General features: G+C 45.4%; 2 protein-coding genes and 1 pseudogene across 8 annotated transcripts; 2 read left to right on the top strand and 1 right to left on the bottom strand.

The window, feature by feature from the left end:
• The first annotated feature begins 17,661 nt into the window (after positions 1-17,661).
• TRPC4AP (transient receptor potential cation channel subfamily C member 4 associated protein) lies at positions 17,662-103,789 on the top strand. Of its 2 annotated transcripts, none has more exons than XM_079783994.1 (19): positions 17,662-17,873; positions 43,101-43,229; positions 50,385-50,501; positions 58,216-58,273; positions 59,976-60,031; positions 62,094-62,222; positions 66,143-66,350; positions 78,367-78,552; positions 85,071-85,213; positions 89,730-89,861; positions 91,459-91,517; positions 92,219-92,320; positions 97,893-97,976; positions 98,942-99,032; positions 100,101-100,241; positions 100,789-100,897; positions 101,500-101,612; positions 102,463-102,669; positions 102,871-103,789. In XM_079783994.1, the coding sequence occupies exons 1-19, from the start codon at positions 17,706-17,708 to the stop codon at positions 103,006-103,008; spliced, it is 2,370 nt and encodes a 789-aa protein (XP_079640120.1). In that variant the 5' UTR covers positions 17,662-17,705; the 3' UTR covers positions 103,009-103,789. The 2 variants fall into 2 exon arrangements, with proteins under 2 accessions (XP_079640120.1, XP_079640119.1); XM_079783993.1 differs by having other exon boundaries at positions 17,664-17,873; positions 85,047-85,213.
• Positions 47,015-49,856, top strand: LOC307106696 (large ribosomal subunit protein uL6-like; annotated as a pseudogene). The gene has a single exon. The product of its transcript is annotated as a large ribosomal subunit protein uL6-like (transcript).
• A 22-nt stretch (positions 103,790-103,811) lies between the features above and the next one.
• On the bottom strand, positions 103,812-127,776 carry MYH7B (myosin heavy chain 7B). Of its 5 annotated transcripts, XM_079783990.1 has the most exons (40): positions 127,515-127,776; positions 125,923-126,029; positions 125,578-125,721; positions 124,762-124,918; positions 124,429-124,456; positions 123,210-123,306; positions 121,079-121,102; positions 120,833-120,925; positions 120,637-120,700; positions 119,297-119,395; positions 118,594-118,697; positions 118,311-118,449; positions 117,939-118,057; positions 117,699-117,848; positions 117,355-117,525; positions 116,033-116,212; positions 115,811-115,943; positions 115,651-115,727; positions 115,157-115,244; positions 114,872-114,989; positions 113,024-113,147; positions 112,784-112,920; positions 111,760-112,015; positions 110,559-110,801; positions 109,984-110,160; positions 109,735-109,880; positions 109,307-109,397; positions 108,841-109,230; positions 107,889-108,015; positions 107,685-107,803; positions 107,399-107,595; positions 106,907-107,256; positions 106,617-106,741; positions 106,386-106,501; positions 105,497-105,893; positions 105,299-105,424; positions 105,038-105,208; positions 104,845-104,949; positions 104,666-104,761; positions 103,923-104,177 (listed from the first exon to the last, which is right to left on the bottom strand). In XM_079783990.1, the coding sequence occupies exons 1-40, from the start codon at positions 127,603-127,605 to the stop codon at positions 103,938-103,940; spliced, it is 5,916 nt and encodes a 1,971-aa protein (XP_079640116.1). In that variant the 5' UTR covers positions 127,606-127,776; the 3' UTR covers positions 103,923-103,937. The 5 variants fall into 5 exon arrangements, with proteins under 5 accessions (XP_079640115.1, XP_079640116.1, XP_079640114.1 ...); XM_079783989.1 differs by lacking the exons at positions 123,210-123,306; positions 124,762-124,918; positions 125,578-125,721; positions 125,923-126,029; positions 127,515-127,776 and having other exon boundaries at positions 103,812-103,949; positions 104,040-104,177; positions 105,038-105,424; positions 117,699-118,057; positions 124,429-124,568; XM_079783988.1 differs by lacking the exons at positions 123,210-123,306; positions 124,762-124,918; positions 125,578-125,721; positions 125,923-126,029; positions 127,515-127,776 and having other exon boundaries at positions 117,699-118,057; positions 124,429-124,568.
• Positions 127,777-129,810: the final 2,034 nt, after the last annotated feature.

Here is a 129,810-nt window from a genome sequence, read left to right as displayed (position 1 = left end):
TAGTTTTGCCTTTTCCAGAGTATCATACAGTATGTAGCCTGTCAGAGTTCAGAATAATGATGGCAAAGATGCTCAACAGCATGAGAAAAGATACAGTAACTATGAAGAATGACATACCACTAATGAAGAACACAATGGGAGGAATACACAGCAGAGTATGGGAAGCCGAGGATTGGATCAGTGAATTAGAAGACAGTAGAAAAAAGATCATTCAATCAGAGAACCAAAAAGAAAAAACAATTAAAAAACAGGAGGACAGCTTAAGGGAGCTGTGGGACAACATGAAATGTAACTATTCGAATAATAGGAGTGCCAGAAGGGAGAGAAAGTGAGCAAGGGATAGAGAATGTGTTAGAAGAAATAACAGCAGAAAACATCCCTAACCTGGTGAAGGAAAGTCACACAAGTTCAGGAGGCACAGAGAGTCCCAAGCAAGAAGAACCCAAACAGGCCCACTCCTAGACACATCGTAATTAAAATGCCAAAAATTAAAGACAGAGAGAATCTTAAAGCAGCAAGAGAAAGCAATTTGTTATCTACAAAGGAGTTCCTATAAGGCTTCCAGCTGATTTCTCATCAGAAACTACAGGCCAGTAGTATATGGCATGAAGTATTCAAGGTAATGAAAAGCAAGGATCTGCCCTGGCTGGTTTGGCTCAGTGGATAGAGCGTCAGCCTTTGGATGGAAGGGTCTCAGGTTCGATTCCAGTCAAGGGCACATGCCTGGGTTGCAGGCTCAATCCCCATTGTGGGGCATGGAGAAGGCAGCCAACCGATGATTCTCTCTCATCATTGATGTTTCTCTCTCCCTTCCTTTCCGAAATCAATAAAAATATATTTTTAGAAAAAGAAAAAAGAAAAGAAAAGCAAGGATCTGAAACCAAGATTACTATATCCAGCAAGGCTATCATTCAAAATAGATGGTGAAATAAAGAGCTTTCCAGACTAAAAAAAAAAAAAAAAAAAAAAAAAGGCTAAAGGGGTTTATCACCACCAAACCAGCAGTGCAAGAAATGCTAAAAGGACTGCTGTAATGAGAAGAAGAAATATATATAGAGAGAAACATAGGCATAAAGAATTAAAATGGGTCCTAGCCGGTTTGGCTCAGTGGATAGAGTGTCGGCCTGCGGACTGCAGGGTCCCAGGTTTGATTCCGGTCAAGGGCACATGCCTGGGTTGCAGGCTCGATCCCCAGCAGGGGGCGTGCAGGAGGCAGCCGATCAATGGTTCTCTCTCACCATTGATGTTTCTATTTCTCCCTCTGTCTTCCTCTCTGAAATTAATAAAAATATATTTTAAAAAAGAATTAAAATGGCAATAAGTACCTACCAATAATAACCTTAAATGTAAATGGATTAAATGCTCCAATCAAAAGGCATAGGATAGATGAATGGATATAAAAACATGACCCAAATATATGCTGTCTACAAGAGACCCACCTCAACAAAAGACACAGCATGAGAGTGAAGGGATGGTAAAAACAACAACAACATTTCCATGCAAATGGAAATGGAAAAAAACAAAACACCTGGGATGGCAATACTCATATCTGATGAAATAGACTTCAAAATAAAGGTCATCACAAGGACAATAAATATCACTACATAATACTAACAGGATCAATCCAACAAGAGGATATGACCCTGGTAAACCTTTATATTGGTGCACCCAATATAGGAGCACCTAAATACACACACACACACATTATATACACATACACACACACTTCTGGAGGACTTTAAGGGAGAGATTGACAGCAATACAGTGATAGTAGGGGACTTTAACACCCTTCTGACTTCACTGGATAAATCTTCCAAATAAAAAAATAACAAGGAAACAGTGACTCTAAAAGACACACTGGATCAGATGGATATCGACATTTATAGAACGTTTCACTCCATAGCTACAGAATATACATTCTTCTCAAGTGTACATGGAATTCAATGCAATCCAATTCAATGCATTACAAAGATAGACCACATGTTAGGATACAAAACAAGTCTCTACAAGTTCCAGAAGACTGAAATCATATCAGAGGCCAAAACAATCTTGAAGAAGTGTAAAGTTGTACGATTCACATGTTCTGATTTAAAAACTTAGTATACTAATAGCCCTAGCCAGTTTGACTCAGGGAATAGAGCATCGGCCTGTGAACTGAAGGGTCCTGGGTTTGATTCCCGTCAAGGGCACGTATCTCGGTCACAGGCTCCTCTCCAGGCCAGGCCCTGGTTGGGACTCGTGCAGGAGGCAACCAATCAATGTGTCTCTCACATCGATGTTTCTCTCTGTCTTTCCCTCTCTCGTCCACTTTCCCTAAAAAAAAAAAAAAAAAAAAAAAAATCTATGGAAAAATATCCTCGAGTGAATATTAACCAAAAAATAAAAAATAAAATAAATAAAAACTTAGTGCAAAGCTACAAAAATCAAGACACTGCTTCTGGCATAAGGCTAGACATAAAAAGTAATGGAATGGAATTGAGAGTCCAGAAATAAATCCTTATATTTATGGTCAGTTGATTTTTGGAAAAAGTGCCCAGGCAATCTAATAGGGAATACTAGTATTTTAAACAAATATTGCTTGGACAACTGGATATCTACCTGCAAAAGATAGATTTGGACCCCGTATTAAAAAAAAATTTTAATATATATTTTATTGATTTTTTACAGAGAGGAAGGGAGAGGGATAGAGAGTTAGAAACATCAATGAGAGAGAAACATCAACCAGCTGCCTTCTGCACCCCCCCCCCCCCACTGGGGATGTGCCCACAACCAAGGTACATGCCCTTGACTGGAACCGAACCCGGGACCTCTCAGTCTGCATGCCGACGCTCTATCCACTTAGCCAAACCAGTCAGGGCCTGTATTAAAAATTTAATTCAATAAATCAAAGGCTTAAATAGGAGCTAAAGCCATAAAATCCTTAGAAGAGAACATAGGCATAAATCTTTGTGACCTTGGACTCGACAATGTCTTCTTTGATGACACCTAAAGCACATGCAAATGAAGAAAAACAGATAAATTGGACTTCCTCAAAATTAAAAACTTCTGTGCTTCAAATGACTCTATCATAAAGTGAAAAGACAACCTACAGGATGGAAGAAAATATTTGCAAATAAAGTATATGATGTAGGTCTAGTATCCAGAATATATAAAGAACTCTTACAACTCAACAATAAAAAGATAAACCAATTAAAATATGGGCAAAGGAGATAAATAGACATTTCTCTAAAGAAGTATAGCAGATGGCCAATAAGCACATGAAAAATGTTCAACATCATTAGTCATTAGGGAAGTGCAAATGAAAACCACAATGAGATACCATTTCATACTCACTAGGATGGTGTCTTAGTCTGCCTGAGCTACTATAACAAAGTACCATAAACTGAGCGGCTTATCAATAACGGAAACTTATTTCTAACTAGAGGCCCGGTGCATGAAAATTCATGCACTGGAGCAGGGGTCCCTCAGCCCGGCCTGCCCCCTCTCACAGTCCAGGAGCCCTCAGGGGCGGGAGGCGAACCAGCGATCAGGGGAAGGTGACTCCCCTATCACATCTCTGCTGCTGCCACTGCCAGCAGCGCAAGCCTCAGCTGGCCCTGGTTACTTGAACCTCGGGTGTCCCTGGGCGGCTGGGCAGCCGCCGTCTAAGGCTTGCCTGCGCCTCAGGCTGGTCCTAGGCAGTTGGGCAGCTGACATCCAAGGCTTGCCTGCGCCTTGGGCCGGCCCTGGGCTTGCGCTGCTGGCAGTGGCAGCAGCAGAGATGTGATAGGGGCGTCACCTTCCCCTGATTGCTGGTTCGCCTCCCGCCCCTGAGGGCTCCTGGACTGTGAGAGAGGGCAGGCCGGGCTGAGGGACCCCCGCTCCAGTGTGTGAATTTTCATGCACTGGGCCTCTAGTTAGAAATAAGTTTCCGTTATTGATAAGCCGCTCAGTTTATGGTGGGGGGCTGAGGGCGGGTCCGGCTGCACCGTGTGCCTGCCACCCCCTTGCTAGGCTGAAAGGACTGGGGGACTCCAGCGGGGCTGAGGGGACTGGCACCGCCATCTTGTGTCTATGGGTGCCGCCATCTTTGTGATGGCATGATGGTCAATTTGCATATTCCCTCTTTCTTAGATAGGATAGTTCTGGAGGCTGGTAAGTCCAAGATGAGGGTGACAGTAGGTTCTGTGTCTGGTGAAAGCCTACTTCCTAGACTTTTCACTGTAGCCTCTCATGTCAGAGGGGATGAGGGAGCTCTGGGGCCGCTTATAAGGGTACTAGTCCCATTGATGAGGAAGAGCCCTCATGACCTAATCACCTCAGTAAGCCCCCACCTCCTAATAGCATCACCTTGGGGGTTAGGATTTCAATATATGATTTTGGAAGGACATAAACATTCAGTCCATTGCAGAAAGATGGATAAACAAATATTACTGAGGTTGTGGAGAATTTGGAATCCTCATACATTGATGGTAAAATGGGGCAGCCAGTTTGGAAAACAGTTGGGCAGTTCCTCAAAAAGCTAAACAGAATAACCATAATAACTATTATATATGACCCACCAATTTCATATATATACTCAAGAGAAATAAAAACATGTCCACGTGAAAACTTGCACACCAATGTTCATAGCAGCATTATTCATAATAACCAAAGGTAGAAAAATCCCAAATATGTATCAACTGGCAAATAGGTAACAAAATGTGATATATCCATACAATGGAATATTATTCAGGCACAAGAAACAGTGAAATACTGATAAATACTACAACATGCATAAATTTTGAAAATATATGCTAAGTGTAAGGAGTCAGACACAAAAGACCACATATTATTTCCTTTTATATTCTAACCAGAGACCTGGTGCACGACATTCTTGCATGGGGGAAAGGGGGTCCCTCAGCCCAGCCTGCACCCTCTCACAGTCCAGGACTCTCCTTAGTGCTGCCGTGGATGTGGGAGAGGCTCCCACCACCACCGCTGCACTTGCCAGCCATGAGCCCGGCTTCTGGCTGCGCAGCACTCTCCCTGTGGGAGCACACTGACCACCACGGGGAAGCTCCTGTGTTGAGCGTCTGCCCCCTGGTGGTCAATGCATGTCATAGTGACTGGTCATTCCACTGTTTGGTTGATTTGCATATTAGCCTTTTATTATATAGGATTTTGACATCAGCATAGACCAATCTATAGAGACAAAAAGTAAAATGGTAGTTGCCAGGGACCAATGGGAGAGGATTGGGGAGTTACTCCTAATGAGTGTAGGTGTTTTTTGGTGTGTGATGAAAATGTTCTAGAATTAGTGATGATAGTTATACAACTTGTGAATATACTAAAAACCACTAAACTGTATGCTGCAATAGGGTGAATTTTATGGCATATGAATTATCTATATATATAAAAAGCCAGCGACTGGAATGCCGAAATGACCAGAACGACCAGTCACTATGATGCCCACTGTGGCCAGCGAACCAGCCCGATCAGGGGGTGGGGCAGCCAGCCAACCCCCCTGCGGCCCCTCCCCCCGGCCGCCCCACCTCCAATGGGGCCCCACCACCCCGAACAGCCCGCAGCCCCTACCCCCGGCCAGCTCTGTCCCCGATCAGCCCCCCCACTCTGATCAGGGGCAGGGCCACCAGCCAACCACCCATAGCCCCTCCCCCAGGCCACTGGCCCCCGATCGGCCTCCCCCAACCCAATCGGGGGCAGGGCCCGCCAGCCAATTACCTGTGGCCCCTCCCCCCAGCCGGCCTGGTCCTAATTGGGCCCCGATCGGGGCGGGCTGGCCGGCCAACCTCCGGCCATCTCCTCCTCCTGACAGGCCTGGCCCTGATCCACCGATTGGGGCCGGGCCAGCCGGACCCCACCTGTGCACGAATTTGTGCACTGGGCCTCTAGTCCTATCTAATAAAGAGGGAATATGCAAATTTACTATCATGCTGTAACAAGATGGCTGCGCCCACAGTGGAGGCAAGGATTCCGTAACACAAGATGGCTGCGCCCACAGCAGAAGCGGGGATCCCATAACCAGATGGCTGTGCTCACAGTAGAGGCCGAGTTCCTGTAACAAGCCTTAACGAGCAATCAGCAGGGACCTGAGGCTGCATGGCGCTGGGCTGGGGCAGGGGAGCTGAGGCTGTGCCCCTGCTGGTGGGGCTTGACAGGGGACCTCAGGCCATGCCCCCCCATCCTGGCGCCTGGCCGGGGGTCCTCATGCCGCGCCCCCTGCCCCAGCGCCAGGCTAGGGGAACCTCAGGTCATGCCCCCTGCCTGGCAGGGCTTGACAGGGGACCTCAGGCCGCACCCCCGCCATGTGGGGCTTAACGGGGGACCTCAAGATACGCCCCCCGCCCTGGCCCAGGCCAGGGGACCTCAGGCTGTGCCCCCTAGCCCGGGCCAGGGGACCTCAAGGCGCACCTCAGCCTGCGCCACCCCCTCCTGGCACCAGGCCAGTTGACCTGAGGCCGCGCCCCCCACCTGGCGGGGCTTGACAGGGGTGGGGCTGGCTGGGTCTGGATCTAGCCCAATGTGGGTGGGGCTGGCTGGGTCTGGGTCTTGCACAATTTCGAGGCGCACATGGGTGGGCAGGGACTTGACTCTGGTTCCCGTGGTGCACCCCAGACTCTGACAGGAGGAAGATTTTCATATGCATTTTACTAATTTTCTTTCATCTCTGACACTTCTATTATAGAGAAAGGGCAAATAGCAATATTAAAATATTTCCTCTAATTCCCTTTTAATGTGCACGAATTTCATGCACTGGGTCACTAGTTGGTTAATGATATTGTATAAATTTCAGGTGTGCAATTTTATAATACATCCTCTGTAAATTCCATTGTGTTCTCACCATCTAAAGTCTAGTCTCCTTCTGTCACTATATGGTAACTATTATTATGTTGTCTGTGTAATGTGATTGTCTATTTTGTTTGTTCGTTTGTTGCTTATTTTATATCCCACATATGAGTAAAATCATATGTTTCTTGTCCTTTTCCATCTGGCTTATTTCACTGAGTATAATAATCTCAAGATCCATGGTGTTGCAAATAGCAATATTGCATCTTTTTTTTTTTTTTTTTTTTTTAATGGCTGGGTAAAATTCGAGATTTTTATTGCACTTCATCTGCTGTGTTGGTATTAGTGTTATGCTGGCCTTGTAATGCCAGTGGGGCAATGTTACCTCTTGTTCTGATTTTTGAAATAAATTGTGTATTTTTGGTATTATTTCTTCCTTAAAAGTTTGGTAGATTTCACAGCCATGTAGGAGTTTTCTTCGTGGAAAGGTTTCTAAATTACAGATTCAATTTTTAAAATAGATATAGGATTATTCCAATTTTCTATAACTTTTTATATCCATTTAGGTGTCGTTTTCCTCTAAAAATGTGTCCATTCCATCTAGATTTTCAAATGTATAGGCACAAAATTGTTCACTATATTCTTTTTTTTATTTCTTCATCGATTATGGTATTACATATGTGCCCTTATTCCCCCATTACCTGCCTAACCCTCCAAACATGCCCTTACCCCCCTGTTGTCTGTGTCCATTGATTAGGCTTATATGCGTGCATATAAGTCCTTTGGTTGATCTCTTAACTATATTCTTTTATGATCTTTTTAATGCTTAAGAATCATTTGAAATGATGTTCCCTTTTTCCCTTTTTGACATTAATTCCTGGTTGGAATCTGTTCTCTTTTTTTCATAGTTTGTTCTAATTTGATGGATTGCGTTGTAGTACTGAAACACAACAAGCAATCTGGGATTTCTCTTCCTTGTGCTGCAGCTTAAAAACAAATAGAAAAATGATGGTTATGTAAGATGTTAATATTTGGGGAAGCTGACTGTACTATCCTTGCAACTCTTCTGTAAATCTAAAATTATTTCAAATAAAAAATCAAAAAGGAAAAAAAACACACCAGGAAAATAGTACTTATCATCCACTATTTATCAAGCTCTACTCAGAAGGCCTTTGGGTTATTTGCAAGACTTGAATTCACCAGAGGAAGCATTTTACCAGTAAGGAAATTGCCAGTAAGGAGGTTCCAAAGAATTGTAGTAAAGGAGGTTCCAAAGAATTGTAGTAAAGGAGGTTCCAAAGAATTGCAGTAAAGACTCAGAGGCAAAGACTTTTACTTCAATTTTCCTTTCTTTTTAAAAGGCATTTTGTGAATTGTTTCCAAAGAAGAATTTCAAAAAGGGATCAAGCCTATGCAACTTTATTGGAATAATGATACAATTCAAGGAAATGAGGCTTTGAATGTATTTTGAACTTTATCTGTGTTAACAGGAAAATCTGACTGCTTTATCTTTCTCTTAGCTGCAGCCTACCTAGGAAGGAAAGAAACCACTAGAATTAATTACAAAACAATACTAAAAAGGTTTGAGAGCCAGGGTTAAAGTGTGAGAATCTGGCCAGAAATGCTTCAAGAGTTCTGAAAAGGGCAGGAACTTACTCTTACAATGTGGGATGTGCAGGAGTTGGGAAGACAGGCCTCGAAGGCTTTCAGTCTGCGTGGGACATAGAGGGAGAGGGTATGGTGAGGAACGGTGGGAACGAGGGTTGAATACTTAGGGGTAGAGCTGGTTTGTGTAGATTGTAGAGCCTTAAATATGCCACTTTAAGCCTTTGAATTTTACATATTTTTGAACAGAAAACTTATGTGATAAAACATTGTTATAATAATAGCTAATTTTGTAGTGCTGACTTTGTGCCAAGCCCTGTGTTAAGTGCTTTGTATCTATTGTCTCATATATGACTCAGAACAATCCACTGAGGTCGATACTGTTCTATTCTCCATTTACAGATAAGCAAGTTAAGGCTTCAGAAAATCAAGTAACTTGTTCAAGGTTATGATGCTTGTGTAGATTGGAGCCAGAATTGTAATTGGTTGTTATCTAGATTCTGGGCCCTAGAAGGCACAAGCCATTCACAAATGCATCTCCAATCTTAGGACAGTGCCTGCACAAAGTAAATGTGCAATAAATATTTGTTGAATGAATGAAATTTATTGACCACATTCCTTTATTTATAATTGCACACATTCCATTTTGCTGTGATGATTTGTTAGTTTCTAACTCCCTATTTTATGCTTCTTTGTTGAGATGAGATGATTTGATAGTGTCTGAAACACATAATAGGGTGTTTTTTAAAAAAGAATAGTTTATTGATTTTAAATAGAAAGGAAAGAAGAAGAGAGAAACATTGATGTGAGAACACAACATCAATTGGCTGCGGGAATCGAACTAGCAACCTTTTGGTGCATGGGACAGTGCCCAACCAACTGAGCCACAATGGTCAGGGCAGTCGGTATTTTTTAAATGTTAATTTTCGTTCTCTCTCCCCTCAGCATTGCTAGCATAATTTCTGATACATAGTAGGTATTCAGTGAACAGACTTTAAGACAGTTATTTGGGAGGTCACTATAGAATCTGAGAACCCTGTGGCAAATTTGTGTGTGTGTGTGTATGTGTGTGTGTGTGTGTACGCACTAGTGTGCATACATATGCATGCACACACCTTTTGGGGAGAAAGGGTTCAAGCTTTCATCATAAAAGTGTCCTCAGCTTCCTCAAAAGTTTAAGAGCTGCTGTAGATTAAGGAGTGACTGGCTATGGAAGTGAGGGAAGAATTTATCTCTGTGGGGATTGGAGCAGAGATCTACAGTGACTCTAGTTTCTGAATTCAGATCACATCACATAGTTGGACAAATTCAAGTCTTACAAGGACCATTGAAAAGTAGGATTGTCCCACATGATATCAAAGGACACAGGAACTGACTTGAAAGGACTCCTGCTGGTCAAACTTGTGACAATTTGAGCATCAGAAAGAAAGAGAAATGAAAATATATACCATAAAAACTTGTATAAGAATGTTCGAAGTAGCTTTATTCATAATAGCTCCAAACTACAAATAACTCAAATACCCATCAACAAAAGACTGGATAAACAAATTGTGCATATTCATACAATGAAATACTTCCAGGCAGTAAAAAGTGGAACTGACACATGGAACAACGTGGATGAATCTCAGAAACATTATGCGGAGTGAAAGCTGGATTCGAAAGACGACATACTGCATGTTCCATGTACATAAAGTTCTAGAGCAGTCAAGACCATTCTGTGAAGAACAAAATCAGGACATTGTTTGCCTGGGGCATGGGAGTTGACTGAGAAGGGGCCCGAGGAAACTTTCTGGATGATAGAAATGTTCTGTATCTGTTAGGGTGTTGCTTACACAGGTACATAAACCAAATTCATCAAATTAAACACATAAGGTCTGTGCATTTCATTGTCGGTAAATGATAACCTCACCAACCAAAGGAAAAGAGATTAACAACAGTTAAGGATTATAACACATTAACTAAAAAAGAATCCATGAGTCCATAGTGATATCTCAGATTAAAAGGGGATGAGCTCTTTTTTTTTTTTTAGGAGAATATAATCTAATAAAAAGTGAAGAATGATAGAATTAGAAAATCCCTGTTTTGCAACCACCAGCATAGTAATCCAAGGATCATTAAAGGAGATATGGCATTGAAAAACAATGCAGAATCCTTGATTGAATCCTGGATGGGTGTGTGTGTGTGTGTGTGTGTGTGTGTGTGTGTGTGTGTGTGTGTGTGTGTGTGTTAAGACTGTAGGAGATACTCTGGGGGCAATTGCAGACATTTGACGGTAATATTATATCAACATTAGATTTCTTGTGTGTGATGGTATCATGATTATTAGGAGCATAACCTTGTTCTTAGGCGATGCATGCTGACTTATTGAGGTGAAGTGTCATGATATCCGTAATTTACTTTCAAATGGTTTAGCAAAAAAAAATTGATGTATATATAGATATAGATTTATGTGTATACACAAAGAGTAGATAAAGACAATACAATGTTAACAACTGGTGAGTCTAAGCAAGGAGTATATAAGTATTCAGAGTATTATTCTTTCAATTTTTCTGTAGATTTGAAAAAATTTCCTCATAAAAGCTGAGGGAAAATAAGACAACGAAATTAAGTGCTTGGCCAGTGGTAAGTGCTCAGTGAAGTTTGGGTCCTAAACAGGAGTATAAACTCCAGGAGGGCAGGGGCTTTTGTTTGGCTCTGTATCCCTAACACTTGCAACAGTGCCACACAAGATGATACTCAACAAACATTTTGAAACAAATCATTGAGAGGTTGTACATTAGAAACATAATGTGAAAAAATCTAATTGTACAAAGTAACACCACAGAATGATACATGGTTACATGTGACAGTTGTTTCTATGGTCTGAATATACTGTAACTGTGACCGTTGCTTTGATTAAAATGGCTTTTCTATGACTAAAAAAGTGATTTAAAAATTTGCACTTGGTAATTCATCTGCCCAACTGAGTTTAGCAAGTCATTTACAAGAAGCAATATACTCTAACATCAGTGTGTTTGGTTTAGCCATTTGGGATTATTGTGGGGGGAAACATTAGTCAGTTTTGGAGCTTCACTTTTTTCACTGTTGCTGACATCAACTGGCCTCTTATGGGAGGGGTACTCTGCCCTCTGGTGGTGAGAGACACTCATTTCTATGGCAAAGGTCCGCAGGACAGAGATGAAGTGGCAAAGAGTGCCTTTTACCCCGAGGTTTCTGGATATCTATCTCCTTATTTGCTAGTCACATAGTGACCTTAATGACTGAATTTGACGTACAAATTTTTGACTCAGTGAATAGCCATCTTTGGGGAATTGTCTGGGCCAGGCTGAACTGAGGAAGTTATAAATTTAGGAATGGAAAGTGGTATCTGTAGTTGGGTCAAAGCTGAGATGGGAAGACTTGTCCCCAGCATGAGTCCCAAGAGATACATGGGGGCCATATGAACTGTGAAATGTGTCAGGATCCTGTCTCCTGCTGTGACAAGGATGAAAGCATACTCCACCATATGCCGCAGGATGAGCTCTGATGGGAATCCTGGGCCTGCAATTGCCCAGAGAAGGCTGGCTGCTGGCCAGACAGCTCACCACTGATCAGCTTTGTATTCCTGGAAACACTTTTTATTTTCCTTTCTTTCCTCTTAATTTCTAACATTAAAACACCTTTTTCCCGAGTGTAAAAATGTTATGTGGTCTGTATAAAAGATATGAAAAATATTAATGAGGTAAAAATCACATGAAATCTGTTTACATCAAGCATGCCAACTCAAAGGCTAACATCAGCCGAATAAACAAGGTTTAAGTTAATGTGGACTGCAAAAAAAGAAAAGCTTCAATTTTCATAGAAACATAGGTTTATTTCGATAGAGACATGCTGAATGCAAATGAGTAACCGTTAACAAAAAAATAATAGAACATTTTAATAAAAATTAATATTTTTTCTTGAACATTAACTTACCAGATACTGAATAACTACACAAATTAATAAGTGTAATGCCAATAAACCTATTTTTCTTGTTCTCCGAAAGCGAAATATTTCCTGTTGCACACACCAAACAAGTCAGCACAAGACTAATGACGTGGCAATCGGCTGCTAAAATATTCACTGTTAGTATTAGTGGAGAGAAATGGTGCGCCTGCACATATGGAGCGTAAGGGAAATGAATGCAACAGGATTATAGTAATCAGTCATTAGCGAGCATTGTAGTTCATTATTAATAATTACGTATAACAGGATATTGTAAAAATTAAGTTACGAAATTTTTATTAAAACATTTCTTACACCCCCATGGCTGCTCAGCTTCACATGCCCAGCTCAAATCGGGACCCAGGTAACAGAGACTTGGCCGACAGCAGATGCCCTCTCACTGCAACAAGACTTGATGGAGATGTCTTGCACCCATGATCCGGGGAACTGGGGTCTATGATATCTAAATCCAGCCTAGTACCAGGAATGCTCAGGGCCTACTCAAGAAGGTAAATAATCCTCTCCACTAATATTTACAGGGTAAAACAAGATGGTTGTTAGGGTATTAAATTTGACAGTAAAATAGTAGTCAAGTTTTCAGACTAATTTAAATTGGCCGATCAAAATAAGCAAATACTCTAGAAAAATCAATTGTACTGGACAAAAAAGCTGTTCCTAAAGTGTTAACTAAAATTTTTATTGGTAGTTCATCTCATGGTAAAATTGCATAACATATAATGAACCTAAAGCAGTCACATTTTAGTGCAAAAAAGTAAAATTTAAAAGCTATCAAGATTACAGCATAAAATTTCCAAAAGCCTCCCAATATTTAAACCAAAAAAGGGGGGATAGTAGATGAATATCACGTAAGGAAAAATATCCTGTAAATAAATTACATCTAGAAAATTTTTACTTTAGAAAATTAACTTCCATTTGTAATGCTAACAGCAAGACACCCAGGTAAAACATACATGGTGTCAAAACAAGCCAAAGGTGGGGGGGGGGGGGAAACAAACAAACAAAAAAAAACAAAAAAAACAAGCCAAAGGAAAATCGTTTGGGCAAAAAAATGAAAAAGGATCGCAAGTCAAATTTATAGAAAATATTCCTTTATTAACTTTTGGTGGAGAATATGTTTGTATATTTTCAGAAAACAACTCCGAGACCATGTGGATTCCTGCAACAGAGAGGAATTGACAGGAGTGCTCCAGCCATGAAGACAGAAGAGAAGCAGTCCAGAGATGGAAGACGCTGACCATGCCTTGCCATACTAGCAGTCGCAGATATGCATCACTGCAGATTGCCCAGGACCAAACCAGAGAGGGTCGGACCTGCATTACCATCATTTGTCCACCATCCAGAACTGAAATATCATTGCTGTTATGTACACATAAACAACTGTTGGACATAGAAATCGGGACTCAAAAGAACTGTTGGCCCAGAAAGAAACTCACTATAGACTGATTCATTTGCCTCTCAGCATAACCATTATTGCTTGTCTCATTTTCGGTTCCTATAAGTGTATTCCTAGTATCACATGAGCTCACTCATCTAGGGGAAAAGATGAACAACATAGACTGAAGAACAAGAACAGCATTGATCAGACTGTCAGACCTCAGAGGGAAGGTAGGGGAGGGTGGGGACAAGGGAGATAGATCAACCAAAGGACTTGTGTGCTTGCATATGAGCCTAACCAGTGATCACGGACAACAGGGGGATGGGGGCATGCGTGTGGGGGGGTTTGGGCTGGGAAGGGGGGGGGTTGATGACAAATATGTGATACCTTAATCAATAAAGTAATTAAAAAAATAAAATAAAACATTTCTTACATACCATTATATTGACTGGGCCGCAAAAATATTTGTTTTGGGCCACATGCGGCTCGTGAGTTTGATGTACACTGTGATAACTACAGTTGACATTTTGATGACTTTTCTTTCAGGTAATTCTGTGCATATAACCACATAGGGTAAGAAAGTCTAATTATATATTAATGAGATCATAACATACTTATTCCTTTATAACTTGCTTTATTTTTATTTCATGTGTGGTGAGCATCTTTCTATCTAGGTATAGATATATAATTTATATTTTTAAAATTTTAAATTATTAAAGTTATATATGCTTATAGTAAACTGCAAATAATAGTGTAAAAGTTAGGAAATGAACATTTCCCCCACCTCCTAATTCCATTCCTCCATAGTAATTGCTTTAACTATTCTGTGCATAATTTCCAGATTTTGTAATGTACATATAAATTTATAAGTAGTCTGGCTAGTGCGGCTCAATGGTTGAATATTGAGCTATGAACCAAGAGGTCATGGTTCTATTCTTGGTCAGGGCACATGCCTGGGTTACGGCTGGATCCCCAGTAGAGGGTGTGCATGAGGCAGTGATTCTCTCTCATCATTGATGTTTCTATCTTTCTCCCTCTCCCTTCTTCTCTCTGAAATCAATAAAAAATATTTTTTCAAAAATTTATATAAGTAGATAATTTTTATACAAATTGGATCACATGACACATGTTGGTCTTCCATGAGCTTTTTTATTTAACTGTGTCATGAACATTTTCCTATATCAGAGTGTGTGCATATAATATTTCTTTTAGTGACTGCATAGTATTCTACTGTATAAATGAACCATGGTTCATTTAACCAGTCACCTATCTATATAAATAAAAATGTAAATGTCCGTTTGTTCAAAACCTTAAATCTCCGAAAGTTCTCCACAGATTGCTTTGAAATTTTGACACAACGTTGCATTCGAATATGCGCGTGTTTTTATATACCATATACCTACTATTTTATAGATGTCACACCTGTGACAGGTAAAAACATGCTTTTTTGAAAAACAGCGCCATCTGTTGGACGTAAAAGCAACACATGCTATACTAAATATTTTACGATTCCATTTCAATGTTTCCGATTTATGATCCATTTAGGATTTCCAAATTTCCAATTTTACGATTCCATTTCAATGTTGATAATGATTGAAGGTTTGTGCTTAGAAATCGCGAACAAAAGTTCTCAATCAATTGGGAATGCCATCACCGAATCCATCTGCTGCTGCTTCGTTGGACGTAGAATCACGTTGTGAACAAAATTACAACACGGGTGATCTTTTGTCGTATGTGCAATCAAATATTCCTAAGCTAACGCTTGAGCAAAAAGGCATTAAAGATCAAATAATGCAAACTGTCAATAACAGGGTTGGAGAAATCTTCTTCTTAGATGCGCCAGGAGAAACTGGTAAAATGTTCCTAATTAGATTGATTCTGGCAGCAATTCGATCCCAAAATGACATAGCCTTAGCTCTTGCGTTGTCCGGAATAGCTGCGACATTGCTACCAGGTGGAAGAACTGCTCATTCCACTTTGAAATTGCCATTGAAAATGCAATTCATTGACACTCCCACGTGCAACATTTCCAAAGCATCCGGCATGGCAAAAGTATTGCAGAAATGCAAACTTATCGTTTGGGATGAATGCACAATGGCGCACAAAAAATCGCTCGAGGCTCTTGATCGATCATTGCAAGATTTGTGTGGAAACATCAGACCATTTGGGAACGCGTTAATATTGCTTGCAGGAGATTTCAGGCAAACATTACCTGTAATTCCTCGATCGACACCAGCGGACAAAATAAATGCTTGCCTGAAATACTCTACTTTGTGGCGACATGTAAAGACATTAAAATTAACTACAAATATGCGTGTCCAGCTGCAAAACCATCGATCAGCTGAGATTCTCACATCAATTGCTGGAAATTGGGAACGGAAAGGTGCCAGTTGATCTGACCTCAGGATGAATTTCATTGCCTCATAACTTCTCCAATTTAGTGACGTCAAAAGAAGAATTGGTTGAAAAAGTATTTCCCAATATTCAAACCAATTATAAGAATCACGATTGGCTGAGTGAACGAGCTATTCTTGCGGCCAAGAACAAAGATGTCTACGAACTTAACAATATTCTTCAGTCTAACATTCAAAGCGAGGCAGTCACATAGAAGTCCGTTGACACTGTTGTGGAAGCAGATGAAGCGATTAATTATCCAACAGAATTTTTTAATTCACTCGATCTGCCAGGGATGCCACCGCACGTACTGCAATTGAAAATCGGCGTGCCAATTATCATGTTGTGAAATATCAACCAGCCAAAGCTTTGCAATGGCACGTGGCTTGAGTAAAAAAATTAATGAGCAACGTCGTAGAAGCAACAATCTTGACAGGACCTTTCAAAGGTGAAGATGTCCTCATTCCTCGCATTCCTATGATTCCAACAGATATGCCATTTCAATTTAAGAGATTGCAATTCCCAATTCGATTGGCGTTTGCAATCACCATCAACAAAGCTCAGGGCCAATCTTTAGAATTCTGCGGTTTAGATCTAGACACGGATTGCTTCTCACATGGACAATTATATGTTGCGTGTTCTAGAGTCGGCAAACCAGACAATCTCTATATCTGCACAGACAATGGAACAACAAAAAATGTTGTATACCCACAAGCATTGTGAAATTAAACATATTAGAAACGTGCGCTTTCTCTTTTCTTTCTTTTCCATTTAACCAGACTGAGCCACAGCAACGCGTGGCCGGGTACAGCTAGTTGATGAATATTTAGGTTATTTTCAGTATATTGATCTATAAAAACCTCGCTGAACAGTCAAGTTCCCTCTGACAGAATATGACATCGCAATTTACCAATCCCTTTCCCTTCTATTATTTCGTTTAACTTCACTGCAACCTACCCAGTTTCACAATTTACCCAGTTATTGTGCGTTTATTTATGTATGGACTTGCCGTCCTCCTGTGTAACCTGCATTCCCAATCAGGATATCTAGTTAGTCTGCTCTGCGCACCACTGTATTGCCAATGACCTGCTCAGTGCCAGGTGCAAAGCAGGCCCCTAAGAACTATTTATTGGCTGAATCGGCTCCCAATAACTACTGATTGAATGAAATTGCGCAGGGAGTCGAGGTCGGCGGAGAGACAGTGAGGAATTACGAGAGGCTTGATTCCTGGCCTGGAGCCCAGATCTTTCCCAGGCCAGTTGGCTGTAACGTCCCAAAACAGACAAGAAATGGGAGAGTGCGCAAGCAGGACTCGTCCCAGACCTGGGGGACCTCGCCACCGAAGTGTCGCACCCAGGGGCCCGAAAAGCAACTGAGGCAGCCAAGTTCTCCACGCACCTGCCCCGTCTCAAGCCAAGACTACATTTCCCAGCAGCCTCCGCGGAGCGCACAGTCCCTGCCACGCGGCTTGTGCCTCCACCGACGGCCCGCTGGGGGCGCTGCGGCGACCCCTCTGCCGCCCCGTAGAAATCTCCGCGGCCCTGGGGCCGCTGGCTTCCTGTTTGTCCGACGAGGAGACATGGCGGCGGCGCCGGCGGCGGCTGGGTCTGGGGCCGGCCGAGGGCGACGGGCGGCGGCAACGGTGGCGGCTTGGGGCGGATGGGGCGGCCGGCCGCGGCCCGTCAACATTCTGCTGCAGCTGCGGCAGGGCCAGCTGACCGGCCGGGGCCTGGTCCGGGCCGTGCAGGTACGAAGCCGGCCCGGAGGGGCGGGGCGGGGCGGACCAGGCGGGAGCTGGCGAGGGGCCGGGGCAGAGGCCTTTCCGGCCGCCGCAGGACGGGCCCGACCCCCCGTGGCCGGCCGCGGGGTCTGCCCGTGGGTTGCACGCACGCTGTCAGCCGCGGCGGGTGGTGGGCACCGGCCGTCTGCAGGCCCCCGGTTCGGGGCCGAGCGGGGCTGGGCTGCATCCTGCACTGATGGCGTGTGCGAGCCTGGGGCCTGCGCCCGGAGCCTGCCTTCCCTGCGCCACGTCCGCACGTCTGGGGGACTGCGGGCGAGTTTGCTTCAGTGTCTGCGTGCCTCGAGTTTGTGCCTTGTACCGTCAGCTGGGCGGCCCGTCGTCATTTCAGCCCCTGAGCGTTTCTTAAGTTTGTCATTGTGTCATTCTCTCAGAGAGGCCTTTCCTTGACCCCCCACCCCAAGTAAGTCCTCATTGTTATTCAGTCACAGTCCTGAGTGTGTTTCCTTCACATTACTTTCTTAGTGTGTAATTACATATTTCTTTGTTGTCTACCCCGTTTTTCCCCCCGGTATCTCATGTTAGGCTTTGCTCCAACGGGTGCAGGGGCTGGATCTGTTTTGCCAGTATAGTGTCGTGGTTAAGAGTGGTGTCAGGCCTGGATTCAAACCCCTGCTGTCTCTTGCTTGGGCAACTTACCTTCTCTGCCTCAGTTTCCCCATTTGTAAAATGGAGATAATAATTAGTAACCTACCTCAAGGTGTTGTGGGGGGTCAGAGGAGTGTATTGTGCGAAGCATTAAATGCGTTTCCGGTGCATAGTAAGGGCAGAAGGGTAAACAGTTAATATTAATGCTATATTTGGTATCTGGTTTATACTAGGCGCCCAACATATGATTATTACTGTTTTTTTAATGAACGAAGGCCAATGCTTTAAGTTTAGGGTAAAGCAGGATGAATGACTTAAGCTCCTTGCTCCTTCCCATCCCCCTCCATGTTCCCAGAACTTAAATTGTAAACACACCTGTACAACATTAACTTAATTTAAAGCCAGCTCTTGCATAAAGAAACTTTTTAAAAAATATATATTTTTTTATTGATTTCAGAGAGCAACGGAGAGAGAGAGAAACATCAATGATGAGAATCATTGATCAGCTGCTTCCTGCATACCCCTCTCTGGGGATCAAGCCCGCACCCTGGCATGTGCCCTTGACTGGAATTGAACCTGGGACCCTTCAGTCCGCAGGCTGATGCTCTATCCACTGAGCCAAATCGGCTAGGGCCATAAAGAAACCTTTGAAGGATACACAAAAAGTAATAAAGTGGTTGGTGGGAGTGTGGTGGCAATTGTGTAGATGGAGAGAATATGGGAGTGAGACTTTCTACAGTGTAACTTTATATATGTATGTTAATCTTGAGCCATTTCAGTATTGTTTACTCAAGATTAGAAGGACAGAATAAAATAAAGACAAGGTGGTCAGTTTGTATAGAGGTTTACAGATGAAGCAGTTCTGGATGAGCAATACTTTCCTGGACATTGGGATAAGCATAGATGAGCAACTTTTTCCTGCTGGCATTCTTCTCTCTCTGCCGTTAAGAAGATCCTGGAAATACTTGCTCTATATCCTTCTTTAAACCAAAGTGCCTTACTGAGCTGGGTATTAGGGACAGGCAGAAAGGGAGCTAACTCACTGATCAGATACTTTGGCTCAAGTATTGTGCAAGGTATACAATGTTTTTATTTAATCCTCAGTTTTTTTAATTCAATGTCAGAACTCATCCCTTAACACAGATGAGAAAACTAAGGCACTGAAAGGTTAGATAATTTGCTCCTAAACACCATCTTGACAATCCTCTATGTTCTGAGAGCAATAGAGAAGCACAAGAGTTCTTAAGCATAGTGACTGGGGCAATTTAGGACACTTAATTTGTTTTCAATGTTGGATTATTTGGAATGGGAGGAGACTGGAGGAGTTCACCAGGTAGGAGGCTCCTGGAGTATTGGTTTAGGCTGATGGTTGTGATGACACAGGATACAGGTGGAGAGGTGGCGATGGAGACACCTTCCCAGAACTATAGTGGAGATCAAGTGGGGACCTTGATCTTTCAAATGTATCCTTTCCTGGTAACTTTTCTTGATTTCTTCTTTGCCACACCTCCTACCCTCTCTCTCCCCCATATTGCAGAATAAATTAGTTTTGCAAAGGTATTTCTTTTCTTTTTTAAATCTTCACCAGAGGATATGTTTTTCATTTATTCTAGGGAGGGAGAGAGGAAGAGGGAGAGGGAGAGGGAGAGGGAGAGGGAGAGGAAGAGGGAGAGGGAGAGGGGAGAGGGAGGGAGGGAGGGAGGGAGGGGGAGAGAGAGAGAGAGAGAGAGAGAGAGAGAGAGAGAGAGAGAGAGAGAGAGAGAGAACCATCTATGGGAGAGAGAAGCCTCCCTGTATTTACCACAACCTCGCCCTGATTGGGGATCTAACTGCAACCTGGGTATATGCTCTGACTGGCAATCAAACCCGAGACCCTTTGGTGCACAGGACGATGCTCTAACCCAGTGGTCGGCAAACTCATTAGTCAACAGAGCCAAATATCAACAGCACAACGATTGAAATTTCTTTTGAGAGCCAAATTTTTTAAACTTAAACTTCTTCTAATGCCACTTCTTCAAAATAGACTCGCCCAGGCCTGTGGTATTTTGTGGAAGAGCCACACTCAAGGGGCCAAAGAGCCGCATGTGGCTCGCGAGCCACAGTTTGCCGACCACGGCTCTAACCAACTGAGCCACACTGACCAGGGCCTCACAGGTATTTCTATAGTACGGTAAGCATACCCTTTATGGCATGAGCTATAACTGGAAAGACCAGATTAAAAAAAAAAATTTTAACTGTGATATAAAAAAACAACACGTACGATCTTAACCATTTTTAGGTGTACAGTTCAGTAGTGTTAAGTATATTCATATTGTTGTGAAACAGATTGCCAGAATTTTTTCATCTTGAAAATCGTAAGTTCTAGCCCTAGACGGTTTGGCTCAGTGGATAGATAGAACGTCAGCATGCAGGCCTGAAGGGTCCCGGTTCTATTCCGATCAAGGGCACATGCCCGGGTTGCAGGCTCAATCCCCAGTAGGGGGCGTGCAGGAGGCAGCCAATCAATGATTCTCATCATTGATGTTTCTGTCTCTCTTTCCCTCTCCCTTCCTCTCTGAAATCAATAAAGATATATTTAAAAAAAAAAAGAAAATCTGAAATTCTATACCCAGTAGACAACCCTCCCCCTTCCCCCTCAGCCTCTGGTAACCACCACTCAACTTTCTGTTTCTGTGAATTTGAATACTTTAGATAACTCATGTGAGGGGAATCATTCACTTAGAATAATGTCCTTAAGGTTCACCCACGTTGTAACATGTAACAGGAAATCCTTGGAAAAGACCAGTTTTCAAGATGGACCTAGATTGAACCCTAGTTCTGTCATTCACTAGTTGAGTGACCTATGGTGTATTATTTAACCTCAGTTTCCTTATTTCTAAAATGGCAATAACATCTATCTATTAGTGTTGTTAGGAGGATTAAGTGAAATGATATTTCTAAAACGCTTGGCAAGTGTGTGGCACATAGCAGATGTTCATTAAAAGTTGCTGTCAACCTGTAGCTATTAGGGACATTATCTTCTTGAGGGACTTTGTCTTATTTTTCTTTACATCTGCAGAGACTGAAATGGTGCCAGGCACTTGATAGGTACTCAGGTCTCAGTAAATTGTTTGAAATGAAATACTTTGAGGGCATAGTCTTCCTCCTCCTCAGTCATGTTCTATCTGTACTCCAAACAGTCCAGTGGCTTTAAGGAAATCAGATTACCTAGGTTTGAATTCCCAGCTCTGGCCCATGCTTGCTATGTATCTCTGGGCAAGCTACTTAATTTCTTTCTATCTCAGTTTGTTCATTTGTAAAATAGGGACAGTCATGGGGCTAATCTGTTGAGTTAGGAACAAGTGAGTTAATACATATAAAGCACCTAAATAGTGTCTGAAACACAATAAGCATGCTGTAAAGGTTAGTGAGTATTGTTTTTAATAAGTACTTTATATTCTGATGGCTCCTAAGTCTATATTTCCATCCTGATATCTCCCCTTTTACTCCAGATGGGTATATCCAAATACCTTCTCATCATCTCCATTTAGATATCTAATGGACATCTCAAACTTAATACATCAAAAATAATATTCCTGATTCCTCTTCCACTGAACCTGATCTTCCTTCCCCAAGTCTTGCCCATTTCCCTAAATGGAACTTAAAAGAAGCCTAGGAGAAGACTCCTGGCCACATGGTTTAGAATAGGCCTGTCCTACTTAGATTTTAGTGTGCCTTATTTCCATCTCCCTTTCAATTTGTCCTCTGTTCAGGTAATAAAATATGCTGGTATGATGTTTTAGCATTTACAGAGCTTATTCACACTTCTCAGCACATTTGATCCATAAAGCAGATCAGACCCTCCAATGCCATCTCATTGCAGTTAGAATCAAATCCACATTTCTTACCTACAACCCCTAGAGATACTGCTTCAGATACTCCTGGGTTATGACATCCTTGTTCTGTTTTCCAAATGCCAGTCATTGTTTTTTTAATGATTATTGGCATATCAAAATTCCTGTTTTCCTGAGTGTTAATTACTTCATAATTTTTTACTTAGATGGACTTCTCCCTTTAAAAAAAATTCAGTAGGTGCTACTTGTTTTACCTTTATTCTAATAAGCATTAATATTTGTGAAACCTTAGGGGTTTAAGTCAAATATAGTCTTCCCCTGCCGGTCAAGGTAATTTGATACTGAAAAACCCCTGAATAGAATAAATTCTCATAAATTAACAATATAAATAAATACCATTAATCTTAATAGGAAGTTTTTGTATTCACAGGCCATAAAATTCATTTCTAATTATATTGAAACAAAACAAATCCTATTAAAGTGTACACAAGTCATCATTGGTTCCCATTTGTTATCAGAATAACCTAACAAGGTATTTAATCTTCATTAATTATCCTTTAAGATGGCTATTTCCTTGCACTTAATATGGTATTTTGAGGTATTAGGTATCTTACACTTAGGATTAAACAAACAATGTACATTGGTGTATATAGAATTCAGCCTTTAATTATTTAAAAAGAAAAGTGCAATAAAGACAAAACAAGTCAGTGAAAACTATAAATGTCACATTGACTGAACAGGTTGATAGCCTAAGTAGCATGATGTAAGAGATTATCACATATGAACTGTTAAACCACAAGTACTCCAAGAGAAAAAACCCATACAACACCTGCCAGTAATTCAAACTTTGAAGATGACTTGATGTTGGCTCTTTCATCAGTACTCAGCTGTTCACAGGAAAACAAAATACAAATGATTATTTTAAAACGAGAATAGATGCCTTGTGACATTGAATACCTGGAATATGGTGGGGAAGACTTCTCAGTATCATGAGCCTTATAACAAAAAACAGCAGTGCCCTGCTCTGCCAGCGTGGCTCAGCAATTGAGCTTCTATCTGTGAACCAGGAGGTCACTGTTCGATTCCCAGTCAGAGCACATACCCAGGTTGAGGGTTTGATCCCCAGTGTGGGACACTCAGGAGGCAGCCAATCAATGATCCTCTCTCATCATTGATGTTTCTATCTCCCTCTCCCTTCCTCTCTGAAATCAATAAAAATATATTCAAAACAAAACAAAAAACCCCAGCAGTGCCCTGCCTTGTTTTTCACCCCCAAGTTCCACATACACACCTCTCTCCCTGTCCAGGCAACCACTGTCTACACGGTAGCTATTTCTTTTGCAAGGGAAGGTTCAGGAAACAGGAGAGCCAGTATTTCTAAATAGCATGCTTATAAGGCTGTTTACTGACTTTTAAATTTTAGACATCTATTTTCCTCTTGTAGAAGATTAAAATTTAATTCACAGCCACCTGTGCCACATGTTTTGTGTCCATCATTCTCCTATTGTAGTTTTATCACAGTTTGGGGTGTTGGTGTTAAGTATTTATATTACAATGGTGATGATATGATTATTTACAGCAATTGCATTCAACAATTATTTTTGTTTTATAAGTTTTTATTTTTCTTAGAGTTAAAAGTAACTCTTTCCCCCCTATTTCTTAAATTGAGATATAAATATAAACAATACAATTCACCATTTTTAGTACATAGTTCTATGTATTCGTTTTGATAAATGTATACAGTCCTGTGACCACCACTAGTTAGGATATAGAAAATTCCCACATAGTAGGACAGCTGCTCATCTGTTTTCTCTCCTCTTCTAATGCCCTTTTATAGACTTTCATAGAAATGGAATCATATCCATATGTAGCCTTTTTAAAAATATTTTTTATTGATTTCAGGAAGGGAGAGGGAGAGAGAGATAGAAACATCAATGATGAAAGAGAATCATTGATTGGCTGCCTCCTGCACGCCCCTCACTGGGCCGAGCCTGCAACCCAGGCATTCACCCCTGATTGGAATCGAACCTGAGACCCTTCAGTCCCCAGGCTGACGCTCTACCCACTTAGCCAAACCCACCAGGGCCAATTCCAGACTGGGAGAGAAAGAGAGAGGCAAGTGCTGATCAAAAGCTGCCTCAGAGGCAACGGATCAGTCCCTGCTTCTCTCTTCAGGCCTCTCTCTGGCCCTGATTCACAGCCCCCTCAGCAGTCAGTGCTGGGGCACCGCGCCTGCAGCAGAAGCAGTCAGCACTGGGTTATCACGGCAACCCAGCTCTGACTGGAGGACTGACTTCCAGTTGGTTGAGCCTCACTCATTACTGGTCGTTACGACCCAGGGTTTTTATATATTAGGATAGGTGAGAAATATGTTAAGATAGACTGGAAATAGGGTGGGGAAGGTAATTAACATTTATTGAGCATCCACAGTGTGCCAATGTGCAGACTTTTTAAAAAATATATGTATTTTTATTGATTTCAGAGAGGAAGGGAGAGGAAGAGAGAGAGAGAAACATCAATGATGAGAAAGAATCATTGATCAGCTGCCTCCTGCATGCCCCCTACTGGGGATCGAGTCCACAACCTGGGCATGTGCTCTTGACTGGAATCAAACCTGGGACCCTTCAGTCCACAGGCCAACGCTCTATCCGCTGAGCCAAACCAGCTAGGGCCAGAGACTTTTTTTTTTTAACAAAAGCTTATCTACACTAATAAAAGAGAAACATGCAAATTGACCGTACCTTCATGACACCCACCAGCCAATCAGAAGCGAGTATGCAAATTAACCCAACAAACATGGCGGGTTAATTTGCATGTGCAGGTGCCAAGTGGCCGGGGCCGGGATGCTTGCATTGTCGCCATGGCGACGACACAGGCGTTCTGCACTGCCCCAGCCACTCAGGGCCTCTGGGCAGCATGGGAAGGCAGGACCGGAGCGGAAAGAGGCGGTTCCGGGGCCAGAGCGGAAAGGCGGTACTGGCAGCCAGGGAGAGGAAGGCCCATTCCTGCACGAATCTTCGTGCATCGGGCTTCTAGTTCTCAAATATTTGACCTACAGAAAGCAATAGTGATACTACAATATTATCACAATAACCATGTACCTACCACCAGATTGAAGACATTACCAATATGTCATTCCCTTCCCACTAGAGGTAATATGTATTTTGAATAAATAACATATGCACATGTACAAAACGGTTACAGAGAAAAGTAAGTCTCCCTGGCAAACAGCCCACTACCACCTCTACTAGCTCCCTCCAGTTCTATTCTGGAGGCAGCTCTGGTAGTTGATTGTATAGCTACTAAAGGTCCTAAACTTGGAAAAGCAAATGTATCTATGTATCTTTTCTTTCCTCACATAAGTATTATCTTACTACATACACCAGTGATGGCGAACCTATGACATGCGTGTTTTGATGACATGCGGCCGCATGCTAAGGATGAAACATTTGCTGCTCCTGAGGATGAAACATTTGCGACTAGAGTCTTGGAGTTAGTTTTTTCCTCAAAGTGACACACTACCCGAGTTATGCTCAGTTTTTTGGCGAAGTTTGACACACCAAGCTCAAAAGGTTGCCCATCACTGACATACACTATTGTGCAACTAGCTTTTTAACTTAAAATGTGTCTTAGAGATCCTTGCATAATCAATACAGATTTTTCTGTTTTAAGCAATTAAACATTTTGTGTTGAAATATACAAATAAAAACGTACAACTCAATGAACAATAATAACAAAAGCATCAATTATATAGCAACCACCAGATCACCTCTGTATCTCCTGCCACCAACTCTACTCTTCCTCCTCTCCAAATGAAATTACTAGCCTGACTTCTAAGAGTGCATTTTGTTGTGCCAATTTTTGTTCTTCATATAAATAAAATCAATATGCACTGAGTTGGCCTTCTTTCAGTCAACATTGTTAGGTTCATCCCTAATGATAGTGAAGCTGTCGTTCATTTTCTATATGGTATTATATATATTTTTTAAATATATTTTTTAATTGATTTTTTACATGTACCCACAACCAGGGTACATGTCCTTGACTGGAATCGAACCTGGGACCCTTCAGTCCGCAGGCCGACGCTCTATCCACTGAGCCAAACCGGTTAGGGCGATATAGTATTCTATTGTATTAAACCACAATTCTATTTTTGGGAGTTTTCCAGTTTGGGGCTATTATAATGATGTTTATAAGTACATTCTTGTATATGTTTCTTGATGTGTATATGCACAATTTCGGTTGGGTATATGCTTAGAATTGCTGAGTTATAGGATATGCATAGGTTCAGCATCAATAGCCCTTACAGAACAGTTTACCAAGTGGTTGTGCTAATTTACATTCCCACTAGCAGTGTATGGGTTGCTGTTGTTCCATGTCCTTGCTAATGCACGGTGTTCTCAGTCTTAACTTGAACCATTCTAATGTGTGTGCAATGGTCTCATGATCTTAATTTGTGTTTCCCTGATGGCTAAGGAGGTTAAGCACCTTCTCATATGTTTATTGGCCATTTGGACACCCTGTTTGGTGGATTGCCTGTTTAAATCTTTTGCACATTTGTGTGTGTGTGTGTGTGTGTGTGTGTGTGTGTGTGTGTGTGTAATTGACTTTAATTTTTTAAATTTCCTAATAGTTTGGCAGATACTTTCTCTCATTTGGTGGCTTGTCTTTTCAGTCTCTAAAAAGATCTTTTTGATGAACAGAAGTGCTTAATTTTAATACAACTCATGGTATCACTATCTTCCTTATGTTAGTGCATGTTGTATTTGCCTAGTTCAAGGTCATGAAGATATTCTCTTTGTCTTTTAGAAGCATTATTGTTTCTTTTATATTTAAATGTAGTTGGAATTGATTTTGGGGTGTGATAGAGATATCTATATTCCATATAGATATCTAATGTGACCCATTGTTATTTATTGAAAAGTCTCTTTTATCCCCCCCTTACTTTGTAGTGCCACCTTTGTCTGTTTCATGTTATTATGATCCACTAATCTGTCCATTTAATCTTGTGCTGACACATTGTCTTATTTTCTGTAACTTTGTGTTGATTTTGTCTATAGTATATTGAATAGGATAGCTTCTTGTACTTAGTTATCTTTAAGATTCCTTGGCTCTTCTTGGCCCTTTTCCATTTCCATACACATTTTATCTCAGTTTTACAACAGTATTTTGATTGAGGTTGTATTCAGATTGCATTTAATCTATTAAAAATAATACTTTTATTCTCTTTTCCCCTGTTCCCTACTCCCCCTCCCCTTTCCTCTTTTTCTTTGGTTTGATCTCAATTTCTCTTGATAATTTTTTATAGTTTTCTATGTAGTGGTCTTGCCTAACTTACGTTACATTTATTCCTTAGCATTTGACATTTTTTATGGTATTGTAAATAGTGTTTTTAAAATTGCATTTTCTAACTGTAGCTATAATAGAAAAACAGATGGATTTCTTATGCTCTTCTATTTATATTGATCCTATATTTTAATACATTACCTTTAGATTCTTCTGGATTGTGTATGTGTTCAATCATCTGTAAATATCACATCTGCAAATGAAGTTTTTATTTTATCCTTTCCAATCTTACATCTTTGATTTCTTTTTCTTGCCTAACTGTGCTGCCTGTGCAGTGAATTGAAATGGTATATTCCTGATCTAAGAGGGAAAGCCTCAAGCATTTTACCATTAAGTATGAAGTTTCCTGAAGGTTTTCGGTAGATACTGTTATTAGTTCACTTCTTTTCTGAGTTTATGAGTTTATTATAAATGAATGTTGAATTTTATTAAAATGCTTTTCTGCACCAATTGAGATATTCACATAATTGTTTTCCTTTGTTATTAATGTGATGAATTAAATTGAGTAAAATTTTCAAATATTAAATCAAATCTGAATTTCTGATACAAATTTTCAACCTTTTTATAGATTGCTAATTTTTTTTTTAAGATTTGTTGTTAATCTTTACCCAAGGATATTTTTTCCATTGATTTTTAGAGACAGTGAAAGGGAAAAATGGAGGGAGGAAGGGAGGAAGAGAGGAAGGGAGGGAGATAGGGAGAGAGAGAAACAGAAACATTGATGTGAGAGAGACACATTGTTGATTGGTTGCCTCTTACATTTGCCCCAACCAGGGCCAGGGATTGAACCTGCAACCCAGGAACCCTGCCTATGACTGGGAACCTGCAGTCCTTCAGTGCGCTGGCCGACCCTCTAACCAATGAGCACACAGGCCAGGGTTTAAGGGGTTTTTTGTGTTGTTGTTGTTTTTTTTTTCTTTCGGTAATCTTAATCTTTATTGTTCAGATTATTACAGTTGTTCCTCTTTTTTCCCCCCCATAGCTCCCCTCCACCCGGTTCCCACCCCACCCCACCCATGCCCTTACCCCTGCCCCCACTGTCCTCATCCATAGGTGTATGATTTTTGTCCAGTCTCTTCCCGCATCCCCCACACCCCTTTCCCCCCGAGGATTGTCAGTCCACTCCCTTTCTATGCCCCTGATTCTATTATATTCACCAGATTATTCTGTTCATCAGATATTTTATTCATTTAATTTTTAGACTCACTTATTGATAGATATGTATTTGTTGTTCATAAATTTTATCTTTAACTTTTTCTTCTTCTTCCTCTTCTTAAAGAATACCTTTTAGCATTTCATATAATACTGGTTTGGTGGTGATGAATTCCTTTAGCTTTTTCTTATCTGTGAAGCTCTTTATCTGACCTTCAATTCTGAATGATAGCTTTGCTGGGTAGAGTAATCTTGGTTGTAGGTTCTTGCTATTCATCACTTTGAATATTTCTTGCCAGTCCCGTCTGGCTTGCATAGTTTCTGTTGAGAAATCAGCTGACAATCGTATGGGTGTTCCCTTGTAGGTAACTAACTGTTTTTCTCCTGCTGCTTTTAATATTCTCTCTTTGTCTTTTGCTCTTGGCATTTTAATTATGATGTGTCTTGGTGTGGTCCTCTTTGGATTCCTTTTGTTTGGGGTTCTCTGCACTTCCTGGACTTGTAAGTCTATTTCTTTCACCAGGTAGGGGAAGTTTACTGTCATTATTTCTTCAAATATGTTTTCAGTATCTTGCTCTCTCTCTTCTTCTGGCACCCCCATAATTAGGATGCTGGTACGCTTGAAGTTGTCCCAGAGACTCCTTACACTATCTTCATATTTTTGGGTTCTTTTTGCTTTTCCGGTTGGGTGTTTTTTGCTCCTTTGTATTTCAAATCTTTGACTTGATTCTTGCGATCCTTTAGTCTGCTGTTGGATCTCTGTATATTATTTTTTATTTCAGGCAGTGTATGCTTAATTTCTAGTTGGTCCTTTTTCATATCCTCAAGGGTCTCACTAAATTTATCGGCCTTTTCTAGAAAATTCTTGAAAAAACCTTATAACCGTGGTTTTGATCTCTATATCCAGTCGTTTGCTTTTCTCCATTTCTTTCATTTGTGACCTGTTTGTCTCTGCATTTTGGCTGCTTCCCTGAGTTGATAGAATGGCTTTGTGTGGTAGGTGTCCTATAGGGCCCAGTGGCTCAACCTCCCCAGTTACCTGAGGTGGACACTCTTGGTGCACCCCTTTGTGGGCTGTGTGCATAGTCTTGTTGTAGTTAAGCCTTGACTGTTGTTGGTATCACTGGGAGGAATTGACCTTCAGGCTAATTGGCTGTGAGGATCAGCTGTGTCTACGATGGGAGAACTTCTATGCTGGAGACACCCTTATGAGGCAAGACTTGCTTCAGTGGGGCTTTGGTGCTCACTGAGTCTTCCCCCTGAGTGTGTCCCTTATGGATCTGAGGAGCTGTAATCTGGATGGTCCCACTCTGACCACTGGGTACACTGGCTCTTGGATCTCCAAGGAGGTGCTAATTTAGCCTCTGCCTGAGGCCACCCAGCAGGAGCTATGGAGAGATCTGCAGATTCCTCTTCTTTGTTTGGGTTTTGGAGGTGCCCAGATGAGGCCCAGCTGTGAAGCAATGCAAGCTGCTGTGGGGCCTTAGGCCTTCTTTTGGATGTTCTGGGTCTCTCTGACTCAGCTGCAGTTTGATAGGTGAGTTTAGAATTCAAAGGACCAGGCCATTCATATGCAAAAGCCTCTGTGCACAGCTTGGATGGGGCGAAGTTTCAGGGCAGAGCAAACAGCAATGGCTTCCCGTCAGCCCTGCCCTAAGAGGCCCCCGGGTCTCAGTGTCCCGCGGTAATCGCTGCAAGCACCTCTGAGAGAAAGCCGCTCTCGAGTTCTGCCTGCTTCCAGACAGTCCAGTTTCTCCCCGTATGAGTCTGGGTCCCCAGAGTCTCACCCGGAACTGGAGTTCAGAGCAGTCAGGAGCTTGTGTCTCCCTCCGGCTTGAAAAAGCCAGCCGCGTAATCAGTTGCCAGCCCTCTCCGCGCGTGCCTCTGTACCTCTGCCTTCCGCAGCTCCTCTGAGTCTCAGTGTGCTTTTCTCTTTCCTTCTAGTTGTAGAATTTCCACTCAGCCAGTCTTCCTGTGGTTCTGGATGATGTCTGTTTTGTCTTTTAGTGGTAGTTTGTTTTTTTTTTAATATATTTTATTAATTTTTTACAGAGAGGAAGGGAGAGGGATAGAGAGCTAGAAACATCCATGAGAGAGAAACATCGACCAGCTGCCTCCTGCACACCCCCTCCTGGGGATGTGCCCGCAACCAATGTACATGCCCTTGTCCGGAATCGAACCTGGGACCTTTCAGTCCGCAGGCCGACGCTCTATCCACTGAGCCAAACTGGTTTCGGCTTTTAGTGGTAGTTTTGAAGTTGTTGTGTGAGGCGGCAAGTTCATGTGTTTACCTATGCCCCCATCTTGGTTTCTCCTAAGAGTTTTTTTTATTGATTTTGGGTGAGAGAGAAAGACAGGAAGAGGGAGAGAGAAAAGAGAGAGAAACATTGATGTGAGAACAAAACATCAATCAGCTGCCTCCTGCACACCCTCTACTGGAGATTGAGCCTGCAACCTTGGCATGTGCCCTGACCGGGAATCAAACCGGCACCTTCAGTGCACAGGAATATGCCCAATCTATTGAGCCACACTGGTCAGGGCTAGATTGCTGAATTTGATCTAAATATTTTTTTATTAGGAGTTTGTTTGTTTTTTTCTATGTTCATGATTGAAATGGCCTATAATTTTCCTTTGAACAAGTTTTGGAATCAGGTTTATGCTGGCCACCAGTGATGGCTTTAGTTGCAACCCACAAGTTTTGATATATAGTATTTTTCACTATCATTTATTTCAGAATATTTTCAGATTTCATCTTCTTTGACCCATGCATTTTGGTTTTATAGTTTATCTTTCTATTGCAGATTTTAGGTTAATTGTACAGCAGTCAGAGAACATAGTCTGTATTTTGATTCTTATTTAAATGTGTTGGCATTTGTTCTGTGGCTTAGTAACTGGTTGTTTTGTAAATGCTCTCTGTATACTTGAAAATAAGTATAGAGAGCAGTTATTAGGTGTAGTGCTGTACATTGTCAATTTTGTTTATCTTTAATATCCTTACTACTTTTGTATCTTCATATATCAATTTCTAAAATTATAAAAATCTCCCACTATGATTGTAGATTTGCCTATTTTTCTTTTTAGCTCTGTCAATTTTTGTTTTTTTTTTTGTTTTTAAATCTTTATTGTTGAAAGTATTACATATGTCCTCTTTTTCCCCCCATTGACCCCTTCCAGCCCGCCCTGCCTCCCCCCACCCTCGGCCCAGATCTTCACCCACATTGTCTGTGTCCATGGGTTATGTATATATTCATATAAGTTCTTTTTTTTAAAATATATATTTTATTGATTTTTTACAGAGAGGAAGGCAGAGGGATAGAGAGTTAGAAACATCGATCAGCTGCCTCCTGCACACCCCCTACTGGGAATGTGCCCGCAACCAAGGTACATACCCTTGACTGGAATCGAACCTGGGACCCTTCAGTACGCAGGCTGGCGCTCTATACTCTGAGCCAACCTGGTTAGGGCCATACAAGTTCTTTGGTTGATCTCTTCCCACCCACCCCCACCTTCCCTCTGAGATTTGACAGTCTATTCCATGCTTCTATGTCTCTGATCTACTTTATTCATCAGTTTATTTTATTCATTAGATTCCATATATGAGTGAGATCATGTGATACTTGTCTTTTCTGACTGGCTTATTTCTTTTTTAAAAAAATATTTTTTTATTGATTTCAGAGAGGAAGGGCGATAGAGAGATAGAAACATCAATGATGAGAGAGTATCACTGATCGGCTGCCTCCTGCATGCTCCCCACTGTGGGGGATCGAACCCACAACCTGAGCATTTTGGCCAAGAAATCAAACCTGGGGCCCTTTAGTCTGCAGGCTGACCCTCTATCCACTGAGCCAAACCGACTAGGGCATGACTGGCTTATTTCATTTAGCACAATAACTCTCCAGGTCCCTCCATGCTGTCTCAAAGGGTAGTCCTTCTTTTTTCCTGCTGAAGCTATTTATTAGGTACATTGAACTTTAGAACTGCTACATTGTCTTGGTTGACTTTTTGTTCTTATAAGTATCTCTAGCCCTGGCCCATATGGCTCAGTTGGTTGAGCGTCACCCTATGCACTGATAGGTTGCTGGTTCGATTCCTGGTTGGGGCCCATGCCCGAGTTTGCGGGTTGGATCCCCGTCTGGGTGCATGCGGGAGGCAGCAGATCGATGTTTTCTTTCATATTGATGTTTCCCTCTCTCTTCCTCTCCCTTCCTCTCTCTTTCTCAAGTCAATACAAGTATATATATATTTTAAAAATGAAGTATCGCTATCTTTGGTAATGCTTTTTGCCTTAAGTCTTTTATGCTGATTTTAAAACACTCATACCATCTTTCTTTTGGTGTGTGTTTACATTGTATATTGTTTCTCATTCTTTTACTTTCAGCTTTTATAAAAGACTAGTGGCCCTGTGCATGAATTCGTGCACATTGAAAGGAACTTAATTAGAAGAAATACTAATATTTTAATATCACTATTTGCCCTTTCTCTATAATAGACGTGTCAACCAAATTCATGATCGACAGTGACAGATCAAAACACACGTGTGCAGTTGGCACCAGTGAGAGCTTTATATGTATCATGCATGCGTCAGTCAACTTGGCCTTTTATAGATATAGAATAAACTTGCTTAATTAGACCTGCCTTCTGAATTAGCTAAACTTTTTCCAGCCCCGTGAAGCACCCCAACTTCTCTTTCAGGTAATTGTCAGCAACACAGCAGTAAATATCAACACCAAGCAGACCATTATTGTAGATCACACAGGGAGAACAAAGGGTAAAATATTTAACTGCAGCAGTGTTTGACTATATTCTGCGCAGTGAGAAAACCTGAAGTCATTTTCATGGTACACCATTTCTTACTTCCTTTCAGTCGGGTCAAGTTTCTAGGCTTTCTAAATCTCCATTTTCTGACTTATGAAAAGAAAATAGGATTCCATCGAGTCTATCTGCCTACACCAGGACTTCTGTGAGGATCAAATGAGATGAGGCACAGGAAAATGCTTCACAGACATTTGGGTACAGTGTGAAATGTTTCCACCTGGCTATAAAGCAATTCGTGTTCCTGGGCTGAAGAAACTGCAAAGAGGCTAGTCACTAGGGAGAGGAAGCTGGGCATTGCTATGTGTTGTCATTATCTGATCAGACACTTAGCATATTAGCCTTTTATATATATACTAGAGGCCCGGTGTACAAAATTCGTGCACGGGGGGGGGTGTCCCTCAGCCCAGCCTGCACCCTCTCCAACCTGGGACATCCCTCTCACAGTCCAGGACTGCTGGCTCCCAACTGTTCGCCTGCCTGCCTTCCTGAGTGCCCATAACTGCTTCTGCCTGCCAGCCTGATCACCCCCTAACCACTCCCATGCCAGCCTGATTGATGTCTAACTGCTCCCCTGCCAGCCTGTTTGCCCCCAACTTCCTTCCTCTGCCAGCCTGGTCACCCCTAACTGCCCTCCCCTGAAGGCTTGATCGCCCCCAACTGCCCTCCCTTGCAGGCCTGGTCCCTCCCAACTGCCCTCGCCTGCTGGCCTGATCGTCTGCAACTGCCCTCCCTTGCAGGCCTGGTCCCTCCCAACTGCCCTCCCCTGCTGGCCATCTTGTGGCTATCTTGTGTCCACATGGTGGCAGGATCTTTGACCACATGGGGGCAGCCATCTTGTGTGTTGCAGTGACGATCAATCTGCATAATACTCTTGTTAGATAGGATAGAGGCCTGGTGCATGAGTGGGGGCCAGCTGGTTTTCCCTGAAGGGTGTCCGGATCAGGGTGGGGGTTCCCTTGCGGCGTAGGGCGGCCTGGGTGAGGGGCCTGTGGTGGTTCGCAGGCCAGCCACGCCCCCCTGCAACCCAAGTGGAGGCCCTGGTATCTGGGGTTTATTTATCTTCTACAATTGAAACTTTGTAGCCTGGAGCGGAGCCAAGGCTCCGTGGCCACAGCCATTTCTGTTGGGATTTATTTATTTTCTATAATTGAAACTTTGTAGCCTTAAGCGGAGGCCTGGGCCGGCCAGGGTGTGCGGAAAGCTTGGCTTCCTCCATTGCCGGGGAAACCCAAGCCTCCCTCCTCCTCTCTCTGTGGCTGCAGCCATCTTGGTTGGGTTAATTTGCATACTTGCTCCTGACTGGAAGGTGGGTGTAGCGGAGTGATGGTTAATTTGCATATTACTCTTTTATTAGATAGGATAGACTAGAGGCCCGGTCCCTCAGCCTGGCCTGTCCCCTCTCACAGTCCGGGAGCTCTCAGGGGCAGGAGGCAACCCAGCGATCAGGGGAAGGCGACGCCCCCATCACATCTCTGCTGCTGCCACTGCCGGCAGCGCAAGCCTTAGCCGGCCCTGATTAACTGAGCCTTGGGCAGCCCTGGGCAGCTGTGCAGCCGACATCCGAGGCTTGCCTGCGCCTCAGGCGTCTGTTGGGCTGCTGCCATCCGAGGCTTGCCTGCGCCTCAGGCGTCTGTTGGGCTGCTGCCATCCGAGGCTTGCCTGTGCCTCAGGCGTTGGCTGGGCAGCTGCCATCCGAGGCTTGCCTGCACCTCGGGCCTGCCCTGGGCAGCTGGGCAGCCGACATCCGAGGCTTGCCTGTGCCTTGGGCCAGCACTGGGCGGCTGGGGGGCTGAGGGGACTGGGGGACTCTGGAGGCAGGTGCGCAGAGCGGCCAGACCCACCTGGGGGCGGGTCCGACCGTGCCTTGTGCCTGCCACCCCGGCAAGGCTGAGGGGACTGGGCGCCGCCATCTTGTGGCTGTGGGCGCCGCCATCTTTGAGGGCGTGGCAGTCAATTAGCATATTCCCGCCTTATTGGCTGTGGGTGCCGCCATCTTTGTGAGGGTGGGACAGTCAATTAGCATATTCCCTCTTTATTCGATAGGATAATGTTCCATTATATATGTGTATTTTATTTTTTAAATCCATCAGTTGGTAGACTTGTTTTTCTCCCACTTTTGGGTTATTATGAATAATGCTGCTGTGAATATTTGTGTACAGGATTTTTCATGGATATCTGTTTTCATTTCTTTTGGCTCAATATGGTAATTCTATATTTAACTTTTTTTACAAACTGCCAAACTCTTTTTCCAAAGTGGCTGTACCATTTTACATTCTCACCAGTAATTAATGAGGATTCCAATTTCTCCACACCCTTGTCAACACTTGTTATTATCTGTCTTTTTAATTATAGCCATTCTAGTAGGTATAAAGTGGTATCTCATTTTGGATTTGATTTTCCTGATGACTAGTGATGTTGAGCATCTTTTCCTGTGCTTATTGCCCATCTATATATCTACTTTGGAAAAATATATATTCAGAGACTTTACCATTCTTTAAATTATTTACCAATAGTTTTAATAGACATAGGTTTATCAACATAACTATTTCTCTTTATGTGAGTTTTAATAGTTTGTGTCTTTAAGGAATAGTCTGCTTAATCTAGTCAGTGATTTTCAACCAGTGTGCTGCAAGAATTTTCAAAACATACAATACTTGACTATTTAGTCAGGCGCATTGACTTCTTTTCCCTTAAATTGTCAAATTTAAAAAATGAGAGCAGCCAACACAATTGCTGTCCAGTGTGAATGAATCAAAATTATACCTATTTTTTTGTCAGATCTGCAAAAACTATATATATTTACATATTTTTAAAATATATATTTTTTGGTGTGCCACAGAATTTTAGTAATTAGTTTGTGTGTGCCATGAGATGAAAAAGGTTGAAAATTGCTGATCTAGGTAATCAAATTTGTAGGCATAGTTTTTCATAGTATTCCTTATTATCCTTTTCATGTCTAAGGGATCAGTAATGATGACCCCTCTTATATTTCCTTTTATTAAAAACTAGAGGCTCAGTGCACAAAACTTCATGCACCCGGGGTGGTCCCTCAGCCCACCTGCACCCTCTCGCAGTCCGGGACCCCTCGCTCCTTCCTGCCTGCCTGCAGCAGAGGCGGGAGACAGTGCTAAGGAGCAGCAAGAGCCCGGCTTCTGGCTGTGCGGTGCTTCCCCTGTAGGAGCGCACTGACCACCAGGGAGCAGCTTCCGCATTGAGGTCTCCTGGTGGTCCGTGTGCATCATAGCAACCAGTCGTTCCGCCATTCGGTCAATTTGCATATTAGGGTTTTATTATATAGGATTTTGGTAAAATATCAAATTTACCATCTGGATTCTTTCGAGATTTTTCTCTCTTGTTTTCTGAAGTTTGGATATGATATGTGTAGTGTAACTATTTATCCTGCTTAGTGTTTCCTGAATTTTCTAGATCTGTGGTTTGGTGTTACTACTTTTGGAAAATTCTCAGCCTTTTTTTTTTTCACTTGTATCAAAATTTTTGTTTTGTTTTAATATATTTTTATTGATTTCAGAGAGAGAAAGGGAGAAGGAGAGAGATAGAAACATCAATGATGAGAGAGAATCATTGATTGTCTGCCTCCTGCATGCCCCCTGCTGGAGGTGGAACATGTGCCCTTGACTAGAATTGAACCCGGGATCCTTTAGTCCACAGGCCACAGTGCTCTATCCACTGAGCCAAACCGGCTAGGGCTGAAGTGTCAATTTTATTTATCAGAATCTTCTGTTTGCAGCTCATAGCATTTTTGCACATGTCCATATAGGAGCATTAGAAGTGCTCACAATAGGATTTTTTCCCTGATCAAAATTCCACTCTAATTAAAAGTAGGGGTATAGTCTTTTCCAACCAAAAATAACTTTGCAACTGTTGTTATTCAGATGTACAACATCTTTTACAGTTTGTTTCTGGATTGTATATAGATACTGCTTTGGAAAACAGAGAAGCTGTTGTTTTGGCAGTTGACTGTCAGTGTACTTGAGGTAGTTGTTTATGGGATCTTTATTGGAAATCTGAACATCTTACTGACTTGGCAATGGGTTTGTTTGGTTCTCTACCAATCAGTATCCTCCCAAGCCCTCAGAATCTTTTACACAGCTTAGTTTCCTATTGTGTTCTATTAAGATACAGCTGTAGTTCAGAGGAGTATGTATGGTATTTCATTTATATACTCCAGAAATGGCATGTCTGAGTTAATTAGTTATGATTCTGGGCATTGTTCTGGATTCATTTATTTTCTTGGAGAAGAAAGGAGAAGGAATGCATGTTTTTCCATTGTTTTCTCACTACTGACGAGTTTGGACACTGGACCAAAGTCATTTAAAATATATTTCTTTATTGATTTCAGAGAGAAAGGGAGAAGGAGAGAGAGACAGAAACATCAATGATGAGAGAGAATCATTGACTGGCTGCCTCCTGCACACCCCCCACTGGGGATCGAGCCCGTAACCCAGGCATGTGCCCTTGGCTGAAATCGAACCCGGGACCCCTCAGTCCGCAGGCTGACGCTCTATCCACTGAGCCAAGCAGGCCAGGGCTGGACCAAAGTCATTTAGAGTCATCTTGGTTTTTTAATTATATCTGAAGAGAACAATTCAGTGTTGTACAGTCATATCACTAATGAGTGAAGTTTTTCTTCTATTATAAGATCTATTGTCTGAAGAGAAAATAATTAAATTACCATTGGCTCCATATCATTTTATCTTTTGTCACATTTTTGTTGATTATTTACATCAATAATGACAAGAAAACAATTTTTTACATGTAGAATTTGTCATTATTTTCATGTACAGTGGAGCCTGATTGCCTGAATACTTTTGATTGGTAGCAGCGGTTACCATGGTTGCTTGGCTTACAAAAGATTTTATGTTAAAGATCATCACAGCAGATCTATGGTAAAACTTCATATCCAGAAAGACAACCCCAAGATAGCACACAGTTTTGACATGGAGGATCTGGGGAGATAAAGCTGTGTACTTGCTTTTGGAGGTCAAAAGATTTTATTCTGTGATGGATCTCACACAAAACACAATAAAGCTTAGCCATCTTTATTTTAAATATATTTTTTCTGGTATTCCAATTATACATATATTGGTATTTTTTCCCATTATTTTCCCCCTCTTTGTATTTAAGTTTGGGAAGTTTTTATCTTGAAGATATTCTTTCCTTGGCCATGTCCAGTCTACAGATGAGCCTGTCAAAGGAATTCTTTAGTATTGTTGTTTTTTTATTTTTAGCCTATTGTTTATTTTTTAATTTGGTTGTCTTTATTATTAAATTGTAAGAATTCTTTATATTGTCTCGATATTAGACCCCTATCAGGCCCTTATGTGATTTACAAATGTTTTCTCCCATTCTGTGGATTGTCTTTTCACTTTCTTGGTAGTGTCCTTTAAAGCACAAACTTTTTTAATATTAAAAAAATTCAGTTTATTTTTTTTCCTTTGGCTGCATATGTTTTAGGTGTCATATCTATGAAATCATTGCTTAATCTCAGGTCATGAAATGTATACCTATGTTTTATTCATGCAGTTTTAGCCCTTACATTTAGGTCCTTGATTTTGAGTTCATTTTTTTAAAAAATATATTTTTATTGATTTTTTACAGAGAGGAAGGGAGAGGGATTGAAAGGGAAAGGGATAGAGAGCTAGAAACATCGATGAGAGAGAAACATCGACCAGCTGCCTCCTGCACACCCCCTACCGGGGATGTGCCCGCAACCAATGTACATACCCCTGACCGGAATCAAACCCGGGACCCCTGAGTCTGCAGACTGATGCTCTATCCACTGAGCCAAACCGGTTTCGGCTTGAGTTCATTTTTTAATATGATGTGAAGAATTGTCTTGATACTATTGTCAAGTGGCCATAAGTCAGGTGGCCATAAATGTTAAGTGTTTATTTTTAGAGTTTCAGTCCTATTACATTGATCTAAATGTCTACCCTTGCCGAAGCCGGTTTGGCTCAGTGGATAGAGCGTCGGCCTGTGGACTCAAGGGTCCCAGGTTCGATTCCGGTCAAGGGCTTGTACCTTGGTTGCGGGCACACCCCCTACTGAGGCAGCTGATCGATGTTTCTCTCTCATCGATGTTTCTAACTCTCTATCCCTCTCTCTTCCTCTCTGTAAAAAATCAATAAAATATATTTTAAAAAAATAAAAATAAAAATAAATGTCTACCCTTGGGCCAGTCACGGTCTTATTATAGACTTGTAATAAATTTAAAAATCGGGAAGTGTGATTTTTTTTTTTTCAATTTCATTCTTCTTTTTCAAGATTATTTTGGCTATCTTGAATCCCTTACATTTCCATATGAATTTTAGGATTAGTTGGTCAATTTCCGCTGTGGAGCCAACTTGGATTTTGATAGGAACTACATTGAATCAGTATGGGAAGTATTGCATGTTAGCAATATTAAATCTTCCAATTCATGAACATTGATGTCTTTCTATTTATTTAGATATTTTTAAATTTCTGATGTCTTAGAATTTCATTGTACAAGTCTTGTATTCCTTTTGTTAAAATTACTCCTGAGTATTTTGTTCTGTTTGATGCTATTATAAATGGAATTGTTTTCTTAATTTTGTTTCTGGGTTGTTCATTGTAAGTGTATAGAAATTCACCTGATTTTTGTATATTGATTTTGTTTCCTGCAATCTTGCTGAACTTATTAGCTTTAATAGTTTGTGTGTGTTCCTTAATATACAGGATGGGACGAAAGTAGATTTACAGCTGTGCGTACACGAAACACAGAGTATATTCTGGTATTATTTAACTAGTAGCCTTGCGCACAAATCTGTGTGCCAGTAGCTCTCTGCCGCCCTCCTATAGCTCTCTGACTGCTGCCCCACCCTCTTGTAGCTCCCCCCCTTCCCCTTTCCCCCCCTCATAGCTTGCTGCCCTGCCCCTTCCTGTAGCTTTTCGCTGCCCACTTGTAATTCGCTGCCCCACCCTCCTGCACATCCGTGATCTGGTTGTTACATGGTTAGTAACAGATAATTAGCATATTCCTCTCTTATTACATAGGATTATATAGGATTATTGTATTTTGCATATGAACAACTATAATCCTACTTTTGCCCCACTCTGTATTTTATATACAAGATCATGTCATCTGAAAATACAGTTTTGCTTTTTTCCCTTTGCAATCTGGATGCTTTTATTTCTTTTTCTTGTCTAATTGCTCCGACTAGAATTTCTAGTACAATGTTAAATAGATGTGATGAGAGTTAGCATCCTTGTCTTTTTCCTGATCTTAGTGGGAAAACATTCAGGCTTTCACCATTAATTATGATGATAGCTGTGGATTTTTGGTAAATAATCTTTATCAGATTGATTACATTGATTGTACGTTGAACCAACTTTCCATTCCTGGAATACTTGCTTGGTCTTGGTGTATAATTCTTTTTATATGTTGCTGGATTTGCTTTACTAATATTTTTGGGGGGTGTTTTATGTCTATTCTCATAAGAGATACTAGTCTATAGTTTTTGTGTGATGTCCTTCTTTGTCTGATTTTTGGTATCAGAGTAATACTGGCCTCAGAATGAGTTTGGAGGTATTCCTTTGTATTTAATAGAAGCATCTCGATTTGAGCTGTTCTTTGTGGGTGGTTTTCTTTCTTTTTTATTAAATTGCTAACTTGATCTTTTGTGGAGCCATCAGATGTTGTGTGTGTGTTTTTCTTGAGTCAGTTTCTTTTGTTTGCATCTTCCTAAGAACTTGTTTATTTCACAGAAGTTTTATAATTTGTTGCCATATGGTTGTTCCTGGTATTCACTTACTAGTATAAACTTTATTTTGGTACGGTTGCTAGTAATATTTAATCTTTCATTCCTGAATTTAGTAATTTGAGTTCGTGTAAGTTGGTCAGTGTAAGTAAAGTTTTCACTCTTTTTCAAAGAAGCAGCTTTTGATTTTGTTGATTTTTCTCTATTATTTTTCTGTTCTCTCTCATTTAATTTACAATAATATTTTTTATTTCCTTGTGCTTGGTTTGTGTTTGGTTCACTCCTTTTTTTCTACTTTCTTTTGGTGGAAGTTTGAATAAGTGATTTGAGATCACCTCTTTTAAAAATATAAATGTTTACAGCTATAAATTTGTAAGCACTGTTTTTGTTAAGTTCCATAAAGTCATAGTGTGTGTTTCTTGTTTTCCTTTCAAGGAAAGGAAAGGTGGTTTTCCCGTTGTTTTTGGATTTGCATTGATGTGAGCTTTAGAATGATATTAAATTCCTAATATTCTATCATTTTTTTTACCTACAGAAATGGTAATTTCCTATGGTTTATCCTAATACAAGTTACTCTCACGAACATTACCTCCCATTACCCCAGTATTATCTTATTTTTACAGTTAAAACGTGCTCAGGAAGGATAATGGTACTTGTCTAGGTATTAGGACCAACATGTATCAGGATAGACTAAGACATTATTGAAGACTTGCATGTCCTATAATAACATTTACCAGGAGCTTTTACCTGATTGAGGGACAGGTGGACATGAAAATAATTCACATCTGGCCCCTGATAGTGGTTTGTCCCACTAGTGTTAGTGGAAATGTGCCATAATTGATTAATGTACCTATCATTAAACTAGTGCCTGGCATTCTTAGAGAGAAGGTATGCACGACAAACAACAGCTTGGTACCTACCCTAAAGGAGTTTGTAGTTTACAGGAGGAGGTGAACACATGAACTATTAATTATGATACAGTAGGATAAATGTTCGATAAGGGCCCAACAGAAGGGCACCTACTCTTTTAGAAAAGAGAGGCAAAGGCCAATCAAAGAAATTTTCTGGCTATTAGGTTTGCATTTTGAAGATGGAGAAGAAGCTCCCAGGTAGAAAAGACAAGGAGAGGGCATTTTAGGGGAAGAACCTGTGCAGAGGGGCAAAGAGAAAGAATGTATGTATTTGGACTCTAGAGTTTGCATTGGGAAAGAGATGAGGCTAGAAAGGAAAGTAGGTGATAGAATATGAAGGGTGTTGTATCACAAGGCAAGAGTTAACTTTTAACTTACAGGCTACTAAGGAGCTTTTGAAGGTTTCTAGAAAGAGGTTGGGGAGACAGTTGCTCTTCTTTGCCCTGTATGCTAATGCAGTTGTCCCTTAGTATCTATCGGGGATTGGTTCCAGGATCCCAGCAGATAACAAGCAGATACTCAAGTCCCTTTTATAAAATGTCAGAGGAGCAGTGCATATGGTCGCCCCTCCACATCTGTGGACTCCCAGACAGTTTGAAAATACGATACTATTTTCAATCCCAGGATGGTTGAATCTGGGATGCAAAACCTGGGTATACAGAGGGCCGACTGTATATTTACTGAAAAAATTCACATATAGCTGGACCCACACAGTCCAAACCCATGTTGTTCAAGGTCAACTGTAGTTCTTTCCTCACCAGTAAAATGTTTCTCTTTTTTTTTGACTCACAGTTCACTGAGACATTTTTGTCGGAGAGGGACAAACAGTCCAAATGGAGTGGAATTCCTCAGTTGCTCCTTAAGCTGTATGCAACCAGCCACCTCCACAGTGACTTCGTTGAGTGTCAAAACATCCTCAAGGTAATTCTTTTGGGTCTTGAAGGGGCTTCATTTAGGGCATCCAAGTGACACAAGATGTCTGCTTTTTTTAAAAAATCTCTCAGTCTACTTTTAAAATTTTTCTGTTTTTATTATGTAAGCTGTAGAAAATTTGGGAAGTTCAGAAAAAGTGCAAAGAAGAAAATAAAACCCCCAACACCAAAGGATAATCACCAGTGAGTTCCCTGTGGATGTCCTTCTGGACTTTGTGTCAGTGCTTGCTTAATTTGGGAGGTCAACACTGTGCCCTGGGATTGAGATGGCATTCTTTTTGAATAGCATTTAAAAGATCCCACATTTCATGGAAGTGGCCTTGTGGTTATTGACAATTATCCTATATAATAAAAGCCTAATATGCTAAGTGTCTGGTTGTCCAGTTGTCCATTTAACCAATTAAACTGTAATATGCTAACGATATGATAAGGCCGCTCAACCGCTTGCTATGATGTGCACTAACCACCAGGAGGCAGACAGTCGACCCATCAATCAATCGCTATGACATGCACTGACCACCAGGGGGCAGATGCTCCAACCAATAGGTTAGCTTGCTGCTGGGGTCTGGCCTATCAGGGCTGAGCAAGATGGGCCGGACACGCCCTGGAGTCCTCCCGCAGTTCCTCCCTGGCTGGCCTACCTCCTGTGTCCCTCCCAGCCCCAATCGTGCACTGGTGGGGTCCCTTGGCCTGGCCTTCACCCTTGCGCAATCCGGGACCCCTTGGGATGTCGGAGAGCCGGTTTCGGCCCAATTCCACAGGCCAGGCCAAAGGACCCCACTGGTGCACAAATTTGTGCACTGGGCCTCTAGTGACTAACATAAGAAGATTGAAGGGACTGGGCTTGGTGGTTGGGAGAGAGATGGAAAGAATGCAGAGAGCTATGGTAAGGCCATTCTCAAACTTAAGTAAAAGTATGTGTTAGAATCACCTGGAAGGCTTGTTAAAACAGAGTGGTGCATCCCATTCTCTGAGTTTCTGATTTAGAGGTCTGGGGTTACTATATCTAAACTTTAGCTTGGTGGGATGAGGAGGGTGGGTCCAAATTTGAATTTAGAGCACCAGCTTTAGCTGCAGTTAAAACCCATGCAAATTACATTTGGTCATAATGAAACTTAATGATACATTGTTCTTCAGAGGTGAAGTTTTGATTTTATATCATACTAGAGGCCCGGTGCATGAAATTCATACACAGAGTGGGGTTGTCCCTCAGCCCAGCCTGTACCTTCTCCAGTATGGGACCCCGGTGGGATCGGGCCTAAAAGGGCAGTCGGACATCCCTCTCACAATCCAGGACTGCTGGCTCCCAACTGCTTGCCTGCCTGCCTTCCTGATTGCCCCTAACCACTTCTGCCTGCCAGCCTGATCACCCCCTAACCACTCTGCTGCCAGCCTGTTTGCCCCCAACTTCCCTCCTCTGCCGGCCTGGTCACCCCTAACTGCCCTCTCCTGCAGGGTTAGTCACCTTCAACTGCCCTCCCTTGCAGGCCTGGTCCTTCTCAACTGCCCTCCCTTGCAGGCCGGGTGCCTCCCAACTGCCCTCTCCTGTTGGCCATCTTGTGGTGGCCATCTTGTGTCCACATGGGGGCAGGATCTTTACCACATGGGGGCAGTTATGTTGTGTGTTGCAGTGATAATCAATCTGCATAGTACTCTTTTATTAGATAGGATAGAGGCCTGGTACAGGGGTGGGGGCCAGCTGGTTTGCCCTGAAGGGTGTCCCGGATCAGGTGGGGGTTCCCTTGGGGCGTGGGGCGGCCTGAGCGAGGGGCCTGTGGTGGTTTGCAGGCTGGCCACGCCCCCTGGCAACCCAAGCGGAGGCCCTGGTATCTGGAATTTATTTTCCTTCTACAATTGAAACTTTGTAGCCTGGAGTGGAGCCAAGCCTGGGGCTCCCTCCGAGGCCGGCAGCCATTTCTGTTGGGGTTATAATTGAAACTTTGTTGCCTTAAGCGGGTGGGCCCGGCCAGGGTGTTCGGAAAGCTTTGCTTCCCCTGTTGCTGGCGGCAACCCTGGCCTGCTCTCTCAAGCTCCATCCTGCCGCCATTTGTTTGAATTTGTTTACTTTCTATAATTGAAACTTTGTAGCTTGAGTGGAGGCTTAGGCCTGGCAAGGGCATGCGAAAGCTTGGCTTCCTCTGTTACCTAGGAAACCTTGCTCTCTGTGGCTGTAGCCATCTTGGTTTGGGCTAATTTGCATACTCGCTCTGATTGGATGGTGGGCGTGGCTTGCGGGCGTGTCGGAGGTATGGTCAATTTGCGTATTTGTCTATTATTAGGTAGGACTAGAGGCCCGGTGCATGAAATTCGTGCTGGGGGTGGGGTGTCCCTCAGCCCAGCCTGCATCCTCTCCAATCTGTGACCTCTCGAAGGATGTCCAACTGCCCGTTTAGGATAGGACCGCTGGCTCCAAACTGCTTGCCTGCCTGCCTTCCTGATTGCCCCTAACCACTTCTGCCTGCCAGCCTGATCACCCCCTAACTACTCCCCTACCAGCCTAATTGATGCCTAACTGCTTCCCTGCCAGCCTGTTTGCCCCTAACTGCCCTCCCCTGCAGGCCTGGTCACCCCTAACTGCCCTCCCCTGCAGGCCTGGTCCCCCCAACTGCTCTCCCCTGCAGGCCTGGGTCCCCTACAACTGCCCTTCCCTGCAGGCCTGGTCACCCCCAACTTCCCTCCTCTGCTGGCCTGGTCATCCCTAACTGCCCTCCTCTGCAGGCTTGATCGCCCCCAACTGCCCTCCCTTGCAAGCCTGGTCCCTCCCAACTGCCCTCCCCTGCTGGCCTGATCGCCCACAACTGCCCTCCCTTGCAGGCCTGGTCCCTCCCAACTGCCCTCCCCTGCTGGCCATCTTGTGGTGGCCATCTTGTGTCCACATGGGGACAGGATCTTTGACCACATAGGGGCAGCCATCTTGTGTGTTGGAGTGATGGTCACTTTGCATATTATTCTTTTATTAGATAGGATAGAGGCCTGGTGCATGGGTAGGGGCCAGCTGGTTTGCCCTGAAGGGTGTCCCGGATCAGGGTGGGGTTCCCTTGGGGCGTGGGGCGGCCTGGGCGAGAGGCCTCTGGTGGTTTGCAGGCCTGCCATGCCCCCCGGCGACCCAAGCGGAGGCCCTGGTATCTGGGATTTATTTATCTTCTACTATTGAAACTTTGTAGCCTGGAGCAGAGCCAAGCCTTCTGCTCGCTCCATGGCAGCAGCCATTTCTGTTGGGATTTATTTATCTTCTATAATTGAAACTTTGTAGCCATAAGCGGAGGCCTAGGCCAGCCAGAGTATGCGGACAGCTTGGCTTCCTCCATTGCCGGGGAAACCCAAGCTTCCCTCCTGCTCTCTCCATGGCCATAGCCATCTTGGGTTAATTTGCATATGTGCTCCTGATTGGCTGGTGGGCGTGGCTTGAGGTTGTAGCGGAGTGATGGTTAATTTGCATATTACTCTTTTATTAGATAGGATAAGTCATTCTAAAATATAACAGGCTCCAGAATAAGCTTAATCTTTACCTTTAAGAAGAGATGTTTTGCCCTAACAGGTTTGGCTCAGTGGATAGAGCATCGGCCTGCGGACTCAAGGGTCCCAGGTTCAATTCCAGTCAAGGGCATGTACCTTGGTTGCGGGCACATCCCCAGTAGGGGTTGTGCAGGAGGCAGCTGATCGATGTTTCTCTCTCATCGATGTTTCTAACTCTCTATTCCTCTCCCTTCTTCTCTGTAAAAATCAATAAAATATTTTAAAAAATAATAAGAGATGTTTTGAGCTGAATCCACTGTGAGAATGAAGACCATTATGAGCAATTACAGTCGACATTTCAGAAAATATGGACATTGCTCTGAAGGGACACACAATTATTGTGAAGGACCCCAGAGGCACCCTGCTAAGGGACTTCCATCACATTGATGTAGAACTCAAATCTCCTTGGAAAGAAAAAGAGGCTACAGGTTGATAAGTGGTGGGGAAATAGAAAGGAACTGGTTACTGTTTATACCATCTGCAGTTAGGACATGATCATGGGTGTTACACTGGGCTTCCCTTACACGATGAAGGCTGTGTGTGTGCTCACTTCCCCATCAATGTCATTATTCAGGAGAATGGTTCTCTTGTTGAAATCAGAAATTTCTTGGGCAAGAAATACATCCACAGGGTTCGGATGAGGTCAGGTGCTGCTTGTTCAATATCTCAAGCCCAGAAAGATGAGTTAATTCTTGAAGGAAATGACCTTGAACTTGTATCAAATTCAGCTGCTTTGATTCAGCAAGCCAAAACAGTTAAAAAACAAGGATATCAGGAAAAATTTGGATGATATCTATGTTTCTGAAAAAAGAATAGTTCACCAGGCTGATGAATAAGATCTAAGTTTTTCAACTACAGAAACAAAATGCTGGATGGTTCCTTACACTTATGTAAGACGTTTTAAAGATGCAGTAAAAGTCGTGTATTAATTTGATGGGGAATAAAAGAAATGTTTTGTATTTTTGATCTTCTCATAGTCTGACTAGGGTAGAAATAATTATAGTCTTTTACACTTGTTTAAAAACACTTTGTAAAGAGTTATATATTAATTTCACTCTATTCCTGCAAAATTTGAAATATGAAGGAGGAGGAAAAAGAAGTAGAATGAGGGAAATTAATAGTGAGTGCTTGCTGTGTGATCATCTTTTCTTTCTTCATCCAGCAAATGCTTATTTGAAATTTACTGTGTACCAGGCATATTTAATTCTTATGGTAACTTTGTGAGATGAGTGGTGTTTTCTTTGTATTAGTCTAGAATATTTTGATTCTAGGTGACGGTAACTCACTCAGATTAGGGAAAAAAAAAAGATCCTTTATTGTCTTACATAATTGACAAGCACAGGTGTGAATTCAGGAGCTCAACAGTTAGGCTGTCCATTTCTTTTTTTATAATTCTTTATTTTTGAAAGTATTATGTATGTCCCCTTTTTTCCCCCATTGACCCCCTCCATCCCACCCTCGCCCCCCACCTCAGGGCCTTACCCACCTCATTGTTTGTGTCTATGGAGGCTGTACATTTCTTGTCTTGACATCTGTGTGTGACCTCAAGTTCTTCCGTGTAATCATAGGTCTTGGGTGACATTTCTATAACATGGGTTAGCCACTCAGGTAAGGGGAATGAGAGACTATTGGCTAGGGGCTGGGACTGAGTTGCTTGTTGACAACCTTAGCAGAACTATGTGGAAAGTGGGGAGGGGCATTTCCTCTAAGGAAATGCAGTTGTTACCTGAAGAAGAGATAAAGCTGCTGGGTAGAAAAAATCCAGATGTTTTTTATATTCTCTTTTTCAGTTGAAAAGAAACAAGACTCGACAATAACCTGCCCAAAACCTTGTGGCTACTGTATGATTAGCCGAGATTTATCTTATCCAAAGACCAGCTTCCACTGTACTAGGTTGCCAGCAGGAAGTACTTCCTGGTTTTATGGCTGAGAAAAATAAGATCCAGAAAAAGTGGTTCAGTCACTAACTAATTATGTGACCATAGGCAATTTTGTGATATTGTTTTTTTGCATATAAAATGAGTAAAAGTATACTTACTTCATTCAATTATTTTAAGGATTAAATGAACTAAGATGTAAAAGCGCAGTGCCTGGCATATGACAGGTGATCTGTAAGAGTGAGTTCTGCTTTTTCTTGATGTGTGGTGCTTGGACCAGCAGCATCAGCATCACTTGGGAACTTGTTATAAATGCACATTCTCAGGCCCCCCTCAGACCCATTACAACTCTGCAGGTGGGATCCAGTAGTCTGAATTTTAAGAAGCTCACCAGTGTTTGAGCATACAATGTTTGCTCTTGCCTATTGTGGTCCATTTTCCCTCACAGGTTCTGGATTCTTCCTACTCTTTCACCCAAAATAGTTATGCTTTACAAGCACAGACTCTGGAGCCAGATTTCCTACACTTAAATCCTGGCTCTACCACTGTGTGACATTGACAACTTCTTCATGCCTCAGCTTCCTTATCTGTAAAATTTTGGGATAAGTTACTATTATCCTACACAGGATTGTGAGGATTAAAAGAGGTAATACATGAAGTGCTTAGACTCAAGCACTAAATAAATTAGCTATTATTACTATTATTACAACTTTTGTTATATCAACTTTTCTGTAAGATTATTATTTTTTTCTATTACCTCTGTTCCATATGAACAAAGGATTCTTTGGCCCCTCCAAATTTGAGAACCTCTACACTGTATTGACTGTATTGAATACCTGCTAGGGAGAATACAAAGAGGAATCTGTTTGTCTTGTCTTCGAGGAATATTTAATCTAGGGAAGAAGTAACATACGTTTGTAAAGAGGTACGAAGTAAAAGTGCTAAATGCCACAATGAATTACAGATTTCTTTGGGGGTTCAGAGGTGCATCAGAATGCTTCTGCTGAAGGGAATCAGAGAAGACTTCCTGAAGAGGTGATACTTGAGCAATGTTTTGGTTATCTATTGCTGCAGAACCAGCCACCCTAAAACTTAGTAGCTTGAGATAATAATCACTATATATCTGTAACAATTTTTTTTGGGTAAGGAAACTTACCCAAGAAACCACTTATTCAAATACATACATTTTTTTACTTGTTTGGAGGTGTTGATGTAAGTAGTTGTTTATTATTTCTACTACTATTACTACTGCATAATGGTTTGATTGAGTGGTTCTTTTGCTTCGTGTGGTGTTGGGTTGGGTATTGAGTCATCTGGAAGGTCCAGAGTGGCTTCACTCACATAGCTGGTAGGTTGGTGCTGTCAGCTGGAGATCAGCTAAGGATATCAGTCCTTAGCCTCAGTTCTCCTCCTCATGGCCTCTCTAGGTGCCTATGTTGGACTTCTCACAGCATGCATGGTGATTGGGTTCCAAGATAGCAAAAGCCAACTTTGCCAGTCTTTCTTAATAATTAGGCCAGAATTGCCTAGTGTCACTTCTGCCACATTCTATTTGTTGAAGTTAGTCATACCAGCCCAGATGCAGTATGGGAGAGGATTCTGTAGGGGGTCTGAATATGAGGAAGTGGGGTTCATTGGGGGCTATCTCATGGGGATTTAAGTTGGGATTAAAATGCAAACTGATGCTTTGGTGTCTGGTTGTATTAGATACAAAAACTGAATGTCTCTCTGCATACTTTTTTTAAACTTAGGAAATTTCTCCTCTTCTCTCCATGGAGGCTATGGCATTTGTTACTGAAGAGAGGAAGCTAACCCAAGAAACCACTTATCCAAATACATATATTTTTGACTTGTTTGGAGGTGTTGATGTAAGTAGTCATTTATTATTTCTACTATGATTACTACTGCTTAATGGTTTGAGAAGTTAACTCTTAAATGGGAGTCAGGAAACATTTCAGAATATATAGCAAACATTTGAGAATTTTAATCTTTAAAAGCTCATTAGCACTCACCTGTTTGGAAGCAGCATAGCTTTTATTTTAGAATAATTTATATATTTGAATTGATAATGTAGCCACCTTTTTTTTTTTTTTTTTTGGAAAGCACCAAGTTAAAGAGGTATGTCTTGTACTTCCCCACTTCCCCAGTATCCTCTCTTCAGAGGCAGCTCTGATTACCAGTTTCTTCTATGTCCTTCCAGAGATGTTTTGTGTGTGTGTGTGTGTGTGTGTGTGTGTGTGTGTGTGTGTGTGTGTAAATAACCCCACTTCCCCCATCTTAGGTTTATTTTCTCCCCATATCCCCATATAGAGGTGACATGTGATATATACAGGTGTATTGCTTTGTATCTTGCTTTTTCCATGTCATTCTTTAGCTAGGGGATAGTTTCATTTGAATACGTGTAAACCTGCCTCATTATTTTAAACAGCTCTGTAGTATTCCCTGGTATAATTGTACCATAATTTATTTACCCAGGCCTCAATTGATAGGCATTTAGAGTTTTCTCACACCTTTCCTATTACAAACAAGATTGAAGTAAAAGTTTTTGTACATACTTCTGTGTACATGTGAATATATACCTTTGGGATCAAAGCATCTATGTCTTTTATTTTTATTTTTTGAATAAATCTTTATTGTTCAGATTATTACAGTTGTTCCTCTTTTTTCCCCCCATAGCTCCCCTCCACCCAGTTCCCACCCCACCCCATGCCCTTACCCCCATCCCCCACTGTCCTCGTCCATAGGTGTAAGATTTTTATCCAATCTCTTCCCACACCGCCCACACACCCTTCCCCCCGAGAATTGTCAGTCTACTCCCTTTCTATGCCCCTGATTCTATTATATTCACCAGTTTATTCTGTTCATCAGATTTTTTATTCACTTGATTTTTAGATTCACTTGTTGATAGATATGTATTTGTTGTCACTTTATTGTTCATAATTTTTATCTTTACCTTTTTCTTCCTCTTCTTAGAGAATACCTTTCAGCATTTCATATAATACTGGCTTGGTGGTGATGAACTCCTTTAGTTTTTTCTTGTCTGTGAAGCTCTTTATCTGACCTTCAATTCTGAATGATAGCTTTGCTCGGTAGAGTAGTCTTGGTTGTAGGTTCTTGCTGTTCATCACTTTGTATATTTCTTGCCACTCCCTCCTGGCCTGCATAGTTTCTATTGAGAAATCAGCTGATAGTCGTGTGGTTACTCCCTTGTAGGTAACTAACTGTTTTTCTCTTGCTGCTTTTAAGATTCTCTCTTTGTCTTTTGCCCTTGGCATTTTAATTATGATGTGTCTTGTGTGGTCCTCCTTAGATTCCTCTTGTTTGGGGTTCTTTACGCTTCCTGGACTTGTAAGTCTATTTCTTTCACCAGGTAGGGGAAGTTTTCTGTCATTATTTCTTCAAATAGGTTTTCAATACCTTGCTCTCTCTCTTCTTCTGGCACCCCCATAATTCGGATGTTGGTATGCTTGAAGTTGTCCCAGAGGCTCCTTACACTATCTTCATATTTTTGGATTGTTTTTGCTTTTTGCTTTTCTGGTTGGGTATTTTTTGCTTCTTCATATTTCAAATCTTTGACTTGATTCTTACGATCTTCTAGTCTGCTGTTAGATCTCTGTATATTATTCTTTATTTCAGTCAGTGTATGCTTAATTTCTGATTGGTCCTTTTTCATATCCTTGAGGGTCTCACTATATTTCTCAGAGGTTTCTAGAAGATTCTTGAGTAACCTTATAACCGTGGTTTTGAACATAAATCCAGTATTTTACTTTCATCCATTTCTTTCATTTGTGGCTTGTTTCTTTGTCTCCACATTTTGGCTGCTTCTCTGGTTTGTTTCTATGTACTAGGTAGCTGCTAAGTCTCCTTGAATTGAAAGAGTGGCCTTGTGTCCTATAGGCCCCAGTGGATCAGCCTCCCCAGTCACCTGAGATAGACGCTTTTGGTGCACCCCTTTGTGAGCTGTTTGCACAGTCTTATTGTAGTTAACCCTTGATTGCTTTTGGTATCACTGGGAGGAATTGACCTCCAGGCCAATTGTCTGTGAGGATCAGCTGTGTCTACACTGGAAGATCTGTTGCGCAGGAGACACTCTTATGGGGCAGGACTTGCTTCAGTAGGGCTTTGGTGCTCACTGAGTCTGCCCCCCCCCTTTTTTTTAATGTATTTTTATTGATTTCAGAGAAGAAGGAAGGGAGAGAGAGAGAGAGAAACATCCATGATGAGAGAGAATCATGGATCAGCTGCCTCCTGCAAGTCCCCCACTGGGGATTGAGCCCACAACCCAAGCATGTGCCCTTGACCAGAATTGAACCTGGAACCTTTCAGTTTGCAGACTGATGCTCTATCTACTAAGCCAAACTGGCTAGGGCGAGTCTGCCCCGTGAGTGTGTCACTTATGGATGTGAAGAGTTGTAATCTGGATGGTCCCACTCTGACCACTGGGTACACTGGCTCTCGGATCTCCAAGGAGGTACAAGGTCAGCCACTGTCTGGGGCCACCCAGCAGGAGCTACAGAGACAACTGCAGATTCCTCCTCTTTGTATGGGGTTTGGAAGTGCCCAGACGAGGCGCAGCTGTGAAGCAAGGCGGCTGCTGCTGCTGCTGCTGCTGCTGCTGCTGCTGCTGCTGCTGCCAGGCAATGGGCCTTCTTTTGGAATCCTTGGGCCTCTCTGACCCAGCTGCAGTTTGTTTTAGGCCAGTGGTCGGCAAACTCATTAGTCAACAGAGCCAAATATCAACAGTACAACGATTAAAATTTCTTTTGAGAGCCAAATTTTTTAAACTTAAACTTCTTCTAACGCACTTCTTCAAAATAAACTCGCCCAGGCCATGGTATTTTGTGGAAGAGCCACACTCAAGTGGCAAAAGTGCCGCATGTGGCTCGCGAGCCGTAGTATGCCGACCACGGTTTTAGATGAAAGGACAGGCCATTCATATGCAAAAGCTGATGCACACAGATTGGGTGTGGTTGTAAATTGGGTGGGACTGGGTCTCTGGGAATCACCAGGGCAGAGCAAACAGCAATGGCTGCCCTGAACTGGAGAAGTCCCCTATTCTCTGTGTCCTGCGCCCTCCCCCCCTACCCCCCCCATGCAGGAACAATGATCGCTGCAAGCACCTCTAAGAGTAAGCCGCCCTCGCGTTCCTGTCCCTCGCGTTCCTGTCCCGATACCAGACAGTCCAATTTCGCCCCGTATGTGCCTGGGTCCCCCAGTGTCTCGCCCGAAACGAGTTCAGAGCAAGCGGGAGCTTGTATCTCCCTGCTGGTTTAAAGAGCAGCACATTCAGGTGCCATCACTTTCGGCGCCTCCACACCTCTTACCAGTCTCAGTGCGCTTTCTTCACCTCTCTAGTTGTGGAACTTCCACTCAGCCAGCCTTCCTGCAGATCTGGGTGGTAGTTGTTCTGCCATTTAGTTGTGGTTTTGATTTGTTTGTGAGAGGCAGCAAGTATAGGTGATTACCTATGCCGCCATCTTGGTTTCTCCCATCTGTGTCTTTTATTGTTTATAAACTTGTCAGTTGCCATACCTAAAGGTTTTTTCAACTTACATCCCCAGTAACAAAGGATAAGAGTGTCTGCTTATTCACTTCATCACCAAAATAGTGTGCATATGTGCTTCTTTATGGACTTTGTAATTGAAGTGTAACTAGCATAAAGAAAAGCACACAAATAATAATCACAAAATAAATTTACCTTTGTCATTTGTGTACAAGTTTCTGTGCAGGCTTGGAGTTTCATTAATTTGGGGTATATGCCTAGTAGTGGGATTACTGGCTCATATCATAACTCTTATGTTTAATCCTTTGAAAAACCGTCAGATTGTTTTCCAAAGCAACTGCACCATGCCCACCAGCAATGTATGAGGGTTCCAATTTTTCTACATCCTCATCAAACTTGTTATGTGTGTTTTTGAATATAGCCATCCTAGTGGGTGTGAAGTGGTATCTCATTGTGGTTTTGATTTGTATTGGCTAATGGTGTTCAGCATCTTTTTATGTGTTTATGTATCATTTGTGTATTTTCCTTAGAAAAATGTATATCTCCTTGTCTCATTTTTTAATTGGGTTATCTTTTTATTATGAGTTTTAAGAGCTCTTTACTTGTTTTCATTACAGTTTTTAAAATTTGCATTCTTGAATAACTTTTTGTGTGTTTATAAGTTGTTTCTTTTCTGCCAATTGTCTGTTAGTGGCTTTTGCATCCTTTCTATTTGGTTATTAGGCTTTTCTCATATTGATTTCTATCTCAGTTCTTTCAGGTTACTATAATATTACAAACTGTAGGTTATAAACAACAGAAATTTATTTTTCACACTTCTGGAGGCAGGGCAGTATAAGATCTTAGCAAGGGCAAATTTGGTGTCTGGTGAAGGCCCTCTTTCATGATGCAGATTTCTGGCTTTTTTTTTTTTGTTTTTCCTTTTTTTGTTGCATGTTTTTTTATTATTTTAATTTTATTGTTTAAAGTATTACAAGTAGTAGTGCATATATCTCCTTTTTTCCCCCATTGACCTTCCCCCAGCCTCCCCTACCCCCGGCACATGCTCTCATCCCATCCCTCCAGTGTCTTGTGTCCATTGGTTGTGCTTATATGCATGCATACAAGTCCTTCGGTTGATCTCTTTCCCCCCCTTCCCCAACACTCCCCAGCCTTCGTGCTGTAATTTGACAGTCTGTTCGATGCTTCACTGCCTCTGTATCTATCTTTTTATTCATCAGGTTATAATGTTCTTTATTATCCATAAATGAGTGAGATCATGTGGTATTTTTCTTTCATTGCCTGGCTTATTTCACTTAGCACAGTGGTCGGCAAACTGCGGCTCGCAAGCCGCGGTTTGCCGCTCTGTTGACTAATGAGTTTGCTGACCACTGACTTAGCATAATGCTCTTCATTTCCATCCATGCTGCTGCAAATGGTAAGAATTCCTTCTTTATGATAGCAGCGTAGTATTCCATTGTGTAGATGTAACATAATTCTCTAATCCACTCATCTGCTGATGAGCATTTAGGCTGTTTCCAAATCTTAGCTATGGTAAATTGTGCTGCTATGAACATAGGGGTGCATATATATCCTTTCTGATTGGTGTTCCTAGTTTCTTGGGATATATTCCTAGAAGTGGGATGACTGGGTCAAATGGGAGTTCCATTTTTAGTTTTTTTGAGGAAACTCCATACTGTTCTCCACAGTGGCTGCACCCGTCTGCATTTCCACCAGCAGTGCACAAGGGTTCCTTTTTCTCCTCATCCTCGCCAGCACTTGTCGTTTGTTGATTTGTTGATGATAGCCATTCTGACAGGTGTGAGATGGTACCGCATTGTCATTTTGATTTGCATCTCTCGGATAATTAGTGACTTTGAGCATGTTGTCATATGTCTCTTGGCCTTCCTTCTGTCTTCTTTCGAAAAGTATTTAGGTCCGTTGCCCATTTTTTTTATTGGATCATTTATCTTCCTTTTGTTAAGTTGTATGAGTTCTCTGTAAATGTTGGAGATTAAACCTTTGTCAGTGATAACATTGGCAAATATGTTCTCCCATACAGTGGGCTTTCTTGTTGTTTTGTGATGGTTTCTTTTGCTGTGCAAAAGCTTTTTATTTTGATTTAGTCCCATTTGTTTATTTTCTCTTTAGTTTCCATTGCCCTAGGAGCTGTATCAGTGAAGAAGTTGTTTCGGCATATGTCTGAGATTTCTCTGCCTGTGGATTCCTCTAGTATTTTTATGGTTTCCTGTATTATGTTTAAGTCCTTTGTCTATTTTGAGTTTATTTTTGTGTATGGTGTAAGTTGGTCTAGTTTCATTTTTTTGCATGTATCTGTCCAATTTTCCCAACACCATTTATTGGAGAGACTGTCTTGACTCCATTGTATGTTCATGCCTCCTTTATCAAATATTAATTGAACATAGTGGTTTGAGTCGATTTCTGGGTTCTCTATTCTTTTTTTTTTTTTTAAATATATTTTATTGAATTTTTACAGAGAGGAAGGGAGAGAGAAAAAGAGTTAGAAGCATCGATGAGAGAGAAGCCTCTTGCATACCTCCTACTGGGGATGTGCCCGCAACCAAGGTACATGCCCTTGACCGGAATCGAACTGGGACCTTTCAGTCCACAGGCTGACGCTCTGTCCACTAAGCCAAACCGCCTAGGGCTGGGTTCTCTATTCTATTCCATTGATCTATATGTCTGTTCTTGTGCCAGTACCAGGCTGTTTTGTGAACAGTGGCTTTGTAATACAGCTTGAAATCTGGTATTGAGATCCCACCTACTTTGTTCTTCTTTCTCAGGATTGCTGCAGCTATTCGGGTTTTTTGTTTTTTTTTTATTCCAGATGAATTTTTGGAGAGTTCTTTCTAGGTCTGTGAAATATGCCGTTGGTATTTTAATGGGGAGTGCATTAAATCAATAGATTGCTTTGGGTAGTATGGACATTTTAATGATGTTGATTGTACCAATTCCATCTGTTTATGTCTTCCTCTATCTCTTTTTTCAGTGTCCTGTAGTTTTCCGCGTATAGGTCTTTTACCTCCTTAGTTAAGTTTATTCCTAGGTATCTTAATTTTTTTGGTGCGATGGAAAATGGGATTGATTTTTTAGTCTCTCTTTCTGTAAGTTCACTATTGGTGTATAGAAATGCCATAGATTTCTTGGCGTTAATTTTATATCCTGCTACATTGCCAAATTTATGGGGTTTTCCTCTTCTGCATTCTCCAGGAATCTCAGTTCATTCATAAATATGGGCTTTTGCTTGGGTCATTTTGCCCATTCACTGACCTTTAGTTGGGTGCTTTTTTCTTGCCAAACCCCCTGTTATTGGTTTATTGTGTTTAAGTCTTCTATTTCTTTGCTGTTGCCTAGTTGTCTATTATTGAAAGTGGGGTATTGAAGTGTTCAACAATTATTTTTGAATTGTCTATTTCCTTCAATTCTGTCAGCTTTTGCTTCATTTATTTTGATAGTCTGTTATTAAGTGCATCTTTGTATATAATTGTTATATCCTCCTGCTGGATCGATCCTTTTATAGTTGTAAATTTTCTTCTTTGTCTCAACAGAATGGTTTTTTAATGCATGCCTTTGTAAATAGTTTAAGCAAAATTATGTGTAGTATTTAAAGTATGTAAAATGAAAAATGAACACATGTCATTCCTACCCCCTGTAGAAATAAGTATTAACAGTTTATGGTGTATCCTTGAGATTATTTTTATGTTTATAAGAGAAAACAAATATTCTTTAAGCAAAAGAAGAATTGAGGTGATATTCTGTAGCTTTTTAAAAATTAAAACCACATTGGATCTCATAGATTACCTAATCTAATATGCCTATTTTTTAAAATGAGAAAAGAGTCTATGTCGGGGCATCGACCTGCCCAAGTTTACATGGGGAATAGGTGGTTAAGCTGGGACTAAAACCTTGGTGTAGAGCTCATTTCCCTGAACCTCCCTGCCATTTGCCTATGTTGGGAATAAGAGGCTCTTGTAATACTGTTATAGATATTTGGGCCATGAGTTAACAGAGCAAAGATTGTTTTATAAGTTGTGCTTTGAATTAATTTTGAAGATTTTATCTAAAAATTTTTTTTATAGCTCCTTGTAGAAATTCTTATGAGGCCTACAGTCTCTCTCCGGGGACAGAAACTGAAAAGTAAGTATGTTTGTCAACCACTTCCCCTTTTTCCAACCTGCTGATATGATGGTGGTTTCCAGGAGTTTCTCTTCTTCTCTTTCTAACTCTTAATGGTAAGGATATGGCTTAGATTCAACTGCAGGGTACTCTCTCCAATCCTAACTAAGCAGCTGTATTTATTCATTTTATACTAGGTAGAAATACAGTCTGGTGCTTTAAAAGAAAAAGTGTGAAAACCACTGGAATAAAGAATTACATCTAATAGTCCTTGGGTCCAGTTTTTATGTTCTATTTGGTAATTCTTACTTCTCATATACAGTAAAATCACTGTGTGTGTTTTGTTTTAAACTATTTCTTATTGTTATAAAGGTGATATATGCTCTGTGTAAAAAGTTCAGTCATTACCAGAGTGCATATAGTAAAAAGTAAAAATGTTTTTGGTGGTGCATTATTTTGTAAGTTTGGTAGTGGGTATATGGGTATTATTCTTATTCTTCCTCATAATTTATGCATATTACAAATATTCTTTTGGGGTATTCAATATTTAATTTATAAAAAGAATAAGTGTACTTTACTTGGCATTAAAAGACAGAGATCACTTAATATTTCATGAATGCTCTTCCACAAACATCACTTTTTTTTTAATTAAAAAGTTTTTCCTCCCTAACATCAACATGGCATACTATGTAAGACCTCATTTGTAGGTATAATGATGGTTAAGAGGATTCATATTCATCTTTGAATATCCATATTTAGATTTTCTTTCTATCTAAATTGGTTCTTCTGTTCTCTATATACTGGTCAGGGTATTCCAACCTGTTTAAAGTCATAAAATAAAAAAACCAACAAGCCTCAGTAGGTTGAAAGGTAATGATAAGGGATATAGGACACTTGCATTATCTCAGGATTATATCAGATAACCCATCTGGTCCAGCTACCTTGGCAGGACTGCCCATTGGGATCTCAGAAGGAGACCCAGCATTTTTAGAGGTATTGTAGCAGCATAAGATTAAGTGGGAATAGTTTTTGAAAATAAAACTATGCCAAACAAAACACTTTGTCCATGGTTCATATTCACTTTTATCACCTCCTAGTTTGGGGGTCATGAAAATTTAGTTTTCCCTTTTGTGCTACTTTCTGTTTCTGCTGACAGAGGAGTAAGTAGCTAGTTCTTTAATAGGCTTGATAAGTCAGGCATTAAAAGCCATTTCCCTAATATAAATAACCAGATTTATAATAAGAGATATCTGTATACTTATACTTTGGATTCTAGTAGTTCAGGTTGTGGAAATGTTTCTTGAAGGACCAATTCAACACAAGCATCAAAAGGTTTAAATTGTTCATTTTTTTGTCTATTTAAATAGCCAAAAAAACAAAAACAAACTAAAACTAAAACCTTAGATATATTCTAAGCAAGCTACAAAGTGAATATGGCTTATTTTAAATAATGATATCACCATAGACTGAAATTATGAAGACTGTGGAGAATAATGAAAGTGGCTACTATATCAAACCAAAAGGAGTCTACAAATTGATTTGTGGGTTCTGATGGGCACCATGAAAATCTTTGGTAAATAAAAACTGGAGGGAGATATGCTTATAGGAAAATAATCATCTTGGAGGAGATTATGAGAAATTGTTTTTATTTTCAAAAAATTTAATACAGTTATACTGTCCTTTCAATGAGAAAAATAGCCAATTACTTCCCTTTTACTTTCAGTAAGTGATGAAATGTCCAAGGACTGTTTGAGCATCCTGTATAATACCTGCGTGTGTGTAAGTACCCCTACCTTTGGTGCTGCATTTTTCTTCCCACCGCATCTGCAGTCCTTGAGAAAGGATGATTCAAGGGAGGTGGTGAGCCTGAGAGCTATCTTCAGATATTGAAGGAATTGGCCTTATTTTATGTGTGTCTGAGAACCAGAACCAACAGGTGGAAATTATGGGGAGGCAGAGTTTCATAGTATAGTTGACCTTAACACGGACTGCACAGGTTCAACTTCATATGACCCATGCAGTTCAAACCCGTGTTGTTTCAAGACTCAACTATATTTTCAACCTGTAGTTGGGAATTTGTGGGTACAGAAGGCTGACTGTAATTATAGGTTTTTGACTGTACATAACTCCTGTGTTCTTTAATAGTCAACTGTAATTGTTAAGAGCTACGGTTACTTCAGCAGGTACTGAACTCCTTTAACCCTGGAGGTATCCAAGCAGAGACTGAACAATTGCCAAAGGGGTATAAGCATTGGAAGAGTGTCTATGACCTCTAAGATACCTTTTAACCTCCTTATGCCCATTCCTTCATTTTCCGTGTTAGAAGACAAAATAAGAACCAGAAGCCTCACCCACAATTTAGCAGGACACTACTATATTGAGCAGTGAGTGAAAAAGAATGGTGAATAAAGAAAGCAATTTAGTAGAAAGGAAAGAGCATAGCACTTAGTACTGGAACTTGATTTTGAGTTCTGGTCTTTGGCTTAGTGTTTATTAGTTCACCTCCTGAGCTTTAGTTTCTTATCGGTAGAGTGCAGTTAGTAATCATATTAACATCATAGGGTTGTTGTGAAGACTAAATGAGATGATAGATGTGAAAGTACTTTGTAAAGCAGTATACAAATATAGTTTTTATAAGACACAGTACCTGTCTTTAGGAACTTCTTTGGTAAACTGTAAACAGTGAATCATAATACATGGCAGGATGAAACAAGTGCTGTTGAAGATGTGAAACCTGTATGCTATGAAAATGTAAAGGAAAGTTTAATTTTATTTTTTGCCTCATTCAAAAAAGACTTCAGGCATCTTACAGGAGTATGTAAAATCTATCAAAATCATAAATTTAGAAGTATGAATTTAGAAGAATGAAAAGAATAAAGTAAGTTAAGGGTATAACAATACTTCTAAGAAATGGGCTAATATAAAAATGTAGAGCATAAAATCATCTGTATTATGGATGGTGCAGCCAATACAAATAGGGAGCTATGTTTTAACATTTACACAGCTCAGCTATAACAGTGCTGTGCACTAGAAATACAATGGAAGCCACTTAAGTTACTTTAAATTTCCTTGTAGCAATTTTTTAATAAGAAAAAAATAGGAATAAGTGAAGTTAATTTTAATAAGTTTAAAATTAAATATCAAGATTTTATTTTTTTGTACTGACCTTTCAAAATCTAGTGTTTTTTACACTCAGCACGTCTTAGTTCAGACTAGCCACATTTCAAGTGCTTAATAGCCACATGAAACTAGTGGCACAAATAGGCACAGATGGAGCTATAAGATAAGAAACTAATTTTAAGGAAACATACAATTATTCTTGTATCTGAGGCCACTAAGAAATTGTCCTTATTAAAAAACAACAACTGTATGATGTTACTGACTCCATCGTTGATTGGCTTTTAGAGTTGAAAATACCAGTACTTCAGGGACTGGGCAGAAAAAAAGAAATGTTTGAAGTTGCTGGTTTTTGGAGTGGGGACTTGTACAAATTGTGACAATCCTGGAGTAGGCACGTCCTGCCTGAAAAACATTTACATTAAAAATTTTTAAAGTCAAATAAAACTTGGACTACTGTGTACTAGGTTATAGCTCCTGATTTAGATACTAAGCAGATACTAGGTCACAAACCTATAAGATTATCATGAAAACACCCCTTCCCAGAAAAATGCATTTGCACACAGTGTTTTGTATATTGCTTTAGGGATTTAAGACCTAAGCCAAGAATTTCAGATGTAATGTGGGATTGTGTTTCCAGTGTCTGGAAGGGATATCTTGCTCTTTATATATATTTTTTCATATTTATAACTTACTCTGCCTTTTCTCTCCTCTCTTGTGATAGACGGAAGGAGTTACAAAGCGTTTGGCAGAAAAGAATGACTTTGTGATCTTCCTGTTTACACTGATGACGAGTAAGAAGACATTCTTACAAACAGCAACACTCATTGAAGATATTTTGGGTGTTAAAAAGGTATGTCCTCCGACAGGTGGGTAACCAGGAGGGAGAGAGTATCTCAACTGATTGGACTCTGAAACCTTAATTAATGTACAGAGCCCTTTTTAAAGAAAAATTCTTCCGTACTCCTAGTGTTAAATAATTTTTTGTATTACTTAAATATATTCAAGTAAAAGTTAGGTTATACTTTTTATACTAATAGGTCTTATATGACTATAAAACCTAAACAAATGTACAAATTGACATCAAAGTAATTATAAAACTCAAAAGTTCAGATTGACATAATGAATTTAATGTGATGGCTAATGTCACTTGGCCAAAATCAAATTGCCCCGCACTCACTAATTATTATAATGCAAGATCTTTTTAGAATACCTACTGCTACATGCTGTGTGACTTTATTCTCTTACCACTTTTCTAAATTTGAACTGTGAAACCTTCATTTATTAGGATATGTTTCCCTTGGTGATTTTTGACTTTCACTTTCACTTGTTAAGTTTACCTGTGTTTTTCCCCCATTAGTTGTCAACAGTTAATGTTAATTGATACCAACACAGGAGACACAGGTAATGAGCACTGAAGTGTGGCCAATTGGTCATAAGATGTACATTCAAATGATCCAGAATATGCTTTAAAAATACTAACTATGATTGAAAGGAAAGCACTAAATTAAAAACTTATCATTGCGATCTCCCAGACCCTAAAAACATACCCATAGACATCTGTTAGAGAACCACTACATTAGATTTTTGGTGTTATGCTTCTTAAGACCTGCAACTTCCTTCCTTCCCTAGTATTTGTCCCATACATCCATGTTGGTTGCAATTTGGTAGAATTCTTTTACTACTCGGGAGGCAGGAGCAGCCCATTAGCGTTGGCATTGCTGGGAAAAGGGCACCCACATGCATTGTGTTGTCCCCAGCTTTCGTTTCTGTCTTTTTGCTGTACTTTGCTCAGGTTCTATTTGTTATCACCCAGGCGGAAGATGCATAAGTGACCCATTGTCTGTAGGAACACATTGGAAATGTGTGCAGGTCCCAGACAGACCCTTTGTGTCCTTTGATAAAAAGGCTTTGTTGTTTTTCCACTAACTGTGTGCTCTAGCCAGTGTGAGAGAAGGGGCTTCCAGTCTTCCTGGCAGTATCAGCGTAGGAGTCTAGAATTGCTTTTTCTGTGTTGCCAAAATGTTGATGAGTTCTGCTAGATATTATGGATATCTTGGAACATTTTGCAAGGGAAGCAGACACCATAAAGAAGGAACCCAAGCCACAAACTGGGAAAAGGTATTTGCAACCCATGCAACTGACAAAAGATTGGTAGTCAAAATTTATCAGGAATTCTTACAGATTGGCAAGAAAATGAAATAGTTCAATAGAAAAATGGACAATGATATGAACAAGCATTTCACAGAGGAGAAACAAATGGTTCATAAATATAAGAAAAGATGCTTAACCTCATTGATATTTAGGGAAATGCAAATCAAGACCACAGTTAGAGAAAATAGAGCAAATTTAGTGAGAATGTATATCATTGACAGCACTTCTCTAGTGATGATACTGTTTTATATCAGCAGAATATCTTTACCTTTCTTCTGTTTTCTACTTTAACATGCATATACCCTGTGACCTAGCACCTAGGTATGCACTGCCCTGAGGGCCAGGACATCAGTACCGCAGCCTGAGTCTCAGGCATGCTCATGGGAAAGCTCATTCCCAGAACAGTGATTCTTAGAAATGAAAACACTGAACTGAAGCCAAGAGGTTGTGCAGTCAATTCAGTGGGTCTGCCAGCTAAATAGAAAAGATCAAAGTGTATCATGTAAGGGTATTGTTTGAAGAAGTTTTTGTTTCTTATTTATACATGTACCTATGCATTCACATATGTATGTTTACTGGATTATTACGGATATTTCTAATTATTGGGCATTCTAAGAATGGTTTGTAAGCCACTGCCCCAGAAAAACTGCACACATGCATCAAGAAACACAGAACAAAAAACTGAAACAAAGTCTGTGATCTGTCTTCAGGAGAATGGGTAAATAAATGCACTCCATTCACACAATAGAACACAGGCATAACTCTGAGGTACTGCGGGTTCAGTTACAGACCACTGCAATAAAGCGAGAGTATCACAAAGTGAGTCGTAGTCTTTTTGCTGGTAGAAATTTTGCCTTCTATTTGTTAAAAATGCAACATCTGTGAAGTACAATAAAGCATAGCTCACAAAAATGAGGTATGCCTGTGTTAGAAAGTGGTGGGAAAAAATGAACTATTGCTAAAGGCAACAGCACACTGAAATCATAGAAATTATTGCTACAAGTCAGTTGCAGAAGACTGGATGTAGTATATCATTTTTATAAAGCTCAGAAATAACTAAACATAAATCATATGATAAAACTGTTTTTAAAGGCAAAGTAGTAACAAAATTCAGGATAGTGGTCATTGCCTCTGGCAGAGAGGCATGGAGATGTGATAGTAAAGGCATGTGCAGCTATTCACTTCGTTATGCTTCATACCATATAAATAAAAATTAAAATACATTTGACCCTTGAACAATGCAGGTTTGAACTGCGTGAGTCCTTCACACATAGATTTTTAATTAAATATTTTTTCTTTAAATCGTGTATTACATGAACTTTTCTCCTTTTGAGACATCTTTATATTCCTCAGATAATACCTGCTACTCTTCCTCCCACTAATTTACTTAACTTCTCCTGGATTGGGTATTTCTCTGTCACAGAGAGTACTATTACCAGATAACAAAAAGCATTTTATAAAATTTAATACTCATTCATGATAAAAGCTAGGGATAGAAGGAACATTCTTTAATATCAAAACTTACAGCAAACATTAAACTTAATGTTAAACTTTGGAAATAATTTTATTAAAGTCAAGAAACAGGCAAGAATGCCCATCACTTTTTCTAGATAATTGGTTACTTGTGCATATACAGAAAGAGACACCTATAGGAATGTTCATTGCAACATTGTCTAATAGTGAAAAATTGTAGTTCACCTAAATGTTTATAGAAACAATAAGTTGTGAAATAAAACAATGAAGAACAAGTGAACTAGAGCTACTTTTATCCGTGTAGTTAGACCTCAGTGTTGACTGAAAAGTAAGGTGGTATATGATGCCATTCACACTACATGCAAAACAGTACCATATGTTTTTATGGAAATATTCATAAGTATAAAAATGTGGGAATAACAAATACAAAGTTCAAAATAATGATTACCTCTGGGGAGAGAGAAGGGAATGCAAGTAGGTGGGGAAACACGGTCCTTCAGCTATATTTGCAAAACGTTATTTCTTAAAAGGAAACCATCTGTAGCAAGAATGGCAGTTTATGATTCATAAAACTTGAGTGATAGGTGTTTCTTTTGTTTGTTTGTTTGTTTGTTTGTTTGTTTAAATAGGTAAAATGAGCCACATGAGCAAAGTTAGAAAATAAGAACAGTGGTGCTCAAAGGGTTTAATCCTTAGACCAGTCCTAGGAGGTAGGTTAGTCCCATTTGACAAATGAGCCAACAGACTTAGAGAGGTTCTTTTTTTTTTTTTTTAATATATTTTATTGATTTTTTACAGAGAGGAAGAGAGATAGAAGAGAGATAGAGAGTTAAAAACATCGATGAGAGAGAAACATCGATCAGCTGCCTCCTGCACACCCCCCACTGGGGATTTGCCCACAACCAAGGCACATGCCCTTGACCGGAATCGAACCTGGGACCCTTGAGTCCGCAGGCCGACGCTCTATCCACTGAGCCAAACCGGTTTCGGCAGAGGTTCTTCAACTTACTTCGGGTTGCGCAGCTGTAAATTGCAGAGCTGGGATTTGAATCTAAGTGGCCACATTCTTAGGGGAATGCAAGAGAGAAGCACATCTAATTTCTAATGCACTGAGCACAGGGATTGTTTTATTTGTGTCTTCTGTAGGAAATGATCCGGCTAGATGAAGTCCCCAATCTGAGTTCGTTGGTATCCAATTTCGATCAACAGCAGCTTGCTAATTTCTGCCGGATTCTGGCTGTCACCATTTCAGAGATGGATACAGGGAATGATGACAAGCACACACTTCTTGCCAAAAATGCTCAGCAGAAGAAGAGCTTGAGCTTGGGGCCTTCTGCAGCTGAAATCAACCAAGGTAAAGTCTCTAAACTCTCAGAAATTTAAGATTGTAGCTCTAAGACACCTTTCTAAATCATCTAGCTTTTTCAGTATCTCTAGAGCTTAATCCATGTGAGGTTTCCTGGGATCCACTTAGAATGTGCAAAATTTGTGTGTATTTGTTCATCATTTTGGAGGGCCAAGTCTGTAGTATTCATCAGATTTTTTAATGGATCAGAACCTCAAAAAAGTTAAGAGTCATTATTTGTCAGAGTCACAAAAACATGTACCTTTTGATCCACTAAGTCTCTCTGGGCCTTTATTCTATAGGTTATGCATACACACACACACACACACACACACACACGTATATACAAGGTTATTCATTGCAACATTGTTGTTTGTAATAACAAAAGACTAGAAATAATCTAAATGTTCTGTTCATCAACAAGAGACTGCCTAGTTTAAAGAATCTACATATAATCTATATATATATATATATATATATATATATAGAGAGAGAGAGAGAGAGAGAGAGAGAGAGAGAGAGAGGTAATATGCTAATTGGTCCTAACGGTGTCCCAGTCACAACCGTTCAACAGGCTGTGCGCGCACAGGAGCTGGTGGGCAGGGATGGGGGCAGGGACTTGCGCCACCGGGATAGGAGGGGATAGGAGGCGTGCGCAGGCCCATGGCACCGCCAGGCCCAGAGGGGGCCCGTCAAGATGGGGGCGGGGCCTCAGCGGAGAGCTCTCAGCACTCCTGCACCGGGGTCTGAAGGCGCGGAGAGGAAGGGAGAGCAGGTGGGCAGTTAGGGGGGTCAGGCCAGGAAGGGAGAGCAGATAAGCAGTTAGGGGGATCAGAAAAGAAGGGGAGAAAAAAAAAAAAGAAAAGAAAAGAAAAGAAAAGAAGGGGAGAGCAGTTAGGGGGATCAGGCCAGGAGGGGAGAGCAGTTAGGGCCATCAGGCTGGCAGGGGAGTAGTTAGGAGAATCAGGCAGGCAGGAGAGCAATTAGGGGCATTAGGCAGGCAGGCAGGTGAGCGCTTAGGAGCCAGTGGTTCTGGATTGCGAAAGGGATCCCAGATAGGAGAGGGTGCAGGCCAGGCTGAGGGACCCCTGTCTCCCCCCACCCCCCACCCCCCCGCCCCGTGCACAAATTTCATGCACTGGGCCTCTAGTATTTATATAATGGAAAATCATGTAGCTTTTAAGAAAAAAAGAATGAAGAAAATCTCTATATACTGATATAGAAAAATATCCAACATATATTAATGGTAAAAAGGAAAATGCAGAACTGTGTGTATAATATAATACTTTTTGTATTAAGGCAGGGAGGGGGGACTAATCAAATGTATTTGTTTGCTCATATGTAGTATGCATAAACTGAAAGCATACACAAGAAAACTAAAGTGGCTACCTGTTAGGCATGGGTGTATTATTTTATGTATGTTTGATTTTAAACCATATGGATATATTGGTTATTTAAATGAAAAAAAATATGATTATAACTCATCTACTCCATCTATTGATTTTGGTAGCAAAGGAATTCTTCTCTATTGTCCTGGCGTAAGCAGGTTTGGGGGGAAATTAGGCATATATCTGTTTGGTCATAAGAGTATAGATGATTTATATTTGAACTAAAACATTGTGTCTTGCCCTAGCCGGTTTGGCTCAGTGGATACAGTCAGCCTGAGGACCAAAGGGTCCCAGGTTTGATTCCAGTCAAGGGCACATGCCCAGATTGCGGGCTCGATCTCCAGTGTGGGGTGTGCAAGAGGCAACCAATCGATGTGTCTCTCTCACATCAATGTTTCTCTCTCTCTGTCTCTCTCCCTCCCTTCTACTCTCTAAAAATCAATGGAAAAAATATCCTCGGGTGAGGATTAACAACAACAAAAAAGCTAGTTCTAGAAATACAGTTGATTAAAAAAAAATTTCATGTTTACCATAGGGTTAACCAAATAACCAAGGTAGAATAATAAAAATTCATCATTAAAAAGCAGCAGTAAGAAACTACAACCATTTTACAGCAGCCCTAATGATGCTTTGAAAACAGTACTCTGTTTCTAAAGTCCAGTTGACTGGGTGAGTGCATTCCCAGGCCTATCTCTGCAGAATTGCTACAAGCTACCCAGCAACCTTCCTTCTAAATACTGAATATGAGTCTTCCACTAACTCCATTAATGTTCTGGTTTTAGTTATGAACATATGACTAATAGATGGTCATAACTATACTTGTAGGTTATTAAGGAATGTAATTTTACACTTTTTAGTCATATGTGAAAACAGAAGTGTGTGAACTCTATGGACCCAGGTTAGTGGTTCTCCCTTCAGCTTGTTTTTCTTCCTGAGTCCTTAGCCTTCCTTGGTAGGCTTTTCTTTCCCCCTCCTCTTTTTTTTTTTTTTTTTAAATATATTTTATTGCTTTTTTACAGAGAGGAAGGGAGAGGGATAGAGAGTTAGAAACATCGATGAGAGAGAAACATCGATCAGCTGCCTCCTGCACACCTCCCACTGGGGATGTGCCCACAACCAAGGTACATGCCCCTGACCGGAATCGAACCTGGGAGCTTTCAGTCTGCAGGCCGATGCTCTATCCACTGAGCCAAACCGGTTAGGGCCCCCCTCTTCTTTTCTTAAGACTGGAGGAGTACTAAGGTTAGTAAATCATAAAATATACATTCTTAAAATCATATTACCTCAAAGCTAATTTAAACATACACATACATATACACTGACAAAAGCTCACATTGGTTAATCTCCTGCTATATGGCAGATATTGAGCCAGAAGAACATTTACCCAGAACTGATTTTATGTAATCCTCCAAGCATCTCTGTGAAGTAGAGATTAGTATCTCCAGATTAGGAAACTGAGGGTCATAAAGGTTCAGTATTGGATACCTGTGTGTACTGAGGTACAAAGTAACTTTCAACTTTTAATTTTCTATTTAAGGAATCTGTTTTATTCTGTTAATATTGATTACCTTCATGTACCTGCTTGTAAGCTGACTTAAGTAAAACCAGCACTACCCATCATCCTTGGGGAATGAGGTTTTCTAGTCACTTGGTTTTTTAATTAACTGAGTTTTAACCCCAAGCTAGTTTTCTTTGATTTGAGAGATTAAAAAAAAGAAAGTTTTGCCCTAGCCAGTGTGGTTAAGAGTCATTCTGTGCACTGAAAGTTCGCAGGATCAATTCCTACCAGGGCACATGGTTGTGGGCTTTTTCTCTCTCTCCTTTCATCTCTCTAACAACAATAAAAACATTAAAAAAGAAAAGTCTTTATGAAATATCTAGGTTCACTTTCATACCTGTGTGGCTAACATATGATATAATCTCCAGGTGATGTCTGCTTGTATATTTTGGAATAAAGCTTTATTAAATGTTGTATTTTAGCACATGATGTTCAAGGTCTAGGCCTTCCCACCTCTCTGACCATAATTCTGTCTCTACTCCCACATTCCACACACACATTCTTCCCAGTCAAATGCACTGAGAAGGCCAAGGTGAACATAAGTAAATCACATATAGTAGATGAGAGAAATCTTAATCCTCAGTGTTATCATTCTTTAATTGAATTCCAATAATGAATACTTTTAAATAGAGGTATATGTAGCAGTCAGCTCTGACTGCCATAACAAGGTACCATAGATTGGGTGACTTAAATAACAGAAATTAATTTTCTCACATTCTGGAGGCTAGAGATCCAAGATCAAGATGCCATTAATGTTGGTTTCTGGTGAGGCCTCTCTTCCTGGCTTGTAGCCAGCCACCTTTTCACTGTGTCCTTATGTGGCCTCTCCTCTGTGCGTGCACAAAGAGAGAGATCTCTGGTGTCTCTTCTTCTTATATAAGGACACTGGGCCTATGGATTAGGGCCCTATCCTACGACCTCACTTAATTATCTCCCCCAAGGCCCTGCCTCCAAATACAGTCGTATGTAGATCAGGGCTTTCAATGTATGAATTTGGGAAGGGGACAAGGGGAGATACACAATTTAGTTCATAATGGACAACTGAAGCATGTAAGATGCTGCCAAAAACTTTGTTTGGTTTTGTTTTTCAATATACTGTAACTCTGAACTGGTTTTCTTGCCCAGCAAAGTAATGCTTCATCTTATCTTCCTGGAACTCCGATAATTTAAATGTTAGAGCCCTTTTGGGGATTCTCAGAACAACTAGTTGTCCCTTCTATCAATTCAGAAGGAACAGATAGCTCCATCGGGTGGGATCATTCAAGATTTTAGAGATAAAGATGAAGCTACAGGGCCAGATAGTTACCAGTTTATAGGTGACACTGAGCTGAAAGGAGCTGATTTATGTAGTACATGAATTAGGATGGAATTCAGAATCATCTCCAAGCTGAAAAGCAGGGCCTAACCTGTGAGAGGAAAATTTACAGGAGTATTTTGGAAATACTGGTGTTTTAACAAGAAGAGAGAAGAGGTCTGCTTTTGCAGAAGTTCTCGGAAGTAGTGGGTGTTTTGGTCATTAGCCAGTTTAACATTAACTAACAGTGTGTTAGAGCTACTGATAAGGCTGTGAGAATACAAAGACTGGAGAGTGCAGGGGTACCAGTCCCCTGAGACTGTATATAACTTGGTGAGTTTCATTGGGACTGCCTTGCGGGGGCGAGAGGGAATCCATTGCTTTCATCAGCTTTTCAAGAAATGAGTGATTTCATAAAAGCTCAGGAATCAGTGGTGAGAGTCAGAGTGTCAGAACCTTGAATCCTGGGCAGGTCCCATCTGAAAGACTGTATTCAGTGTGCAGGTCTTAGGAACTGTCTTGTGAGGAAAAGCTCAAAAAATTGGAGAGAGGTTCCTGCATCCACTGCCGACAGCCCCACCGCGCTCTAGGTGTATTTTTCTGAACAAAAGTTGCCTCAATATCTGTTTTAAGGATGGCTTTCCCCATCATCATAAAGTGGGGTGGACAGGAATATTCAGTGACTACACTTTCAGAAGATGATACTGTGCTGGATCTCAAAAAGTTTCTCAAGACCCTTACAGGAGTGTTACCAGAACAACAGAAATTACTTGGACTTAAAGTAAAAGGCGCAAACCTGCAGAAAATGATGTTAAGCTTGGAACTCTCAAACTGAAACCAAATACTAAAATCATGATGATGGGAACTCGTGAGAAGAGCTTGGGAGATGTCTTAGGTCCACCTCCTGATGATGATGATGTTGTCAATGACTTTGATATTGAAAATGAAGTAGTCGAAGTAGAAAATAGGGAAGAAAACCTACTGAAAATTTTTTGCAGAGTAAAAGAAAACCAAGTGGAAATTTTGAATCCACCTAGGGAAGAGAAAAAAACTTTTGAAGATCACAGCAACATGCTAAAAATATTCTCTCTTTTTCTCCTATGTGAATATATTGTTACTCTTGAAAAATATTTTCTCCAGGATTGAGTACTGAGGTGCCCCCCTCCCCCACTCACACACAAAAAGTAGACAGAAATGTGTACTCAACAATATCATTTTGAGATTTTGGAAACAAGTTATGTCTTATGTTCCTGCCTTATTTGTATTGTTGTTGGACTAAATCTAAGACCAATTTCATCTTGAAACTACTGCTTTTCCTTTTAAAACAAACAACAAATATATCTATACTAGTAAAAGGGTAATATGCTAATTAGACTGGGAGACCTTCCGGGAGACCTTCCAGACGTCCTTCTGGACAAAGCCATGGTGGTGGGGCTGAGGCAGAGGTGGTTAGGGGCGAGCAGGCTGGCAATGGGCAGGGGGGCAGTTAGGGGAGAGCAGGCCGGCGGGGAGGGCAGTTGAAGGCGAGCAGGCTGGCAAGGGAGGGGCAGTTGGGGAGAGCAGGCCAGCAGGTGGGGGCAGTTGGGGGTGAGCAGGCCAGCAGGTGGGGGCAGTTGGGGGCGATCAGGCTGCCAGGGGGGGCAGTTAGGGGCGATCAGGCAGGCAGGTAAGCAGTTAGGGGCCAGCAGTCCGGATTGTGAGAGGGATGTCCGACTGCCGGTTTAGGCCCAATCCCCAGCATCGGGCCTAAATCTGCAGTCATACATCCCCCAAGGGGTCCCGGATTGGAGAGGGTTGCAAGCTGGGCTGAGAGGACCCCCCCCTCCTGTGCACAAATTTCGTGCACCGCCCTCTAGTATGTGTGTATGTATATATATATTTTTTTTAATTTTTTTTTTTTTTTTTTCAGTAAGGAACCTAGTTTGGTATGCTTAAAATCACCAGTTTTTTTTATTCTTTTGTCATAGACACATTTCTCTTCTCATCCATCCACTATTGACATCTCTAAATTGTGAGCTTTCTGTTTGTATGTGTCTCAGTGTTTGAGTAAAACTGGAAAATGTCAGCTGTAATACTGATATGTCATAGTATGAAAAATAGGAAACATAAGGTTGAAGAATAAAACTAAGGAACAAGAATGTTTCTTCTTGGTGGCTAAGTAGAAACATTTCTGCCTAAAAGTATTGTCATGAAAGCAGAGGCAATACATTTTAAAATGAGACGTATCACTGATTCAGCCCTAAAATGCATGAACAAAAGTGTTTATTCTGTTCTAACTATATCTTGCCTAAGTGCAACACTGTTTCAGTGGAAATTTGTTTGAAATGCTTAAGCCTGCAGATACGTAATGTGACCACTGTTTGTGTTGACAGTATTGGTTTATACCAGTGTTCGGCAAACTGCGGCTCGCGAGCCACATGCTGCTCTTTGGCCCCTTGAGTGTGGCTCTTCCACAAAATACCACGGCCTGGGCGAGTCTATTTTGAAGAAGTGGCGTTAGAAGAAGTTTAAGTTTAAAAAATTTGGCTCTCAAAAGAAATTTCAGTCATTGTACTGTTGATATTTGGCTCTGTTGACTAATGAGTTTGCTGACCACTGGTTTATACAATTCTTGTATTTGAAAGGAATCTGATCCTTTCAAATGAACATGGTGTATATTGTTCTTACGGGGCTATTTCAGTGGTATAAATAATAAATACCTTCTCTTAAAAAATAAAAAGAAACTGGAGAAAAGAGGTGTGAGAGTGAGAATCCAGCTTTGTGAAGATTTTCATGTAGAATTCAATCTCATTTCTTCATTTTTGGGAAAAAGTAATGTATATCTAAGGTTTAAAAAATGTATAAGGTACAAAAGGAATAGCAGATTACAATAGAAAGTTTGTTCCCCTCCCCATGGTAACTGAGTACCATTTTTTCATGTGTTCCTTCAGAGATATTGCCCAATTAGGGGTAGAGGAGGGAAGAGAGAGATTGACTCCTCCCTGTGTGTACAGATGGTAAGGTAAAATAGGCATCATTCCACCTCTGGCTTTTAACTTTATTTTGCAAAGCATCCCATTCCAGTACATTTGGAATTATCTTATTCTTTTTTACAGCTACATAGTATTCTTTTGTACCATAACTAGAGGCCCGGTGCACGAATTTGGTGCACGGGTGGGGTCCTTCGGCATGGCCTGCAGGGATTAGGCCAAAACTGGCAGTTCAGTGCCACCTGCCACTCCTGCCTGCCACTCCTGCTCATCCCCGCTCCGCTGCACCTGCCTCGGGCTCACGCCCAGTCAGTCCTGATTGGGAGAGGCTCATGCCGCCACAGTGGTGCTTGCTACCATGAGCCCTGCATCTGGCACCCATCCCGAGGGGGTGGGGGGACGCGATCAGCCTTCCGGGCCAGGATCCCGATCCATCTGCTGATGTTCGCGCCGGTTATCAGACGAGCCACCTGGCGACCGCTTCATATCATTCTTACTTGCAGAGTGTCTAGGGAGGGGAAGTGGCCGCAGTGCCCTAGGCTGACTTCCAGGAGGCCGGCTGCGCTGTCGGGATTGTGCCAGCGGCACCAGTCTGTCAGTGCCTGGCCCATTCTCTGGAGATTGGACCTGCAGGACTACTGAGGGAGGGAGTGGCTGCTGCCCGGCTGGTGGGTCACCTGGATGGGTCAGTCAGCTGAGCGGTACTCCCGCTGTGGGAGCACACTGACCACCAGGGGCCAGCTCCTGTGTTGAGCATCTGCCCCCTGATGGTCAGTGCACGTCATAGCGACCTGTTGACCAGTCATAATGGTTGCTTGGGCTTTTATATAGATAGATTTATCTAGTCCCCTATTGATGGAAATTTGGTGTGTTTCAAGTCTTTGTTCCTACAAATAACAACCTTGCGCATAGCTTGTGATGTGCAGGATATTTGCCTTTTAAACTTAGATAGATGTTGACAAATTACACTTCCAATGAACTGGTTCATCTTTCCACTCTGTATACCCTTCTCAGAACAGGGCCTTTTTAAACTACCTGGTATTTGTCAAACTGATAAGTAAACATTGTTATCCAAAGAAAAACAAAAACCAAAAAAGCTATTTCAGTGTTGTTTTTTTAATTGAGGTGAAAGTAACATAAAGTTAACCATTTAAAGTGAACAATTCGGTGGCATTTAGTATAATTATAACTTGTGCGTGTACTGTGCATTTACGTTTGTCCATCTAGTTCTAAAACCATTCATCATTCCAAAAAGAAACCATACATATTAAGCAGTTATTTCCCTTTATCCTCAACTCCTGGCAATCACCTGCTTTCTGTCTGTATATTTATCTATTCTGCAATCATACAATATGTAACCTTTTGTACCATGTATCATGCTTCTTTCACTTAGCATGATGTCATTCACTGTAGCATGTCACTTTCATTTCTTTTTATGACTGAATAATATTCATTGTATGTATATAGTACAGTTTGTCCATTTGTTGGATAGACATTTGGGTTGTTTTTATCTTTTGGTTATTGTGAATAGTGCAGCTGTGAACACGTGTGTACATGTATTTTTTGAACACCTGTTTTCATTTCTTTGAGTGGAATTGCTGGATCATATAATTCTGTGTTTAACTTTTCAAGGAAAAGTTAATTTGTAGTTTTAATTCACTTTTTTAAAATTCGGTCAAACATTATTTTCTAGTCACTCACTAATGTATAAAGGATGGAAGAGGGCTAAGATTATTTGTTTAGCTCTGTGCTGGGACTGGATTTATATGACTTTATAGAATCGTCCTAACTAATTACTTTGTTTTAAAATTTTTAAAGAATTTTCTTTAATATTCTTTTGAATTTTACTTTAAAATTTTTCATTATGGGGAACATCCCACATATAAAAGTAGAGACATACATGACACACATGACTGTATACCGATCTTCATTTAACCATCACTTAACTTAGACATTGTCAACTGATGGCCTGTCTTTAGCTCTACCTCCGTTCACTCCTCCCTCACTTTAAAAAAATATATTTTTAAAAAAATTTATTTCAGAAAGGAAAGGAGAAGGAGAGATAGAAATATCAATGATGAGAAATGATGAGAGAGAATCACTGATTGGCTACCTTCTGCATGTCCCCCACTGGGGATTGAGCTCTCAACCTGGCATATGCCCTGACCTGGGAATTGAACCATGACCTCCTGGTTCATCGATAGATAGTCAACTACTGAGCCATACCAGCTATGTTTCCCTTACTCACTTTGGATTATTTTGAAGCAAATCTCAGACATCATAAAAATTTCACCTGTATATATTTTAGTGTTTCCACAAGATAATGACTCTTTTAAACAGAACTCCAATACCATATTATGAATTCCCAAATTAATAGTAATATCTTGATACTATGAAATATTTATTAGGTTTGAATTAGATGACACATTTGCCTGGCTCAAAAAATCTATAGATTCAAAATGGTGTTCATTTATAAGTTTCCCTCCCTCTATTCCCATTGGCCTAATTCTTGTTGCCTTCAGCAACTGCTATTTTCTATCCTTCCTGGAAGATTTAATGCACATACAAGCAAATATGTATAGATATTAGCCTTATTTTAAAGAAGGTTAATGATGTTGACAAGATTTGAACCCAGATTTACCTGCTTCCAAAGGTTATTATGTTCTCTTAGGCTGATCAGGATTTCCATCTTACTCATAGGAGTTGGATAATTATCCAGTTAGAGGAGTTGGGTTTAAAAAAAAAAAAAGACTTAACTGATAAACAAAAATAGATCCAGAGACATAGAAACATCGAACAGACCATCAGACCTCAGAGGAAAGGCAAGGGAGGGTGGGAGGGAGGGGTAAGAGTTTAACCAAAGGACTTGTATGCATGCATATAAGCATAACCAATGAACACAAACAGTAGGGGGGTGAGGGCATGTCCTGGGGTGGGGAGGGGGGTGGGAGCAGCTGGGGAGAGGTCAATGGGGGAAAAAGAAGACATATGTAATACTTTCAACAATAAAGAATTTAAATTTTTTTAAAAAGGCTTACCTTTTTTTCTTCCCTGTACTTTTTTATTACAGGAAAATCAAACCATAGATAAGTAGTTTTAAAAGAAGCATTTATATGCTTTTCTACTCAGAAACAGCCACAGTAAATGCCTTAGAACATATCTTTTCTTTATGTACATATTTAAAGAAGTTTCAAATTTTTTAAGAAAACAGGCCCAAGCCAATACTTAAGTAACATTTAAGCACCTTTTTGTAAGCATATTTAAACATCTTTTGGAGTCACTGTATAGAGAGGTATGTGTCATCATTCTTAGTGTCTGTGTTGTATTCTGTTGTTTGAATATATCATCCTTCATAATAAAAAGGCAATATGCAAATAACCATCACTCCGCTACGCCCACGATTGGGCGGTGGGAGGCTGGGGGGCGGGACTCGGGGTGGCATATCCGGCCATTGAGAGGCGCGGGACTCCCGCCCCCCCCCCCCCCCCCCCCGCCTCTCAACGGCTGGATTGGCGGCCGCTGAGGGGGGCTGCCTCGGACACCCTGGACACCCAGCTCTGCTGCCATCGGAGGCGGGGAGCCAGTTGTCCACACCCGGATCCCCTGCTGTGCTCCCCTTCGTCAGCACCTCAAGCCCCAGCAGCAGCGGCAGCGGCTGGGGATGAGCTGGTGATCCCAACAGCCTGGCAGCTCAGTGGCGGCGGCAGAGGCAGCATTGGGCCTGGGGACTGGCGAACAGGCAGAAGATGGTCCTGATCGCAGGAGGCTAGGCCTAGGGACCCTACCCGCACGATTGAATCGTGCGCTGGGCCTCTAGTAAATCAATATGCTATTAATAAACATGTAGTTATTTTTGTTGTTATAGAAACCACACCAATGAACATCTGTGTACAGCTGTCTTTGTATTATATAACTAGAGGCCCGGTGCACAAAATTTGTGCACTGCGGGGGGCGGGGGGTTGTCCCTCAGCCCAGCGTGCACCCTCTCCAATCTGGGACCCCTTGGGGGATGTCTGACTACCGGTTTAGGCCCTGTGGGATCGGGCCTAAACTGGCAGTCAGACATCCCTCTCATAATCCGGACTACTGGCTCCCAACTGCTCACCTGCCTGCCAGCCTGATCACCCCCTAACCACTCCCCTCCCAGCCTGATCGATGCCTAACTGCTCCCCTGCCAACCCGATTGCCCCAAACTGCCCTCCCCTTCTGGCCTGGTCCCCCCCAACTGCCCTCTCCTGCCAGCTCAGTCACCCTTAACTGCCCTCACCTGCAGGCCTGGTCCCCGCCAACTGCCCTCCCTCCCCTGCAGGCCTCCCAGCTGCCCTCCCCTGCTGGCCTGGTCACCCCTAACTGCCCTCCCCTGCTGGCCTGATTGCCCACAACTATCCTCCCCTGCTGACCATCTTGTGGCGGCCATCTTTGACCACATGAGGGCAACCATCTTGTGCGAGGGCTTGAGGGTCAATTTGCATATTGCCTCTTTATTGTATAGGATTGGTTATTTCCTTATGGTAAATTTCTGGTAATAGATCTCATGGCTCAAAGACACACAGATTTACGGCATAAGTTATTCTAATTTATATCTCCACCAATAGATATAAGAGAGTGTTTCCCTTGCACCTACTAAATGTGTTTCTATAACTTTATTACTATTTTACCGTTGTTTGGCCTTTCATTTTAAAGGGCAACTGTGGCTGACTAGTTGCTGTCAGGTTAGAAATCATTCCTGTATGCAAGTGAGGGGCTGGTTGTTTGTTGAGGGCTTTAGAACTGGTCTCTGTTTTGAAAATTCCTTCTTTTGTTCTTTCTTCTGCAGCGGCCCTTCTCAGCATCCCTGGCTTTGTTGAGCGGCTTTGCAAGCTGGCAACTCGAAAGGTGTCAGAGTCAACGGGCACAGCCAGCTTCCTTCAGGAGTTGGAGGAGTGGTACACATGGCTCGACAATGCTTTGGTGCTAGATGCTCTGATGCGAGTGGCTAATGAGGAATCAGAGCACAGTCAAGGTACTTGTGGTGGGTCTCCTGAGAGGTGGATTCCTGGAGCCATTCTTGATCTCTTTTCCAAAGAGGATAAATTGAAATTTGCTCAAAGTAGAATTTTTCCTCAGGGAATCCTAGAGCATGATTATTAAGATTCTTTGCTAGCTAGTGACAGAAATCTCTTTGATCTCCCAAGGGGTCCAATCTGATTGGAGGGACTATAACTTGGTTGCACAATCAGAGAGACTGTTTGGAGCCAATACCCAGAGCATTCTTAGGAACCCAAAGAGTTCTTGCTCTGTCTCCTTTTTCTTTAGTCTTCTCTTTTCTCTTTTCTGATGAGTAGGCTGCCTAGTAAATGTGTAAGGTTCTAGTCTCAGCTCCAGCTATGTGGTGAAGGAATCTGGCCCATCTTGGGTCATTTGCCCAACCCTGAAGCATTTGACTGGCCAGCAGGATGGGGTCAGATTATACAAACCTAGTAATTCTCACTATAATCACGTGCAGATAAAATTGAAGGGAGGAAAGTCTGGGATGTCAGTGTGCAGAACTCTGTGGACCTGCCTCCCCAGTGAAACTATAAACAAAACTTATTTTTTTAAAAAGGCATCTAGATTAAGAAATAGTAAAACTATATTTATAGATGACATGATCTTCTATATAGGAAGACCTAAAGAATTCACTAAAAAACCACTAAACTAATAAATGAGTTCAACAAAGATAAAAGCTTAATTTCAAGATATGAGCTCAATATACAGAAATTAATTCTATTTCTCTACAGTAGCAATTAATAAACAAGTTAAAACAATTTCATTTACAAGAATATCAAAAAGAATAAAGTACTTAGAGATACATTTAATAAATGTAAAACTTATACTCTGAAAATTATAAAACATTATTGAAAGAAATTAAAGAAGACCTAAGTAAATGGAAAGACATCTCATGTCTTGTGTTTATGGACAGAAGACTCAGTATTTTTAAGGTAGCAGTACTCCCCATCTTGATCTACAGATCTATCTGCAGATTCAACCCAGTTCCTATCGAAATCCCAGCTGGCTTCTTTGCAGAAGTGGACTAGCTGGTCCTAAAATTCTATGGAAAAGCAAAGGTCCCAGAAGCGCCAAAACAATCTTGGAAAAAAACAAAATCGGGAGACTCACACTTCATAATTTCAAAACTTAATTGCAGAGCATCAGGAATCAACAGTGTGCTACCGACATAAACAGAGACATATGATGAAATAGAATTGAGAGTTCAGAAATAAACCCTCATTTAATATGGTCAGTTGATTTTCAGCAAGAATTCTAAGGCCATTCAATTTGGGAAATGGTAGTCTTTTACACAAATGGTGCTGGAGCCATTAGTTATCCACATGCAAAAGAATGAAGTTGAGCCCTGACTGGTTTGGCTCAGTGGATAGAGCGTTGGCCTGTGGACTGAAGGGTCCCAGGTTCAATTCCAGTCAAGGGCACGTACCTTTGTTGCGGGCACATCCCCAGTAGGGGGTGTGCAGGAGGCAGCTGATCGATGTTTCTCTCTCATCGATGTTTCTAACTCTCTATCCCTCTCCCTTCCTCTCTGTAAAAAAATCAATAAAATATTTTTTTAAAAAAGAATGAAGTTGAAACCCCCTAATTCACATCAAATGTAAAAATTAACTCAAAGTCATCAAAGACTTAAATATATGAGCTGAATTTATAAAACCTTTAGAAGAAAACATAGGATTAAATCTTCATGACCTTGGATTTGGCAATGTTTTTTTAGACAGCTTTTAAGCACAAGCAACAAAATTAAAAATAAATAAATTGAACTTCATTAAAATGAAAACCTTTGGTACTTCAAAAAAAAACCCCACCATCAGGCCCTGACCAGTGTTCTCAGTGGTTAGAGCACTGACCTGTGCACTGAAGGGTCACAGGTTCAAGTCCCAGTCAAGGGCACGTATCTGGGTTGCAGGTTTGATCGTATGCCAGAGGCAACCGATTAATGTGTCTCTTCTCACATTGATGTTTTTCTCTCTCTCTCTCTCTCCCCTCTCTGCCCTCCTCCTCTTCCCCCTCCTCCACCTCCCCTCCCTCCCACTCTCTCTAAAAATCAATGGAAAAAATATTTTCTGGTGAGGATTAAAAAACAAACAAACACTATCAGGAAAGTGAAAAGACAACCCACAGAATGGAAGAACTTTTTTTAAAAATATATTTTTATTTATTTCAGAGAGGAAGGGAGAGGGGGAGAAAGAGAGAGAAACATCAATGATGAGAGAGAATCATCAGTTGGCTGCCTCCTGCATGCCCCCCGACTGGGGATTGAGCCTGCAACCCGGGCATATACCCTTGACCGGAATCGAACTGGGGACCCTTCAGTCCACAGGCCGACGCTCTATCCACTGAGCCAAACCAGCTTGGGCTGGAAAAACATTTTTGAGGGTAGAGAACATTTTTATAAACCATATAGCTAATTAGGGACTTGAATCTAGAATATTTAAGGAGCTCCTACAGCTTAGTAATAAAGAAGCAACCCATTTCACAATGTGGGGAAAAGATCTGAATAGATATTTCTCTAGAAAAGATATATAAATAGCCAATAGTACATGAAAAGATACTTTAACATCATTAGTCAATGGGGAAATGCAAATTTAAACTACAGTTAAGATACCACTTCACACCCATTAAGATGTTTATCATCCAAAAGACAGATAATAACAAGTGTTGGCAAGGAGCTCTAGCCAGTTTGGCTCAGTGGAAAGAGTGTCGACCTGCGGACTGAAGGGTCCTGGGTTCGATTCCGGTCAAGGGCATATGCCCAGGTGGCAGGCTTGATCCCCAGTTGGGGGTGTGCAGGAGGCAGCCAATCAGTGATTCTCTCTCATCATTGATGTTTCTCTCTCTCCCTCTTCCTTCCTTTCTGAAATCAATAAAAATATATTAAACACACACACACACACACACACACACAAACAAGTGTTGGCAAGGACATGGAGAAATTAGAACTCTCATTCCCTGTTGGGGGCATGTAAAATACTACAGCCATTTTGGAAACAGTCTGGCAGTTCCTCAAAAAGTTAAACATAAGAGTTATCATGTTACCCAGAAAGTCCATTTTTAGGTATATACTCAAGAGAAATGAAAACATATGTTTACAAAAGAACGTATACATGAATGTTCATAGCAACAGATTTATAATAGCCAAAACATGAATCTATCCAAGTGTCCATCAATTGCTGAATAGATAACAGAATATGATATATTCATATGATAGAATATTGTTCAGCAGTTTAAAAAATGAAATACTGATACATGGTACAACCTAAATGAACCTTGAAAACACTGTGCTAAGGGAAAGAAGCCAACAAAAGAGCACATGTTGTATGATTCCATTTATACGAAATGTCCTGAATAAGCAAATCCATGGAAACAAAGTAATTTAATGGATACCTAGGGCTGAGGAGTTGGGAAATGGCGAGTGACTGCTAGTGAGTATAAGATTTCTTTTGGGGGTAATGAAAATGCTCTAAAATTGTGTTGATGGCTGTACAACTCTGAATATACTAAAAACCACTGAATTGTACGTTTTAAATGGGTGAATTATATAGTATGAATTATTCGTCACCCCTGTTTGTTTTTTTTAAAGAGAGTATGACCCAGCGTGCGGTACCGACATAGAGTGTGTTGGTCACTTTAATCAGTTTGGTGGAGCTTAAGAGATTGGAGGGAAGTGCAGGCCTCTTAAACTAGTTTTCCCACCCTCATCGTTGGGACTTACCTTATTACTAAGCTCTGGCCATTACTTTGGGGACTCTGTTTCTTGAAAGTACCTATCCTAGGGGTTCTTGCCAACCAGGCACCAAAGGTTGGCAGTGACTTGGGGAAGAACCTGAGCTGCCTGTGTCTCTTTTTCCACGGATGTTTCTTACTGAGAAGGACTTGTATGCCATGTGCTACACCTGCTCCTTCCAGAGACATCCTCTCCTCAGTCACCCCAGGACTCCCTGAGCTAGGCGCTGAGGATGCCGAGGCTTTCCAGGCCACACCAGTGTACAGCAGAGGCAGGAATCTACGGATAGGATAGCTCTTTAGGTTCTTTTCACAGATGAGTTGACTCTTAAATTGTTCCGGGAGATGGGCCAAGGTATCCCAACATAGAAATGGAGTAATTACGGTTTTTCTTCCAACCTGCAGAAAAATATATGAGAATAAAATAGAATTTTCTCAATTAGATTTTCTCCGGTAAATTTTTCTTAAGTCTTTGCCCACTGTAACTTTAGTTGTCATTAAAAGCTTGCAGATTGCCCAGCTGGAATGGCTCAGTTGGTTGAGCGTCATCCTCTTTACCAAAAGGTTGCCGGTTTGATTCCTGGGTTGCAGGTTAAATCCCCGGGTGGGACATGTGTGGAAGGCAAAGGATTGATGTTCCTCTCTCTCTTCTCCCCCCACTCCCTTCTTCTCTCTAAGTATGTCTGTGGATAAGGATTTAAAAAAGAAGAGCTTGCAGATTAAAAAGAAAAAAACAAGTAGCGAACAAGCATCAGAGTTTGTTTTTTCTTTCTATTTAACGTACATGTTGCTTACGTGTACCGGGCATTGTTTTAAGCACTTCCAATATGTTAAATCCTTTCATCTTTGAAATATTGGTAAGAGATTGGTACTGTTGCCATTATCCCTGTTTTACAGATGAGGATGGATAGGGGAGCATAGTGACATCAACAAATTTACCCAAGGCCACCCAGCTAGTGAATGGCCCCAGAGTCTTCTGTTAACAATCATCCTTCATTCAGCAACTGGTCTTCTTCAGAATTATAATTTTATATTAGTGACATAATATGACTGGAAAAAATAGTTTCAGTCTACAGGGTAGAGTAGGTTAGGTTGTTATATCATGATATCCACATGCAGAAATCACTGTGACTTCTGCATGGAGCTTGCCTGAGTATATCTGATGTCCAACCACTGCTCTGTACCATGTGTTTTTCAGTCCAATAGGAGCTTGAAAGGACCCTAGTCAGTAGTTACTGACTCACCTTTTCACATTTAAAATGAGGGCAACTGACGGGAAGTAACTCCTAAGGTCTCCTGACTCTGACCAGTGACCTTTTAAAATAACAGGGACCTAAGAGTCCCCACAAATCAGGTGGTGGGCTTCCCAAGAATCAGGTGGTGGGCTTTTCTTGTGTTCTTATTCAATCCTCAGTCACCCTGGCCATCCACTGTGGCACTACAGATATTCTCAGTTTACAGAACTCTCTAAGGCCTAGTGCCGTGGTCGGCAAACTGCGGCTCGCGAGCCACATGTGGCTCTTTGGCCCATTGAGTGTGGCTCTTCCACAAAATACCACGGCCTGGGCGAGTCTAATTTGAAGAAGTGGCGTTAGAAGAAGTTTAAGTTCAAAAATTTGGCTCTCAAGCCAAAACCGGTTTGGCTCAGTGGATAGAGCGTTGGTCTGCGGACTGAAGGGTCCCGGGTTCGATTCCGGTCAGGGGCATGTACCTTGGTTGCAGGCACATCCCCTGTGGGGGGTGTGCAGGAGGCAGCTGGTCGATGTTTCTCTCTCATCGATGTTTCTAACTCTCTATCCCTTTCCCTTCCTCTCTGTAAAAAATCAATAAAATACATTTAAAAAAAAATTTGGCTCTCAAAAGAAATTTCAATCGTTGTGCTGTTGATATTTGGCTCTGTTGATTAATGAGTTTGCCGACCACTGGCCTAGTGAGGAGGTGACTTGCCCAGCCAGCAAGTTGTAATTCCAGAGCCTTCAGTCTTTATCACTTTGCTCTACCGCCTTCCAAACACTATACTCCTCTGTGACCTGCATGACCCACGGAGACTTGTTGTTAATTGGGTCATAGAAAAAATTAGGTGGTTTACCTAAAGCCCAAAACACAGTGCCTGGCACATATCAAATGACAAATATTACTTATTTGCTGCTATTGTTACTAACAATGAAATTGGGTGAAATGATAATCTGCTAGTAGATAATATGTTTATCTGTATCACTAGCAGCAATTGTGATGCCCAGACTGCCTTAGAAAAGTTTAGAAGGTTCTTTGAAAAAAATGGGGTGGAAAAATCTTCAAAATGAATTCCTCCCAGTTTTCGGCAGTGCCCCGTTGTGGGATCTAGGTAGAGAGGGACCAACTACTCAGAGTCATTTTTGACCTGAGGAGGGTGTGATACAATTTGCTGCTAAACATCTGTCTGGGCACTTTTTGGGGTGGTGCCGAGGTTGGGGGGCATTTGATGGTGACAGGAGAAAGGAATATGTGGGATCATGTTACTGCATTGGCTGTGTCAGGACATTTTTAGTATATGTTAAAGTTGATGAGCTAGAACTGCAGAGTCCATTTTTCTAAGTTCCTAAGCTTGCCTGGCCTTGGGGTTTTGTGGCTTTCAAATTCTCTGTCAGGGCCTCAGGATCCAGTGTAATGGCTCTTTTACCTCAAATCTGTTCAGACCAGGTTTGAGGGACAGAAACATGTTTCCTCACAGGCAGTGACTCAACCCTCTCTCCTGGTGGCTCTCAGCCTCCATTGTGTTCTCTCCTCCAGGGGCTTCTGAGGAGAATGGCCTGCCTCACTCTTCAGCTCGGACCCAGCTGCCTCAGTCCATGAAGATTATGCACGAGATCATGTACAAACTGGAAGTGCTCTATGTCCTCTGTGTGCTGCTGATGGGGCGTCAGCGAAACCAGGTGGGCCTCTCCCCCACATCTCAGACACGGAGTCAGGAGCCAATGCTTCCTGGGCGTTTGTGGTATGATGTGTACTCCACTAGGCTGCCCTCAGAATGGCTCTCTGGCCCAGCAAGCATTAGGGTTGATTTCCTTTTCTCTGATGAAACCAGTCTGATTCCAGAGCTCACAGTCTTTCCTCTGTTCTTTGCTGTGGGCAGCATTTCTAGGCAAAGCTTTGGTGCCCTGCAGAACAGACGGTTTAGCTATGTTAGCTGACCTTAACATGAAGAATAAATGGTCAGTGACTGGCAGGATGACTGCTCTGTAGATGCACTGGTGGAGTTGCCAACCCGATGGGGGCTAGGGGTGGTGGGCCAGAGCTCAGCCCTGTGTCACATTATGAAAACTAGGCAGCCTCCAGGGGACTCCAGGTGTGCTGGGGTTCCCTAAGCCTTCAAGCAGTTCCAGGCGGGAGGAGCAAGGGCCCCTAACCTACAAAGGGAGAAAGGTTTGGAAGTATGCAGCATCTTTAAGGTGGAGAAGGAGCCCTCTCCTGCTAGCTGCATTATTCTAGGGATGAAATTAGGCATGGGGAGGGGTGAGTAAAGGGGAGTGGAGGCTGAGTGCTCAGTGGTCCTTCCATACCTTTGGTTCACACACTGGACCATCACACAGCTCTGTGTGAGACAGGTGCAATTATCCCCATTTTACATGTGAGGAACAATTTTAGATGGTGTAGACAGGGAAAAAACTCAATGAAGGGTGACATCTGGCATGGCAGTGTCCTGAAGAAAGAGAGGGAGCTAAGCATGCTGACCCCCAAGGCAGCCTACCTGGTAGAGGGAGCAAGCCCCTGAGGTGGGAGCATGCCTGGTGGGTTGGGAGACCAATAAGGAAACAGGAGGCTAGGGGCATGGGTGTGGACTAGAAAAGCAATGAGGAGAGGAGGGCTGAGGGGTTGCATGGAGCCAGATTGCATCAGGCTTTCATAGGCCACGCTAAGGACTTTGGTGTTTTGCTCTGAGTGAAATGGGAAGCCAACCCTGTGGCTGCTGTGTAAAAGAGATGACAGCTAGGACCTGCATGTTGGTGGTGGGTAGGATTTGCTGATAGTTTGGATGTAGGCATAAGAGAGAAGTGTTGATTATGACTTCCTTAACTCCTTCCAAGGTTTTTGGCGTAAGCATCGGGGAGGATGGATTTGCCATTTACTGAGATGGCTAAGGTGGGTAAGGGTTGGAAGGGTAGGCGTAGGGAAGAAGGTGAGAAGTACAGTTTGAACAAGTTAGGTGTGAGGTGTCTATTAGAATCTGCACCTGGATTATGTACACCTGGAGTTAGGGGAGAGGCCAGGACTAGAGGTATCACTTGGGGGGTCATCAGCATATAGTTGGTATTTTTTTTTGCTGAAAAAAAAAAGAAAAGAAACCAATATGGCAGCATAGGTAAACACCTAAACTGCTGCCTCACACAACAATTTCAAAACTACAACTAAAAGACAAAACGGACATCATCCAGAACCACAGGAAGGCTGGCTGAGTGGAAATTCTATAACTAAAAGGAAAGAGAAAAAGCACACTGAGACTTACAGGAGCTGTGGAAGGCAGAGGTACGGAGGCGTGCATGTGGAGAGGGCTGGCAACTGAGTACGTGGTGGACTTTCTCAATCAGGAGGGAGACAAAAGCTCCCGACTGCTCTGAACTCCAGTTCCAGGCGAGACTCTGGGGACCCAGACTCATACGGGGAGAAACTGGACTGTCTGGCAATGGGCAAAACTCGAGGGCGGCTTTCTCTCAGAGGTGCTTGGAGCGATTACCGCGGGACACTGAGAACCAGGGGCCTCTTAGGGCAGGGCTGACGGGAAGCCATCACTGTTTGCCCCGCCCTGTGATCCCGCCCCACGAAGCCATGAGACTCCGCCCCATCCAAGCTAAGTGCAGAGGCTTTTGCATATGAATGGCCTGGTCCTTTGAATTTTAAACTTACCAAAGCTGAGTCAGCGAGACCCAGAACATCCAAAAGAAGGCCCAAGGCCCCACAGCAACTTGCATTGCTTCACAGCTGGGCCTCATCTGGGCACCTCCAAAACCCAAACAAAGAAGAGGAATCTGCAGATCTCTCCATAGCTCCTGCTGGGTGGCCTCAGGCAGAGGCTAAATTAGCACCTCCTTGGAGATCCAAGAGCCAGTGTACCCAGTGGTCAGAGTGGGACCATCCAGATTACAGCTCCTCAGATCCATAAGGGACACACTCAGGGGTAGACTCAGTGAGCACCAAAGCCCCACTGAAGCAGCCTTGCCTCATAAGGGTGTCTCCAGCACAGAAGTTCTCCCATAGTAGACACAGCTGATCCTCACAGCCAATTAGCCTGGAGGTCAATTCCCCCTAGTGATACCAACAACAATCAAGGCTTAACTACAAGAAGACTATGCACACAGCCCACAAAGGGGTGCACCAAGAGTGTCCACCTCAGGTAACTGGGGAGGCTGAGCCACTGGGCTCTATAGGACACCTAGCACACAAAGCCACTCTATCAATTCAGGGAAGCAGCCAAAATGCAGAGACAAAGAAACAGGTCACAAATGAAAGAAATGGAGGAAAGCAAACGACTGGATATAGAAATCAAAACCACGGTTATAAGGTTTTTCAAGAATTTTCTAGAAAAGGCCAATAAATTTAGCGAGACCCTCGAGGATATGAAAAAGGACCAACTAGAAATTAAGCATACACTGACTGAAATAAAAAATAATATACAGAGATCCAACAGCAGACTAGAGGATCGCAAGAATCAAGTCAAAGATTTGAAATACAAAGAAGCAAAAAACACCCAACCGGAAAAGCAAAAAGAAAAAAGAATCCAAAAATAGGAAGGTAGTGTAAGGAGCCTCTGGGACAACTTCAAGCGTACCAACATCTGAATTATGGGGGTGCCAGAAGAAGAGTGAGATCAAGATACTGAAAACCTATTTGAAGAAATAATGACAGAAAACTTCCCCCACCTGGTGAAAGAAATAGACTAACAAGTCCAGGAAGCGCAGAGAACCCCAAACAAAAGGAATCCAAAGTGGACCATACCAAACACATCATAATTAAAATGCTAAGAGCAAAAGACAGAGAGAATATTAAAAGCAGCAAGAGAAAAACAGTTACCTACAAGGGAGCACCCATACGACTGTCAGCTGATTTCTCAACAGAAACTATGCAGGCCAGACGGGAGTGGCAAATATTTAAAGTGATGAGTAGCAAGAACCTACAACCGCCCTAACTGGTTTGGCTCAGTGGATAGAGCGTCTGCCTGCGGACTCGAAGGACCCGGGTTCGATTCCGGTCAAGGGCATGTACCTTGGTTGCGGGCACATCCCCAGTGGGGGTTGTGCAGGAGGCAGCTGATTGATGTTTCTCTCTCATTGATGTTTCTAACTCTCTCCCCCTCTCCCTTTCTTTCTGTAAAAAATCAACAAAATATATATTTTTAAAAAAGAACCTACAACCAAGATTACTCTACCCAGCAAAGCTATCATTCAGAATTGAAGGTCAGATAAAAAGCTTCACAGATAAGAAGAAGCTAAAGGAGTTCATCACCGCCAAACCAGTATTATATGAAATGCTGAAGGGTATTCTTTTAGAAGAGGAAGAAGAAGAAAAGGTAAAGGTAAAAATTATGAACAACAAATACATATCTATCAACAAGTGAATCTAAAAATCAAGTGAATAAAAAATCTGATGAACAGAATAAACTGGTGAATATAATAGAATCAGGGGCATAGAAAGGGCGTGGACTGACAATACTCAGGGGGAAGGGTGTGGGGGGTGCGGGAAGAGACTGGACAAAAATCATACACCTATGGATGAAGACAGTGCGGGAGGGGGGTAAGGGTAGAGGGTGGGACGGGAACCGGATGGAGGGGAGCTATGGGGGGGGGGAAGAGGAACAATTGTAATAATCTGAACAATAAAGATTTATTTTTTTAAAAAAGGAGGGGCTGGGAGCTTGGGTCACCAGGGGGTGATCAGGCCAGGATGGGACGGCAGTTGTGGGTGATCAGGCTGGTGGGAGGTGGGGCCATTGGGGGTAAGCAGATCAGCAGGGGGGCCAGTTGGGGGTGAGCAGGCCGTCAGTGGGGGTCAGTTGGAGGTGATCAGGACAGCGGGGGGGGGCAGTTTGGAGTGAGCAGGTCAGGATGGGGGCAGTTAGGGGCGAGCAGGCCAGTGGGGAGGGAAGGTGGGGATGAGCAGGCCAGCAGGGGGGGCAGTTGGGGGTGATCTGGCTGGCGGGGGGGGGCACTTGGGGACGAGCAGGCCGGCAGCGGGGGGCAGTTGGGGGCGAGGTCCTATTGTACAGTGTGACTCCTAGGATATTGTGAGAATTAATGAGCAGGGTAGGGAATGTGTGGATGTTTTCTGTAAGCCACAACACTCCCTACTACTGTTGCTTTCTTTGTCCTGAAGGTTGTGATTGTACCAGCACGAGGCTTTGCTACATCTTTTCCTCACATTAAGTTTAAAATGCTTTTGCCTTCCAACCCCATCCAGGTTCACAGGATGATCGCAGAGTTCAAGCTCATCCCGGGGCTTAATAATTTGTTTGACAAGCTGATTTGGAGGAAGCATTCAGCGTCTGCCCTTGTCCTCCACGGTCACAACCAGAACTGCGACTGTAGCCCGGTGAGCAAGGGACCCTGGGAACAGATGGGCTTTATTTGCCAGGAGTAGTTGTTTCAAGACCTTGACCCTTTGAAATCTCATCTTTGAGAGTAGAGCAGAAATCTCAAGTCATAACCTATTAATCCCATAACTGGAATCTACCTTGGGGAAGGATCTGACCCCACCCTTACACCTATGCAGAAGTCCCTCTTGAGGGCCTCCTTCTTGCTTCCCTTTATATGCCTTGGGGATGGGGGGCTCACTTCCCTCTAACAAGATTTCCCTCATTCTGTGCTCTACTGCACTATAATTATATCCACTGATAATTTTGCCTTCAAGAACCACACACCACTTATGCTCTGCATCCAAAAAGGGATTTAGGATGCTTTCCTTTTTTAAGGGATTAAGGGCTCTCCTCTATCTTGTCTCTGTCATAGCACCCTAGAGAGAGCAATGAACTGGGAGTTGGGCGGCCTGTTGTGTCACACAGCTTGTTGGGAGAGCTTGAACGAGTCACTGAATCTCTGAGCCTCTGATTCTTGCAAAAGGAAGATCACCCTTCCTTGCCTGCTGGCCTCACAGGCCACATGGAGACTCAGCCACCAGCATGAGGAAGAAAGTGCTCTGGGACCTTAAAGTGCCACAAAGCTGTCAGGGTCTAGTGCCATGGTTCCTGTTTGGTCTCTGCACTATGTTCTGAGGATTCCTCTGTGCCTTATCTTCCTGTTTACCATATTTCTCTCTGGCCTTGTCAGATTTGCCTTTCAGCCCATCCATCTGAGGTTTTAATTTCAAGTGAATATATTCGGCATTTCTAGACATTCTGTCAAAAATTACTTGATTTTTATTCAGATTATGTTAATATTTTGTTTTGTTGCATTTTATCTCTTTTTAATTATTTCTAACACATTTTTATGGTCTCTTTCAGATTGTTCTTAGGGTATTAATACTTGTGTTTGAGTCTTCAGACTCAACTTCGGGTAGAGTCTTGCCTCGGGCTCTGTAATGTATGGAGAGGTCACCTTTGGGGGTGGGGCGTGTTGTTTTCCCTCTAAGTACCTGCGTAGCCTGGGCCCTGGAAATGATTAATAAGCCCTTTGCTTTGTCTGCCAGGTACTTCAGAGGCTGTTCTCCTGTCTCTCACCAGCAGCAGCCTGGCAGAGAAACCCTTCTTTCGCCAAATGTATACACTTCCCAGGCTTTATATGGGCCCACAGTTCTGTCTGGTCCCTTCAGGGCATTCAAACCCAAGCCCTGGCCTAGATGAGTCTCGTTTTCACGTCTTCACCATTAGCGCTATGCTCAGACTCTGAACTCAGTCCTTCATTTCTGAGTCCTATGGATTTTCCTTTCTTTCTTATGAACTTAGCCTCATCTTTAAAAGAATTTCAGTTATTTTTTAATCCAGTATGTTGGGGTGTTTTTAGCTTAATCTGCTATTGTCCAGGCATGGAAGACAACAAAGGTTTTTCTGACTCAAGAAAAGTCCTCATTGTGCATGAGGACAGAGGCTCAAAGAAGCAAAGCTGTATGCCCAGGCTCTCACCAGAGTGTGTGTTTTCTTTGGGACATTGTGACTTCATCAAGGTTTTAACATCAAGGTGCACATGTATTTTAGGACATCACCTTGAAGATACAGTTTCTGAGGCTTCTCCAGAGTTTCAGCGACCACCACGAGTAAGTACGAGCTGTCCCTGGAAGGAGAATTGTTGCTCTTTCTTCTCTCCTTTCTTTGTCCCATCGCTGACCCCAGCTCAGGAGGAGGACCCGGGAGCCGTGACAGCCGCTGTCACCATGTGTGGCTGCACTTCATGATACTGTAATCAGAGCTGCCATTTGTCCAGCCCTTCCTTTATGCCAGGCACTACACTGAGCTTTCCCTTAGTCCTCAGCAGCCACCCTAGGAAGCGAGGATGAGTTGTTAGCCTCTTATTACCCTTTTTTTCCTGGTACAAGGTCTTGACTTCAATTTGTTTAAACAACGCAACCTCTGTGAAGCACACTAAAATGAGGTATGCCTTTAAAATGATGAGTTTTGTTTGGACATGTTGGGTGGAAGTGCCTTTAAGAAATCAAGTAGGACATTCAGTGGCAAAAGAAAGGCCTGGGCTGCTAAGGGAAGAGGCCTTGTTAGTGAATGTGACAAGCAGAGGGGTGGGGATTGGGGCCAGGGAGACTCCATACCCTGAGAGCCCATGCCACAGGTAGAGCAAAAGGGCAACCTGGCATGCCTGTGCAGGGAGTACAGGTGTTAGGGAAGGGTACTTGGGGGATTCTCAGATTCTCCCTCTCTACAAGAAAAGGGCAGGGGACTAGCCCACTGCTGACCTGGCAGCCCCAGTGCTGTCCTTAAGCTCCCTGCAACCCATTTGTTTCAGGAACAAGTATCTGCTGCTCAACAACCAGGAGCTGAATGAACTCAGCGCCATCTCTCTCAAGGCCAACATCCCCGAGGTGGAAGCCGTCCTCAACACTGACAGGTGAGCATGGATGGGGTACGGCTTTGGCTCACAGCCCATCCTGGCTGCTTGTGTGCTCTGGGGCACACAGATGGGTGCACACAGGTATGCATACTTGTCCTTACATTAGCTGCAGTGTCCTGAAGGCTCCTGTGTGTAAGACATTGTTCTTATGTCACCTGCATTATATCATTGGAGCCCCACAACAGCCCTAGGAAGGAAGTGTCATCATCACCTCCACTTTACAGATGGGGGAGCAGGGTCTCAGGTCACCTGACAAAGGTCATGTATGCCCTGCCCCTCCCCTTGCTCTCAACTTTGCTGACATCCTCCTTGATTGCATGGTGGCAGTTACAGCCAAGCAGGACAAACAGAAGCAGCCCCCTCACCCTCAGCAAAGTCCCATTTGCTGGGTTTATGTTTGCCTCCTCATCTGGAACTGGGCAAGGAGGTCACAGGCTCATAGGGTCAGGGCAAAGGAGGACTATATCCAGCAACACGAGTCATAATCCCCAGATTTTTTGTTGTTGTTGTTTTTGAGGGAACAGAACTCTTGTTCAAATGAAACCATACATAGCCTCACCCTAATGTCTGTAGTGGATAAAGTAGAGCTGCTTTATTTGAAAAGAACATTTGAGAGCCCAGAACTCCTGCCTGCTTCTCCTTTTTTCCCCATGATGAGGCCTGAGTCATTTTCTTATCTCCTGCCTTTGTTTCCTAGACCAGGGAGCTGAGGCCCAGAGGCACGGGTACTTGTTCAAGGCTGGCTACAGCTGAACCGGGGGCCCAGGGTACTTCCTGCCTTATCCTATTGGCACAGACTCCGCCCCATCTGATAGATTCTGTCATGGCCTGTTCACAACCCACTTTTGGTATAAATAGCCCTTCTTCCAGTAGGTCTGAGCCCTGTCTGATTCTTGGATTGTTTCTGGCCTTTGATCACTTGCCAGTGGGTCTGAGAATGGAAAGCTGGCCTGAGATAAGGTGTGAATGCACTTGGCTATTCAGTTCTAAGACTGCAGGGGGCCATGGGACGCTCTGGACACAGGTAGAGCAAAAGGGCAACCTGGCAGCCTGGAAATGTCCCCAAATTTCTCCCCACCTAAGTCAGTGGAAAGACCAGTCCCAGTGTTCCTGTTAGCCTCTCAGATCTGCCACCAATGTCCCTCTCTATTTTATTTTAAACTAGAGGCCTGGTGCATGAATTCGTGCACCAGTGGGGTCCCTCAGCCTGGCCTGGGGGATCAGGTGGAAACAGGCTCTCCAACCTCCCCCGAGGGGTCCCGGATTGCGAAAGGGTGCAAGCCAGGCCGAGGGACTGCACCGGTGCATGATCAGGGCTGGGGAGGGACATGGGAGGTTGGCCAGCCGGGGAGGGACCGCAGGAGGGCTCCAGGGCATGTCCGGCCTGTCTCACCCAGTCCTGATCGGCTGGACCCCAGCAGCAAGCTAACCTACCAGTCAGAGCGTCTGCCCCCTCATAGTCAGTGCACATCAGAACAACTGGTTGACTGGTTGACTATCTGCCCCCTGCTGGTTAGTGCATGTCATAGCGAGCAGTTGAGCAGCCTTAGCATATCATTAACATATTATGCTCTGATTGGTCGAACGGATGACCAGACACTTAGCATATTAGGCTTTTATTATATAAGATTTTTTCAGTATAAAATGGTTATTTTCACATTTAATTTTGCATTTAACCTTTTGCACTCGGATGTCGAGTGTGACTCGACACGGTTAGCATCGGTAGCAGCTCGTATGTCGAATTGTATTGAATGTATCAATAATTTGAAATATAAAAAAAATCCAAATAAATAAGTTTGTATGAAAAGAAACTCCAGTTTTTTATTCTACTGCCGCGCTTTGTAAAATCTGGGGTATTTAAAAAATTAAACCCCGAGTAGAATAAAGGAATCGAGAAAAAAGCAAGCGAGTGCAAAGGGTTAAGTGTTTTAGCTGTTACATATTGGGTGTAGATTTTTAAAAACCATTCTTGAATTTTTTAATTAAAGTTGACATGTATTAGTGTATACCCCAGTGATTAGACATTATATAACTTAAGTGATCGTCCTGATATATCTTGTACCCATTTGACACCATACATAATTATTAGAATATTATTGACTATATTTATTATCAATTTTTACTTCTTAATTGCTTCACCTTTTTCACCCATTTCCCCAACCCCCTCCCCACCTGGCAACCATCAAAATATTCTCTATCTATGAGTCTGTTTCTGTTATGCTTCTTTGTTTATTTTGTTTTTTAGATTCAGTTGTTGATAGATATGTATTTATATCCATTTTATCTTTTTTTTCTTCTTCTTCTTCTTAAAGAAGACCCTTTTACATTTTATTTTATACTGGTTTGATGGTGATGAACTCCTTTAACTTTTTCTTGTCTGGGAAGCTCTTTGTCCTTTCACTCTAAATAGTAACTTTGCTGAGTAGAATAATCTTTTAGGTCCTTGCTTTTCATCACTTTGAATATTTCTTGCCATTCCTTCTGTCCTGCAAATTTTCTGTTGAGAAGTCAGCTGACAATCTTATGGGAGCTCACTTGTAAGTAACTAACTGCTTTTCTCTTGCTGCTTTTAAGATTCTCTCTTTGTCCTTAACCTTTTGCATTTTAATTATGATGTGTCTTAGTGTGGGCCTCTTTGGGTTCATCTTGTTTGAAATTCTGCGCTTCCTGGACTTGTATGTTTATTTCCTTCACCAAATTAGGGAAATTTCCTGTCATTATCTTTTAAAATAGATGTCCAATTTCTTGCTCTCTCTCTCCTCTGTCTGGTACCCCCATGATGAGAATGTTGGTATGCTTGAAGTTGTCCTAGAGGCTCCTTGTACTATCTTCATTTTTTTGGATTCTTTTTTTCTTCTTGCTGTTCTTAAGGGGTATTTCTTGCTTCATTATATTTCAAATCACTGATTTGATTCTCAGCTTCATCAACTCTATTGTTGATTCCTATAAATTAATATTTCACTTCAGTTAGTGTATCCTTCATTTCTGACTGTTGTTTTTTTTTTTATGGTTTCCATGTCCTTTTTTATGCTGTTGAAGTTCTCACTAAGTTTATTGAGCATCCTTATAACCAGTTTTTGAACTCTGCATCTAATATGATTGCTTGTCTGTGTTTTGTTCAGTTCTTTTTCTGGAGTTTGGTTCTGTTCTTTCATTTAGGACATGTTTCTTTGTCTCCTCATTTTGGCACTTCCCTGTGTTGGTTTCTATATATTAGCTAGAGCTGTTACATCTCCCAGGCGTGGTAGAGTGGCCTAATGTAGTGAATGTTCTGTAGTGTCCAGTGGCACAGCCTGCCTGTTTACCTGAGCTGGGTACTCTATGTGCGACCCCTGTGTGGGCTGTGAACCCCCTCCAGTTGTAGTTGAGCCTTGCTTGCTGTTAGCATGTCAAGGGAGAGATTTAGCTCCAGGCCAATCAGCTGCAAGGAATGGAGGATCAGCTGTGCAGGGGCCCACCCTATGGAGCAGGACTTACTTCAGCAGGGCTCTGGTGCCTGCTGACTCCACCCCTTGAGTGTGTCGTTTGTGGAGATGGTTGGGTGGTGCTTAGACATGATCTGAAGCTGTCTACAGGGTGCGATAGCTCTGGGGCCTCCCGCAAGGTGCAGGCCAAGGTCAGCTGCCGCCTTTGTTTTTTTTTTTTACTGGGGCCTCCTGACATGAGCTACAAAGCAATGTGCAGATGGCTGCTACCTGTGCTGGGCTTGGAGGTGCCCAGGAAAGGCCAAGCTGTGAACCAAGGCCAGCTGTAACTAGTGCTGGGCCTGGGGTCACTTAGTGAGAGGTATGGGGCACACCAAGGCCAGATGCTGCTTGTTTGAGAGATTTAGGAAAAGTCTGAGACATAAGCCAAGACAGGCCATTTGAATGGAAAAGCCGTTGGAAAGAACTTGGGTGGGCCTGAAAGTTGGGTGGGGCCTCAGTGAATCACCAGGGTGGGATGAACAGTGTTAGCCAGGTTGATGGAGACTCAGATATGGTGCCTGCCTGCTGGCTCTGTGGAGAAAGGGCTCAGAAAAAGAACAATGGCTTCTGCCAGCACTTCTGTCTGGGAGAAAGCCAACCCTCCAGCCCTTACCATGATGCCAGACAATTCAGTTCCTCCCCGTATGTCCCTGGTGCCCTTCAAGCTGCTGTCCCAGCATTGGAGCTGAGAGGGAGTGAGTCTGAGTAAGTATATGCATGGGCCCTTTAAGAGGAACTGCCTTGGACTCCAGCAGTCCCCTGTCTCACTCAGCCACAATCCCAACTGTTTTTTTACAGCTAGAAGTTGTGGGGACTTCTCTTCCTGGCACTGAAACCCTGGGCTGGAGGGGCCTCACTCTTGGAGGTACAGCCGAGATATCCCTCCCGATTTTTATCTGCTTCACATGGGTGTCTCCACCCCTTCTACCAATCTCTGTGTGGCTGCACCTTCAAATTCCTAGTTGTAGGACTTCCATTCAGCCAGATTTTAGGCAGTTCTGAATGATGGCTGTTCTGTAGTTTAGTTGTAATCCTAACTAATAAAAGAGTAATATGCAAATTAACCACCACTGCCACACCCACCAGCCAATCAGGAGCGAGTATGCAAATTAACCCAACCAAGATGGCTGTGGCCACAGAGCGAGCAGGAGGCTTGGGTTTCCCCGGTAATGGAGGAAGCCAAGCTTTCCGCACACCCTGGCCAGCCTAGGCCTCCACTCAAGGCTACAAAGTTTCAATTATAGAAGATACATAAATCCTAACAAAAATGGCTTGGCTCCGCTCAAGGCTACAAAGTTTCAATTATAGAAGATAAATAAATCCCAGATACCAGGGCCTCCGCAAACCACCACAGGCCCCTCGCCCAGACCGCCCCATGCCCCAAGGGAACCCCCACCCTGATCCGGGACACCCTTCAGGGCAAACCAGCTGGCCCCCACCCGTGCACCAGGCCTCTATCTAATAAAAGGGTAATATGCAAATTGACCATCACTCCAACACACAAGATGGCTGCCCCCATGTGGTCAAAGATGGCTGCCCCCATGTGGACACAAGATGGCCGCCACAAGATAGCCAGCAGGGGAGGGCAGTTGGGAGGAACCAGGTCTGCAAGGGAGGGCAGTTGTGGGCGATCAGGTCAGCAGGGGAGGGCAGGTCAGCAGGGGAGGGCAGTTAGGGGTGACCAGGCCTGCAGGGGAGGGTAGTTAGGGGCAAACAGGCTTGCAGGGAAGCAGTTAGGCATCAATCAGGCTGGCAGGGGTGTGGTTAGGGGGTGATCAGGCTGGCAGGCAGAAGTGGTTAGGGGCAATCAGGAAGGCAGGCAGGCGAGCAGTTGGGAGCCAACAGTCGGATTGTGAGAGGGATGTCCGACTGCCTGTTTAGGCCTGATCCCACCAGGATTGGGCCTAAACGGGCAGTCGGACATCCCTTGAGGGGTCCCAGATTGGAGAGGGTGCAGACTGAGCTGAGGGACACCCGCCCCTTGCACGAATTTCATGCACCGGGCCTTTAGTTTTGATATAGTTGTGGACGAATGCTAGTACTATGTCTACTTCTGCTTCCATCTTGACTGGAAGCTCGAGTCTTTGTCTATTTTATTTCAGGAGTTTGGTGTGTGATGGGAAGAGGGGCTTATTAACTCGTCTGCTGCAGGTCATGAAAAAGGAGCCAGCTGAGTCATCTTTCAGGTAGGTCTGGGGACAGGCACCTGCCACTCTTGAGGGGCCCAGGAGCCAAGTGTTTCTCAAGTGGTTAGCAATACCTCCTTTAGGCACCAGCTTCCACTCCAACATCTGGTTACTATGAGGGAAAGGGGATTTGATTGCCATTTTCCCTGTGTGGCTTAGCAGGTTTGTATTAACTTCTGCTGCATGCCAGCAGTGTATTTCAAGAATTGACCAAGCATTCACCAAGTACCTATTCTGTGCTGGGGCTGGAAAGGTGGAAAAGAAAAAGCAGATACAGCCCCTGCCCACATGGATTCCCTGGCATGTGGGAAACAAGCATGAAAAAAATCTTGTTTCAATGCAGTGTGGAAAGGCATGAAGCCAGGGCTGGCCCAGGAGCTGTGGGAACAAAAGAAAACCTTTTCCCCAACTGGGGCTGGTGGGTGGGCATGGACAGGGAGGTGGGCATGGACAGGGAGGGCTTCTCAGCGTTCCTTAGACTCATCTGAGTCCTGAAGGCTATGGACAGGAGTAGTGGGCGAGGGAGGCCTTCCATCAGGCCTGGGTGTGAGCTGTCAGTAAGCTCCATGCCCAGATGTGCCCATCTATTCCATCTGCTCAGCAGGTGTAAACTCAGTGGCCTGTTCACACATGTCCATCAGGTTTCCTCACGCATCCCTGGCGCCCCTCTCTTCCATGTCCTCCTGTCCTTCTGAACGGACAAAGGCTAGAGTGGCATTTTCATGTTACTGGGGCTAGCCCTTCTCTGAGACACAAACCCCTTCCAGACAGAACAAAATAGAAGACTGTTCCTCACCATGCTGTCAGCTCCATGCCTGGTAGAAGCCTGATGCCTAATAGGTGTTCTATAAATGTTGAATACATGAAAAGTCAGCAAACATCTCCCAGTACCTTGGGGAATGGAACATGGGCCAGAAGAGGGCAGTCTTAGCCACCTGGGCCAGGGGTCAACATTTGGGTCGCAGGTTTTGGCAAGCCCGGGCTGTGGAGAGTTTCCTCCGAGGGACCACCTCCTATGCAGACCAGATGTTCCTGCTGAAGCGAGGCCTTCTGGAGGTAATGGCCTGGAGGAGCCAGGGTGTTGGGTGTCCCATTCTTTCCCCAGCCCCATGCATTGCTTTCCTGTCCTGAGACCTAGAAAGCTGGGCAGGAGCAACTGGATCTATTTTAAAATGCCAGCGCAGATTGCCTTCGTATGTGACCTGAGTCTCCAACTGTGGGTTCCCGATGGGTACTTCCTGGATGATTGAAGGACTAGGGATGGCTGTGGAGGAGCATAAGTATCTAGAGTCACCCAGCAAAGCCTTTTGACCCTGAGGATATGTTGCTGCTAACTAAAAGTTTATTTCCCTTTATTGAAAAATGGCCTTCAGAAATAGCTTACAAAAGAGGGGGAGCAAAAGGGCCAAAACTGTAATTGATTTTAAAAATATATATGAACAAGAAACTGACCTAGCAATTATTGTAAAATCCATATGGAAAATAATTGCTCCAAATCAGTGTAACTTTAGGAAAAAGAAAATGAAAAATGGAAACAATTAAACTGTCAGAGAACCTTATCAAAGAGATAAATTGGCTTTTTGTTCTTGATAAATTCATTTATTTTAGTGTAAATGTTTTTATTCATAAACATAAATACTAACCATAGGGTCAAAATGTGCCTCGTGTCCTTAAACCCTGTGCTTCATTTATTTGAGTGGCTTCAGGTGCTTGGGCAGTGGCCAATGTTACATCTGGAGACACCTCCCCTTGCTGGCAAGCTGGAGAGCTCTGGCCATCTTGGTGCCCAAAGAGCAGGTCACGGGCTTTAGTTCTGAGCCGTGAGCAAACCAGAGAGGTCATGGCTACATACCCCAACCCACCCCCTCTTCCTGTGAGGTGTCGGGCCTGGTCCTGCCCTTGGAGCCACCAGCATCCTCAGATGAGCATCTAGACAGGGAAAGCAGGTTTCATTAACCTGGATGCTTTCTCAGAGCAGATGTTGTGTGGTCTGAGATACATGCCAGGCCCTGGCGGGAAGCCAGTAGCTTAGAAGAGTGCAGCCTGGGGGTGGCAGCCACATCTACCTGTTGGCCCAGGGCTCAGCTGCCTTCCTGCCTTCACTCTGTCATTTCCCACCCCCAGCATATCTTGTACTGCATTGTGGATAGCGAGTGCAAGTCAAGGGATGTGCTGCAGAGTTACTTTGACCTCCTGGGGGAGCTAATGAAGTTCAATGTTGATGCATTCAAGAGATTCAATAAGTACATCAACACTGATGCAAAGGTAAGACTAACACAGGGCTCTGTGGGGTTTGCTCTGTTGTTCAGAAGTTACCTGGGAGCCCTTGTCCTCGCCAGTCTCTGGTACTGGTTTTAAATTGGACACTACTAGGGAGTCAGTGGACAGTCTTGAGCAGGCATTCATTAGCATCTCTGTGTGCCAGGCATTAAAGTGTCAGCCGCTTGTGAGCAGGTGTGATGGTTGGGAGCAGGTGAGCTGTGAAAACGGCTCAGTGTGGTAGGTGCCATGATGAGCTCCAGACAGAAGGGCTGGGCCTGGTGTGTTAGGCTCAGAGGGTGTGTGTGACAGAAACCCAGTTCAGACTAATGAAGTAAAAATGAGGAGTTTGGCATTCTTCCTTCAGTGGAGAAAACACTGGACGTGGTGTCAAAAGATCTGGGGTAAAGCCTCCTGGGCAGGTCAGTCAGCTTGTCTGAGCCTCTGTCTTTTTACTGGCGACAGCTGGGCAGAGGTAGGCCAGTGCCCCTTGCATTGACTCCACCACTGCAGGAGCCTGCCATCTCCGTCTGAGCCTTGTCTCCCCACTAAGTTCCAGGTGTTCCTGAAGCAGATCAACAGCTCGCTGGTGGACTCCAACATGCTGGTGCGCTGTGTCACTTTGTCACTGGACCGCTTTGAAAATCAGGTGGACATGAAAGGTAAGAAAAGGCCAGAACACCAGTGCAAATTCGTCCAGTGTGGCCTTGCTGGTGTCGGACACCCAGCTTTCAGCAAGGAGACAAGAAAGGCCGGAAGAAGCCCCACCAAGCGTTCGTGTGGCTGGGGTCAAGGTGGTGGCGCTCCGGGTGATTTTCTTTGTTGCTTTTACTTTTCTCTGTGGTTCATGCTTCCTTTACTGAGCACATGTACAACATTTTAATAAGGTGAAAGACCATTGTTGCCACCAGCATGCAAAAAACATTCTTCCTCTCTGGGCTGCGATTGCCTGGGATGAGAAGGACCCAGGAGGTGACACCAGGGGGAAGGCCTCAGAGAGAGGTGGTCCCTGAACACGACTGAAGGGAGAGGTGCGAGCTCCCGTGTGGGGCTCTAGTGAGACCACAGGCTTACTGGGTGGCAGAAGAGCGGGAGATTTGTTTCTGCTCAGTCAACCTTTTCGTTCGTTGTCCTGACAGTAGGGACTCCCAGCTTCAGAGTCAGGTCCCATAGGGCTGGACGAGTGGCTTAAGTGGCAGCCCTGGCCTGAGCCACGGACCAGCTTCCAAGCCTGCTGCTCACACCTCTGCCTCTCCCTCCCCAGTTGCCGAGGTCCTTTCCGAGTGCCGCCTGCTTGCCTACATATCCCAGGTGCCCACGCAGATGTCCTTCCTCTTCCGCCTCATCAACATCATCCACGTGCAGACGCTGACGCAGGTGAGAGACCCTGCAGGCGTGCGATGCAGGAAGAGTCCCGGAGCCCGACAGAGCTGCGCTCTCCCACGTTAGGAGTGCATCTTCCTGAGGCCATCTCTCAGTTCCTCCCAGTGATTCTGAGGATTTTTTTCCAATAAAGGAATCTGCCCCATTTTACAGATGAGGCCTGAGGAGGGAGCAGATCTCTGAGATCACAGACGAGTTGGGGAGGAGTCAGTGTTGACACTCAGTTCTGACTCCCAGTTCAGTGCTCGCCCCATCCCACCTGCTGTGCAGGCTTTGGGCTTGGACCTGAAGTTAACTCCCACCTCCCTCAGCTGTGCAGTCATCAATCTCTGGGCTTCATGCCCCTCTTCTCTTAAATGGGGTAATACTAATACCTCTCAGGTGGATCTTTTATTCCTTCATCTGACAAACATTTGTTGAGGTGAGGCCCTGGGCTCAGGATGCAAAGTGAACAAAACAGGCCTAGATTTTTCCCTCCTGGTGCTGTCTAGTGCCAAATGAAAGTTAGAAAAGGAAATGCTGCATCTAAGGTGTATGCCCAGCCCTCCCCAGGGATTGAAGCTTCTGGAAGGAGCAGTGCCTGAGCTGATTCAGGAGACCGGGTAGACTCTAACTAGACAGGCGATGGATGTGTTCCCTTCAGAGGGTGGGGGTTGGGGGGCACGGGGACCAGGAAGGTGCTCAGGGCGGGATGCTGGCGTCACTCCTTGCCCCAGCCCTCCCTCAGGTTTATGCAGGGGCAGCTCAGTGTGTGTTCTCAGGGCTCTGCAGGGACTGGCTTGGGCCACCCCCTTCCCTGGCCAGTGGCAACCCAGGTCCACCAGGGGCTGCTGGGGCCTTGCAGGAGAACGTCAGTTGCCTCAACACCAGCCTGGTGATCCTGATGCTGGCCCGACGGAAAGAGCGGCTGCCCCTGTACCTGCGGCTGCTGCAGCGGATGGAGCACAGCAAGAAGTACCCCGGCTTCCTGCTCAACAACTTCCACAACCTGCTGCGCTTCTGGCAGCAGCACTACCTGCACAAGGACAAGGACAGCACCTGCCTGGAGAACGTGAGTGCCCACCCAGCTGACCGGTGGGTGGGCTGCGGGCACGCAGACCCAGGACCCCTCAGAGGGCTGTTTGGGGTGCGTGGTCCCTGCCTGGGCCATATGGTGGGCAGCTCTTTGTCCCCTTACCATGGCCCTCCCCACGGGGTGCTGGGCTCGACCTGGGTCCTCCAGGCACCCCCCAGCCCCTCTCTCTTTGCCCAGAGCTCCTGCATCAGCTTCTCATACTGGAAAGAGACCGTGTCCATCCTGTTGAACCCAGACCGCCAATCACCCTCTGCCCTTGTCAGCTACATCGAGGAGCCCTACATGGACATAGACAGGGACTTCACTGAGGAGTGACCTTGGGCCAGGCAGTCCCTGGGAGGCTGCTGGGCCAGGGCCAGTGCGGGTGAGCGTGGGTATGAGTGCCATACGCCCTGCCATGTCTCCACCCCTCCCCTGCCTTCCTGCTGCTCTCTGCCTGCCCCAGGTCTTCAGATACAGGCTTGGTGGGAGTGTCTAGAAGCCCTTGGGTCTGAGGGCCCAAGGTCATTGGGGAACCTTAGTTCCTTTAAGATCTCCATGATGAGGACAGGGGCGCTATTCCCACCCTTCCTTCAGAAACTTGGGGCCCTGGCCCACCCAGAGATAACGGGACTTTTAAAAATAGCTCTGTCTGAGCTCCTGCCTAGTCTCTTGGCCATCAGTCCTGGGTTGGGGAGGGAGATATCGGGACCCTCCCCCAATCTGTGAGCCAAGCTTGCCCTGGCCTTTGGACCCAGGCAAAGGCTGCTGAGCCCTGGGCAGGGGTGGGGGATACCACAGAATGCTACCTTCCCCCAAGCCTGCCCATCTGTCCCTCCCTCGTTTTCCTTTAGCTCCTCTGGTTCTGTGTGCTCTTGGCCGCTGTGTTCGTCCCAAGGGGTGCCCCCAGACGTGAGGGACCTTTCCCTTCCATCCCTTGGGGCATGGGGTGGCTGTGTCCTGCCCCCTTATGCCCCAGGGCCGCATCTCCTACCTGAGCCCAGACACATAGGAGCCTGCCTGGGAGCACAGCCTTGGCCCCTCCTTGTGTTGCCAATTTATTAACAACAAATAAACCGATTAAATGGAGACTATTAAAGAACTTTATTTTAAATGACTGATGTGGACCTGACTTTTGTCTGTGGGACCATGTGCTCCCCTCCCCTCCTGAGTCCCAAAGAACGAGAAGGAAGCCGGCTGGAGCTGTAGATGCGGCATTTATCCAGGGTTCAGCAGATGGAGAGGTGCGGGTCGGACAGCAGGCTTCATTCCTTGTGCTGAGGGGAAAAAGGGTGGCTCAGTGAACTATACCACCTGCCCCCCCTCCCCTTGCAGAAGGCAAGGTGGTGCCCCAGGCTGCCCCTTACCTTAGGGCCCAGGGCATCCCGAGTCCGTGCCCTCAGCTTGTTGGCCTGGGTTTCTGCCATGTCTGCCCGCTCCTCCGCATCATCCAGTTCATGCTGGGCCTTGCGATACTTGGCCAGGTTAGTGTTTGCCTGTTGCTCCTGGGGGCACAGGCAGGCTGGGTCACCCTTTGGTAACCGAGATGGTCAGTCTGGTCCCACCCCATCGCAGAAAGGGTCCGGTTTCTCTTTGTCTTCCACTATGCTCCCACCACCACTACCCATGTTCCTCTACCCCCTTCACCTGCACCCACAGCAGGAAGGAAGGGGTGGTGACACCTCTTCAGAGGTACCCATGTGCCAGACCTGGGCCAGAAGGGGAAAGCACATGGGGTCTCCTCAGAGACAAAGCTGGGTCTCACCTCTTGTTATTAGAGCTGTGAGAAACACTCTTCCCGCTGGGACAGGAGGGTCACGAGCTAGGTCACTGCCTGCCTACTCACAAAGCCAACACTGGGAAGCCATGTCCAGAGGTGGAATAGGGCTGACAGTTGCTGGCCTCTTGCCTGGGATCAGCTTTGAAGTTGGGTTCCACAGGCGTCCTGACCTGGTAGTACCCGACCCCCGGGGTCCAGACCCAGTACACTCACCGCCTCCTCAAACTGCCGTTTGTAGCTCTTGACCTTGCTCTGCAGCTTTTCCACCAGGTCCTGCATGCGAGCCAGGTTCTTCCTGTCCTCCTCGGCCTGCACAGGTAGAGGGGACTCAGGTCTTGCCGGGACCAGACCAGCTTTTGTGCCGCCCCTTTAGAGGTGGACCTGTCACCCACCTGGTACGCAAGCTCCTTGACCCGGCGCTCATGTTTCCGCACCCCCTTGAGGGCCTCGGCGTGCTTCTTCTGCTCAGCGTCGAGCTCAGCCTCCAGCTCCCGCACCTGTGAGCAGCAGGAGGTGGGCCTGATGCCCTGAGCCTGCCCTCGCACTGCCCACTGTGCAGGGGAAGGATGGGAACACCACACGCACCTTGGCCTCCAGCTTCTGCACCTGCTTCTTCCCACCTCGGAGGGCAGCTTGTTCTGCCTCCTCAAGCCGTGCCTGTAGCTCCCGCACCGTCTGCTCCAGTGTCTTCTTCATCCGTTCCAGGTGTGCGCTTGTGTCCTGCTCCTTCTTCAGCTCCTCGGCCATCATGGCCGCCTGTCCAGGGTGAGATGGATGGTCGGGGTGACTGGCCCCAGTGGAAGTCCCTTGGGCTCTGTCCCCTCCACAGCTCCAGCCCAGCCTCACGTCAGTGATGGCCTTTTTGGCCTTCTCCTCAGCTTCCCGCCTCTCCTGGGCAGCCTCCTCCACCTCTCCGCTCAGCTGGGCCAAGTCCACCTCTAGTTTCTTTTTCTGGTTCAGGAGGCCAGTGTTCTGGGGGGAAGCAGAGCCTCAGTCAGCCAGTAGGCAGCCACCCTACGCCTCCCTGTGAATTGCTGCCCTCACCTGTGAATGCAGGAGGTTGAGGCGCTCGGTGGCCTCCAGCAGCTCCTGTTCTGCAAGCCGCCGGCTGCGCTCTCCCTGCTCCAGTGCAGCTCGCAGCTCTTCAAGCTCCGTAGCCAGCAGCACACCCCGTCGCTCCAGGGCCTGTGCCTGCTCCCGGAGCTCAGCTGCCAGCCGCTGCTCCTCGTCCCTCCCTGCCTGTTCCTCCTTGAGTTGGGCCTGTAGCAGCCGTGTGGCTGCCTGTGCCTCCGTGGCCTGGCGGGTGGCATGGCCCAGCTGCAGCTCCAGGTCATTGAGGTCACCCTCCATCTTCTTCTTGAGCCGCAGTGCCTCATTGCGGGCCCGTGTCTCTGCATCCAGGGAGGCCTGCAGGGACTCCACTGCCCGCTGGTGGTTGCGTCTGTGGGAGGGAGAAGACAGTGAGAGTCTTGTCCATCGAAAGCAGGTAGGCACAGCACCACACCTGCTCTTATAAATGCCCAAGGAACACTGGAGACATGAACCCATTTTGGGAGTAAGTGACACCCCTCCCTGATTTCAAGCCCCATGTGACTTCCTGTTCCCCATCAGAGTAAGTTCACAGACAAGAGTGAGGCTCTGGAGCAGACCGATGTTGGCTGAACTCTGGCTCCACCCTGACTGTGTCCCTTGAGCAAATCCTATAGGCTCTCTGACGTTCACGCCCAGACTGGACAATAATCCTGACCTGAGGAAGCGTTGTGCGAGGCACAAACTAGTGTCCCTGCCAATCTGTGTGCACAGCAGGGGCTCAGCAAACACTGCTTTCCTTCCTTTTTCCCACTCGGGTGGCTGGGCTGGGAGGGGCCATTAGCCCTGAGGACAGGTGGACCCATGGGAGTGGTGGTGGGTAGGATGGCCCTGGCCCCCATACCTCAGGTTAGTGCACTCCTCGTCCTTCTCTGCCAGCTTCCGGTCCACTTCCGCCTTGACCTGGGATAGCTCCAGCTGGATCCGCAGGGTCTTGGTCTCCTCCAGCTCCAGAGCCCCCTGGGGTGCAGAGTAGGCAGTGTGGGCCCTGGGGCCCTGAGTGTGTCTTAAGGGAGGAGGGAGGCCAGGGAAGCAGTGGGTCGGTATCCACCCCACCCCTGTGCCAGCCTCTGACCTCGGCCTCCTCCAGTGCGGCCTGGAGCTCACTCTTCTCCCCTTCCAGTGCCTTCTTGGCTTTCTCCAGTTCCTGGATGCTCTTCCCACTGAGGCTGACATGGTCTGTGAGCTCACTGATCTCCTCTGCAAAGTGGACAGGGCACTGAGAGGCCACCTCAAAGCTCATGCTCCAACCCAGGCTGCATCATTCACCCCTAGTTCCAGGGTGACTACTCCAGGACACGGTGTGTGACCCCAGGGACTCCCAATGACCCCGGAGCAGTTCTCTGACCCTGGGCTGGGTCGTACCCTGAAGGTTCTTGTTCTCCCGCTTGAAGGTCTCCAGGGCCTCCAGGGCCTCCTCGTGGCTGTGCCGCAGCCGGAAGAGCTCAGTGCCCAGGCTGCGAGCCTCCCTCTGGGCTGCCTCTAACTCCCGCTGTGTCTCTTCCTCCTGCCGCCGCCGCTCCTCCAGTGCCCGCTCCAAGTGCCGCTGCTTCTTGTCCAGGGCAGCAGCTGCTGAGGTTGCCCGCTCCAGTTCTAGGGTCACATCCTCTGACTCTGTCTGCAGCCGCAGCTTGGCCTTCTCCAGTGATGAGCACTTGGCGTGTGCAGCCTCCACACCCTCCTCTGCCTCCTGCAGCCTCAGGGCCAGCTTCTTTCTAGCCCCGGAGCAGACAGGGTATGACTATGGAGCCGAGCGAGGCTGGCAGAAGCATGGCCCCCACATCTCACCTCTCCCCATCAGGGCTCAGAGGCGCAGGTCACCCTGTGTGGTGATGGCCTGGCCAGCAAGGCACTTACTTGGCCTCCTCCAGCTCCTCGGTCCTCTGAATGGCATCTGCCTCGTACTTGCTCCTCCACTGGGCCACCTCCGCGTTGGCCTTGGACAGCAGCCGCTGCAACTCGGCCTGTGCCTCGGCCTCCTCCTCATGCTGCTCTCGCAGGAGGTCACAGTCGTGCCGCAAAGCCTGCACGGCGTGGGCCAGCGCATTCTTGGCCTGCAGGGACCCCAGTAACCTCAGTGTCAGGCCTGGCCAAAGGCCCTGATGCCCACACTGCCCTCTGTGCAGCCAGTGGCCAAGCCCACCTTGCTCTCCTCCTCCAGCTGCCTCCGCAGTTCCTCCAGGCTCTGGGTGGCCGAGGCCTTCCCACGGCTCAGCTGGCTAATCAGAGACTCCTTCTCCTCGAGCAGGCGGCTCAGCTCCCCTGCAGCCAAGGGGTGAGGCAGCACGTCAGGCTGGCAAAGGCAGCACTGAGGCCCTGGGATGGCCCATCTGAGCCCCTGACTCACCGTTCTCCGTCTGCAGCCGGCCACGCTGGGTGCTCGTGTCCGCCAGCTGCCGTTGCAGCTCCTCCACCTTGATCTTGGCCTCACTCAGCTGATCCTCATAGGTCCGACACAACTTCTCTGCACTGGCCTGAGATCCAAGGTCAGAGGTCAGGACAAGTTTGTGAATTAGAGGGCAGGATATACGACTGCCAATCAGACAGGGACCTGGAATGGGGAACTAGAAGGCTAGACATGGCCCAGGAATCAAAGCGAGAACAGGGCCCCAAGTTCAGAGAGATTCCTATATTGCTTAAAAGATGGACATCAGAAGTGAGAAGGTAGCCTTGGCCGGGTAGCTCAGTTAGAGCATCATCCCAATATACCAAAGTTGTGGGTTTGATCCCCGGTCTGGTCATATATGAGAATAATGCATAGAAAAGTGGAACAATAAGTCTATGTTTCTCTTTCTCCCCACCCCCCTTCCTCTAAAAATGAATACGTAGATAAGAAATTTTTTAAAGTGAGAATGCTGGACTAGTCCTGAGGCCAGTGGGTCTGAATGAAGTTGGGATACTAGAGTCTGAAGTCAGGTAGGGACAGAGTCCAGCTGTCAGGATTAGGTGGTACAAAGGTCAAGGGTCAAGGTTGGTTGCTGAATTCAGGACAGAGTTCGCAGGTCAAGGGCTAAGTTAGAATTGGACGTTGGGTCAAAAATAACCTGGAGTCAAGACACTGAGTTTCAGAGTCAGGGTTTGAGGTCAGGACTGTAGTGGGATTGGGGTTAGATGCCAGGTGAATGGGTCAGGGATCAGGATCTACTGGGTTCAAGATTAGTGTGGGGTCAATATTGGCATGGGGTGGTCAGGGTTCAGCATTGGCCTAGAGTCAGGATAGCTATGGGATCAGCGCCTAAGGGGTCAGGTAAGGATGCTGAAGGGGGGTCAGAGGTCAGGGTCAGGAAGGAGGCAGACACCTTGCCACGGGCCAGAGTCTCCACACTGGTGCCCAGGTCATCCACCTCCATGCGGAGTTCACTCTTTTCTTTTTCCAGCTTCTGTCGCACCCGCTGCAGACTGTCCACCTGCTCACCCAGCTCGGCCGCGCTGTCTGCCTGCTTGCGCCGCAGGGCAGCCACTGTGGCCTCGTGTCGCAGCGCAGCCTCCTCCAGTTCCCGCCGCAGCCGCCCCAGCTCAGCCTCGCGCTTGCGAGACCCCTCTCGCTGCCCAGCAGACGCACCACCTGCCTCCTCCAGCCGCTCACTCAGCTCCTCCAACTCCCGGGCTGCCTCCGCCCGCTGCTTCTCCACACGGGCCCGGGCCGCCCGCTCTGCCTCCAGCTCCTCTTCCAGCTCCTCTGCCCGAGCCTGGGGACAGCGGGAGGCAGCTGTCACCTCTGTAAGCCTATCACACTGGTCCCCATCCGCCCCGTCCCCCACACACCTGCAGCTCCTTGATCTTCTTCTGCAGCTGCGCTCCAAGGAGCTGCTCGTCCTCCACCCTCAGGTTCAGCTGACTCAACTCAGAGTCCTTCCTGGAGGCCACAGCAGAGCATGAGCCTGCCCTGGTCCTAATTTCCACCAACCTGCCTGTCCCCCCCCCCCCCCCCAGCACACACCCTGCACCCAGAGCAGCCCTCGGTGACCTCAACCCTGCCTTCCCTCTCAAGCCCTGGCCTCAGAGCCTGGTCAGGGCACTTGGTCCAGGGAGGACAGGACACTGCCACCAGCACCTAGTAACCCCCATCTCAACCCTCCATGTTCAACCCCTGCAGTCATGTGGAACCAGCTAGAGTCCAGGAGTGAGAGCCGGTGTAGGCTCAGGAGGCCCCTGCTGGCCAGGGGTTGGTCTGCTGCCCACCCCAGGCCTACTTTTTGAGCTTCTCCTCCAGCTGCTGCTTATCCTGGGCAGCATCTGTCACTGACTCCTGTGTCAGCTTCAGGTCACCCTCGAGCTTGCGCTTGGCCCGCTCTGTGTCCATGCGCAGCTTCCTCTCCTGCTCCAGGGAGCACTCCAGCTGTGGGATGGGGGGCGCAGACCTGCTCAGCCACCAGGCCCAGCCAGGCACCCTCCCGGCTTTCCCAGTACCACCACACAGCCCTCTGCTGTGCCCGACTCACGTCTTCCACCTGCTGCTCCAGCCGGAGCTTGGCCTTGGCCAGTGCGCTCACACGGTCCTCCTCAGCCTGCAGGTCACCCAGGACCTGCTGGTGGGCCTCCTGCAATGCCTTCTTCTCCTTGGTCAGCCGAGCCACCGACTCGTCCAGTGCTGCCATCTCCTCCGTCAGGTTCTTCACCTGTGCCAGGGCCAAGATGGGGATGTCCCTCCCACACTCCGGTCTGAGTAGCCACCCCTTCCAGTGAGCAAGCACGTCACTTCACTCAGCCTCCTTTTTTCATCCCTAAGGGATGACAGTACCATCCTCCCTGAATGAACGCCATGGAGCTGTTGAAAAGGTTCAATGACAGGCAGTATGCGAAGGCACCGGGAGGTACAGAGCTGGGAGCTGGGGTTCCTGCGCTCAGGGAGCTTGCCATCCTAGCACCTACTCACGCTAGGCCCTGTGGTAAGTGCTAGCAGACTGGTTACACAGGGAATCCTCACCCACCCTAATGGGGTAAGTGCAGCCACCTGCCCGGGGCTCCACAGGGGCCTGGCAGAGCCAGGAGTGGGACCTGCAGCTGCTGGCCCCACCTTGTTCTCAGTGGCTTGCTTCTCCTTCTCGGCTTTGGCCAGAGTTAGCTCCAGGTCATCGATGTCCTTCTTGAGCTCCGTGCACTCGTCCTCCAGTTTGCGCCGGCGGGCGGCCAAGTCGGCATTCACCTCCTCCTCGTCCTCTAGCCGCTCGCTCAGCTCCTTCACCTTCCCCTCCAGCTGCACCTTGGACTTGATTAGCAAGTGGCAGCGCTCCTCAGCATCTGCCAAGTTGTCCTGCTCCTAGAGGAACGGGAAGGGGCAGAGGGGAGGCAGGGCCAGGTAAACCAGCAGCGGGGCACCAGGCTGGGGCCTAGAGAAGAAAGTTAATTTGTCCATGCAAAGGTTGGACTCAGCTGGGTTCTGGGGACCACGGAATGCCTATGGCCTGCTCTTGGCCCTGAAGGGGCTCAGTGGGATGAGGGCTTAGGTGGAGGGATGGGCAGGGGCTGAAGTGACACCTGCAAGAGGGGAATGTTAGGCTGGGGACAACCCAGAGTGAGGCCCAATCGAGGCCTTCTGTGGAGGTGGGTGGGAGCGGCAGACGTGCGAGCCCTGCACAGCTGTGGAGCGGCTCTGGTATTCTCTCCCACCTCACTGCTTCCTCTCGGCGCCAGGCTGCCTAACGTTGTCCTGCACCAGCAGGTGAGTTTGGTGACCACAGGCCCATCTGTCCTCCCACCTGTGTATCTCTAGAGCTAGCCTGGCATGCAGGGAACACGAAGGATTTGCTGAAGGACAGAATGGCTCTGGGCGTGGGGAGATTCGGGACCCTCGATCCCTGCCATCTGGTTATTACTGTTACCTGCGACCTGGGTTCCCGTGGACCCTTTGCCAGAGAAGGGAGCATGGGTCTGTCTGTTTCAGGGACGGCAAGGAGGGGAGAGCTGGGGAAATGGGGCTCCACTGCAGCTACAGCGGGAAGCAAAGTGGCATGGGGGTGGGAGCACAGGACACGTGGACAGACAGCCTGTGGCTGGGCAGGCTGGGAATGGAGGAGGTGACATGGGCATGAGCCCACAGCCTCATCCTGTGGCCCGTCTGGAGCAGAAGGCAGATCCAGGTAAGGCTTGGGCACTCGGACCACACCAGGTCCGCCCGGGCCAGGGAGCTGGTTGGGGTGTTTCCTTGGAGCAGTCGGGGGTTCATTGTGGCATCAGGTCACTGAGGGAACCCTGCCCTGTCCCCGCCCCCCACTCACTGCCTGCAGCTGCAGGGCCAGGTCATTCTTTTCCTGGGTGATGCTGACGTGTGTCTCCTCCAGCTCCTGTCGCTTGGCCTCTGCAGCGGCCAGTGCCCCTCGCAGCCCCCGTAGCTCTGCCCGCAGAGCCGCCAGCTCCTCCTCGGCCTGTGCCGAGCGCAGCAGCGGCTTCATCTTGAAAAAGAGCTTCATCCATGACCAATTCTTGACAGCATTGAAGGCACGAATGTTCCACTGGATGGTGAACAGGGCATCCCTGGGGAGGGGCAGTAACCGATGACCAGCAGGCTCATAGTGACAGCCCTGGTGTTCCCTGAGCACCTCCCCTGGGGCAGGCTCTTCAGGGTGTGATCTCTTTTCATCTTCCCACACGCCCTCTCAAGTAGGTCCTAACGCCTCTGCTTTGTAGGGAGATTGAGGGAGAGGCCAAGGTCATGCAGGTGCCTACAGGGAGGGGGCTCACAAGCCTTGAATGTCCTGTTGGCCCTTGCAAATGTCCTAAAGACACCAGGAGTGGTAAAGCCACCGGCTATGGGATCAGACCACCTGGACTCTCTCTCATCTCCACCTCCTGCCTTCCATCCCGCCCCCTCCCACTGGCAGCTGTGACAGGATGGCTCTGAATGGAGATAATCACAACACACATGTCTTAGGACCATCCCATCTTTAAACAAGATAATGCACATAAATTCTCCTGCCTGGCATTTAAGTCATAACCACTGTGGGCCAGGCTCTGGGATGTCCCGAAGTGGAGAAACAGGTGTTCTTACCCCAACTTTTGAGGTGACAAAATGGAAGCTGGGAGTTGAGGGGCACAAAACAGAACCTTACCCCTCAGAGACACCCTAACTCCACAGGGGTAATCTGACCCACAAGAGAGATGACTGGGTGCTCACAAGGGGCCAGGCATGATGCAAAGTCTGGTCCACACAAACCCTCATTCAGTTCCCAAAGGGCCTGGTGGTTCCCTGAGTGGACAGTAGTCCCACCAAAACCCCGGTCCTCCATCTCTGTCCACACCCACCTGCCTCCAAGCAGGCGCTGGTACTCAAGGCGCATGAGGCGGCCTCGGCCCCGTGCCTGCAGCAACGTCAGGACCTTGGCCAGACGCTGGTCACGCAGCTCCTCCAGGATGCCCAGAAGCCCAGCCTTGAAAAACACCTGGGTGGGTGGGGCCACAGCTGTAACCTCCACCCACCAGCATGTCTCCTGTCCAGTGTGACCACCCACACCTGAGTCAGCCCTAACTCCTTTGTGCCCTGACCTTGGTGTGGCCAAACTGGTATTGGGTGTGGTCAATGTCCAGGGAGCCCAGCAGCTTCTCTGTGGCCTTCCTGCTGTCCATGAAGGTGTCATCAGGGATGGCACTGGGGTTCAGGATGCGGTACCTGGGACAGCAGGGAGAACTGGTGAGGAGAGGCTGGGCAGGGAGCCAAGGACTGAGGAGGCTGGTGAGGAATGTTCCTGGAACTGTCTCCAGAGCTGGAGCAGAGTTCCAGTGGGACACATACTGAACAAGTTGGCGGGAGGTCGGGGGGCAGTGTGAGACTAGGAGGTAGGAGTGTTCTGCTGAAAAATCTCGGTTCCGTTTAAATGCGTCCAGTAGTGAGGTTCTTTAAGGGGCTGCAGTGCTTACAAAAGGCATGCAGCACTTTCATAGTTGTTTAAGAAGGTGGTATGGTATAGCACATCTCAAACTGAAGGAAAATTTGGGAGAGAATTCTAGCCAATAAGTGCACACATTTGCATGTGTGCACAGAGCCATGCAGGTCAGGTTGGCTGTGGCCACACTGTGAAGGCAAAACCTGAGACACACAAAAGCCTGCACTAGGGGACTGATGAGGAAAGCAGGCACTAGACGATGGGATATTTCCAGCGTGATGCTGCACATTGCTACATAATCATCCAAAGTCACAGGATGTAAGGCACTGAGAGACCCGAGTGCCAACTGTGGACTCAGGTGGTGATGATGGGTCCGTGCAGGTTCAGCAGTGAACCTGTCCTACCCGGTAGGCGATGTTCAAAACGGGGGAGGCTGTGCGTGTGCGGGGATAGGGAGAACATGGGGAAGTCCTTCCTCTTAATTTTGCTGTGAACCTAAAACATCTAAAAAATAAAGTCATAATTAAAATTTAAAAAAGGGTGATGATACAGACTTATTCCTATTGATAAGGAACAATCTCCAAGACATATGGTTAGCCCGATCCGGCGTGGCTCAGTAGTTGAGTGTCAACCTATGAAGCAGGAGGTCATGGTTCGATCCCGGTCAAGGGTCAAGCACATGCCCGGGCTGCAGGCTCGATCCCCATTGGGGGTGTGCAGGAGGCAGCTATCAATTATTCTCATCTCCCTCTCCCTTCCTCTCTGAAATCAATAAATACATACATATATTTTTAAAGACATATGGTTACATGAAAAAACAACCCACAGACTCGTGTGTGTGCACATGCACGGGTCCACGTACAATATTTGTACATACATACGTCAGCGTGGAGGGCCAGTTACTTCTGGAAGGGGAGGGAACTTAGGCTGCTAGTGGCCCAACAAAACCGAACTGAGGAAGGGAGGGGAGGAGATAAAGCTCTGACTGGGTGCTCACGAGGGGCCAGGCATCATGCCAAGTCTGGTCCACACAAACCCTCATTCAGTTCCCAAATCTGCATCTAGCTCTGCCTAAATGCAGACTAAAATCCATTCTCACCCAGGACTTCTCCTCTAGGACATCACTGGAGACATTTCAAATAATTGTGTTCAAAGTAGGGACCAATCCACTATCTCCCCAAAATAAAAAACCCTGTTTTGGTATCTCAGTAAACCTACAACCAGCTTCCCAGTTGCTCAAACCAAACACCTGGGAGTCACCACCCTTGTCTTTTCTTTCTTATTCTGTATCCAAGGCCTCAGCCACCACATCTCCCACTGGACTCCTGCCCAGCCGCCTCCCCAGTCACACTGCATCCTTCCAGGTGACAGGAACTGTCTGTCTGACTCTACAATGTGTGCCCTTCTCATCCCCTCAGGCTGTTGCCTCCACCAGGGTGGAGGGCAAGCGGAAGGTGGCTGTGTAGGGGGAGCTGGGGAGGAGCCAGGGCTGGGGCAGGAAGACACCCACCGTTGCCGGAAGTCGGCGTAGAGCAGCCTGTTGGGGAATCCTTGGCGGCAGATCCGGATCCCCTCCAGGACCCCATTACAGCGCAGCTGGTGTAGCACCAAGAAGGCATCCATGACCCCTAGACGGGTGGGAGTTAAAGGAAAAGGTCAGAGGTCTCGTGCCTCAAAGAAAGACCAACAGTCCATATGGGGGGCTCTGCGGAAGGGAAAGATCCAGCTCCCAGTCCACCCTGGCCCCTCCCTTCAATGTTCCCCACTACCACCCACCCAGCCCCAGGGTGACTACCTGGGGTCTTGTTCTCGTTGGGGACAATGCAGCGGACAAAATGAGGCTGTGTGGCCCGCAGGTTGGTCATCAGCTTGTTGAGGTTCTCCTGGAGGTGGGGAGAGGGGAGAAGGCACACAGGGCAGGGAGGCAGAATTGGAAACCGCAGTGGATCAGCCCGCTAAGGGCTGGGGGGCAGGCCCCTCCACGTGCCTCCACACATCTGTCACTCTTTCCTGTGACCCTCTGCCCTCTTCTGCTTGACTGGGTCCTGTCACCACAGCCTTCACTCCCCACCCAGGCCCCTCAGGCCCCCACTTCACCCCCCAAACCCTGCCCAGGCAGCGTGGGGACGGGAAGCAGCACAGACTTGCTGTGATGTTCACGTGGAGAGGAGTTAAACATCACTGCAAGTCTTAACGGCCGCCCGCCCAGGGTGCAGGGGACAGATCAGGGAGCGAGAACGGGCTGGAGGCCAAGGGGTGAGGCCTGCACAGGCCCAGGCTGGGCCTCACCTTGTGCAGCTGGGACACCGTCTGGAATGATGCTGCCTTTTTACGCTTCTCTTTCACACCAGACTTCGGGGGCTCGGCTAGGAGAGACATGGGGACCAGTCACTCCAGGGACATCACTCTGAGTCCCCACAGAATGGCAATCCAGTCCCTTGGCACGTACTGGAGCAGGAGCCTGCATAGTTCTCGTAGAGGGTGGCCAAGAGCTTATTCTGCGACTTTTGGAAGATGGGGACCACTGTCTCATTCAGGGGATCCTTGTTTTTCTCCAGCCAGCCCACGATGCTGTAAGGCACCTGGCGGAGATCAGACAGGTGCTGAGCCAAGGCGGAGAAACCCAGAGGGAGGAGAGTGGTCAAGAGCCGGGGTTCCAATAGGCACCTACCACACCCGCATAGTGGACCACCTCAAAGTGGGCCTGGTATTTGCGCTTTTTGTCAGGCCTTGGCTGCTGGAAATTGGGCGACTTCCCTGCGTGGTTATCATAGAGCTTGGCCCGGAAGCTGGCATCGGAGGCCTTGGGGAACATGCACTCCTCCTCCAGGATGGACAGGATGCCGAGCGGCTGGGGACAGAACAAGATTGAAGGACCTCCACGGCGCCAGCCCATCCTCCGGGAGCCCCCCCTTCAGAAGCCTTTCCAGATGCCCCACGGCCACCTGCTCAGAGGGCAGAGACCATACCTGCACCCAGGAGCCCCGTCTTCTAAGACAGAAGAACACTTTGGTCTCCATCCCTCTTCTGCACAATTCAAGCTCTGAGTTGTCCTCTTTGCTTATGAGAACTGCGCAAACTCACAAACTGGCATCTTTGTACCCATCAGCCCCCAGCTCCATGATCTCACACACACTCACAGGTACAGTAAAAAAAAGCAGCCGAGTTCAAATTTTGGCTTCCTGGGTTCAAACTTACTAGCTGTGGGGCCCTTGAGCCTCCCTAAGCCTGTTTCCTAACCTGCAAAGTGGGGAAATGCATAATATGTGCTGCTTTAACAGTGAAAAACAAACAAAAACTGTCAACCACCTAAATAAATGTCCAACAGGAAATTCCAGAAAGGCATTGTCTGAAAACCATCTGCTGCATGAACTACTGTGCCTTCTTCGTTCAATGTTCAATGTTCAAAACCCATTTTAGAGAAAAAGAGGAGACCTGAGTCTGTCTGAGTGAAAACCGATGCCCAGGACACAAGACTTGGAGGAAACTAACCAGAGGGCCAAGATTCTGGTTGTGTGGGGGTTGGGGAAACATTATTTCCCCTTTACTTTTCACTTTTCTAATTTTCTGATTTTTCTTTCTCCCATTCTTTGCACAATGGGGAGATTTATATAATGTTTCACAATAAATAAACAAATAAGCAAACATCCTACTCCTCTCCCAGGGCAGTTCTGAGGGTCCAGTGAAATTGTGGCTGCAATAGGACCTTGTGAACTTCAAAACTGTGTCCACCCATGAGGGGCTATTGTCAACAGTGCTGGGATGCACACTCACATTGCTCACACATAGTCACCAACATGCTTTTACAGTCTCCAGCACACCTATCACACACATGCACGCATTCCCGTTCATGGCATGTACAGAGACATAGCCAGAGCTGTACACAGGCACACGCTCACTTCCACGCACACACACACTTACATGCACACTTGCACATGCTCACTCACTGCACCCACACCCTCCCCGCTGCAGTGAGCTTGCGCCAGGCTCCACCTTCTCGATGAGGTCGATGCAGGGCTGCAGGTCCAGGCCGAAGTCGATGAAGACCCAGTCAATGCCCTCCCGCTTGTACTCCTCCTGCTCCAGCACAAACATGTGCTGGTTGAAGAACTGCTGCAGCTTCTCATTGGTGAAGTTGATGCACAGCTGCTCAAAGCTATTAAACTGTAGAGGGAGAAAAGAAAGAAAAATAAAACTGCAGAAGGAGGTGCCGGGCTCAGCAGGACAGGGAGGCCCAGAGAAGAACAGGAATGTGTATGAGTTCACCCTGCCCCCAAGCAGAAGCCCAGGCTCCTGCCCCCACCCACCCATGGCCCTGGGTGTGGGCCTGCCCTCACCTCAAAGATCTCAAAACCAGCGATGTCCAGGACCCCGATGAAGAACTGCCGGGGCAGCTTCGTGTCCAGTGTCTGGTTGATCCGAGACACCAGCCACCGGAACAGCCGGTCGTAGGTGGCCTTGGCCAGAGCCCCCACGGCAAACACCACCTGAAGTTGTGGGGATGCTGGGCTGGGACCTGGCAAGGGGAGGACCCTTCCCAGCTGTCCCGGGTCAGCCCTGGTCTGCGAGCAGCTCACCTGCTCCACGCTCTGGCCCTTGGTCACATACTCGTTCCCCACACGCACTCGGGGGTGCAGAAGGCCTTTGAGGAGGTCCCCACTGTTGACTCCCATCAGGTAGGCAGCCTTGTCAGCACCTGGCAGGGCAGGAGGTGGAACCAACCATTAGAACACCTGGGGGCTCAAATGGCCTCAGCCTGGCATCAGGGAGGGAAAGCTAGGAAGGGTCAAATTCAGGGTCAACAGATTGTGCAGCTCAGGAGGGTGAGGGTCTGGCGTTGAGTCAGGGGTCACAATCAGGCCAGTTAAGACTGAGGTCAAAGACTGTGGACAAGGGTTAGGGCTAACGGTCATGAACAGGACTTTGGGATCAGGGCCAGGGCCCCTCACTCTCGGTGCCGTCGGCCTCGGCCTGCTCCTCCCGCTGCTTCTGCTTAAACTTCATGTTTCCGAAGTGCAGGAGGGCACCCACAATCTTATAGCAGGCGCACTTCTCGTCCACACTGAAGCCCAGGATGTCCATGGCATGCTGCGGTGGGGATGGCAGGATCAGAGAAGTCTGGGCTCCTCCAGGGTCCAGCCAAGCTCAGGGCACTGCAACCGCCCCCTGATCTCTACCCAGCGTCGCAGGGCCGCACGCGGCAGGCGCCCGCTCTGCTCCCACCCGACATACGTCAGTGGCCATGAGCTCCTCCCCATCATCCATGTTGTCCACGGTGATGACACCCTGGCTGCAGAAGTGGTAGTCGTAGGGGTTCACAGACAGAAGCAGCATGTCTGGGAACACAGGCGAAGAGGGTGGGTCCAGCTGTGTTCACCTGGCTATCCTCCTACCCCATCCCAGCGTGGTGGGTCCCGGGGGCCAGCCCTGCAGGAGAGTCTAGGGCCCTCCTAGGACTTCCCCACCCCCATGTCCATGGATTCTTTTTTCTATGGTTCTCTGAGGCATGAGCCCGTCCCTATGTCACATTCATCCCTCCACCACTGCTCAGGGCCACCCCTCTGGTCCAGACCCTGTGCTGGGGCACAGCGAGGACCAGACTCTGCCCTCAAGGAGCTTGCAAGAGAGGGGAGCTGGCCTAGACAGAGCCATTGGCCCTTCCTTGGGCTGAGTAGGGTCTCTCTGGCCTCAGGACCACAGGAGGGACAACTTTACAAGAGCAGCGGCCAGTTCCCTGCATGAGAGAGGGCTCAGCAATAACCAGAAGTCCCAGGGAGTGGGAGGGGACAGAAGCGCCTCAGAACAAAGATAGGATGTCACAGACCCCAGAAGAGTGAGGAAACAGACATCCCAGGGCCCGGTCTGATGGGGGACAGGAAGCTCTCCCTCCCTCCCAGTCCTATGTACTCCCACCCTATCCATCCCTGGCCCTTACCCTGCAGCTCTGGCTTCTTCCCTGAGAGGATCTGGTAGTAGACGTGGTAGCCACGCTCTCCGGGCAGCTGGAAGATCACCCGTGACTTCTCCAGGAGATCTGGGAGAAAGGGAGGTGCTGGCCTACCATCTTCTGCACTCCCCAGAGCGGGTCACCCCAATAGGGCTGAAGGGGCAGGGCAGGGTTGTGGGTGAGGGGCAGGGGTGTGTGTAGAGGCACTGCCTATATACATCAGCATGTACTAAAGTGTGTCTCTTGCCCCAGCTGGTTTGGCTCAGTGGATAGAGCGCCGGCCTGCAGACTGAAGGGTCCCAGGTTCAATTCCAGTCAAGGGCACATGCCCAGGTTGCAGGCTTGATCCCATTGTGGGGCGTGCAGGAGGCAGCCAATCAATGGTTCTCTCTCATCATTGATGTTCCTATCTCTCCCTCCCTCGCCCTTCTCTGAAGTCAATAAAAAAAACACATAAAAAATATAAAATGTGTCTCTCCATCTTGCATGTCACAATGTGGGAATGTGTGTGCATCCCCGTGTAACTGTGTGTGGGTATGTGAATGTGGTATCTGTGTGGGGATATTCATTTGTCCATTCTTTCATCTATGCTTTCATTCCTTCACCCACAACCCCGCCTTCCTCCAGAGCAGTGCTGGTGTGTCAGCGTGTGTGTGGGCGGAGCTCCATGTGTCTGCACGTGGTCAGTCGGGGCATGAATTATGCTGTTCCCTGCCCATCACCGTATGTCTGTGCTTATTCATCAGGATCTGACCAGGAATCCCAAGGTGGGGAGTGGTCAGTGTGGCGGACCCTCTGTGCATGTGGCCTGGGCACCTGGTGTCTATGCAGCTGGACTGGGTGAGGCGGATGGGCAACAACCCACAGGCGTTAGGAGGGGCTGCCAGGAAGGATGAGGACTCGATGTGTAGAGTCTGGGGCAGGATGGGCACAGGCCCACCCTATTAGGACCAGAGAAAGGACTGGAGTGGGGTAAGGGCCCAATCACAGAGAGCCTAACTACCAAATAAGGATTTGGGTCTCCATCTTAAGGTGATAGGATCCAGAAAAGATTTCTATGCAGGAACACAATGTGGTCACATTAGTATCCATGCAAAGGTCATTCTGGCTAGAAGCCCCAGCAGAGGAATGGAGGCTGGGAGACCACATGGAGGCTGGTGGAATGTTCCAGGTAAGAACAGGGCCTGCGCTGGGCGGTGGCCTGGGGATGGAAAGGAGTGCCTGAAACAGGCAGGAGCCAAGGACTTGAGGGACGCTCCGTCTGAGCAGAAAGACTCAGACCATGGCCTCTGTCCCGTCCCCGCCCTCCCCGCCTCACCCAAACTCACAGCTGTCAATATCCGAAGATGCCAGCTTCCCCGAGGGACCAAAGTGAATGCGGATGAACTTGCCCTGTGGGCAGGGGTGCAGTCTCAGTCAGAGGGCCCAGCCATGCTGCCCTATCAGCTGAAGGCTCCCACCACCCGTGTCTCCCTGCTGCCGGTCCCGCTCCACCCACCCACCCTTCCCACTGTGGCCACTCACAAAGCGGGACGAGTTGTCATTCCGCAGGGTCTTGGCATTGCCAAAAGCCTCCATAGCAGGGTTAGCCTCAATGATTTGATCCTCGAGGGTGCCCTGGTGGGGTGAGGCATGCTCACTGGCTGGGACCCAGAGCAGCCGCTGTCCCGGGTAACAGCCCATCCCAGACACCTCTGGTTGGGAAGGGGAGGGCAGGTTCCCAGGACCGCATAATTGTTGCCTGCCCACTCACACTGGCCCCATACCTACCCCAGTCTTTGTGGCCAGAAATTGCTGTGGGGAGAAAGAAGACAATGTTAGAGGGTGTGAGGTCTCACCAGGCCAGGGTGACAGTAGTTAGCAGGACAGTGAATGTTAGCCCCACCCCCGACCCGCCTCACCCTCCCAGGACTGTTACAAGAGGACTGCTAGAAAGTAGGAGCAAGCATGGCAGGGGGCTGAGTCTGGGGGAGTCTACAATTAGCAGCCCTTCCCCTCCCCCAGCTGTCTCTGGCCTCTTCCATATCCCATCATTTCCCACACTCCAGGAAGTGGCCCCTGCCCCAAGCGCTAGAGGCTCCTGACTAAAATCCTCTTCAGAGCAACAGCTCAAATGCCCCCGCCTCTAGGAAGGCTTCCCAGATGCTTTATGGCTGGAAGAGATCTCTTTCGCCTGAACCTTCGTACCCTCACCTCCGTGAGCCCTTCACGCCTCTCCTTCGCATTGTGATCAGGCACATCTTCGTGGCGCAGTTAACTTGTACACCTACTATTATTTAAAATGGCCCTGCCAGGTGCCTACTATTACCCTACTTTGCAAATGAGGAAACTAAGGCTCAGAGCTGGGAAGTAACCTACTCAAAGCCACACGGTAAGTGGGAGAGAGAAGGCACTGAGCCCAGGCATCTGCCTCCCACAGCACCCACAGCCACCCATATGTCTCACCTGGAGAGATTATTGAACTGAGAGGATCCCCCCGCACTGTCCTCTCCTAGCCTCATCCTTGTCTTCCCTCCACTCCCCTTTCCTTCTCTTCCCTACCTTGGGTCCTGGCAGCCCGAAAGAGGCCTGCTCCAAAGCCCTGGCTAAGATTGTGTGGAGTGGAGCTCGGGGAACATGCTCTTGCCATTTCCCTTCTGCCTCTGCCCCCACCCCCCAACAATATCTCTGGGGGGACTGAAAGGGAGAGAAAGGAAGAATAGATTCTAAAGTGACAGATACCATGCCACCAGGGGCCTTTGGTTATTCACTCACCTCCAGGGAGCCCAAGACTGAAACAATCCCCCCGGAGATATTGTTGGGGGGACAGAGGCAGGAGGGAAGTGGCAGGAGCCCATCCCCTGAAGTCCCTCCCTGCCCCTACCCTGCTCGCTCTGGCCTCTTTCTACCCCCCATTCCCATTAGAGGACCAAGCCCCAACTTTCTGCAGCATCCTCACATGGGGTTTGGAAAATGGGGTGGGGAGAGGAAGGAGGAAAGAGTACCAAAAAGTCAACAGCAAAAAACAAAACAAAACAACAAAAACAACCACCACCACAACAAAAAAAAAACAACAAAACTGAAATAAAAATAAAAAATCAAGAAATTCAAATGGGGAAAAGAAAAAGGCAAAAAGGAAAAAGACAAAAACTTAAAGTGGAGAAAAGAAAAGAAAATTAGAAAAAGGAAAAACGCCCCAGAATAAAGCAAGGCTCAACAGGGCCAGGAAGGAGGACTGTGAGGGAGGCGGTCTTGGGCTCTGGAAAGTAAAGGCAGCCCATTGGGGAGGCAGATGGGAGAGGAGCATTCACAGAGATCTGGATCACTGGCCTGGGGGCTGGGAATGGATGTTGTACTTCAAAAACAAAAACAAAACACTGGTCCCCCCCTTGTTTCAGAAATTTTCAAAAACCATACAGAAATCAGGGGGTGCAAAACTGTCCCCTACCCCTGCTGTTGGGAATGCTGCCAAGCGCCTTTGGCTCTGGCTAAAGGCCTCATAAGCCTGCTTGTTTGACTGACAGCAGGTAACTCTCTTTGGTGCATGAAAACCAAAAAAATAATCATTTCTTAGCAAAAACGGCCTATTTGGTAAACTCTCTCAAAATATGAAGGTCACCATGTGAGGAGAAAACTACATAAAAAGTTGAGGAATAGCGATGTGGTCCCACCCCTCTGTTTACAGATGGAAACACTGAGACAGGCCTGGGACTGGGTGGCACAGCATAGCAGAGGTGGCCATAGCTTCTTTGGTCAAGCCTTGCTCAGGCCAGAGTCCCCCACTAAGGTGGAAGGCTCAGGCGGGGCTGGAGGCTCTGGGGAATCAACATAAAAAGAAAAAAAAAGGGGGGGGAGGGAGGAGAAACAAAAAGAAAAACAGTGAGCAGCAGTGGTGAGCAGCGCCCAAGTGGGCGAGTCTTACGGCCTTCTTGCCTGGCCCGTCTCCCAGGGCAGCGACGATGGCAAAGTACTGAATGACCCGCTTGGTGTTAACCGTCTTACCGGCCCCCGACTCTCCGCTTGGATGACACAAACATAAGTCACCAATGCCCACCTGGCCACTCTAATTCCTCCCATCCCTCAGTGTCCCACTCCACAAGCAGGGGCCCTCTGCCCTCCCCAACCCAGCTCCCAAGTTAGGACCCCAACTCAAAAAACAAAACCCAGAAGAGATCAGCCCTCAGAGGCATTGAGCTGTTTACAGAGCAGGCCGGTGTCGATAGATCATACCCCCCCTCCCACCCCCGTGAGATGAGAACACACAATGCCACCATTTACTAAGTGCAAATTTAGTGCCAGGCACTGGGCCAAGTGCTTTCTTTACTTGTATTGGCTCATTTAATCATTTAAGCCTTAGAAACAAAGGATCAGAACTAAGACCCAGAGACAAGGAGAAGGTGAAGAGGAGGAAAGGTAGGCACCAGCACCACCCCCATTTTATGCATAAGGAAATGGGGCTCAGAGAAGTTATGTGACTGTCCCTGCTGTGTGCCAAGTATGCACATTAAAATGCTGACTCCTTGTAGCTCTGCATGGTAGGTGGGTAGGATTGTTCTGTTGTTACTGATGAGACTCAGAGGCCTAAGGACATCAGCAGGAAGAAGTGAACACAGAACCTGAACCCCCAGTTCTATCTGGTTTCAAAGGCCTTGCTCTAAAACCAGGCTGCATGTACACACACACTCATACACAAACAATGTCCATGTTGGCTTGGCTGGACATGGACTTGGCATGTAGGAATTCTATCACTTTCCCATGGAGACAAACAAAGGATCAGAAATAAGACCCAGAGATAAGGAGAAGGTAAGGAGGAGGAAAGGAAGAAGAATGCCCCATTCCCCTTAAGCCAAAATCGGAACTCCCAAAAGATCAAGGTGGGGAAAGATTCCAGGCCCTGGAAAGAGGGGCGATCAGGGCTGGTGATCATCTGGTACTTGGGTGTCCCTTTCCTGCTTACTATCCATAACATGTCTACCCAGAATGGGGGCAGAGAACATGCTCTAATTTAGCTTCAGGTGGTAAATTTAGCTTAGTCCTGCCCTAAGCACTTTAGAACCAACCCTGGGATATGATTTTAGTTCCATTCCCTTCCTGCCAGATGGCCAGCACTTCCCACCCCACCCCCAGAGCCGCACACTTACGTGATTAGCATGGACTGGTTTTCTCGGTCTGGAGGAATGGGAAGGATACACAGAAGTTAGCCACGATGAGGGACCAGCCACAGGTGGAGCACACTGGGTATCCATAGCACTGGGGCATGCCCTCCACCAGCCAGAGCCAGAAATGGGAAGGACCAGATAGGACCCTACAGTCCGCAGCCAGTTCCCACTTGGAGAGACAATGGCTGAGCTAGAGTGTCTGGCAGTATCCAAGGGCAATGCAAGTGGAGGGAAGGGGTCCTCTAAAGAAGTTTCCCTGTAGCTGGGGTAGGGGTCTTGGGTGGGGAGAGGAAGAGGAGTCCAGGCAGCCCTTACTTCGCAGCATATCATTGTAGGCGTTATCTGCCACCGCGTATATGTGGGGTGGGGCCTCCGAGCGGCGCTTTCCCTTGTAAGCGGCCACCACGGAGGGCGTATAGACCGGGAGCCATTTGTAGGGGTTGATGGTGACACAGAAGAGGCCCGAGTAAGTCTGAGGAGAAAGCGTATAGATAGGCTGTTGGAGGCCAAGTTCCCATTCCCAGGCCCCAGCCCTCACAAAACTATGACCTTTGCAATATTCCCCAAGGAGCCACTTAACTATGCCACGTGATACCCTCTGTGGCTGCCTAGCCCCGATCCAGCCTAACTCCTGCCCACAGCCATGTCCCCTTCTCCATGGCCCCACTGTGGAGTCTCTACCCTCGCCCCCCACGCTGAAGCCCCGCCACTACACTCCCAGAGCTGAAACTCCAGCCCTGTCTCAGCCATAGCCCCACTTCTACAGCCCCGTGACATCACCCTGCTCCACCTCTAGCCGCCCACTGCACAAGCCCCTCCCCTTCTCCTACCCCCGCCCCACTGCACAAGCCCCTCCCCTTCTCCTAGCCCCGCCCCACTGCACAAGCCCCTCCCCTTCTCCTAGCCCCGCCTCACTGCACACAGCCCCACCCCTTCTCCTAGCCCCGCCCACACTATACAAGGCTCCCTTCTCCTAGCCCCGCCCCACTGCACACAGCCCCTCCCCTTCTCCATAGTCCTGTCCCCAAGGCGCGGCGGCTCTTCCTCTAGCCCCGCCCCTGCTGCTCTGACCCCGCCCCAACCACACACATCCCCTCCACACCCTCGGCCCCTCCCCAGTTCCTGGCTCACGTAGATCATCCAGCGAGCATAGCGCTGGCGTAGGTTGTGCAGCACCGAGGCTTCGTTGAGGTGCGTCATCATGGCCATGTCCTCCAGCAAGTCAAAGCGGGGCGGGTTCATGGGCTGCAGCTCTGCTTCCCGCACCATCAGCATCTGCCAGGGAGGCCATATAGTGGAGTGGCAGGCGGGCGGGAGGGCAGGCAGGTATTCACTGACTTCCACCTCTCACCCCTGTACCCTCCCAGACCCCCTTTCATACAGACAGCTGGCCAACAGCTGCATACTGGGGGGGCGGGGGGGGAGGAGGGGGGCGGGAGGTGGAGGAGCTAACACCGGGGAAAGGGGCAGCCAAACCTTCTGGTCTTTGGTCTCCACGTTGACTCTGCCCCCAGTAGCCTCTGACTTGACCTCAGCCTCCACGTAGGCATCCTGTTCATCAGGTACCCAGACCCGCTTCTTCCCTAGGTTGAGAGTGGCCGAGGCACACTCAGAGGCTGGGGGTCCATCAAGCCATGTCCATAAGCTGTGCCCCTCCCAGTACCCCCTCTGTCAGGACGCAGGAATACCCAGAGCAGATCCTTCCAGACTCAGGCTCCTGTCAAGGCAGAGCTGGGAGGGGCTCTAAGGATCTTCCCAGGGGATTCCCTGATGGGTAAGTCCTTCACTGCCCTGATTACACACTTGGGCTAGGATTCCTGCTTCTGCCACATGTGCCCTGTGACCTCAGGAAAATCCCTCATCCTCTCTGGGCCTTTCCCTCAATAGCAAAACATTGTGGGCATCTCCTGAGGTCCCATATGGAGCAGCCCTCAATGTCAGGCACATAATTCTAAAGGCGACTCCACCTCCTCCATTTCACTGAAGACTCAAACACAGGTCTCCTAACTCTGTGTCTTGTATATCCTCCTGCCTGGCCAGCTGGTCCCAGAGCTTCAGGGAGCCCATATGTCACACTGGTTAAAGGCAGGGACTCAGGCTGCAGACCAGGTTCTGTTCCCGGTCCTGCCACTTACTAGCCAAGTGCTTCAATCAGGACCAGCTACATAACTTGTAGGCCCCGGTGTTAAAGTGCAGACCCCTGGTTAAAAAAAAAAAAAAAGTATTAAAAATTGCAAGATGGGCCCTAGACCGTTTGGCTCAGTGGATAGAGCATTGGTCAGTGGACCGAAGGGTCCCAGGTTTGATTCCGGCCAAGGGCACATGCCCAGATTGTGGGCTCAATCCCCGGGGGGGGGGGGGGGGGGAGGGGGGGCGTGCAGGAGGCAGCCAAATCAATGGTTTTCTCTCATCATTGATGTTTCTATCTCTCTGAAATCAATAAAAATATATTTTTAAAAAATGTCAAGATGGTGACAGAGTGTTAAATCAAACATGAGGCCTTTCTGAGGTTAGTGCCCTTTGCAAATGCAGAGATGGCACACCCACGAAGCTGGCCCTGGCCCTGGTCCCCACCTCCCCAGGTTGTTGAGCTCATGCATGGAAGGTCATCTGCTCTGGGCCTGGCACACAATGGGCACTGCCTATTGTTATTATTGTCCTATGAACAAACCAGGTCATAAATAGTAGTCTTTATTCCTGTCCCTAATAAACAGAGGCTTTGGCTCTATGGAAAGCACTAAAAATAACTCCAGCACAGGTTTTTTGGACATGTGGAAGCAGCCTGCACCCATACCAATCACTCTCACCTCAGAGGCCTCAGGTTCTAGCCACAGACTGCAGCTCTGATATTGTCCCATTTTACAGAGGAGCAAACCGAGGCTTGCTCACAACCGTGATGCACACAGAACTTAGTCTCAGGACCCCAGACTCTAAGAGAAAGGTCCAGGCTAAAGCTATCAGGCCAGAGTGCATGCTCCTTCAGCCCTGAGCTCAGTGTCACCCTCCCCACTCCTGGTCTAAGTCCATAAAGGCTTCTCTGTGGCTGTGGCCCCTCTGCCTTCACTTACCATCCCATGCGACAGTGTGCACCTTCATCATCTCCGGGTAGCCCTGGCGGAGGTAGCGGGCGGACTCCCCGAGTTCACTCACATCCATCATGGTGGTAGTGCTGAGAGGTGGAGGATGAGGGACTAGAAATCTTGGAGGTTTAAGGTGGTCCAAGGCAGCAGACACTGGAAGATGGCAGCGAGAGAGGAACTGAGGGACCAGGGGCCCCAAACTGGGGCATGATCCAACAATCCATAGGACCCAGGTGATTTCCTGGGGCTCCTCACCTCAGCCTCCCTGGTGAGCTCCCCACACACCCCCCCCCCCCCCACACACACACACACATTCAAACATCAGAGCATCCTCTCCCACAGTATGAGGAGACTCATACCAACCCATAGGTACCCTCACCCACTGGCCCACCTGTACCTCCTTCAGCTCCAACCCCAGCCCTGATCACCCACCTCAGTACCACGGTGAGGGCTGGGAGCTGGGCTCCCCCTTTTATTGCCGCAGTCAAGGTCAGCGCGGAGGAGAGCTATGTCAGCAATCTCCACGTGTCACAGCCCCCCCAGCCTGGCCACGGGACACAAAAGTCAAATTCCCTTTTATCTCCACCAGCACAGCCCCTGGGCTATTTTTACCTCCCATTGTCAGGGGAGCACAAAGGCTGAAGAGAGACACTCCAGTGAGAGACAGGGAGACTGGGATTCAGAGACTGACATGGGTAGGGACAAAGCAGTGAGAGATTTGGGGGAAACTGAGGGGCTTGGGGAGAGAAACTGAGTCAAAGGGAGTATCATATACCCAGAAAAAGACCCACAAACTCCAGAACTCTGGGAGAGCAAGGAGACTCAGAGAGGGGGAACCACAGAATGCCCTCTGGGACTATTTAGTCCAACTTTCTTTAACATCCGAGGAAACTGAGGCCCAGAGAAAGGAAAACACTGGCCAAATTTCACAGATAAGCAGTGTCAGAAACCAGGTCAAAAGAGAAGCGGAGAGAGTGAGACATCCCTCTCCGAACACCTAGATGCTGTCTCTTTACCCAACCTCTAGCCCCAGCTCTCTGGAGTCCCCTGGGGAAATTACACAGAAAGAAAACCAGACCTGGGACCACAGACATAAAGGAATGCTTTGGCTGAAGAGAAAGGAAATCGAGGAAATTTAGACCACTTAGGAGCCCCTTCATACTCTGACATTCAAGATTCACAGGAAGCCTACTTCCCACTCCTAGCCCCCTCCCGCACCCTACTTTCAACAAGGGTTGGGGGTGCTGGCACTCAGCCTGATAGGGGCTTTGGAATGTGTCAGGGCACTTCCAGGCTCCCCTGTCCATCATCCCATTCGGGCCCTGGTGACACCACAGAATTTTAGTCAGAGAATCAAAGGATCCAGGAACCTTAGACACTGGACACCCAGACATTGGACACACACTGGACAGAGGCCCAGAGCCAGGATTACAGGCAGACGTCAGGCTGAGCTCACACAGAGAAATCTTCTGTACCAACAAGATACCAGTTCCAAATACACAGATGTATCTATATTCCACAAAATACACAGAAATAATTTCAAAGATACATTTTCAACCCTATATCCTTCAAAACAGGCGAAACTACCGTATGATAAAAATGGAAGAGTGGTCCTTTGAGGGAGGGTGATGACCACAGGGGGCACAGGAGCAGCCTCTGGAATGCAGGAAACGCTGTGTGTACTGAGCTGAGTGGCGGTTATACAGGTGTGTTCATCCTGTAAAACTGCCTGAGCTGTATGCATCAGATGAACTTTACTGCATGTATGGTACATGAAAACCATGTTGCAGATATATGCCATATTTAGCAATATCTATCAAAATTTCAAATGCCCAGACCCTTTTAGGAATTCATCCTACAGATATTTCTCCATGTTGTGAAATGACTCCTTCGGGTGGACATGTAGATTATTCTCGGTCATTCTGCCATAACAATCAGGGCTGTGGTGAATATTCTGTACAGTCTGATGAATTTTCACAAAGTAAACACACCCTGTTCAAGAAACTGAAGTTACTAGCATCCCACTCACATCCTCTTCAATCATGCCCCCCTCACCTACTATCCCTACTTCTAATGTCACAGATTAGTTTTCCTCATTTAGATGAATGGAATTCTACATTATGTATTCCTTTCTTCTTTCCACGTTATATTTGTGAGAATATCATTTGGTTTCAATTCTTGTCATAGAATTTAGATTGTTTCTTGCCTGCTTCCTCACACTAACGGGCAAGAGCTTGGTCTAGATGCCCAGCACCATGCAGAGCATCTGCACATAACAGAACGT

Source organism: Cnephaeus nilssonii, assembly GCF_951640355.1.
Source record: "Cnephaeus nilssonii genome assembly, chromosome: 11".
Classification (NCBI taxonomy): Eukaryota; Metazoa; Chordata; class Mammalia; order Chiroptera; family Vespertilionidae; genus Cnephaeus; species Cnephaeus nilssonii.
Note: the sequence above shows the minus strand (reverse complement) of the source record. Positions and strands in the feature narration are given on the sequence as shown.

What these genes read in the sequence shown, in the direction of transcription:
- TRPC4AP (XM_079783993.1), top strand. Translation starts at nt 17,706, where the DNA reads ATGGCGGCGGCGCCGGCGGCGGCTGGGTCTGGGGCCGGCCGAGGGCGA. An exon ending in ACTTGTTTGGAGGTGTTGAT is followed by an intron (nt 50,502 to 58,215) that starts GTAAGTAGTCAT and finishes TTTTTTTTATAG; the next exon opens with CTCCTTGTAGAAATTCTTAT. An exon ending in AAATCAGGTGGACATGAAAG is followed by an intron (nt 100,898 to 101,499) that starts GTAAGAAAAGGC and finishes CTCCCTCCCCAG; the next exon opens with TTGCCGAGGTCCTTTCCGAG.
- MYH7B (XM_079783990.1), bottom strand. Translation starts at nt 127,605, where the DNA reads ATGATGGATGTGAGTGAACTCGGGGAGTCCGCCCGCTACCTCCGCCAG. An exon ending in TGGAGACCAAAGACCAGAAG is followed by an intron (nt 125,722 to 125,922) that starts GTTTGGCTGCCC and finishes CCTCCCTGGCAG; the next exon opens with ATGCTGATGGTGCGGGAAGC. An exon ending in CTGGAGGAGAAGCTCAAAAA is followed by an intron (nt 109,398 to 109,734) that starts GTAGGCCTGGGG and finishes TGTGGCCTCCAG; the next exon opens with GAAGGACTCTGAGTTGAGTC.